Source organism: Onychostruthus taczanowskii, unplaced genomic scaffold (genome assembly GCF_017590055.1).
Source record: "Onychostruthus taczanowskii isolate IOZ18803 unplaced genomic scaffold, ASM1759005v1 scaffold6, whole genome shotgun sequence".
NCBI classification, from domain to species: domain Eukaryota; kingdom Metazoa; phylum Chordata; class Aves; order Passeriformes; family Passeridae; genus Onychostruthus; species Onychostruthus taczanowskii.
The window spans coordinates 13,128,305-13,272,483 of record NW_024503679.1 but is presented as its reverse complement, the minus strand read 5'-3'; the positions used below and the strand labels follow the sequence as shown (position 1 = coordinate 13,272,483).

The window sequence follows — 144,179 nt, the reverse complement described above, 5'->3', positions numbered from 1 at the left end:
GTGTAACGAGGGGGAACGCAGAGGGAGAGGTGGGGGAGAGCAGCCAAAGCCTGAACAAGCCATTGGTGGCCTTGCTGAAATGCTACAGACAATTCTCTCCTAATCGCTGACCCTTCTGTTTGATTTCAATTCTTTGTTTCTCGTTGATGTGTCGAGGAAAGGCCACATTGGCCATAAAACAAAAGGATGGATTCGAGCAGGGCTTTCCCTTAATCCGCTCTTCTTCTTTCTCCCTGACGCTGCTTTCAGCAGATTTTCAATATCATTAGTTTCTCTGAGTGTTCGCATTTTGCTGTTCTTGTTTAGAAAGGGAGGAGCTCTCAGAGACCACAAAAACTGTATTGGGTTCAAACCACAGAAGTTTGAGATGCTGCAATAGCATTGATGAAATCCTAAAAGACAGTGGAGCTAGGGAAGAGCATGATGGGCAAGACGAGGACACTTGCTTGCTCCATCCTCTCTCAGACCAAGTTCCCTCTTGCTACTACACCTTTACACTCAATATTTAATCTATTTATTTTGAGCAATTTGCTGAAATAACTTGAAAAGTTCCCTTTTGCCTACCTGGTGGGACAACATATCCTTCAAAGAGGAGCCCTCTGTGTTACATGGGCACCAGAAAAAATCAGAAGAAATTTATGAGCTGCCCTGTCATAATATTTTCCTTTCTTTTCACTCATTGACACTGTAAAAGGCATTATAGAAAGCTTTATATGCAAGTATTTTGCCAGTTCTTTGAGGAGAGAAGTAGGTCAGCCACTTAACTCTATTGCTCTTTTAGTGAGATTGCCCAGACAGGACATTCAAAATAAAGGATTTTGAAAATAATTCACTTGCACCATCTCTAAAAGTGAAATACACTTGAATAACACTGACCTTCTTTTAAAGTGTGTAGATGCTTCTGCACAGGTTAAATGTCAGATTAAAACCTATATGGACTTTTTGAGTGGCATGTGAGCAGAAATCAGACAAGACCCAGACACCACAGAACAGACTTTGCACTTATTCTGGGACCACATCTGAGTGCCTGATCATTTTGCCTGATTTTTTCCATTTGATTTATAAAAAGAGAGCAGTGAAGTTGGGCTGGGATACATCAGACTGCAAATTACTCCGGACTTTGAGGTCTCACTGGTTGACTCTCCAGGGCTTATCTGAACTAAGTGCACATTGGGTTTGCTCAGTGGAACCTTCTCCTAAATGTAGTTTCTCACCAGGTTCCTGATGTGTCCATACTGGTGTGAATAAGAGATACCTTCTGGTTCAGTGGAGACACAAGTGTGCCTGCAGAGTTACTCAGTCAACATCTCCAGTGTTTACTTTCTGCTTTAAAGTGAACTAGAGCACTTTTTGGACTCGTTATTTCCTGAAAACTGAGATGATGCTTTGCCTAGAGATCAGCCCTTGAATATGCTGAAAAACAGTTAATAAAAGCAAAATTTCATCCTGCAGGGATAAAAAGAGAAATCAGATTCACAAACCCAAACTAGAAAAGTGAGTATATTGCCTTTCTTATTTAAGTCATAACAAATACCAAACTCTGTATATTCCATCTCCTCAAAAAAGGCTTTATGGGACTATTCTTTGTCACACAGGTGATGGTGTGCAGTGGGGTAGCACAGAGAGCAGCCTGCCTTTCCTGTTTTGGATCCTCAGCTATCCCAGATCAACAGCTAGGTGACAAGTACCTGCCCTTAGCATCTCTCATTGTGTTACCTGTTAAAAACAAAAATCCAGCAGCAGCAACAGCTTTAAAATTTTGTGAAAAGAAATCTTATGGTTGACCCTCTAGGAACAGATCCAGAATTTTAACCTGTAGCTTTTACCACTTTACATAGCTGAGCCATTTGTTTCCTTACTGCCCATGTTTTTGGGCAAGAGCAGGTAATCCAAAGCCTTCAGTAAATGACAGGCCCTACAGAGAATAAAAGAGCACCAGCACAGACCATTTCAAAGAAAACCAATGCAAACTTAAAATATTCTTGGAAAGGGGGAGATAAAGTAGCACATAGGAACTCAGCACTTTGCTCACTTTCCTTAAAGAAATACTAAAAGCAATAAAAATGCCAAACTATTGAGAGCTCCAGAAAAACAAAAAAAAAAAAAAACAAAAAACAAAACCAAAAAAAAAAAAAAGGTTGATGCAGCTTATTTCCCCCTTGACCTGTGTTTGATTAGCACATGCACATGCTGAACCTTGAAACCTCTGCTGCACCCTAACTGTGTGTCACTCCATGCTCCATCCCAGCTCTGCTGCCGTGGGTTTCAGTGGCACTGGCACCAGCTGCTGACAATCCCTGAGCCCATGCTGTGCCATGCACCAGTCAGTTGTGCAGCTTACCAGCGTGTTACTGTGAGCAAAACCCTGTAATGTAGCAGCTTGGCAAGGGAATAGTTTCCCTTTTATCTCTTATTAAAGGGGATCAGGTGTTTGCCCATGAGAACTGCACTCTAAGCGACATGATTCCTTTTTTTTTCTTTTTCCCTGGAATATGCCCATAAACTAGATATGTGTCTGTTTAAATAAGCATAAAATTATGAGTATCCTGCAGCAAAAATGAGACAGCAGCATTCAGGAGTAATGTGGATAAAAAAGCTCATTCTTTTCCCCATCCATGACTTTGGGGGTGAACTTTGAGCCTATGGAGAATTTTCAAGGACACAGAAGAAGAGTCCCTTCAGCCGACAAAGCCTTTTTAGAATAAGTTTTTCAATGTATTTGATTGAGAAGCAGCAGTATAAAAGCTGTGATCTGTATTTATGTGCACAGATAATCCTCAGTATGCTGGCAGCTCGCTGTGTTGAGGAGCAGCGTCTCCCTCAGGTTTGCCATACACCCTCCACTTCTCCAGACAACAGAGAGGACTTTACTGCTCTCTGAGTTGAGACCAAAGAGCTTTATTAGTTGCACTGACTGCAGGATTCTCATGCTCTTGAGCCCTCTTATTTTTAAGGCCTTTCATTTCCCAAGACAGCTGCAAGGTGTCCCTTCAAGGATTTTGCTTTTTTGATTTATACTTTTATACGCTCAAATCTCAATCGAGATATCCCAGGCTCATTCCACTCCTGACCTCACGCTATCAAACTGGACTGACCCTCCATCTCTCAGGCCTGGGCTGGATTCCAGCCCAGGTTATGGAAGCACTGGGGCAGAGCTGCCAAGCAGCCCATCAGCTGAATCCCAGGGAGACACTTCACCCAGAGCTGCTGCCGGCCACGTGAGCCCTCTCAACTCTCCACCCTCTGAACTTCTGACTCCAGCCTTGTTTTCAGCCAAGGGTTCGTCCTGGGTTCACTTTGTTTTTCTGAGAAAATACTGGCCAAGCTGAGCGTGGCGATCCCACGGATGGCATGGAAGTGGATGACATGGGGCTGAGAGCTGCAGACAATACTGAGAATTGTCTTTTTTTCTTTTTTTCTTTTTTTTCTTTTTTTTTCAAAAAAAGCAGCAATTTCAGCTAGGAGTGAGCTTGTTGGCAGTGATTTGGAGTTCCTGAGAGCCAAGGCACCTGCTTCTGGTCATTGTTCTCCATCTACCACACCTGTAAGAGTGAGGATATCCAGGTATTCGATAAGCCCCAACCTCAGCCAAGAAGACCCAGCCTGCAGACAGGCTACACCCAGGGGTTGACACTTTTGTGTCACAAATCTGCAAGTGGAACACACCCAAATGAAATAATTACCTTCATGTTACATCATCTTGCTTTTTTTAACTTTAAAAGAAAGGGAAAAAAAGGAGATGCTTTACTGGAATAACCTTACTGTCAGAATCAGACTGGAAAAATGCAGCTGCTGAGTAAACCTCTTGCTGAAAATCTTTTCACTGTCAGAAAGCCCCTGTTCTGCACAATATATTTCTCTTAAATTAACACCTTAAAAAAAAAAAAAAAAAACCAAAAAAAAAAACCAGAGTAGAAGTAAGAAAAAAGCATCTCTTATTCAGGAGAAGCTGAGGCAATTTGAGCCAGTATAGGCTGGATTAGCTTCCAGCATGGAAGCCATTTAAATAAACCTCTAAACAGTCCTTAGTACTTGCTTAAATAATAAAGGGGGGGAAAATAGAGGTTTTAAAGCTGGAGGTCTATAAAATCTCTATTCCTGCCCTATTCAAGAGCCACCCTTAGCTGCTGCTGATGAGAGCAAAATTGGGAGCAAATAATACTACCATCCTGCTTCCTCAATAATGCCTTTAAAACATATAAGTGCCAGTTGAATTAGCCTATTTATAAGACTTCTTTTTTTCCCCTGACTGTAAACTCCTAATGACTCTCCGTTACACAATGCAATTCAATATGACTCAAGCTTCCAGGGGTCTTGATCCCCTCTAGATAGTGTACCACAAAAGTGATTTATAAACTACAGTCTGAGAAAGTCACAGAGACTGAAGTGATTTGAGAAAATAGTTCAGGCTTGTAAGTGAATACAAGTGCTATGAATTCCAATGACAGAATAATACCCCCTCCCCAAATCTTTTTTTAGCTCATTTCATACAACAGAGAGAAAGGTAGTGTTGAAGGAAAGAGAGGAAAGGAATAAAAAGCCCAAAGGGGATAAGAAAATTGAGAGCTGTATGGTGAGGGCTAATCAGGCACACACGAAAGTAAGATTTATTTTTTTTTTTTTAGTATGAAAAAGTGTAATGAGAGCCTGTTTGCATTGCAGATCATATCTCTGAAACCAAGCAATTCTGAATGGAGCAGTCTGGCTGGAGGAGGCAGGGAAAGAGCTAATAAAAGCAGAGACCACTGATAAGCTGAACTCAGATATCAGGTGTATCACTGGAGGAGAAAAATACAAATTTGTCATCCTTCCTTCCCCCCAAAACAAGTGGGCAGCAAACCTAGGTTCTTGTATTTTGCTTCTCAAGAAGGACTCCGTATCTCAAAAGTTATTTTGGATTAAACTGGGGTGGCAGGGGGAGGGGGAAATAGAAAGAATCCCAAAGCACACAGTTCCTTCTCACAACACAGATTTTCCTACCCAAATTTCAAAAGGGGCTGTTATTTTGGAGCCTGTTCCCTTCCCCCTCCCCTTATCGCCTCTCCCAGTCTTTCATATTGAGGCGTTTGGTCTAAAGACAACCAGGGAGCTAAATATATATTAATTAGAACTCTTGAGGCTGCCATCAATGAGATACAATTATCCCAAACTGTTGCTATTACAGGCTCTGATAGCTTCATTTAAATTCCTGAATAAAACATGAAATATCTTTAATGAGAAATGAATATAGTTGTCAGGAGGGAGTAGTTGTGATATTGTTACTAGTTGAGATATAGAAGATGAAGACATAATATGAATACCTCCAAATTTATATAAAAATGATGGCTGTTAGCAAAAGACAGATACTCCTTCAGAGACTTCATTTGGGCTGCATATAAAAAAACATGGAAAATAGCAACATATCTCTTGCAAGGAAACTCTGCTATCCAAAAGGCAGCTGGGACTCCTGTCATGCTGCAAACCATATCAGCTACAAGGTGTAACACTGGTCTAAAAAATTCTTTACCATTAAGGGGAATGTAAACAAATCATGTGAAGCCCAGTGAGATATTCCTTTTGTCTTGTTATTCAGTCGCTGACCAGGGGGCTCAGTGTGGAAAACTCCCACACACAACCACACACTCTGTTGTTTTTCTTCCTTTTTTTGTCTTTTTTTATTTTTAAGACAAATGCCAGTGAGGGAGCAGAGACACGGTTCTCTCCCTTTCAAGGCAACTGAAAGGCACAAGGCCAGGCTAGCAAAGAGCAGCTCTTTAAATCACACTGTCAGGGAGAGAGGAGCTGCAGCACCTCTTCATTCCTCCACAGCTGCTTGATGGACTGCACCAGATGTACTAAAAATTCACCCCTAAGCTGCAGCCGAGGTTTCCTCACCTGCTGTTGCTTCACTGCATTTAATGACTCTCTCCTCCTTTCCACACTTGTGTATTAGTCCCTTTTTTTCCTTAAAGTGAGATCTCCTGCACATTTTAGACTTTTCAAGCAGGAGAATTTCTGAAATAGCTTACAGAGAAGGGGCAGCTCTGGCTCCACCACTGGAGTCCCTCACTTTCCTTGGTTCCACCAGATGACAAAGCTCTCCCACTCTGGCATCACTCCTGGAAAACAGTGGCTCCTGGGGTGGAGCATAGCAGCTATTTAACATCATGTACCATCACTTACACTTCAGTGTAGGTCGCAAACTGGAGATGATTACCATACTAATTGAAAGGGCATGGGAAACATTAAGGAAGCAGAACATAATTATCCAAACTGGAAATTGCCAGGTCGTTCCCATTCTTGAAGGATCCTCTAGTGACCACAGAGAATGGTCAGGACCTCAATTTAAAGTCTCAGCACAAGTTTGCATCAAGCTTTTTTACATTAAATCAATTAATATGCATGTCCTGACTATTATTTTTGAGACACTTGTAGTGTAGTGCCTCTGTTTCTTCTCCAAGCATTGGTGTTGCCTATATTCTCTAGACACAGAGACAGAAAATTATCTCAGGGATACAATTCAATTTCTCTTAATCAACACCTCCTTGCTTCATCGAGTAAAGCATGCTTAATCCATTTAGAGTTAGTTGTCAAGGAACACACACTCTAATTAATATTTTCCTGAAGATGTTCATACATGACAGTAGAATAAATTAAACAAAGAAAGTGAAGGATTGAAGAGGTCTTAAGCGCCTCTTTCAGACTGGACCAGAAGGGAGACCTCCATGGATTCTGTTTTTCCTCCATGCAAGATAAGACCTTATAAGAAGTAAAGGGAATTCATACAACTAATATATCTCCTATTCTTGGAAGCCCTCAGGGCTAAGTATGCTGCAGTTATGGCAATGAATTGCTGTGCCTCAACACTTGCCCTTCCAGAAATGGATCAACAGTTATTGGCAGATTCCTGGGATGAGAAAAGAGCTTCCCAATCTATTGCAAAGCTTATTCTGTCCTTACACTTGCCATATTTGTTATTTTGAAGGCTCACAAGCTGACATGTATGTATTCACACCCCACAATAAGAAAATAGTTATAATTCAACACCAAAACTGTCCACAAAGTACCTTGGAAGCAGAGAGGTGCAGTCACAGGACCAAGAATACAACGCAACCTCAACTGCAACACAACCAAGAGCAAAATACAAATACCTGATTCTCAACCTGAATATTTATGCCACGTTCATATGCGTTAGATTGATATGAATAACAACCATTCCTGGGATCAAAAGCCAGCTCTAAGGTGAAATATTACAACCAAAAAGCAAATAGGTTGTATTAACAAGTGAGCTCCTTTCCTTTACAGCAAATTTGGGATCCCCTTGAGGTAGTCAAACTTGCTGAAGCAAACACTCACCCCTGACTGCATAAGTCATCCTTAAGGAACAGAATTAAGGGCCTCAGAGCCTGACACCATGAACATCAAGTGCAATTTACAGCCCTAGAATCAATGGTACCAGAGCGATATCCAATTATACTCATTTTATTTATGTAGTTTATTTCCTCCAAAAATTAATTTTATGTTCCAAAAAATTGCTGGATTAATAGTCCTAGTAACTGAGGCCATCCATCAACACAAAATATACAAGGCAAACAGTGACTCTGCAGATTTTACCTTTCGTTTTAAAGCAGGACTTGGCCAGAGCACGTTTGGAGAGTGACAAGAAAATCCAGAGACTTGTTCAATATTTTTGCCCTTTTCTAAGATGACATCTATGGTGTCAGCCAGCTATGACCAGCTGCAGTGGTGTTATTTCTGATGGGAACAGGCATTTTTTCCAGGAGGCAGCTGACAGCAATGACTTTTTGACTGGCCCCTTCCAGTTGCTCAAATCTTAAGCTGTGGTTAAATGGCAAAAAAACAAGGAAGCAAAAAAAAATTATTGTTACCCAAAAGATGGATGTTTACTTCAAAATCACAAGTTGTTTTCTCCCTACACTAGATTTAAGCCAAACTCTCCTTTTTTAACTCATCCCAGCACTGCTGTGTTTAGGCTCTGGCACCTTTGTTCATATTCCTGCTATATCCTGGGCAAAGCAGGGAAGTTTTCTGGGAGAAAGAAACATGAACATGAGAAAAAAAAGAGAAGCCAGGCTGTGGCACTGTGATCTCAAGGGTGCTGACAGACATAAAAGCTAAGATATTTAAGCTGTATGCACAGCAGCAAATCTGACAGTTTACCACTGGGTATGGTGACAATAATTTGTGTATGTTATTTGTACCAAAATCTTGGCTTCAGATCTCCTCCAAACTCAGACTTCACCTTCCACTCCCATTGCAAATTCCTCTCCCAGATTCACCCCTTGGTCCTGGGGCTCACTGGCACCAGTGGGAGGGGGCAGAGTGCTCAGATAAAACACCCACCTTTGTCCCCATCTCAGCAAGATGTTGGTTTTCCCCTCTTTTCTTCCATTGTTCTCTTAATTCTTAAAATAAAATCCCTTCAGACTGAAGGTACCTGTTTGTTCCTATATCCTGAGAAGCCAAACAACAAAGCACTTGGAATTACTTATTGTTATGGCTTGGGGACAAGATTACATCTCTAAGTTTATAAAGCAGCAGCTACATTTGCCACTAAATACAAATGATTTTAATAATCAGTATTATATTTGCTTCCTTCAGCAGGGTGCCTTGTCATTACTTTAACGATAATAATACTCGCTTTTCATTTGCTAAGTGTTATTATGATTATTATTCAGAAGCTTTACTATAATTAACTAACTGAGCCTCACAACACCCCTGTGAGTCAGGTAAAGAATTATGACTCCTTGCTTTTTTACCTGGAATTGCTGCAACAGGGAAGCTGAGTATTGGAACGGAGAGGAGGCTTGGATTAAAACCAGCAGTTCTTACCTCAAAATCCCATACACAACCCACACCCTGAATTCCCTGCCTGCAGTTCACCATCTAGTGATGCTGTCAATTCAAATTCTCCAAGATGACATTTGGGAGAGGCAAGAATAAAAGAAGGAGAAGGAAGAAGGGACGTGGCAATCCCTAACAACGCTGAGACACTTTGCTCTCCGCAGCTTTAACAACCTCCTCTGGCAGCTCCCGCTCCTGGCTGGTGTCAGTTCCCAAATCCTGAGCACTCATGTTCAGTGCATGCATTACACACATCTGTATCTATACAGGCGACAGCTTCTGTCTATAATAGCCACCTGTGAGACCAGGGGAGGGGCATTAAAAATTAAAGAACTGCAGAGTAGATTGGAAGCCAATCTTGGGTTTTATAGACAGGGAAGCATTTGACAGGTGGTCTCTGCAAAAGAAGTGGCCTTAGAGACACATTTCTCTTGATTTTATTTTTTAATTAACTTTTATTCTCAGTATTATCATGTCCTCCCCACACACACTTCCTTCCCTCCTCTTTTTCAGCCTGAAATGCTGATTAACTCGCCAGACTCTCACCACAGTGCAATTATAGGTACCTTCAGTGCTGAAATCCAGCAGGAATGTTTTAAATATCTTTTCATCTATCTACATCCTGATGCCATCCATCTACCCAACAAGCCCAAAGACCTTGACAACCACACATAGTCAAACTGCAGTGCTTATCATCAAATTAAGGCAAGTGGCTTATCCTGTAACTCGCTGTAGTGACTGTCCAGCAAAGCCTGTAATTACAGGGCTGCTCGGTGATGAGCAATCCAAGCCCTGGGTCAAGCATGTGCCTGTTAAGCTCTTCCACATGTGCCATTCAGACCCTTCCTGTTTGGGTTTCGTGTACTGGCTTTGCACCTCTCCCCTCACATAAAACCAGATGACCTCAGAGAGACCAGAAGGGCCATCTCCATCACTGTCTGCAGGGTAGACTTCACCTCCTGCCATAAAAACGCTTCCTCACCTTCCCTCCTGCTCACCCCTCGCATTCCCGCTTTCAAGTTAATTGGAATAACACATCTGCAGCCCAACAACAGAACCCAGTGCATCCCCTCCAGGCCCCCCCAGCCCCGCTTTGCTTCATTGACTCCTCCAAACCCACCGCATTTCGACAGGAGCACTTAACCTTCTGCAGAATATCTTTATGCTCCATTTTCCTTTCCATTAGGAAGGAGATGAAAGCAAGCAGAGGATGCTTTCGTACAGCTGCTTCTGCTGCCAGCAGATGTGCTCTCCCAAACCTGGATGTGTTTTAAGCATAGGCTTGAATACTTTGGGGTGTGGGGTGTTTTGGTGTGGAAGGGATCCTTGAAGCAACTTTAAACAATGGTGAGTTTAAGCCAAATGCAATGATTTACACCCAAATCAGAGTAATTTGTATTCATGCTGTCCTCCACATTCTTAGCAGAGACTCTGCTAACCAGAACTGCTGCACTTGCTGTACTTTGAGTTCCATTTTCCAATTTCTAAATGTATAAAGTCAAGACTCAAACTGAGACTAATCATAGGCCTTTACCACCTGAGGAAAAGATCTGTTATGAACCTGCTAAGCTTTACTGTGGGATTCACTTCTTTACTTCCAAATTAAAAATCACTTCTGAGGTTTTCTTCATAAAAAATCAATTCATGGCAACAATGGGAATACATCCATGTGTGTATATATATATATGTATACACACATATATATTTATATATATAAACCACTTTCTACATAATTTTTAGAAAGATAAAAACAAGAGCTTCTACACTGAGAGAAAAATATCCTGCCCAAGTGACTGATGAGCAGTAACTTTCTGTTCATGTGTGTTCCTGAAAAACCCTGTTGCATCCAACTGAGAACCAGTTCTGAGTGAAATCTTGGGAAGCTCCAAGCGCAGGAAAACTGGCTCTAATAAAACTATCAAAATTGTGTCCTCCCAGGAGTCATTTCACCCACCAAAGATGTAAGCACATCTGGGGTAGGCAGCAGCTGAGCATAAATATAATATAGAGGGAAATGATGAGTCTTTTCTGCACCTGAACTGCCAAATGTGTTTCAGGAAGATCCTGTTTGGAAGCTGCTCAGTGCTGTGTCTGCTCTGGCTTGTTTGCCATGCTTTAAAGCACGCCTGGATGTGACCTCTCTTTTCCATCTCAGGTTGGAGGAAGGAGAATGGTGTGGGGATGGGCAGGGGTTAGTTCAGGATCTGTTTCCCCAGCTCAGTCCTTTGCTCTGTACAGTCTTTGTGGATGTCTTGGGGCAAGTCAGTTAAACTCAATTTCCCGTCTCTACACTCACAGAATTATTGCAAGTGCAAATATTGCTGGGCCCAAGTCACCATTGCAGCAGCAAGCATCACTGTAATAATGGACTGTAAGGAAAGTGTCCCTCATTCTCTGATACCCAACCTGAGCCAGCTTGAGGTGGTGTTAATGATGCTGTAGCATACCCAGGGTTTGGGAAAGGCATGTTCTGGTTACAGATTTCAGGCAGAAGCTGTCCTGCAGCAGGTCATGGGGGGACTGTAGCAAGCAGGGCAGTCAAAGACCCCTCAAAAACCACTTTGGTGACTTGCCCAGCTCCAACAAAAACAATCACTCCTCCGTCCTTAGTGCCATCAGGACCAAATCAAAGCTACATGAATCTGTCATTCTGTCCCTTCCCTTATTGAACCAGAGGCTCAGAGAGCCTGGCTCTGCCTTACCAGTCTCATTGTATTAGCTTGATAAACCATCCATTTACCTATAATTCAACAGACTGTAAAAATCCTTGTGGCTATTGCACAATAAGGAAAATAAATAATAATATGCCTTAACAAGCATTAGTTGAAATAACCAGGATTTGATGGACCCGGCGATAAACAGCAGATTTACTTTCCCGGGAATGCAGACAAACTAATCAGATTTATTTGGCAGCTATGAAAACACAACTGATGGGAGGCTCAGCACCAGCTCACACAATCCCCTCCGTCCCTGCGAACGCAGAGGGGCATGAAAGGAAGGGACATTAAAAAGATATCATATCCTCGTGTCCCTGTGCTGCATGCAATGCCCTGGCACGCTGACAGCTGGCTGGCAGCTTTCCATCCCTGGGAAGGGGGATACTGGTCTGCAGAGCCCAGACAGCAGTTTAACCCCAGGGTCAGAGGCCAGTCAGGCGTTATCTACCGACTGGGCGCATTTCCTCCGCATCTGTGGCTTCAATATTCCTGAAAAAAGACACTGACAGGAGGATGAAAGCTAATGGGAGCTCCTCTGGTATTTAGAAATTTAAAGGCCTACATTCATTTTTAATGACCTTGGAAACTCAAAAATAAATAAATAAATAAATACCTAAAAAACAAACAAATAAATAGTCAAAAGCAATTTATGTTTTGTGAGAGGAAGAAAATTACTCCCAGCCTGCCTTCCCTACCTGGTTGTTCAGGACTTCTAGCTGTCAGATGAGGGGAGAATTGCTGTGTGCTTTGTTAACTAAAACCTAATTTTCAGGATAACATTCTGACTATGAGATGAATTGTACAGCTGTGCCTTGCATGTACACCATTAAGCTTTTATTGCACAGGATGAAAATAATTCCTACCTTAGCAAGGTAAAAACCATCATTATCTCCTCCCTGTTCTTCTGCACAGGTAGATTTTGACAGACCCTTGTCAGTCTGCATGAGGCATCGGGACAGTTTTTTGAGCTAAGCACTTATTTGGTACATCTCTGTGATGCTTTAAAGCCGTTCTTGCTTTCCAGCTGTCTTGGAGGCACCAGTGCTGTATAAATTGGAGCAGCCCCTAAATCTGATCATATTTATGGTGCCCACAAAAGCAACAGGGAGCTGCTCCAATACCTCATTGCCAGGCAGGCAGACGGGGTCCTTGATTGTGCCCCATCTGCCAGGCACCAGGATGGAGAGGGCAGAGCTGTCCCCAGAGCCCTCCTGCTCTGCCAGGGACATTCTGCTGGTGGGTGTCCCACCTCCCACCGGGGTGGCAGCTTTGTGGCAGCAAGGGCCACCAAGCAGCTGCTGATGCTGCCACAGACCACAGGGCCAAGGTGCACCGAGAGAGATAAAATAAAGCCCTTTCCCATTACCCAGGTGGAGTTGAGCTCCTTTTATTGATTATGCTGCAGCATTATTTCTAGAGGAATGCAGCTCTGGATGGAGACAAGATGACTGTCTCCAGTGGACGACACTCCAATGTTTTCAGGTGTACTGCAATTTAATCTTTTTTCTTCTGTTATCTTTCATGATGATGAAATCCAAATGCTACCTGATTGGGCACTATAAATGGACCAAATAGCTTTTCCCATGTGATTGATTATTATACAGACCTCACCACAAAAATAGTGATCAAAAGACACATCAAGAGGTCCTTTTTGCCAGTTCTTATGAGTCACTGATATTTACTGTCTCCTTCCCAGCCCTATCACAAAACCACCTCAACGATTAATATCTTTACTGGCATCCTCTGTGGAGTGGTAGCCAACACCAACATAGCCTCTGCATTTTAAAGGTGACAGAGATGGATGAGGTCATTTTCCCATCCCTCATGTCATTTCCCTCTCTGTCTACAAGGATGCTCCTTGGGAGCATATCCTAATGGAGGGTTTGTCTAGACTAGCCTTTAATTGACTCTAGCAACAGGACTTCCTCCATTTCTCCAGGGAGACCATTCCACCACCCGACAGACTTCAATGCCAGGAAATGCTTCCTGATATTCACCCCACCAACTCCTTCCTCGGTGTTACCCCTGGAGCTGTGCTCAGACAATGCTATGTACAACCAAAGCTGAAGATCCCACCCATCTCACGAGGGTATTCCCACATGCACCACACTTCCAACAGGCCTGATAACTTTGTGCTTGTCAATTTTTTCCTTTCAAAACCCTAGATCAACATAATTATTTTAGTTTTCTGCCTTGGCTGCACATTAATTTGATTAGTTTATGGAAAGGGGTTTTGATAGCAGTGGCAGAGGAAATACCACATTTTGGATAGCCATTATAAACAGTCAAATATTTTTAATTTACTACAGGAACAAAAAGGTGCTCACGTGTATTCTTTAACAAATTCCGAATTCAGAGTGCAGAAGAATGATTTTTTCCAAATAAATGATTGTTTAAAAAGAAATCAGATTAATTTACTGCCCGAGCAATCACATAAATAGTGAACAACACATTAATAAGGCAGTAATAGATATATCAATAATGAGTGAATCGATTGTTATGGGGTGTTCAATACTGTGCTTATTAGCCAGGTTTATATTCATCTACACTACTAGAACTGATAGGCTTTAAATAATCTATAACATGTTATTCATGACTTGGGTATTCTTCTCTATTAATAATTTACTAACAGTTTATAAACTATTCATAATTGCATTCTTCATCTCAAAATATGATCTTTGATCTAAAAGTGAATTATGACTTAGGACAGTCTCCACTGGCCTGACCTTACCACACACAGGGGAACCACCCTGGAGCTGCTGAAGCACCACCTGAGCAATTCCCACAGTCCCCACCACTTGCTTCAACTTGTGTTGTGGCTGTTAGGAAACCTGATAGGCAACACAAATTTGACTTGTACTTTTGCAAAACTCAGTAGCAAAAACTGCTTAGAGTATGGCTAAGCAATTAAATGCTCTCATTGCATTTGCAAATCCCTTTTCATCTGCTGGTTTGGAAACACATGAGGAAAACAGGGTTAAGAGGGGCTCACCTAGACTACCATGCAGGTATTATTACTATTACCATTATTATTATCATCACGGCCATGGGATTTGTATTCATCTTACCAGTTCTGTCGAGGCACAGAAAAAAGCCCTGCTCTGCCTGGAGCACAAGTTGTGCAGAAAATGGCTGAAGAGATTCCAAGTAGAAATGGAGTTTTAAGATTTTGCCAACAGGAAAAGGTCAACAACCAAAGCTCTGGCTTCCTCAAAGTGGAATTTTCACATCTGTACTCTTCCAAAGATTCACCAGGTTCTGGAAAGAGAGATGCCAAAAGCTTGGAAAAAAGTAATCCAATAGGTGCCACAAAGGAAAGAAGGAATCTGGCTTATTGGTCATTCAGGAAATGGCTAGACTGTGCTAGGAGAGGTGGTTTTGATATAAAGCTATCAATGCTCAAAGCATTGATGAAAACTTGTACAAATATTGCATCTAGTCCTGGTATTTAAGAAAAGACACCTTACTGGGACAAGTGCAGAGCAGGGTATGAATATGTGACAGGAATACACTGGCTCCCTCATGAAGAGGTTAAAGGACTTTGTCATATTTACACACCTAAAGATTGAAAAGAGCCTATGATGATTCTTCTTAAATGCATTCAAGATTCAGGATGGTGAGACCAGGGGAACAGTAAAGAAAGATTATGTAATTTGAAGGGCAGCATTTGAACTAGATCAGTTAATTATAGATCAACCAAGAATAATCTCACCATGAAAATAAAACAACACAAGTATTTATTATTTGAGTACTGAAACTCTGTTATCATTTTCTAAAATTAAACACAAGGGAATCGGAACTGAAATTTGATAAGCCTTTGAAAGAGGCTGTATTGCCAAGGAGACATGAATCCTGCATGTCAGTATAACCCCAAAGGGCTGAAAGGAGACTGGATTCCTCCTTATTTGCATTGTATTTATCTTATGCATCAGGTTTCTGTGGTTACTTCTGGAGAGCAAAAAGGATTTATCCCCTCCTCACCCTTTTTGTCTTCTAACAGGCCTGTGGGGCTTGTCTGGGTCCAGTTTGTGCCTTTCTTTGAGCCCAAATTGCTGATCAGCCATCATAATGAACAGGATGTAGAAAGATGCAGTGATATACTTACTTACAGATCCACATGTCCCCAGCTTAGATGGAGGCTGAAACTGATGGATGAACTCTTGAGAGAGGAATAAAGTTTGCTGAATATACCTAGATGACATAAACATGCTTTATTTCTTTAGATAACTCAATAGTACAATATATGAGTGATGGGGCAAAATAGAAAATGGAAAGAAAATTCTTCAGGGTATTTGTAGTACCTAGATTTGATTTTGAACTCAATCCCCACATGCTTGCTAGATGGTCTGTCTTAGTTTGTGTCTGAATGACCTTTGAAGGCTTGAATATCCTGGACCCCTCAGAATCAAGTTTGGGGCTGCAATCCTCCCTCTCTGGAGGAAAAATAATTTCAGAAAGAGCTGGAACAGAAAAAAGATTTGTTATGGCTTGTAGATTGGGTGATTTATCCAGTTTGGAAACAGCGACAAAAGCGCTATCTCCTGTTTCCCCAGAATAAGTCTGAATGGTGGAGAAAATTAGCCACCTTTTTTCAATTCTTTTTTCCCCTTAATTATTATTATTGCCAGCTCAGCCCCATCATTCGACTACACTTAGGAGCTTAATTTTTTTTTTTTTTTTACCCTGCAAAGTACTTTCTAACAATACTTATTAATTTTGCCGGAGGAGTGGCCCAAGTAACTGGAGTATTCTCCTGTTCTGTCCTCCCACACACAACTCAATCTTCCCCCATGCTCATGGAGGAACAGCAGCCTCCTCTTTCATGCGTCTGTGCTAAAAGTGGAAAGAGGATTTGACTTAAAGGCACACTGACGACTGGTTTAAAATCTTGAGTTAATTTGGTGTCAAAGTAATTTTTTTAATAAAACTTGGGGGTTTCGTTAGAGTGACGAGAGAGTGAGAGATTTGTTAAATTGAGAGAGAATGAATTATTCCCAGCCATTACGAAAATGCAAACACAAGCTGGGTTGCGTTAGAGCAAATGAAATTGATTTTAAACAAAAGTGAACCTGACCATTCGTGTTTCACTGCCTGCTCTGTAGCACTGACAGCCACACTTCTCCAAGGTGGGCTGGCCTCTCCAAACTTCACTTCTTGTTTTGCAGAATTAAGTATTAATCTGGCCACTTTTAGAGAAGGCTGAACGATAACCCTGTTTGTTCAGACTGTCTCAGCTGATTAAGTCTTGCTTCCAAACTGATTGGGAAGACATATGATGGTGACAAGCTTTTGTCTTGCTGAGATCTTCATGCTCAAAGTCTGTAAATTCTCATCTCTCTCTTGCCACTCCTGTTCTCCATTTAAGCAGACACAAACCGAAACAACAAACCTGAAATTTAGGAACTGAACAGAAAGCTCTAGCTTTTCCCTTCCCCAAAGCCTTTCTAAATATTTCTGGCATGTTTTTCTTAATCTGCCACTTGATGTTATTCCTTGCCTGCTAAAAGATATTAGGATACAGGTTTTGTTGTTTTTTGTTTTTCAGGAAAAACATACTTTTAGATCTATTTGCATAGAAAACCGACACAGCAGTAAAAGCAGAGTGGGGGGTTGCTAAATGCTGATGAGTGCTGAGGCACATTAACCAGGTATGAATATGCTGCTCTATTTTCTGGCTTTGAAATCATTGCTAACAGGCTTCAAACCTGCTCTCTCACGGCCTATAACATAGAGAGGTGCAGAGGAATGTAATTAACTCCTCATTGGCTGTTCCTTGCCTCTGTAGCTGAATAAGGAAGGATGGTGTGAGACTGATTCAGTTATTCCATTAAAAACAAAAAGAGATGGTGAAATGAAACTTCTCCTGGCAGATGTTTCCAGCTCTAGAGGACCCCACAGAGACACAAGCCCTGCTCAGGGGGTGATGTGAGGCATCAGGGGGGCAAGTGGAGAGGCAGCAGCAGTGTGGGGCATGTGGGATGTGCAGGACAAACCCCTGGCTTGTAACCCTACCAGCACATTTTCCATCTATCCAAGGCAAGAGAACATGTCTATCCTACATAAAAAGAGAGAGATGGTCAGGGGATGTTATCCAAGGCCACAGAAAGAACAGTCAGAGGAATTCAGAGGAACTTTGAGGATGGCTTAGCTTGAGCTCATGGCACACTGCTGACATAACAAAAAATTCAGTGGCCATTGCATCAAAAGAGCTCCAAGGCACCTTGGAACCTTCATCAAGGCCAGGCTTGCCCCTGACAGAAAGGAGAGCTATGCTCCCAACCTGTGACACTTCACACAAGCAGATACAATCTCTCCTGACAGGGAATTTCACAAAACATTTTCCACTGGGCACCAGCACCTTTTTAAATATTAACCAGTGAGATCTGCTGGCTGCCCCTCTGGAATTACCATCCCTGGTACTGGTGATCCCAGCATGGCAACAGAGCTCAGCAGCCAAACCCTGCCTCTCAGCGAGCGGCTTGCAGATGTGGATTTTAATTAAAAATATTCAGTTTTCAGCTCTGAGTTCCATTGGCTGTACCTGGCATTGCAGTTTGTGGTGCTCATCACACAGACCGCTGCAGTGTTGCTGTGTGGAAAGCTCAAGCCTATGGCAGCTCCACCAAATGGCCCTGCTGAGCCCTATTTTGTGTTCAGCCATAACAACCAAAATAGAGCTGGAAAAAATGAAAGTCATTTGTGGCTCAGAACCTACCTTACACTGGAACAATTCCCTCAGAGATCAGCAATATGGAAACAGCACCTTTCTTGTCCCACCAAGACACATCCCCATAGAATCTCTTTATTGTTTTTCATCTGCAGGAGGCTGAAAACTCCAGGCATTGCTCACTTCTAGGGGAAAAAGTTAAATTTAAATTGGCACCTCAGGCTCATATCACATTCACATCTATCTCCAAAGCCCCCCTCATCCTGTGGCCATTTTTCCTTGAGATGAGATGCTGCATTCCCAGAGCTCCTGCATTTTCCCAGGATGGACCTCACATGGTCCAGTGGGACCTTACACAGCTCCTTCATTGTCCTATTTTCCTTGTAAAAAAAAAAGTTAAGACAGTTGTTGAGTAAAAAGTTGCTATTTCACTATTTATTGTTCATCACTTAATTTACCTCTTTTCAAGTCATTTAGTCAGTAACTTTATATCTATTTTCACTAGTAGGTTTCTACATCTACAGACATGTACTCAATGAATCCTTAACTGAGCATTGTGGAACAAGATTTAGTGCAGGTCCTACTCATAAAAAAGGTTCTGCCTTTGTCCTCTGATTGCCCCCTACAAACAACATACAGAGCATTCTTCCTTAGACAAACACTTCTTCAGAATTCAGCAGGGAATTTTCAGCATTTTGAAAGTTCTACATTATGGTTGATAAATAACTGAAAACTTATTTTAAGTTTACTGTTTAGGTCCCAGGTTTTTAAAGAATGTGGAGGAAGCATGTGGAAAAAAGGGGCAGAAAGCAAGAAAACAGCTCCAGGGCAAATAAGCTTCCTTATATTAAATATCCAAATATAAATTTACTTGGAGGATTTTGAGGTATTTATAATTATTATTAATTTTGATTATGGAAAATATTTTAAATATTATTTCACCTTTTATGTCCTGATTTACCTCCAATTAAGAGGTTCATGAGAGACATAAGGAATCCTCCAGCCTCTAAAGAAACTCCTGTTACAGGGCATGTACAAGTCAGTGACTGCAGAGCCAGTGAGGGCTCGTCCTCACAGAAAGACTTTGTGAACTGTTTGTGGGAAGGACAGTACAGGGTTGTATGGCACCTGATGCAAGGGAGGCATGACATATGACCCTTACTGCAAACAGAAAAATAAACATCAACAAGACAGATTGAAGAACACATCAGAAACAGTAAAAATAAAGTTAAAAATAATCTCTGATAACATTTAGCCTGGAGTGCTTTTCGCTTTGTTATTCTATATTGACAATCCCACCTACAAACGGGTCTCTAAGACTTTTTGACTTGTAGACAGCCCGTTTTGCTCTGCAGACCCCAACATACCCATTGTCACCCATGGGAGGGCCCCAGGGCCTTTCCTATGCTGCATCTTTGGGGACGGATCAAATGGCTCCCAGACGAGAACAGAAGCAGACATTTTCTAACCAAATACCTCTCAGGTCACTGAGCAATGCTCTGGTGGCTCTGCCTCGCCAGCAAATGCCCACGCTGAGGCACGTCAATGAGCAGCTTTGCCTGAGGAACCTTCCTGCCTCCTCCAGGCTTTCTGTGCTGATGGCAGGAGGGATGTGTGCCCTGCTTTGGCCGGCGCCAGCACGGGCCAGCGAGCTGGCGGAAACCTCAGACATGGGCTGGGTGTGTGCTGAGATCCCAGTCTGGGAACTGGGGCACTGGCAGCACACACGGAGGTTCTGGCCCACCAGAACCACTGCTGAGGTGGTGAGGGAGTGAGTGGAGCTTCCACTATGTGAGGAAGTTAGAGAAGGTACAGCTGGTGAGAGAGAGAAAAGGAGGAGCAGAAAAGCTCCCCTAATTGCCACAGTTCCACAGTCAGTGCTGGTGAGCACTACCACCCATGGCAGGGCACAAACACAAGACTGAAGGAGTTTCAAACTGGCCTTGGGGGTGAATTGCACCCGCCTGTTGCTGCTCTGAAGTCCCAGACACCAGAGCCCCTGTGCCAAATGATGTAAAGCCAAAACAAAGCCCAGTCCCTGATTACAACAACTTACAGCCTTGGGACACGCAATTATTCATTCAGATGAAGCTTTGTGTCAAGAGCTACCGGTTTACAAGACAATTGGGTATTGCTGCAGATGACTGCCACAGCAAGGACATTTAGGAAATCTCTCAAAATCACCCTGTGAGTGCTGCCATAGGATCCAGAGCACAGCTGCTTCATCACTCTGCTCCAGGTTGTCATGTCGAAGGATAGCAAAATAATGTCAGGTAGCTGTTTCTGCTCCATGGAAATGAGCTGTTACCTCTACAGGGGGACAAATCTCTTCTATAGCTGAACCAGCCAGGTTTTGCAGGACACCAAACCCTCATCCCCAGCCATCTCATGTGACACACTGGACACTGGAAGTTATGCCATGTCCCATGCTCCACACGACAGGCTCCCACGAAGACCCTCTGACAAGCACTGCTAGCTTTTCTTTCCTTGTGTCTTGAAGAGTCCACCAAAAGTGATGGATTGGGTGGGCAAAGCTTGTCAAATGACACTTGGGATGTCAGACACTTTCCTATCCCTTTGAAGTAGCTCCAGAACAGGAGCAAAGATGAACTGCCCAAGTCCCTCTACATTGAAGTCTCCAGTCTGATTTCCAAAGATCCTTGAAGCAGTCAAAAAGAAGTACACTAAGGTGTCAGAGGTAGAAAAGCATGTCAGAGCAAGAACATTTCCCTTCCCCTTCACACCTTGCCTGCCTCATCACAGTGATTTCAACATCTCTCCTTCCTCACCATCCATGGCATGAGGAACAGACCATGTACCCAGCAAACCCAGGAAAGGGCAGCTCCTGTCCAAATCCAAGCAGTTTCTCCTACCCCAGTCAGAAGTGGCATGAGTTTATGGTAATGGTGTTCTGCATGAACTTGTTCACCAAACAAGGACCAGCTTGTCATCAGACAGAAATGGAAAAGGGTCAACCTTTCCTGCCCTTTCTGCACATAACAATTCCTCCTTTCAGGGGGGAATCGCTTGAAAGCTCCAGTCATTGAAGCTTGTTCTCCACAGAGTGACACCTCCAGACCCAGACTCCTCCTCTCCCTTTTTTAGGCTATGAACAAGTCCTTGGTGTTTTGGCCAGGCCACTTCTCCAATGCAGCTTCTGTCTTTAGGAAAAGGAAAAAAAAAAAGGAGGGGAGGGGGATTAAAAAAAAGAAAAATCTGTGCTTTTTTGGGGAAAGTTCTGTAAATATCATATGCCTCCTCTTTCTTTTTTCTATTTTTTTATTTTTTTCCCTTCTTACATTCACACAAGCAAAACAACAAGAGGGTCCTCTGATGAATGTGGCAGATCGCCATGGTTACGGTTCAGAGATGCAGCAAAAAGCAATTATGGTGGGACAGAGTAGAGAAAAAAAGAAACAAAAAAAAAAAAAAAAAAAAAAAAAATGCACCTCTTTGTCAGAATTTCAGAACAGCTGTAATAACACTTCTGCACCCCAACCACTGCAAAGTAACTGAAATATTGTGGCATGCTAAATGCCAACGCATTAAATACCAGGATTTCAATGTCACATTATTTTAAAAGACAGGAAGCATTAATTTCCAGCTGCACTTTCAGCTTGTTAAGTCATCTAGGGGGAATAGGGAAAAAGGAGCAAGTCCATGGCACAGGGCCTCACATTTTGAGGTGTGAAATAAAACACTGTTCAGCAAGGCAGTGGAATGCACTTGTAACAGATTTAATCTGACAGCAGCTGCGGTTTCCTATTTAAACTTTGTGTGATTTATTTTTCCCCTTGGTGCTGGAGCTCCTGGAAGAGACGGCGATGCTCTCCTGACCTTTCCCAGTCAGAGGATCTCAGAACTCTTCACCCCCCTGCACCCAGTGCTGGGTAGGGGAGCTGGGCTCTCCCTGTCCTCACAGAGTGGCTGAGACTTGCTCAGGTCTGACCTGCCAAGGCTCATACGTGGTTTGTCTTGGTCTGGGCTTCTGCAGTGACTGGAAGAAGAAGTAAATTCTCCTTTTACATGGTGTTGTTTTAATATTATATTGAAAAAAATAAAAGCTGCATGTCACAGGTTGGGATTATCTGTCCCTAACATTTATTTCTCTGCAGCTAATAAAAGAATAAGATTCACCTGTGCTCTCTCTTACTTGTATTTAATTTTGATGGTTTCCATCATTGGTCTTACAGACCTATTTTTGGTGATAACAGCAGCATAAAATATTTCCCTTCCCTTTCATACCTGTTGCATACTGCAGCCTCCAGCTGTGTTCTTGTCATCCTGGCTACGAATCACACCAGAGATGAGATCCTGCTGAATTTTAGACCATGGAAAGAGGCATAAGGTGAGAAATTACTAAAATGGATCTATCATCCTGTTCTGCAAATTGTAGTGCCCAAGGTAGTGCCCAAAGGTAGAGGGAATCATGAAAGGGACAAATGGTGCTGTGTTGGGTACACTTTGGGAGCAACAAAAACAAGGAATGGACAGAGTAATACAAAAATGAACAGACAAAAAAGGCCAAACAGGACAAAAACTAAACACTTCTCAGGTTATTTACCTCTTTTCTGAATGTTTCCCTCCAGTTTTCTTTCTTGTCTCTTCACAGAAAGAGCTCTCAGGTCAAATATCCCATTCCAGCTTTCCTCCATCTGACCACAGGAGCAAGCTCCTCCATCCAGCCAACATTTACTCAGTCAAAGGACTGAGACAAAAATTAGGTTTCCCCATCATAGCAGAGGTCCACTGTTCCTCTCTTCTTCTTTCTATTCTATGCCCAGCAAAATCAGAGCTCCAGACTTGCATCCTCACAAAAGAAATCTGAGAAAACCTGTGCATGAGAAGAAGACACTAAATTTGAAGGAAAATGAAGTATTGCCAAGTCTTGTGGTTATATATCACAAGTCTATTGATATTTTGACTTTTTTAATTGCTTTTTATAGCGCTGTCTTCTAAAATCAAAAATCATCATGAACCTCATATGAGAACAGTGAAGAAATCATGAATAACAGAAAGAAGGGACTGCTAAAGGTTTAGCAGTGAGAAGGATCCTAAAAAAACCCAGAGCTTGAAATTTTCTTGCTTTTTAAAAGCAATTCATGTTTTAGACAAACCTGTTGCAACTTCTCAACACATGTATACATTGTGTTAGATAATGCACCTTTCCCTTGACAATTCACACCTTTGGAGATTTGGTTTCCACCTCATTTTCTCCTATCTCAGAGCAGTTCCCAAATCAGAGGTAACCAGCCTAAGCAGTGGGGCAGGCTGGATGTCTCTCAGCCAGCCTGGGGCTTCAAGAGTGTGGTACATGGGCAGAAACATCAGAGCCAAAGACACTGAGGTACCAAGCAGGAAGGGTGGCAAGGCAGGTGAAACAAGCTCAGTTTCTATGTGAGACTTCAGGTGAAAGCAGGGACTGTTTGCAAAAATGTGTCAAATTATGAGAAAAACAAAGGTCTGGGGGAAAAAAAAAAAAAGTCTGGAAGTATAAACTGTTTTAGGAGTTTCAAAATCCACTTCTCTTTCCAAGAGAGGTTAGAGAGCAAAGCCTGGAAACCTGAAAAGTGAGTAAATTTAGGAAGCTCTGGTTTTGAACCTGGTGATGCTTCTGCCCAGCCCCTGAACAAACCATGGAGAGCTCCAAGGAGGAAGGATCATTAAGGTGAATGGAAGCCAAATTGCAGCTGCAGACCCAGCCCTGAAAATGCTGAACTACCCCAAACCAGCAGGATATACAAGTACACAGAGCCATTTCTGTCAAACACCCTGTGCCCAAATGGGAACTCCCTAGGGATGGAAAGAGATCAGAATAACCAAAGTGCCCCAATCCTCTGCAGCAGTGAGTGCCATTGCCAAGGCATCCTTTGTGCACTTGACATTTATATGAGAGAAGATAAAAGAAGGAAGTTTAAAACAAAGGTTTCATTGCAGATTGCTACTTTCTCATTGCTTTATTATTTGTTATTTGCACATGTCAGATAACTGGACTTGCAAATAGCCTTAATTAGAAATGCAGATTACACTGGGCCAGAACACAGTGGACACTTTCACTCCAGCAATCCTGCTGGGAAAACACATGACCAGTTTGCTAAGAAACAGACAGAAAGTCAAAGTTAGATTCATTTTTAGGCTGTGTCCTGTTCATAATCCAGCAGCTGTGAATAATTCTTCATTCTTAAAGAATTTAATTGAAGAACTGTGTTTCCAGTAGAAACTCCCACAAAAAGAGATCTGCAGCTCCTTGTAGTGGTTGTATGTGTTGAGGTAGAATCAGACACGATCAATCCTGAACTTGAGAGCTGCAACCAGAAAACCATTGTGTTGTCTCAGACCTGACAACAGGCTTCAATACTTGAGAGCTTGTCTCCTTGCCCACAACTGAGATTAGTGTGTCAAATAAAAGATATTACCTTGGCTCAGCTGTTTACTAACACTCCTGCTAAGAGTGGGACTTCTCCCTCTGAACTTGATGACACATCTAAGTATGATTGCACAAAAGCTACCAGTTCCTGGAATAAATGGCCATTTAAAATCCTTCTGGCCATTTGATGTTTTGCAGGTGATTTCTTTGAGATTGGCCCATTGCTTCTTTTGATTTTAGCAATGCCTAAAATCCTCCATGTATTACTCGAGATTTGACTGTTTTCCCAGCTGCTGCTTTGCAATCATTACCAAGTTCAGAAACAAGCAACAATGGACAAAGTAAGGGATGAAAATAAGATGTTTCATGTCATCACACACACTTCATTATACAGGACACTCACCAGCGGGATAAAAGCTGCTCCAGTCCATCACCTGCTTCTAGGCAGAAGCTCTTGGCTGTTCTACTCCTGGGCATCAGATGGCAGAACTGCAAGATGGGTCCACAACACAGTGAAGTCCAGCTTAACCTGAAGACCAAATCTGGAAAAATAGCACTAGTAAAGAGGCTGTAGAAATATATGTCTTAAAAAAAAAAAGGTTGCTTGAAATTACTGGCTTTGGATGTGGATATGGGGGATATTTTTCCTTTTTTTAAGTATTTATTAATCTTTGTGACTTTGTTCAGTGTTCACTGAATAAATGTAAATATTTCACTAAAGACAAAGACAAAAAGTATGCAACGGGTTTCAAATAAACCATTAAGCATGTGAACCTGAAAAGAAATATGGATGTACATCCAAAAACTCTGGTGTGATGATCAAGCCCATTCTCACAGACTCAGAATTATACAGAAATCCTCATCTCCATTGGTAATGTTGTATGGGTTTGTGAGTGGCAAAAAAAAAAAAAACAAAATCAGTAATCTGCTCAAACAGATGCTATCATGGTTACAAAAGTCCACAACTTGATCCCTAGACATGTCACAGCTGTCTTGTGTGACCTGGGCAATCTTCTCAGATCCATTTCAAGAGGAGTTAACCCTGCTGCATCTCCAATTCCTCAGACTGATATTGCAGCCCACACTGAGTTCCCACAGCAGAAGTGCAGACAATGACTTGATGCTCTCAAGTAAAGCTGAAATTCAGGTGAGAACTGGTATCCTGAGTTTATCTAATTTGCACTTGGGTTGATATAATTTTGCAGTCATGAATCAGAGTTTTAAATGTAATGGACTGAATTTCAGACCTGGACCTGGTCAATCACACCTTGTAAATGTGTCATTTAATGCAAAAACTGTGAGAAGAATTGGCAGGTGGACAGAGGGTGAGAAGAGAATTAGCAAATCTTCTAAAAAAAGAAAAGGTACAAGACTTTCAGCATGGAAAAGAGAGCTGTGAGAGAAAGCTCAAGGATCCAGAACGGCCTCCACGCTCCAAAATACATCCCCTTCCACAAGGCTTTGCAGGAAATTTCTGACTTTGAAACTCTCCCTTTTATTTATTACCTACATTTGTTAATCCAGGGAGGTCTGTTGAGAGGATGTGCTTGCTCCAGAGCTTGGAAAGGAAAGAACAGAGCGGGAGAAGGGAGTGCAGCGAGCACTGGAACTGCACAGACACGTCACTGAAATCCTGACCTTCCTGACAGCTCCGTTGGAGCCGTGTCAGGGCCAGGATATCACATTTCAGCCCCTGCATCGCCTGCAGCACAGCAGCAACTTCTTTATAATCACTGAATTCTGCTTTTTCACTGCATCACGATGGCACCTGGGCTGATATTTTTAGAGGGGGGTGCAAGCAGAGAAAGAAAACCTCAGCTGTGGAGCTGCTCAATTCAGGTTAAATGGAACTGGTCCAGTTTATTATAACTCAGTTTCAATCCAAAATCCACCAACGACTCAACTACTCCTCTCTGCTAATGCAAAAATAAGGGGTTAAACATTTCTTCCCTTCAAGTCAATGACAAAACTCTTTTTGCCTATGGTGGGAGTAAAATGCCATTAAAGTTTTCTAATACTGCTTCTAAGAAAAGGTTTGGGTGGGAAGGATAATTGTTGAGAATTTTTTTTCTGTGATATCTTACATTGACTTACTGTCAGAACTATTGCACTGTTACAAAATATTTTCCAAAGTCTTGCAATAAAACGTAGCTGGGGATGTAAATAAAACATAAAACTAAGTTTGTGACTTTCCAATTTAGAAATGGCAAGAAGGCCTCAGCATTTCAGAGAAATGTATAAATTTGTATCACAGTACTTATTATCAGGTTATGAACTGATTTTATCTTTATAAGTATCTCCAATGTATACACTCCACTAAATTTCACAAAGCATCAGGTCTAGGTGAGGGTTTTAAACAATGTTTTTCAGATATTTCGATTCACTTAAATTGCTTCAGTGGTGCTGATGCATCTTGGGTGTTTTATAGGGTCAATTTTAGAGGGAGAGAATTTTATGTGAAGTGAGAAGATTGTAGACACTGGTAAAATATAAGGAGCCACTAGTTAACATCAGTGGCAGAAACATGACTTCAAAAATGTACTCAAGAAGCCAAAAATCTCCCCAAGCAGATAATCTCTACAAGTGGATGTTACATGAAATGCAGGTGGAACTGGCTATGAACAGCTGAAGAACTTCTTTACCTCAGTCCAGGACCATGGCATTTCAGGTTGCTCATGATAAATCCATCAGGACAACATCTCCATGGGACAGCATTTAGCATTTTCAAATGTTCATTTCACAAAGTTCTGAAAAATACTTTCCAAGCTTGATCAACAGATTATATAAAGGAAAAATCTAAATTATACTTTAAAAACTATTAATTTCTATGGACTGTGCCAGCAAACCTGCACAGTTCTCTCTTTGGACAGGACCACGAGCTCTGCCCTGGCTGGTGCTCAGTAATTCTCTTTTCCCCCCATCTGATGTTTCAGTTCACCAGGCTGCACTTTGGTGGCTGTGGTGGTTGGGGAGGGAACCACTGGAGCCCTCCAAAGGATATAAATTCATTTCTCATCAGCATTGCTTGAGAGAAAGCTTTACCCCATGAAGTCAATCGTTAGATTTTCGGACAACAGGCTCCCCACCTGGGAGGGCAGCTGCTCTCAGCACTGGTATTTTAACTTGTGGAGGATGGAAAACATGCTAGCAGAGAGTTTGTTTTGGCCCCACAATACAGGGATGGCTGAGCTCTGCATCCAGCAGAAGATTGTTGTTCCAACAATGGAAAGCGGAAGGGGGGAAAGAGATGAACTCAGAGCAGGCAGCTCACACCAAAGCCAAAACACACATTGCAGACATCTCTGCTGTGGTGGGATACACAGGTTAAGCCAAGACAATGCTCTGCAAGTCTAAAAATTCACCCTCCAACAAGCATCTGCCCTCGGTAGACCTGGGCAGAGCAAAGGTTTTTACTCTGGCAAAGCGACCAGTGGAGGGGAAGTGTGAGGTTTTTAATAAGTTGCTCCTAAGATGATTTAATATCATATCTCCTCCTCTGCTGCATTCCCCTCTCGCAGCCTTCCCCTCCCAGGAGGCTGTGCAGAGTTAAGTCATTTGGCTGTGAGACAAAGGAAGAGGAGGGTAAAGAGCAGCTGAGGGAGCAGAAGATGAGAGGTGGGAAGGCAACGGAGGCAAAGGAGAATGCTCTCCCAGGGATGCAAGGGAGATGCTGAGGGCAAAGGCTGCAGAGAGATCACACAGGAGAAGCCACTGGCATAAGCAGCTTGTCCTCCCCCAGCTCCACACCTCAGTCACAATACAAGGACGTCTGGAGCAAGTCCCTCTGGAAAACACAGACACTCAGATTGACTCGTGGCAATGCCAGAGGAGCTGCTCGGCTGTGGCTCACCTGGCTCTGTCGGTGGGAGCAAACCTGGGGGCATGCAGCCCGAGCAGAATGCAGGGCTGTAAATGGCCAGGGGCTGTCCAGCTGCTGGCTCAGCCACAGGCAGGGGCAGGATTGTCAGAGCAGCCCCCCTGAGCAGGTCAGCACACCTGAGCCTCTGCCTGCCTCATTCCCGTGTGGCAGCACAGAACCAGCAGTGCCCCTGGACCGGGGTATCCCAACCTCTCCCTTCCCTAGCTGAAGTTCAAGAGAGATAATTAAAGCAGAACAGTGGTTTTTTCCCCTTCTTCCTCTTCTAAACAAAGAGTGTGAGTTGAGCCTTAGAAATATCAATTTCTTCAGCCCAGAGGACAGGACTGTGTGCTTAGCACTGCACATACCCTGGATTTTATACCTCACTTCCTTCTTTGCCTTTGCTCCTTCACTCTCTCATTCCATCCTTTCCACTGAAATCAGTTCTCCTTTCCCCCCATCCTTTCTCAGAACCTTTACTTTGTCCTCCATGCTGTTACCAAATCTGATCCAACATCCCAGCATCAGCTGAGTTCAAGCTAAAGCACTCAAATATACTACTGTGAATTCGATGCAAACACAAGCCTGGGAATTCTGCATATCTTCCATGTATTTAGCTTGTATAAACAGCAGTAGATATTTCTGTCCCTTCTACACAAGCACACACATGCTCCTGCTGCTCCCAACCCTACAGGCATTCCCCAAAAGCCATCTAAAATTATTGCAAATGCAACACCACATTATGGCTTCTAAAATTTAAGGAAAAAAAAAAGGAGTAAACAAAATAAAACAAATAAAATAAAATAAAATAAAATAAAATAAAATAAAATAAAATAGAAAAAAAATAAAATAATCCTGGTGTACCTCCAGAGAGGAAAGCATCAAATCTCAGCTGGTAAATAAGATGTTACTGTGAAGCTTGTAAAGCCAACGTTATTTCTCCTTTGTAAAGGCTCTACCTGCATAACATGAAGGGGGCTCAGTGACAGCCACATTAAAACACCATTAAACTGTGAAATAGAACACAGTGTGAAAATAGATTTAACCTTCACAGCATATTGATCTCTACCCCGCGCCGTGCCTAAGTTCTTGGACAACTGTTTTATAATAGGTTTTACTTATTTTCCTGTTGCTATTCTGACTTCCTCAGAGGAGGGTGTTATTTCTAAAAGATCCTGACAGCTAAGGGAAAAGTGGGCTTGTTTCTTAGTCATCGCTCAGTGCTCAAGCCTTGCTGCTGCCAGCTGCTCCATAAACAGAAATCAGTTTTGTGCGAGTGAAGGATGGGTCTGGGCAGCAGTGATTGCAGTGGGATGGGAGGAGGAGGAAGGGGAAGCGGAAAGGGAAGAGGAGACGGGCTGTGTGCAAGGACTCTGCTGAACAAAACTCCGCAGGATGCAGGCAACCAGGCTGAACCCAAAAATGCCTCCTGGAAAGGACAGTGCCAAGATTTATTTAAGCGCGCAGGGACACGCGCTCTGTTTGTGAAGATAGGTAAAATAATTGTGCACACATCTGCATATTCAGACGGGAAATCCTTCTGATGAATTGGCTGCCACAGATCACGCTGCTGCCAGCCAGTCCTCAGACTTTCACTGGGAGACAGGGATTTCTCACAGTGATGAGTTATGCCACAGGACCTCTGACCCGCCCGTCACCTCCCTCTGACCATTCATCCATCTCCCAGAGCCTTATGCTAAGAGTTCAAACCCTTTCAAATGGCCAGGTATTTTTCTTTTTCACTTCAGCTCAACAAAAATGTTCCACCCGCCTCTCCACTAGGATTTCCTTTCTGACCACCCCAAAATAAACCCAGCCGGAACACAGGACAGATAATGTCCAGCCACTTCCTGTAGCCCTGAACAAGGGTTTTGTAACATCCATGCACAAACTAGATAAATTTTTTGGGGTGTGGAGGGGTTATATTTATGGAAATATTTCTGATGCCTTCCCCACTGTGGTCATCTGGCAAATTCTGGCCTGGCTGGAGATGTCTAAACACATGTGAAAGGGAGGCTGAGCCCATCCATCAGATATTCCTGACATGCTGCATAGCAATCAAAGCTCCACACTGGCTGCTGGGCACGGCTGAAGCACCCCTGGAGCAGGGTGTTGGATCCGTGTACCCAGGCCTTGCCAGTAAATTAGCACCATACCAGACACAGTTCATGGGCAATTTGCAAATTATCTGTGAGGCGACCGTGCAACTGCCACAGGGGTCACCACTCAGCAAGGGTGTCCAGGGCTAATTTCAGAAAAACAGCATTGACTTCAGCGGGACTGGGATGGTGCTCACTGAATTTAAGGCAAATTCCCACTGAAAATCTGTGTACTTCCCCCCTCTGGTTAAGTCATCCAGTTTTCCATGACATAGAGCATTTCAGTGTAGTATGGATGCCAACTGTTCCCCAAAAATCTGCAGTCAAAAGGTATGACAATGTTAAATTTATCTCATACACCTGAACTCTAATAATAAGAGTAAAAAATTGAAAAACTCACCTCACAATCTGGCAATAGGAAGAATTATTTCTCATAAAAATTTCTGAGGCTTTTACAGGAATGTCCTGTTTTGAATTATCTTAATCCAAGTCACACTGTGATGATGGAAATGACTGAACATGTGAGAAAACAGAAAATAATTTTGGAAAGAGATTCCCTGCAAAGAAACCTAACACTCTGCATATGCAATAGAAAAACTGCCAAAATCCCACTCCACAGACCCCTCACTTTCTGAGCACGTTCAAACCTTGCACCCCTGAACCCTTCAGAGCTTCAGGGGACAAACAAAATCCCCCAGAACCCCTTCCCTCTGCGGAAGGAGGGAGCTGGCAAGTAGAAAAGGAGTAAGACTGTTGCATGGGGTAAGACTGTTGCATGGGGTAAGCCAGGAACAAGTGCTGGGACCATCCAGGCTCTCCTGGCACAAGCAGAATGATGGTGCCCTTTCTACTGTTAGTGTTCAGTGCTGCAGGGGAGGACAGAACAAGCCACTGCTGCAGAATGTGACCCATGCAGGAGCGCTTTCATAGACTGATTCTATGAAAAGATGTTCATTCAGAGTGTTCTCAGCAAGCTTTTAACCTAGAGATGCTCAGAAGCTGCCAGATCTTCTGTGCTGCCCCATGCTAACCCTGGGCAGACGGGTTTTGGCTGCCTGTCAGGAGCTGCATCACATCATGCTCTGGGCACTGGCACTTTCTGCTGGTTTGTGATGCAGTAAACTCACACAGTTTCGGTCTTAATGGGTCTAAATTAAAGTATTTCTTCTCTCCTGTAGTGGATCTGGGCCCCTAATCCTAACACCAGCAGAATCATTTCCATGGAATGCTGTGTAACTGTGAGGAATCCTCTTTCAGGACATCATCATCCTCTCAGCATTAGGGGCACCTAGTTTATCAGCAGCAAATTTGGTGACTGTTTATCCCTTTCACAGAGTTTTGAAGACTGATTTTGAAGACCTTTGAGCTCCACAGGCATTTGATTCCAGTGCACTTCAGGTGCAGCTCATGAAGAACACCACTTTAGTACAGAAATGCAAGTGCAAAACCCCAACAGCTCATTGCTTTTTCATGCAGAGAAGTGGTTATATTTACCTACAGGAATCCTGACACTGCTTCTATTCCCTGAAAGGAATCTACTCTTTCCATGTGCTTTAAAGAGGGCAAACTCACTCTCACCAGCACAGCGGAAGAAGTTGTTTCCATTTCTGATGATGTTGGATCAGAAGGACAAGCCACTCAGCTGTTTGACTTAAGAGGAGGGGAAAAGAAGACTTTTACATTCCCTACACCTCATTCATTCACGGACATTCCCACTCTGCTTATAGAAATTCTCCAGAAGCTTCTGTCTCACCACACAGTGTCTTACACCCCACAGCTCCTATGGATCACGGGAGAGTGGTACAACCAGTTTGCCCCACAAGCAGGACAAAATGTAAAAACAATGCAGTGGACAGCTGAGACTAGGAAAGCCTAAATCAAAATAATCCAGGTGGCTTTTTCTGCCACATACTTGCTCAGTGACCCTGGGCAAATGCTCCTTCAGGAAATGGCTGGAGTTTCTCCACTTGCCCTCTGGCTTTCTGATCAAAATACCAAAATCTTCAGGGTAGCACCTGAAGGTTACTCATTGTGTTTGGATCTCAAAGTTCAATCATTTAATAAACCCATTTAACAGTAATCTCAAGTGCAAAGCCTGAGATGCAAACACCTCATTCAAAAACATATTTTGAAGCAACAGTCACACATGGCTATGGAAAGATGATGATGATTGTGACTGCTTACATCAAATGGTATTGCCCAAATTGGTATCATATCCTACTCAAAAGGTCTGAGCAGAAGCATCTGGGCCATCACAGTAGAGTTAAAAACAAGCCCATCGAAAATGGATAAACAATTAAAAATGTATTGAAAGAAAAAAGAAAAAGAGAAATCATTCCTAATTAATTCTAGTGCCCTGTACAACCCCAGACTATTTGTAATCCTACAGGGAACATCTTTATTGATCTGGGGGACGCTGCAGCAGACTTCTGATGCTTATCTCAGCATAAAAATAGGCTCTTGTGATGAGCAGTGATTTAATTACATGACAATCACTGCTAACAATGCATGGCGAATACCAAAAATATGCAGAGCAAGAATGGCAGTGATAAATGCAAGGGAATGGCATTGACTTTCAGTAAAGTCGTCTATTGCCAGAGCTGGAGGGAGATTTCACCCCCCTCCCAGCCCTTCTTCTCAGGTTGTAGCTGCTGTGTGGTTTCAGACACTCACTCTGGAACGAGCTGACCACAGACAGAAGATGGAGGGAGAAAGCAGACAGCCATGTTCAAACCAAAATTTAGCACACAAGTCACTGAATCTAACAGGCTTTTTTTGTCTGTAGGAACATATGCTCTTTCCACTGTGCATCTCCTCTTGAAAATGAGGATGAGAGATATTCTCTACTTTGGAAGGTGGCAGTACTGAGCAAGTTAAAAATATGTGGTTTAGCTGTGTACAGATACAGGCCCATAAAATCAATGACCCTATCCCCATATATGAAAACCCACACTTTACTATCCCCTTATATGAAACCCAGACCCATGCACCAAAACAGCACAAAATAAAAATAAAAAAAATAGAAAGCTAAAACCCAAAGTATTGTGATAGTGAGAGATCAAAGACCAGTCAAATCTTATGTTCCACATACAGCAGTTAGGATAGAAGTAGCAGCATTTACTCAAGAAATGGAAATAATTTGGTTTGTTTCTTTCCATGTGATTTCATTGAAAAAAATTACCCAGGGTAGAAATAAAGAGTAGTGTCCCTAGGACACCCTCCCCTTATATTCATTTACCAGTACTGAGTATGAAATTTAGGTATTCACCAGCATCTCTGAAGGCACTGTAACGTTACTGGTGAGCAGACTTTGCACTGTCCTGAAGGCATTTGGATCATTTGGGACTGAAGGGGAATCGAGGCTGATTGTGCAGTTGGAAGTAGCAGGCTCAAGTCCTTGGGTTTTATCACCTTCAGTTTGTAGATGACATCTCAGAATTTAATGTTTTATCCCACCATAAGAGGAACTTACCAAAAAGCAGAGATAGACAGCAAAAAAATTAATTTTATCTGCTGAAAGCCTAATCACAAGAAATCCAGCACAGAGGAGAGATCCCCAGCTAAGCAGTCCCTAGGTTCCCTGGAGAAGCATTCCCTAGCACAGGCTCCCTACCCATACCCATCCATCTATGCCCCAAACCACTGAGGGCCAGGACCTTCTGCTTCCTTCTTGGGCTGAAAGCCACTCTTTTAATGTGCTGGCTGAGCCAACCTAGCAGACAATGATTAAGAATGAGAGGCAAGATCTGTTACCATCTAAACCTGACCCTGTGAGACCCAGAACCAGATGTATGTGCCCAGTCCATGAGGCTGCCCTACCTCCCTTCTGCAAGAAGTCCTCAAGAGTTTAGATGGCTGGTTGCACTAGGACATCAGCACAAATTTTACACCAGCAAGTCTTCCAGCTCTTACTTTCTTTCTCTGCAAGAGGCACACCATCATGCTCAGCCCAGAGGGAATTTGCAGGTGTTCAATCCAACATGCAGGAACCGACTGGCAACGTTCGTTCACGTAAAATTTAACAAGAATCACCAGCCCTCAGGTTAAAGCCACGCTGAGAATTTGAACTCGTGCCCGCCCAGGTGCTGGTGCTGTTGCAAACACTGAGACCTGGATGCCATCTCCTGCTTCCCTGTGCTCAGTTTCATGATTTATGTCAGTTGAGCAGGTCTTTCATGCAAAACAAAATGACCCTCTAAATTCTCTTGAAATGCTGTGTTGTTCTCAGTCAAAGCATCACAGAGAAAAGTAAACTGAAAATGCTTTAATGTCAAAATACTTTTCTTTTTTTCACTCCAACAATATTTCTAAATGCTGGTGAATATTTACATTAATCATAAATATATCCTTTGCTCACATTTACCTTGAATTACTCAGTTACTGCTGAGGGTCTTCCCCTCTGATAAACTCTCAGGCAGATATACTTCATCCCAAAATCATATTTCACCTGGCTTAATTGACCCAAATTTGAGAATGATTAAAACACTCTATCTGCAACAAACCAACAATAATTTGGAGTATCTCAGCTTCCTTCTGAGCTGGTAACTCTCAGGATGCAGAGGAGCAGATATTCTTATCAAGACTCTGTGAGATTTACAGGGATAGATGCACCAGGGCCCTGACACCTGGAGCCTTACAGATAAAACAACACACAATATTAAAATCAGAAGAGGATTCACTACTAACACATGCCAGAGTCTCTAAAGCCAAAGGTAGCATTTCCAAAACAGTCTAACAGCTTAGTTAAAGGTTGGAAAATCTAAAGGTTAAGGTTTGGTTAGAATGTATTTTGTCAATTTTTCAATCAAGGTACCAGAGAAGCCAAAGTCCTTCCTGGTGCGAACCTACTGGTCTGATGGGAAAATAACTCCAGTTCCACTTGTGGTAACACCTGCAGAATCAGGCCCTCCAAATTAAAAATATAAAATAAAACATAGCCCCATACAGAGCACAGGAAATTAAATGGCAAGCCTCTGTTTTCTAGTGGGACAGCCCAGTTCAGGGAGTTATGCTCTTACCCCAGGCAGGGAATTAGCAGCAGCCAGTTTAATTTCCAGGGGAGCACCATGCACAGGGGTGCTGGTCTGCTGGGCAGGCTCTCCAGTGGGATCCCTGGGCAGCAGGACAAAGCCTGGGCTCTACTCTGCTTTGTGGGTGGCTCAGGAGGTGACTGAGGGGGAAGTAGAGCTGTGGCTGAAGGTTAAAATCAGAGATTTTCAAGCAGAGAAAAAGGAAAGATGTGTGGCATTTCCAGCTGTGCTTTACTCAGTTATTTGCTTCCTTCCCACAAGGTGTGCTTCATGATTGACTTTTACTAACAATGATCCATAGGGAAGCCAAGTCCTCAGTCCTATTCATGAATATTCCAAAAACCAAACCTTCAGCAGCACCTCATGTTTGGGCAAATGTGAGTAAATATTTCATTTGTACAAACATGTCAAACCCAGTTATCTATACACTGTACAGTCAGTGAACATGCTTCACATTCCCTTATCTCCATGATTCTACCACCCAAAAGACCCAAAGTTATACTGGAATAAACTTCTGAATGACTTCTGGTCTTAGAGACTTTAGATTGCAAATGCCCTGAAACAAACACCTTGAAGTAAAAATGTACGTTTTTAATTTCTATGTTATACATTAAATAGTTTAAAAATGTAAAAACTGATAATTTGCAGAGGGAAATGAACATAGAAAAATAGTCTTGCTTTAAGAATCTCATGACAAATCTGAATATAGAGTTTCATAAGTGGACTGTGCAGCAAGAGTACATAACCCTTCTTTCCTTGAAGTAGAGACTAGGCAATCCCACTAAAGAGTTGCAGGCAGGTGAGATGAGGCTTCACCTCATTTCCTGCTGCAGCAGGAGATGCACTTCCTCTCCTTACTCCAAGCAAACTCCAGTGTGAATGGTTACACTGCACTGCCAAGGGATGTCCTTGCTTACCTAGTCAGATACTAAATGTTATAGCACAGCATTTTGCAAAGAATGTGAAACAAATCTCCTAATCCAGACAAATTAAAAGCATCAGCTTAACCTCAAATGTTTATTGCATTTCAAACAGCATTTATCAAAACAAAGAGCTCATCACAACATATATAGGTACTGGATCATCCAAATCCCTTCATTTGGTATGTCTCCAGCAAAACAATTAACACAAATTATTCTGAAACCAAACATATCTACACCAAAAAAAAAAAAAAAAAAAAAAAAAAAAAAAAAAGAAGAAGAAAAAGAAGAAGATATCACCCTGTCTCCTGAACAGAAATCAGTTCCACGTGGAAAAACCTAAAGAAAAACCCCCAAACTACCAAAGTATCAATCTGAATTTCTGAATAAATAAACAGTTTTTCCTGCAGTTGAATGTTTTCACTCAAATCAGCAATCAGATCCCACACGCCTGCTTAAATATGCCTGACTTTGGTCCTTGCAAAATGACAAGATTACAGTATGATAAACCAGATGATAGTTTGAAGCGAGACAATGAGGCATTGTTTACAGAGAAGATTGAGAAACTGGTTTAACAAAAGGGTTCCGTGGACATCTATTGTATGTACAAGAAGGAGATTTACTGGAGATTTTGTAATTTCTACAAGGCTCTTTCCAACCAGCTTCATTAAGTTGAAGTAAATCAAATCATGCAGAGATCTGGCTCAGCCAGAGAGACATGCCGGGAAAGATACAAAATGAAGAAGAACAGACGCGAGATGATAAGCTTTAGAATCTTTGGCATTTTTCATAAACATTTTCAAGGTTTTTAAATCTGTATATTCACCCATTTTCCCCCACACACTCGCCTATAAATACATTATACATGTACTCTTTATACACAACTCTGTATATGCATGGGTACACAAGCACACGTGCAAACAAAAAGGCATTTTTGTGGCTTTTTAAACCAGGATAATCTTTCCTCAATCCTTCCATTTGCAGCTACACACAGCTTTGCATAAGCAAAATACATTCTTTAGCCAATCAAGTATATGAAAATGTGCCTGTCCTTATTCAAAGGCACAGTGGGACTTTGAAAAATAAACTTATGAAAAACTACTGAATCTGGCTAATAACCCAGTGGACTATAGTCTGCTGTCAGTTTTCCTTCTTCAAATTCCTGGAACAAGCCCACAAGATTGTGCTATGGAACCACACACAACTCCATCCATTTTACTTTTTATTAGATGACTTTCAAAGCCTTTTTTTATTATTTTTTGCCAAAAAAGAATCCTATCTCTCAGGTTTCTGCATTTCTTTGTACTGTCAAGTATCCCACGGAATGTTGGTGGTAATCCTTGCCTAGGAATCATAAGCAACAAATCCAGCTCTTGTGCTACCAATGACTTGTGGTGACAAATCACTCCCAAAACGTCCCACAGCACCTAAAGGACCGAGGGCTGCAGTATCAGCAAAATTAAGCAGGTTTTACACATGAGTCTGTGTTTTACTTTCTCCTGTCAAACAACCTTACTAATGCTGGTTTTCTAAAATACATAAAGCAAATGCACAATTACTAGAACATTGGCAAGCAAGCAAAAAATCACATCCTCCACAGAACACAAAATGGGGTCCTTTCTCCTGTCTTTCCATTGCTGTTTCCACTTGACTTCACTTTTGGATCCTCTCCTTGTGAACCACCAGGAAAGACTGCAAGAAGACATCAGTGGTGGACCAAAGCCTGCACACTATTGCACAACCATTTCTTTGGGCACATGTTCTCTTTCTGCACAAGCACTTGTTTCTTTAAGGCTACAAAGTGTTCGTTTTTTCTTTTCCTCTTGGATCTGTAGTGTTGACCCCTCTGGATTTAGACAGGAAAACAACAGCAATGCTGAAAATATCTGATGAGATGGAATTATAAAAGGCAAGCCAACAGACACTTTTCAGGTCACTGAGTTAGCCTTTTCTCTTAATCCTTTCATGGCATAAGGTTTTCATGCATCCATTGCCAGCAATGGATCTCCGATGATTCCAGTATACAAAGAGTTAACCATAGGCTGGGCTTTAAAAAAAAAAAAAAAAAAAGGAGGAAAAAAAAGGAAAAAGGAAAACCCACAAGTGCTGGATGAAATATTGAGATACTGTTGGAGCTCCTAGCTCTTTCTGCTAATTATGATAAAAAACTTTTTAAAATGTACACTGCTTGAACAGAAGATGGGTATCAAAGACTCGTTAATTCAGAGCTTAAACCTTTCTAGGCACAGTGATTTAACTCAGAAAAGAATAGCTTTCATATCTTAATGTAAATCTGTTGGATATGTTAAAAACTGGTTCAGAGCATCTCCTCACATCATCTCAGTTGATCTGCTACACTAAGCAGAATTATCTCTTCCTACATAACACAGGGAGTGCTGCCACATCCAGCCTTGTCTCTGCAATCAAAGGGGGGAATAAAAAAAGAAAAATAAAAGGTGCAGTTGCACCATCCTCTCCCATTCTCCTCCCCATCCCACAAAATAATTCACATTTCACCTTGCTCTTTTTTGGGATTCCGTGCCAAAAACACAACCCAGAAAAGAAACCCAAGATAGGTGTTTATCAAAAACCACATCTTCCAAGAAAGAGAAAGTCCGTGGCAGTGACTCTAGTGTTGTTCTGAAGCAAGAAGGAGGGGAGGGGTGCAGAGTGTGCACGTGTGTGCAGGGAGGGAGGTGCTGCATTCCCAAACCCTGCTGCATCCTAGAGCGCGCTCCGCTTCTTCCTGATGGGGCTGGAGCTGCTGGATGGTTTCAATTCAGCCTGCTGCACCTGTAAAAACAAACAGGCATGACGTTTGCACTTAGGTAACTCTAGCTCACTGCAGCGTGTGTTAATGGCTCCCCCAGGACAAACCCAGGGAAACTAAGGAAGGTTCAAAAGTAATGAATCATTTTCTAAACACAGGAACATGGGGGATTAATTGCAGGAAGGATTTGAGAAGTCATGCATCATTTCTTGAAACAAAAATATTAAAAGCAGATTTTTCTAATGAGATACATGGGGTTCTACCTGATTTCAGCAATCTTTTTGGGTTTGTTTTGGTTTGGGAGTTGTTTTTCTTATCTTTCTGGCATTAACCTATTAGTTTAATAAACTTCTCTCAGGAGTCTCAATTCAAGTGGATCCCAATAGACAGTAAGATGACAGTTGTCAAAACCATACACAGACCCTGGGATGCTGAAATACTTAATTTCAAAAAAGGAAAGTATCCTCCCAAATAGAACCTGGACAAAGCTACCTCCACCTTTCAAAACAAATTCATATACAATATAATGATTAAAACATGTGTAGTAAACTGTCAAGGATGGTGTAATCTCCAAACTGTCTGTTGTGTGAGACAAAAGTATTCCCACAGAAATCATGGGGAAAATTTGTCTGAAAATGTCATCCTTTTCACTCCTCCTCTGTCTTTTGTCCAAGACTTGTGGTTGTAAATGGGTATTGTACAGACAGAAGTCATTTCTAACTCACTGCAGCACCCCAGTGAAATGCTGATGCATTGATAGCACAAAAAACAAAGCAGGCAGAAGAGTTTTGGAGCTTCCATGGATGACTTGTCCCTGAAGTGTGTGGCTGTCACTGTTTTCAGCACTACTGGAAAACTCCAAGGTTCACCCCATCCAAGGAACTTTTATCATTCCTCCCATAGAAAATGGTGATCATTTTCCTTGGAGAGCTCAAAGGATCCCAATATGATGGAAACCACTCAAGGAAATGTTGTAAGTGTAAATGCTAAATAAAGCATAAATAGAAAATCAGCTTATCTTTAAACATAAACACTTAAAGGGCATATGCAAACCATCACTGCAATCCAGTGGCATCTAAAAGAGCAATGACAACAAATAAAAATACACTGAAGCTTAATGGATCTATGACTGTTCCTGCTTAGTGTTTTTCCTCCCACCAGTCCATGGTGAGATTTCTTTCCAGTTATTAGTGCTGCCACCAACCAGTCTGGTTGCTTCTTGAGATAAGTAAGTTTTTTCCAACTCTGTTTCCACCAGATGCCTCAACACTGCACGTGAGCAATTCAGTTTCTGTCTCCAACAGCATAAAGTCACTACGGGTGAGACTGTGATCCCCTTATTCCCAGTGAGCAGCACCTCACAGGGAAAGTGCCACAGAGAAAGTGAAAGGTACAATGTCAGAGGGATCCTGGGCATCAGGATCAGGGCCTGGGGACAGAGATTCCAGTTAGTGAAAACAAAAGAAAGAATCCTTTATATTGTGTGGCTTCATTACCCAGCAAGACTATTTTCCCTCCTCCAACAGAAATAAACAGATCTTGACATTCGAAAGGATTTATTGTTCAAATAATTTCCAGGAAGATAGGCGAGATTGCTGAAGACAATGTTGTTGTTTCAAAGAAATGGGAGAAGAGACAAGACTTGACTGAAACTGAGGGAGGATAGATTCTGGTTAGATTAAAACTTATAATTCCATAATGGTAGAAGATTGATCTGATCAACTGTAGAGTATTTTAAACACATGTCAGGGTTTTCTTTAAAGAAAAAGATGAGCAGGGCATTGTCCAAAAGAGGCCTGGAGCTCAAGCACAATGTCACAGAAATAATTCCCCCCATTCCTCCCCCTATCTTGAGAAAGAGGAGAATTCAGCAAATCCTTTTGGATGGTTATCTCTATCAAAGAGACTATTTTTCTCCTCCCTCTGTACAAATACCGGAGCAGAAAGGTGACGAAAACCATAGCTCAGTAACCACGCTGAGTGATTTTCCAGATCATTTTTAAGTAGGTCTTTCCAGGATAATTTTTCCGCAATCATTTCATCCTTCTGACAAAGGATTTTGGCTCCCTTCTCTTCTAACACTCTCTCCTCCTCCCTTTGTGGATTTTCCCCAGATTCCTTATCTCCCTTATTCAAAAGTCTTTGGCATTGTATTCCCAAACGGAGCACCCAGCCGCTCTCAGTGTCACTCCTTGCCTCTGTTGGCTGTGGCCATTCATTACTTACCTTTTGAACATCAGATGGTACCCTGGAGAGGAAATCTAGTAGCTCATTATTGTCGATGGCATAGGGATTTCTAAGCTTCTTAGTAAATTTATTTATGCCTAGGATAAAAAAAAAAATATATATAGAATAAAAGCAAACAAAATAATACAAGCCTTTTCTACTCCCTCCCTCTAAATTTGTTCAGGCAAGGTGAAAAAGGGAAAGGGAATTCGCAAGTAAAAATTAGTGTGAAAACAGTGCCTCAGACTTAAAGCCACACACATGCTCCCTGTCACGTGGAATCACTCACAAGTGCTTCCTGGAGGAAGTGGAGGACATTACTGACAAAGGTATTTCTCTACTTTTGGGATCATGTGCTGCCAAAAACATGGTGAAAAGCGATTGCAGCAAGAATTCATTCTGGGGGTTACTATAGGGAGAATACACACACTGGAAAACAAATGTGCTGTTAAATCTGCTACCCTACATGACCAACTGGAAGGCTCTGAAAATAATTGGGAAACATTTTCCTTCCATCTCTTCAGAAAATGAAAGCTTCCCTTCCCCATCCCTCATGGCTTATCCCCTTTTTGCAGGGCCACATTGGCCAAACTGCCCATATTATGATGGGACAATATAAAACTTTATCACAAGGTTTACTTTAGCTCAATCTTTGTGTGAATTATTAGGCTTATGAACTGCAGCAATCTCCATCTCCATGGACTTAGTAAAGCTGCAGTTGGCAGAGGTGGTCCCTAGTCTGGACAGAAGATCCATGGGAATGTAATGTTCATATTATTGTGAAGTTCAGAAGGTCTTCTCTTGCCTCTCTTAAGGTCTTCTAGGTGAAGAAAATCAGCTAACCCATTTTAAAGAATAGCAAAAGAATTCAAATGTTGGCTGCCTCTGAGGATCATAATACAGCATTCAACTCCATCATGCCCCTGTCCAAAATCTCATAGTGGTTTCCCTGAAAATGATTTCAAACATGATGGCTGCTCCAAGCCTTCTCCTCTCCCTGAAATGTACCTGCTTCACATCTGAGATTCAGCTTTTAAGCCATATACTTGTAGCAAAATGACAACACAATTTTCTGTGTACCTGATTTTTAAAAAACAGAAAATACCATAAGGTCTTTTGAGGCCTTGCCATGGGGTAGTTGTTTAACATGTATCATATTTGAAAGTCCTGTCACTCCAGATGATGTTGAACGGATGTATAGTTTTCATGTACTCACCATGTCTTCCACACAAGAACAACAATATTTTTTTACTGAACTTTTTACTCTCAGCAATTTCTCCCCTTTCTTTTTGCCCTTTCTTTTGTTTGATTTAATCCTTTATTTCTTTGTTGCTCTTGCCCAAGAATGGCTTTTTTTTTAATGCCACTTTCTCATTCCCTCCCTTTTCTACATCCAAGACAGCAGCTGATGGCTCAGCCCCAGGGGTGACAGGGGCTCCCTACAACTCAGAGCCACATCAGGGCTGAGCCCCTGCAGGTCACTGAGGATTTACCTGCACTATGTCCCTACAACTCAGAGCCACATCAGGGCTGAGCCCCTGCAGGTCACTGAGGATTTACCTGCACTATGTTCTCCACACCTTTCTGCCTCAAGGCTGAGATAAAAGTTAGCACCTAAATTAGACAGGAGGTCATTTGGAGATGTAGAAAGCCTTCAGCACCTGGAATCATAGAATGGTTTGGAGGGAATCTTAAAAATCAACTCAATCCAGCCCCCTGACACAGGCAGGACACCTTCCACTAGATCAGGTTGTTCCAAGCCCTGTCCAACCAAGCCTTGGACACTTCCAGGGATGGGGCTGCCACAGCTTCTCTGTGCACCCTGTGCCAAAGCCTCACCACCATCAAAAGAAAGAATTTCTTCCTCATATCTAATCTAAATCTGCCCTCTTGCTGTTTGAAGCCATTCCCTTTAGTCCTATGCCCTTGAATGCCATCTCCTTCTGTGAAAGATGACCTCACATTTCTTTCACAACGCCACCAGGAAAGTTTTACTTTTTAAAAGCTCCTCTTTTAGTTCATTATGTATCTTCATACAAATACTTTCTGACCCATGACAAAAGGCAAAGCTTGGTGTGTCCCACTGGGCACAGCCTGTCCTGACTGCCAGGATACTCAGACCCAAAAGGCTCCCAGGGTCCAGATCTACATGGTCCAGCTCTGCAAACACATCTTGTCCCCTTCCTACCATTTCCCAGCTGGAGGGCTCCAGCACCAGGAAGCTAATTACTTTCCTGCAGAAGAATAATAACACTGAAAGTAGCTTATCTAGGCTAATGCTCTTCTTGTGGTGCTGTTGGAAACTTATAAAGAACCCTAAGAAAAGCAAATTATCGGATAACCCAGGGGGGAGAAATGGTAATTTTAAGAAGTTCATAACATCTTTATTCACCTCTAAGCAACAGCAGTTGTTTGTCTGTGTAACAGGTCGTTTAAAGCTTGTTTGATTTCACTCTGTAGACATATATTGTATTTATCTCATACAAATGAGACACAGTGGAGTACTTACCCCAGATTAAAACAATGTACCTCAGTGGTATAAAATACAAAATAACTGTTGCTGCTGCCAGGACCAAGCAGGCCAGGACAGAGAGGAAAGGCACCGTCCAGTTGAATGTGCTGTAAGGAAAAAACACAATCCCTCTCAACATTTCTGTTCTTGGACACTGTCTGTGCTCTGCTACCCAATAATAATTTAATGACCCCTTTGCAGTGCTCAGTGCAGTCAGATATGCTGTAAATTGCAGACCCTTTGGAAGGTGGATAAATAGATTCCCACTGTTAGAATGGATTAAGGAAGATATATGAGTGGCAGATATCATGATAAGGAAAGAGAAGAGGAGCCCTGGGGAGCTCAGTGAAGTTGTTAGGCATGTAAGCGAGTTGTTTTTGTTTCTTCTTCTTCTTCATGTGGCACTTGTTACACATCTCTGCTGGCCACACAGCTCTCCATTATTCATGAGCAGATTATCTGATCTGGAAACAGGGCTGAGCCAGCTCCACGGGGTCACAGTGGAGGTGACACACGGTATGTGTCCAGTGCACAACCCAGGCATGGCAGGTAGCCAGAGTCCAACCCAGCAAATAACTTGCATTGGATTGATTATGATGCCAAACTGTGAAAGAGCAGTTAGAGTAATTTTTCTGTATAACATTAGGGTCATAATGTTCTATAAAAATCTGTCTACATATATATACATTTTGTCCTATATCTTTACATTTTCAGCAATTCTTTACTACACTGAATATAGGAGGCTGGCTTGGATAAATTGTAATAAGCCAGCAGCAGCCCAACCTTCTGCACTCCAACAAGCCACATCAGGTTTTTCCCAAGAGGAGCACTTTTGAAAGGTTCAGTTACTACAGCATTTCAGACTTTGGCCACATTGTAGTGAAAAACAGGATTTTATTTCACTCAGACCTCTCATCTGCAAGTCAATGGTGGACTGAAGGTGAGAAGCCACTGCTAACACATCTTTGAAATTACTTTGTCCCCCTGTGCTGTTGTAAGACATAACTCTCTGCCCTGCACCAAATGCTGAGATAGCTGGACTACAAGGATGCCCGCTAGTCCACAGGTGGATTTATGCATCTGGGCATCTCTGTTTCACACAATCTGCCTGCTAACTTCATCATATGACAATGATGGGGAGTAGGAAGAAGAGAGAATCAATCTGGACCACTTATCAGGCTATAAAATAAGACAAACTTCCCTTGACAGATAAAATTAATAGGACGCTTCAAGAATTACATTTAAGCTTCAATAGACGTATTAAATATTAAGTAAAAATAGGTGGGAGAGGACCCATCATTATCAATCAATGTAGCTTAAGTTAAAGCAAAAAAAAAAAAAAAAGGCAAAACAGCTCAATTGAGTTAAACTCTGAAAACTCCCTATGATTGTGTAACTGGAGTGACAGACGGAAACTGTAGCACAATTCAGTCTGTCACTTACAAAAAAAACTTTGATAGCAATTTTTTAATGGCACATCACTGCCGAGCTACAACAGAATCCTTCTGAAATTACATCGGGTGTCCACATTAATACCCAACGTGTTCTTTAAGACCATTGTTAGCAAAATGAATGCAAGAATTAATAGTGTTTAAGTGTTTTGAGTCTTCCTGCCATGCAGCTGGGCAGAACAGTGCCCTGTTCATAGACTGGAATACAACTTTGGGCCACTTCCACCCCAGCTGGGGTGTCCGGCGTGGCACCACAGCACATGTGGTTGCTGTATTTTTAGCTTGAACTCAGCTCCTCATTAAAGTGAGCCTCGGTCACAAACCATCACTTTGTGTTCAAAACAGACAACAATATGGATCAATTAAGTGCCAATAAAGACGGAGTTATAAAAGGTTTGTGTGTGTTTGCCTGTGGGATTTTTTTTAGGCTCTTCACCTCCCTCCTTTGTAAGGTCAGGAATACCCTCTGTGTCTCCCCTCCTGCCATGAGACCCTGAAAACCCCCTTTGGGCTTCCTCGTGGCACCAGCAGGAAGCAGACAGCTCAGAAAGGCAAAGACAGAAGAAGATCAATGTGTTGGCCAGGGACACAAGTGACTGGTGACCCCAACAGCCAGGTCAGGATGGGGAGGGCGTGGGAAAGGCAACACTGACCATCAGTACCCACTTTCTGTGATGGGACTGAAAAGAAATGCCTGATGCTTCTGTGACCACATCTTCAAACAGTATCTGTGGCATCCCCACCCCATCACAAACAAGCAGCCTTAAATTCAGGCAAACATGAAAGCTACATCAGTAAGGAACACTGCTTCTCCTCTTCTCTGTGCTCTGCAAAGGTGTTTTGGAATAAAAGACTGTAGGAGAAGAAGCAGGGGTGGGACTAGCCAGCTTATCCTGCTGCAACTTGCAGACATTTTTGGAGCAAGACAATTACTCCACTTTGATCCTCCTGGTTCTGCTTCATTTCGAATCATGGTCAAAGAAAAGATTATTACTTACTTTTTAATCCTCTCTCCAAACGATGCTATTTCTTCCAGGATGCTCTGAACAGCTATGATGATCTCCTGGACCATGTGGATTCTCTCAATCAGCCCCTTTTTCTCAGATTCCTAATCAAAAGAAACCAGAAAACCAAGACTTTTAATAATTTGCTAGGGTGTCCACAGACACATGGTGAAACTAAGATTTCCAGCACTGCTGATCCATCCATCACCTCAAGAATTTCACTGAAGGAAAGGCAGAAAGAACACCCTGGGTTTATCACACAGAACCAACATTATTTGTATAGATCCCTGTATTTTCTTCCTTTTTCTCAACACATGGGCAGAGGTTTCTTCATCTTCTAACACAATTTGACTGCAGGATTTCAACCAGGATTTCACACAATTGGATGCCAAAGCACAAGAGGTGTTGAGCACCCCTGGTGTGGAGTGCTGGCTGCTCAGTGCTCCTCAAGAACAAAAATATTCTTGTGCAGAACTTCTAAATATCACATTTCTGAGCTTTGTAGGCCCCCCACAGCCATGCTGGTTCGTGTATATAAATTAGCAGCAAGATAGTGAATGCAATATTTTTTGTGCATTCTCCATACAGAGACTTATTCTTTTGCTGGGAAAAAAAAAGGATCAAAGGAAAAAATGTCATTTTCCCTTTGCAGCGGCCATCTCAACTTCATTTTTTACTGCTTATTTTAGGCAACAACATTACAGGACATTACTACACATGTGCAGAAATAAAAAGGAAGCACAGAATGAATTAAAAATCAAAATTACTTAAATCAGGCTTGAAAACCAGTATACAATTATCAGCATTCAGCATTTCTTTGCCAGCAATCTAACACACATACAGGCATGCAAATTGGCGTGGTTGCAGATATTCTAGCAAGAAATCAGCAAAACATTCACTTAGTACAAAATGCAAAGCCCTGGACACTGATTTTACATCACATTTAGACACTTAAAAATCAGTCCAATTTAGAAATAAAATAAAAAAAAAAAAAAAGAAAAAAAAAGAAATAAAATAAAAAAAAAAAAAAAGAAACAACAAAAAATGAACCAACAAAACATTTTAAGCTGTGTTTTAACCAATCTGTTCCCAGAGAGAGGAGATAATGGCAAAGTGCATTTGGTATCCCTGTTCTCCACGCCCACACCAGCCAAGGTAGAGGAAAGGGTGGATGAGAATGAGCAAGGACCAGAGACTTTTGCATCAGTATTTCTGCAATTCTGCCTCTGTGTTGCCATCCTCCTCCATGCAGGACAGGGTCAGAGGTTGTTTAAAGTCACACAGAGCCACAGAGGTGAGGGCTCTTGCTCCAGCATTTTGGCACTACCATGCTGGGAGAGGGTCTGTATGGAGCTGAGACAGGGCACCGCTCTGCAGAGAGTGCTGGAATAACCTGTGACCCATCCTGGGATGCTGAGAGGCAGGCATGGGAATGCAGCCCTTATACCACTTTGAATTACTTACTGCCCATTTCTCTTCCCAGCAATTTTTGAGTTTAAAAAGCCAGCCAAAACCACCATGGAGTTATCAAGCTCCAGACATTTGAATATTTGCCTTTAGGTTGCAAGTCAGTGCACAATGAATAGAAGCAGCATTTTAAATAATCACACATTTGGGTGTGAAAATGAGTATTTTTACATTAATAAAACAACCAACAAAAATGAAACCCTTGGGGTGTGAAATAACCCCAGAACAAAATAAATAAATAAATAGTCAGTTTATGTGAAAATAGCACCAAAAAGTCATTTTCACACAGCTCCAGTTATAATCTCGTTAGGCTCAAATGTAAATGACACATTGAAATTATATTTAACTATTTCCTCACTGGGATGGTAGAACGGTTCTTTGGCCATAGCTGGCTTTTTTCCCACCAAACTTGCAAGCAGAAGTTGGGGAGCAGCCCATGGAAAACCAGACAGTGGGGATTTCATTCTGTCCAAATTCAGGCAGAGGGGTAAAGAAACCACTTAAATGAAGTGATATTGCAGGGCAAGCCTACTCTTGCTGCCCAGAGCTGCAAGGCAGATCATCTGCCAGCTCTGCCTGCATCATGCTGACTTCATTTACACATCCTCGATGGAGCTCCGCAATGTGGTGATAACACAGTTAAACCAACACAACACAACACAACTCCTGCTGCAGCCACGAAGCAGAGCCAGAAAATAAACCAGAAACTGCCAGTCCCTAAGTTATGACAACTGCATGGCCATGCTCACCTGGCTGCGTGCTAAAATCACCCCTGGACAACAGTGCTTTCAATTTCTGATGCAAAATATGGCCAACCAATGTAAAGGCAGAGATGAACTGGGATTAGAAAACCTTGTAAATAAAATAAATTATTTGAGAGAAAAATAGGCTGCAACTGTGTGTATGCACGATGGGCATAACTGTTTGAAAATTCTGGGAATTTGTCAACATCATTTCTTTGTTATTGTTGTTTGGTTCTGGAAACCTGCAGTCTAAACACATGGACAGGATTATTAGGTCACTGGTTAAGCAACAGAGAAGCAGACAAATGAAGTACAACAAACAGTATTTTCCAAATTATTTAGGTTTTGGAGTGTTGTTTATGCTTTGTGAAGCCAGCACCTCAGAAAACACTGTCAGAAACAGTAAGAGTCCGTCAGGATGACAGTCACTGGACCTTATTTATTAGTAAATGGGCAACTGTCATAGAGAGAGCTATATTTGAACACTACCATGTTTGTGGAAAATGTAAAGAAAGAATCCAAAACACATCTTCCACTAAACACACTTCCTCATCCGTGCAAGGTCCCACCACCCAGACAATTCTTCATATTCTTCAGGTGTCATTCCTTTCTGATTTCTTTTGGACTCCACGTATCATACTGCTTGAAAACTGGATTTGGATACCGATAGTTTAAGATCACAGCTCAGAAGCTTTTGTGTCAAGTGAAAATGAAATATCCCGCCTTTTTCTGGTATTATTTCCCTAAAACCAGTCGTGATAACTTCCATTAATTCAAGGCCTTTGTCTCCTTTATTTCTTAGCTGATTACAGTACTGTGGGTGGACCAAACCTAGTCTTCAGCCTCTGGGAAAGAATTAACTCCATCAAAATGAATTTAAAACTGAGAATTAATTATATAATCAGTGTGTTACTTCAACTCTTCCTTGCATATCCTGATTTAAGAATCCTTCATTTTTACATTAATTGCCTGAACAAAGCCACAAAAGGGGGTTTACAAAAGATTAAGCATGTCAGGGGAGGGGAAAAAAATAAACCAAACACCAACCAAGACCCAGCAATTTCAGAAATTAAGTCTTTTGTCTCCAGCGAACATATATCAACTCAGAAATGTAGAGACCAAATCTCTGCTGTACTGGAAGACGCTCCTAGATTTTCCTATTTCCCAAATATGTAACAGTTAAACAGGACACAAACACACTTAAAGAGCTACCACAGCTCTAGGATCTCCCTTCCCCAGAAGGAACTTGTGCTGCTCCAAGACATTTAGGGTCAGCTGCAAAAAGAAACCTTCACACAGCCACAGCACGGAGGGGCTTCCAGAGCTGAAGACTTTAAAGGAATGGGAATATGGGGCAGGCCAGGACAGGATGTCCCCAGCACTCACACAGCAATTCACAGCGGGGGAGCTACAGCAGTCAGAGCTGGTCTTGTGAGGGAAAATCCTAAGAGTTATGGGGGAAGACACTGAAGGCAAAATTCTTCAATCATCTGCTCTGGAACAAAGGCCAAATGCCACCCATTAGTGCTTCTTCTCTAGCCAAGCATCCATTACTGAATTCAAAGCCTGGATGGTGGAGATCCCCTAACTCCTTTTGATCATTTGTTTCAATGATTAATAGCTTTCATCTTTACAGAAAGCTGTTTCCTATTTTTTAAATCTATCCTTCAAATATTTTTCCTCTGGATACATCCAAACCAGCAAGCAACGCTCCAAATGCACAGACAATTTTTGCTGTTATTCTCTAAGTGTATTTCTCATGTATACTGCAAGTATCATATGCACACAAGGAAAAGTTAGGCTTGAAGCCATGGGTAAGTTGTACATAATACTTGCTCACTTGGATTTCATAGAAAACACTTGCAGAGAAAAATCTTGCATGCAACTTTCAAACAAGTGGTATTCATCAGCAGATTTCTGGCATGCCAAGGGGAACTCAATATATAAAGCTGAGGAACACTTGGGGGCAAAGATGAGGAAAAGGGGAGGAGAAAACATAAATATGGATTAATGAAAAGGAGGAAGAAAACAGGATACAGGCAGCTCAGTCAGGAATGAAAATCCTGAATCTCTTCAGGGATTGGAAGAATTAATCTGCCTAGCCCTGGGCTGGCCTAACTTTCAGGATTAGCTTTCTTACAGTAGCTGTCTCATTATGCTACTGCTGCTACAAGCACATTAGGATGATGTTTTACCACGATTTATCTAATGTACCAGTTATTAATTCTTCAGTGTATTAGCAACAAACAAGATTGATGGAAAGACAAAAGAAAGAAAAATAGCTCAGGCATGCATTCCTTTTTGCTCCACTATTATTCTGCTTTAAAAAAAAAAAAACCCAACAAAACATGCTGTAGTTATTTAGGGAAAAGCAGAGCTGGGCAAAGTTGGATTTAATTTGCAACTTGCTCTCTGCTGGACTACAAAACTCAGACCTTACCGGTGTCCAGCAAAAGCTGTGCCAAAAAAACATCTTAGGGCCAAAATACTCATCCGTGAAGAACTTCTGAAACCAAAAGGATTTTATTGGGCATAAACAGCAGACCACTGGCCTCTGTTGTCAGCAGGGAACACTTCAATAACGCTCCAGTCTAGCAGCAGAACGAAGCTCTTGTGGGAGGTGGCAGCCATGGAGTGACAGACAGTCTCTTGGTAGCTGAAATGAATTCCAGGCAGAGCTTTGCAAACAGTCACCACAGCAACCTTGAACTGGCTCCTGCCTTCGGTGGGAGCCAAAGGCTGCTGAGAGGAGCCCAGCAATCTGCCTTGCTGAGTCACTGCCCTGCCCTGAGCTGCAAAGTCTGCTGCTCCTCGGCACTTCCAGGAGGACGGGCACGCGGAGGGGACGGCTGCCAAACTCTGAGCAACTGCCTCGTGCAGTCCTGAAACTGTGCATCACAGGATCTTTTTGTTTATTAACACCATGCTGCAAATGTGCCTGCCTGTGGAAATTTAGCGAATCTGAGTGTACTTGAAATAATTACCAAATAGAGGAAATGCAACACATAGAGGTCAATTTATGCTCTCAGTTAAAAAGGTGTGAAATCTGGAATAATTCCACCAGAGCCAATAGAATCACTTCAGACTGGTAGGAAGGAGAGCAGCATCAGTCTTAAGAGGACACATTTGGAAAGCAATAGCACATCATCCTACAGCTCAGGCTGGGGAACACTCCCTGAAGGGCAGAAGATGACCACTCCATGCCTTGTCCAGCCATGCCTGCACTTTCTCTGCCTGCATTAGACAAGTTTCATCCGTGCACAGAGGACCAGCAAAAGTCTCCTAAGCCAAGCTCAAGAAGAATCTTATGTGAAAAACCCTTGGTCATAATTCAGTTTCTTTCTCTATGCACAGGCATGAAATGCAGGGGGCTTAAGAAGCATTTTCTGTACATGCTCACATTTTCACAGACGTGTAAAGTAACCCAAAGTCTACCGGTATTACCACAAGTTTTCAAGCAGTATCAGCAGTCACAACAGAATAAAACACAATTCAGGTGAGGAACACATGCTTAAGAAGCAACAAGAATCAATCCTGAATGGAGACAAGAAGTCACCAGTCATCTTTCATTTAAAAACCAGAAAGGGAAAGAAAATAAATTTTGTCGAAATAAGTGCTTTCTCCTGAAAACACGTGAGACTTAAGAACAATCACACATGGTTATTAGACTTAAAACTACTGGATCATCATCTATAATCTAGGTAATGATCTTCAGCAATTTGGGGTACAGGAGAAAGAAGTATCTATTCATATATCTGGCCAATTCAAAAGAAAATTTAACAACATTTTAAATAGTTGGAATTTTTAAGGGAGGAGAACTCCCTGAGGCTCATCTGCTAGGTCCAGTGACCTGCCTAGCGCTACTTAATACCTTTCCAGAGATTTAGAGAAGTTGCAGTGTTGGCTTTTACCTACATCTAGGTAGGTAATTCTCTCTAAGAGGGAGAATTCTGAAGTGCCATAGGGCTGCTGAGGTTTCTTTGTGAGGATATCTAAAAGTCCTCTGCAAGAACCTCCTTTCAACTCCTCTTCCCCACCACCTCTAAACCTATGAATGGGTGGCTCACGACACTGATATAAGAACTGTGACAATTTATGGGATGCCTATGGATAAGACCAGCCCTGGACAATGCTGCTGTGCAAATAAGATTTAACAAGAGACCATTTAGCTTCCACTTTCCTGTACAAAGAAGGCTCCCAGGAAAAGAGCAAAGCAAAACCACAGCAATCCCTGCACTGGGTCTTCTTGCCCATAATTTTGTGGAGGACATGGATGCTCCTTGTCAGTCTGAACATATCCTGTGTAACATGGGGCATTTTCAAGTCCTCACCATCACTTCTCTTCAGCAATCTTAATGGGGGATGTTGAAATATTATATTGCAATTGTTGCATTGAAGAAAAAACTAATGAAATTATTTATACTTCCAGGGAAGAAAACAATGAGATGATATTGTCTTGAATGACCTTTCCTAAGTATGGGGATATAGCATCTTACACAATAGACTCTTGGTTCATGTTTCAATTACTGACCTTTACTGCGGAGAAAATTAATGCAATTTTCATCGTAATCCACCCGTACAAATAAGATCCATACGGAAGGTTTCCACATGCTGAATCTAACTCAAATGGAAAATGTCAGCTCTTTGCTACTGGATGAATTTGACTTTAATTTGTTCGGCTGGAGTCTTTTTGAATTGTGTTCATAAAACTTTGTATATCTTCGGTACCTATTTTTGACAGAGAATTTCCTACAGTAAAGGCATTGAATTTTTACTCTTTGGTGATTTTCTTCCACTTCTGTTTTTTTTCCAATACATGAGATACTAAACATTTCTTGGAAGTTGCCAAATAACTTGGCTTAAAGCCACAGTATCATTTGATTCTTCCCTGTTACACTGCACTAGCCAAGCAGGACTACACAGGCTCACCACAGGACAAGAACTCTTTTAAAAAAATGCCAAAAAATCAACAGAAACCTCACACAGGAATTGCTGTTGATTTAGTTTTTTCTCTGATTTTCTCTTGAATCAGTTACCAGACCTGAAAATAGTCATAAATTAAGCTTTGTCCGTTGTGGAGATGCAAACTTTTATTCAGACAACGGGGAAGACTCCAAGGCTCTTTTCAGTCAGGTGCTATGACACAATCATTCACAAGGTAAATGTCTGCTCTTGAAACTCTACAGTCATTATCAGAAACAGAAAAAACAAATAAAATAAATAGAACTGGTCAACAATCAGACAGCTTAAAGTGAGTTGCATGCAGCTTGTCTATACCTTCTTCCTGGCAGACCAAAGATGCTGCAGTGATGTAACTTTAAAACAATCCTTACTCAGGCTGACAGAGCCCAGAGCTGACAGGACACAGCCTGAACTCCGTGTCCAAGATGGCACAAATCCGAGAAGGCATTTATCCACGGAAGAGCTGGTGCCAAAGGGACAGAGCACTGCTATCTTTTACAGCCCTCCATGCTGGTATGTGGGGAGGGCAGAGGGGGAAAGGATGGGGGAGTCAGCAATTAAGCCCTGTCATTTAAGACAGATAGTCTAGGTGGAGGGAGTTAATCTGCTCTTGGGTTTTTGAACTAAGTGTCTGTGTATTTATAATTTGTAAACAGTTCATCTCTTCGAGGGTGTGTTACAATTCCCAGAAGCACGGTCTGTTATGTCTAACAGGCAGCAGAACCCAGAAGGGCTCTGTGTGCAAGTATTTTGATACAGCAGGATGACAGGAAACAGAAACAGTGACCTCGTACACCACAAGCCAACTAGCAGATTTCAACTTTGGGAGCTCTTGTATTAGGGAGGGAAAAAAAATACACAGACTTCTTTTTAAAGTAGACTTGTCTGTTTAAATGTTGACATTGCCATGAGATAGTGTCATAAAATTACATTTTTCTTGCACTCCCCAGAGAGCACTGGCCACCCTCAGACTGGGAAAAGTGTCTTAGAATATACTTAATGTAATTAAAGATGTACCTAATGTATTTAAAGATGCAAGTCATGGGAGTGCAAGTGTGGCCCTTCACTGCTGCACGGGGGTGCACACAAGGCACAGTAAAGACATTAAGGCAATTCTGCACAGCACTGGCCATGGGACAAATGTAGGGGCTGGCAATTGTCTCTTCTGGCAACTCTGTGCCGGAATTCCATCCATAACAACTGTAATGCTGGGATGTAAAGTGTTATCTTCATGAGAAAGCCTGCTGGGGGTATCTGCTGTGAGAGGCTTTAGCCAGTGCTACCAGCTCTCTGCGCCAGAGAGTCCTGGAGTGTGTGTGGAATGGAGACAGAGGCAGCTCCCACTACAACATGGTAGGGCCAAACCATCAGCACCTCAACATTGACTCCCAGGAGTTTCACCAAACCTGCACACTTTGTTAAAATAAACCAAGAAAGGGAATGACAGTGAAGCTGTCTGGGGGGAGACAAAAACCCAAAGTCATTAAATCCATATTGAAGTGACCCAGTTGTATTTGTACAGAGAGAACCAAAGTCAGTGGAGTTAAATGTAGGGTAAATGTGACCTAGAATATCTTAGCAGCAATGAATCTATTGCACACCCCAGGAAACAGAGGATTTGATACCTATTTAGTACATTCTTACTCTCTTTTCCCACCTCAGCACTTGCAAGGGCAAAACAGGAATATTAAAATAGAAAAAAATCAAATGGGATTGTTCCAGGGAATAAGTTACACCTTTAGGCATCACACAAATAATATTTACAAATGTCTAGAACCAGGTACTCACTAAACAGAAATTATTGACTTCTACAGATACACAGTTTTCTTTTGAAAAAGATGCAACTTTCATTTAGCTACTTTTGATGAGTTTCAGATATTGGTCCATTCAGTTGATGAATTTTACTATACAAAGAGTAAATTATGAATGAGAACATTTAAACAACTACTGTGTGTTGCAAGAAACCTGTAATTCAACTGGATTGCCTAAACTTCACTTTATAACTTTGACGGATTTCTGGTTGCTCATTAAAATATAAGCACAGCAGAAGAGCAAGTAAAATTTAAATAACTATTCCCATCAATTAGTCTGCTGAGCTTCAATCCTGGGATCTGTGACTGAGAAGAGTTAAGGTGCATTTGCTAGCTGCATTAGTGATTTGCTTCTTAATGATCAACAAATTTCACTGTAGCATTTTTAAAACATAGAATATTCAAGAAGAGTCTTATTAACTTAGTATGCAATTTGAAAGTTTCACATCCCCTCATGAACATTTTCTTCCTAACAGCTAATGTTCCTTTGCATGCTGTTGCTCGTTAAATAATTCCTCACCTTTTAGCTTTAAAGTATTTATAGATTATCAGATCCTCCTTCACTTACTTATGTTTTTTCAAGCTGTATACATTAAGTTCTCTTAATCTTTCTTCGTATGTCATGCCCTCTAATCCTTTTATCATTTGTCACTGTGGTTTGATAAACTTGGAAAAAAATCCAATGAATTTTTCACAGTGAGAAGAATGAGTAAGTATGTTCCAATAAAATAAAAATCAGGCCTTGCCAATTCCAATTCTTTCCACATTTCAGCTGCTGAACTAAAACTGTTTTTTTTCCAAGGCTCTGAAAGAAATGTTGAGAAAATTCTAACCAGCCCTCCACAAATCACACCAGTTCTGGCCTACTGAAGTGGAAATGCCAAATCGTTTGGGGAAAGCCATTAGTAGGGAATGTCAACCAGCACTCAGAAGGGCAGTGAGGGGGGATTGCACATCCCTGTGTACATCTTTGCACCTCCTCCACCACACACACCCCTGCAGGAGCAATTCATGAGCGTGTGCCCACTGCAGGGCCAGGCACAGCCTGGGGCTGCTCAGAGTCACTTCTTGTTCAGGTCTCGCACAGGTACCACCCCTCTGGGATGTTACACAAACCAACTCCTTCCTACTTTCAAATCTGCCAAGCGGCAAACTGCTGACAACCGTTTTCCCAGTTAATACAGATAATAACTGAAAGATTTATGGAGAGATTATTTGTTTGTGTTCTCCCACCTACCCTGTGATTCTAGCCAACATAACCGTGAGATATGCTTACCTTATCATCTTCATCCTCGTCTTCATCCAAGCCCATAAGCTCCTGCAGAAGCAGATGTCCAAATTACAAAACACAACACTTATTTTTTTTAGTGACAGGCAATGTTCAAAAAGCTTATGATACTCCCACAAAGTTTCACTATACAATTTTCTCCCACTTCTATTGAAAGTCATTAAAAAACCCCACCACTTTCTCCTTTCCAAAGCAGTGTTTTATATTCAAGGACCTTTCTTTTTTGTGGCATTCTGAACAAAGCATGCAATACCCTATACAAATTTTAAGTCTAAATAAAGCATTAGTGGCTGTGTCCAGTAATCTGAAGGCAACAGGCTTTCAAACACATTGCCAACTTTTACTATCTGTAAACAGCTTTGTTCTCAGTCTTGCAAATGAACCAACTGGTATGTCAAGGCTGAGGACTCTATACTCAACTTGTTCCATCCCCACTGCCACAATGACTGCTCCCTCCCTTTAGGGCCATTACTGAACATTAGACTTTAGAAAACACATTAGTATGAACATAATCAATCTCACATAGAATCCCAGTCAGATTTCTATGCAGCATTATTTCCTCCCTTTAACTTCTGTGCTGACAGGTAGGACAGAAAACAAAAGACTTGGCAAAGGCTTCGAATTAGGAGCACTTGGCTTTCAATTCAGGTATTTAATAAGCTGAGCCTTTAACAGGGTCCCCCAGTTTTTTCCTTGGTTATTTAATAGCTACATTTGAATCTGTGAACTACAAGTTTAAATACAGCAAACATGCAAAGAATGTGAAGAATCACAATAAAAAGATGTTTTGAATTTAGGGTTTTCTGAGGGGGTTGGGTGTTTCTCTTTTGGGGTTTTTTAATTTCTTTCTTTTTTCTTTTTCCCTGAATAGCAGCTTCATCTAGGATGTAAAAGGTACTGAGAGTTCAGATAGCCAGATTTATTCTTTGGCTCTTTGGAATACCCTGAGCAGTTGAATTAACACTGATCATGGTTTAAATTTCTATAGAAGCTCCCCATCTGTAAATCATAAAACATTTTACCAATATTCACGAATTTAGCCTCCTGGCAAGTGGATCAGGAGTACAAGGTTAATACTGTTATTCACATTTTATAGCACAGAAATCAGAGAGAATTTGAGGTTCACTTTTGCAAAGCCTCTTGCTTGCATTCCTCTGTATACACAAAATGTGTGTGCTGGCACACAAAAACCAAAGGCAGTGAATATCCAGCCAAGGCCTGAAGAAGCAAAAAACAAATAAATGACTGTGTAAAAAGCATTGGTATTTTGAAGAAAACCTTTTCTCATCTGCAGGACAGATGTGACTGGGGCCAGCACCTGATTGTCTATTTTTGACCTACAGATGGTTAGAATCACAGACACACATAAAAAAGGAATCAGGTAATATTAAAGGCACTTTGACTACTTGTTCCATATGATCCCAATCCTGCAAAGCACTCTGGCAGACGTGTGATTTTGCTTATGCAAAATGCACCCCTGAATTTCATGGCACGGCACTGCTTACAGAATGTGTGACAGGAAAAGAGCCAAATTCTTGATGGACCTTTCTTTAGTATTACCACAATTAACTGTATTTTTGGAAATAGCCTTTTTGCTGTGTCCATCTAAATGACGCTCTGCTCAATTTTTCTGTCTCATTTGAGACTCTCCTCACCTGAACATGCAACAACTCACCACAGGAAGAGGGAAGAGGCTGGAAGGCACTCTCTGTGTATTTTTTTTTTCTGGGTAGGTTATTATTGTTATTTTTTATTGCCTTTTGTATTAAAAACAAAAACATCTGTTTGCCTGGGATTCTCCCACATGGGAAGTTTTGCTTTTCTTGATGAAATCAAGTAGTCACTGAAGACACACAGTATCTTTCTGCATTATTCTGGACTTGGCTGAAACTGAAGAAAGGCATTTCTTTTACCATGTTTTCAAATTAAGCCTCCCCTGGTCTGGATAATGCAACTTCTCCTCTTTTCTAAGAATCTTTCCACTTGGGAGTGGATGAAAACTAAACCAGGAGCAAATTTTAACACTAAAACTAATAAACCTGACATTGACTTTTTAAATTCTGGGATATTATGCCTTTGTGTAAAATCCACTTGACTCATTTAGGTAAAGGTATTCTTCATGGTTACCAACGTCAATCATCTTTTAATCAAAAGTTAGAAGAAAGCTATCCTTTGATTTCCATTTCATTACTGTATTTATTTCACTTTTAAAAACCGAATATTATGGATATTCATGAATTTACTCTCCTTTCTAGCTCTAATTGCCATTGTTAAAGACAATGGTCAATATCAAACAATCATTTCATACCCCAACAGTAGAACTTTGTCACACTTGGTGATTATTTCTGTGTTTAAACCTTTCTTTCTCCCAAGTTACAACCCAAAGCCTGAATTTCTGGGGGGAAAAAAAACCCCATTTGTCTTTTAAGAGCTGAGGATGGGAAAGAGGAATAAAAGCTTCTTAAGACCTCAGATCACAGGACAAGGCTTAAAAGAACTACATTCTCTTTTGGATTCTATTGACTTTCCTCTTCTGTGAAACATGAATCATTAGTGTGTTGCAGAGTGCAATGGCAGGAGGAGAATGGCTTTTAGGAACTTGCTGCTTTGCAAATCTTTTTTAATTCTACTTAAAAACATTTGTAGTTATTTAGTAAGTGAAATCCACCTCCTACACACTCTCATCTTCTTCTCCTATTACTCTGAATGGTTTATTGCTTTAATTGAATAATGAAAATTGAGAGGGTTGAGGTTTCTTTTCAGTAACTTTGAAACAAAAGTGTTGTTTAACTACACAACCAACTTAATGCCATTAGAACAAGTGACACTTTGCTTGGGGCGAACTGGGGCTGCCAGAAATGTTACTCTACTTGCCACTCTACTTGCCTGGGCATCCTGGGCATTGTTGACCTTCCCTGTTGTGACGAGGGAGAAATTGTATGCAAAGAGCACCAGCAAAGCCAGGGGCACCATGTACAGCTCCACGGTCCAGACGGTGACCACAAACACCTGGGAGAACACGGACAAGTGTGGAAAGAGAAAGACACCTAAGAAAGGCTGTCAGTCATTATCACTGTGCACATTCATCCTTGAATCTCTGCTAACCCCACCCAGGTTATTATTATTTTGGCAAAGAAATCTGCTCCCTCTGGTCTCTGTGAGGCTGCTGCTCGTTGGCTTCTCCTCCCCTGTACCTGGGGAAGAAGAAGCCATGAACATGAGGCCAGCCCAAGGCTTCTCCACTCCTTCCTGGGATCCCTCCAGCCTGGAAGCCTTTTGTCCTTAGTGCTGATGTACAACAGATGCCCTTAGAGAGGTAAACCTGCTCCACTCTTCAAGCTCTAACTGCCAGGGGGTCTTTCCCAGGCGAGGGAAGAGCATTTTCCTCTTGTGCAACAGGAGCCACAGAGCTCCCTTGTCACTCCACAGATGATCAGCAAATTCATCTTCACCATCAATCCACCCATACTCTTGGCACAGCAGCACACAGAAAGGACTCTCACCTTGCAGGAGGCAAGGCCTCAGGCTGCACCTGATTCATTGTTTTGGAAAGGGCTGCAGTTAGCCTAGTCTCCATTCTCATACTCTTGCTGTTTTTCAGCACAGCATATTGAGATTTCACTGGTTCTTTGGAGTCTCTTTTCCTAAAAACCAGTATGAGTCTGTGTGTTTGGACTGGCATCTGACAAAACCCACCAGAAGCAAAACCAGAAGCCAAACTGGAACTGCAAAACACACAAATAATATGATGGGGATCTAAAAAGCACATAGGATTTTTCAAAAAAACCTGCATCAAGCCAAACTGCAATCCTATCTCACAAGTACCAACAACATCTGAACGGACTGCAAACTTGGAGGGGTTGGCAATGCAAAGTTAATAAACTAAATCCAGAACTGCCATAAAATGTATGTTGTGATCCCATTTCCTTTTCTACTCAACACAGTGTTTCCAGAAGAACTGCCTAATGCTGATAGCAACTTGAAGCTATTTTAAGCAATCTCCTTCAAAGACAAGGCACAAACACATTTTTCTGATTTTTCTTACCCCAAAAGAAACTGGCTTGATCAGAAACAACAATCACATTTTTAGAATAATACAGGTAAATGAAAATGAGTCAGATCCAGTAAAAGTATCTCAAACAACAACAAAGGGAAAATTCTATGGGTGAAGAGGAAACTAAATCTCTACCTCCCCTCATCCTCAGCTTGCCAAATACTACATATAAAGACAATGCTGGCAGTTGTAGAATGGGATATTTATGGCAATGTATTTTGTGTTATGGACCTGAAAGTTTAACCACACTGTACCAAAGAAACACTTCCCATTGCATTCAGCAGTGTGAGAAGTTACACCCCCACAAGACAGCAGCTGCTTTAACTTTTTTAACAAAAAGACTTGTCTGACATCAGACAAATGGCCAGTTAATACCTACCATGGGCCAAACATAAACCAAGAAACAATGCCTGTATCCATAACCTTGCCCAAACAGCACTTGCATTTTCTGGAGTGCACCTGATTTCATGTTAGCTGTTGCTATGCAAGGAATTCGACTGTCATCCTATTCTTGGCATTTGTTGGCCTGTAAAGCAATCTTCAAGATATATTCATTTATAAAATGGGCTGACATCCAGGAAATATATCCCCATGCTATTGATTTGCAGCACAGGAATGTGGAAGACGATTTGGTTTTGGTGGGTTTTTTTTTCCCCCTTTTTTGATCCTGTTGTTCAACATACTAAAAAATTAGAAGTGATAATGATTCACACAGCCACATTTCATATGTAAGCAAGGCAACAGAAACACGTGAATCCAGGCCAAGAATTGGTATTGGATTTGTCTTATAGAAGCTTTGCATAACTTTAGCTAATAAAACCTTCAATAGTTTTGATATTCCCAGCTCAAACATCCCCCATAAATTAAAATTCTAACCTGAACAAGTTCCTCTGAAGCTATTCCAGCTCCCTTGGATGAATATATGCTTGTCTTTTAAGACAAAGTGAAGGTGATAACAGCTTCTGTCCTACCCTAAATGTTACCTCAAAGAACAAGGACCTGTTATTGCACATATTTCCACAGGCATCTTAGGCACACATAGATTTTAAAAAAAGACATACATATAAACATACATCGGATCCTTCCGTAAACTCCATTCATAGAAATTCCTATTTCCAGATATTAATTCAAAACATTTGCTTCAGCCCAGGGGAGGGTGTTGCATTTGCACCACCTCCCTGGGGTACGAGCAAACTCAGCCTTCCCTGGATGCAGCAAAAAGACCCCACCAGCAGCCAGCCAGGCAAAGTCCTCAAGGAGTCAATAAAGCTCTTGAAGAACCTCTCTTCATTCACTCAGTTGCAGGACTTGACCCAATTTTAGTGCATCTGTCACCATCCCATGTGAACATCACCCTGCTCGGCTGCAAGTGCAACACAACCTTGCAATCTCAGGTCATTCAGGCAAGCTACGAAGTCAAGACCTTGGTGATTTTAGATCTTACAGTACATTTTGTGTATTATTAAGTTTCAGACCTCAAATAAAACTTCATTACAAAATCTCACTGTAGGCTCAATGGGTAGCTGAGGCATGCTGTCTCCTCCTTTCTAATGCTGACTGGTTTAATCAGCTGCTGAGTTATAACTCAGACAGTGAAGCTTTGATAGAGCTCCCACATCTCCTTAACAAGAGCTGCTTTGCTGCTATTGCCACAGTACAGGGAACTTTCATTACTGTGACACGACACAGACACAAGACAAATTGATTTAGCTATTCAGAAATTATTTAGCCTCGGAGGTATGGGAAATGATTGCTGTGAACATACAGTACATAATAAAAGTTCAGAGTGTGTTTATAGAGTGAATAGAAATATTTCTGCTGTTCTAACAGCCTTTTGAGTATTTCTGCAGCACCAGTTTTCAAAGCAGATCCCAAGCAGTCATCAAATGTCCTATTTTATCAACTTTCAGGGAGCTCCCTGACACTGACCACAGCACCAGCAGCCCGGTGACACAGATACCCACTCCCCAAATGACAAGGTCCTCAATCATGCATGTTTTTACTCTCTCCTCAGTGACACTTTATGTCTGGGAGAAGTTCTTGAATTATGCTCCCTTAATTATTTTCTTATCAATATTTTTATGGCAAAACTCAAGAATGCTTCAGCTGCTGATGTAAATAACAGCTAATGCAAGGAAGGGTATCATCTTGATTTCTTGTAATCTCCAGTCTGTTTTTGCCTAATGCATAAACTAGAAAGAGAATCCATTAACAGGTTCAGATCACTTTCCCAGTACCACAGAAGTCAGGGACACAAACCATGGCCCTGCTTCAAATGATCCAGGTTCAACAAACCATTCCTTTCTTCAGTGTTTCTTGTTGTTAGACCAAGTTCTGTCAGACACAATCCATTACATTAATTGATACTTTTTCTGCTGGGCTTCACAGTGTTCGTGGGAGAAGCTGAAAGCACAGCAGCCAATTTCTAAACTAAGAGTTAAAGTAGCAGAAGCGAGCTTTCTACACTACTCCTTTTAATGCAATTTGAGAGTATAAAAGCCTATTATAGAAGTGAGCACTTTAATTCACAGCATTCTAAAACAATGATCAAAATAGAAACAGGAATGGGATAGACCTATCTTGAGGGAAAGAAAAAAAAAATAAAAGAGCTCTTGAAACTAATATTTAGACTAGAGCTCTACCTAAAAGACAACAGCAATATCACAGCCTTGGAGAAAGGACCACTTGATTTCAGCTGATTAATGTGTTGCTATTTCAAAGGGCTTAATAACTACAAGTTAAAGCTCTGGAGGTTTGGGAGCCGTTTCATCTGAAAATCATTGAAGAGGGGTCCAACTGTTCCTGTCAAGAAGCATGGAGTTTGAACAACCATGAGAGTGGCCCTTTTGACAGCAGCACAAAAGATGAGAGAAGGCAGTCTCAACTGAAAGTAAAAACAAACCCTTAGAAACACGTTTCAAATCTGGTTTTTCTGCTGCTCTGGTTCCAATTTAGCATCTGACTATTAAGACCAGATTTTAGACGGGTGTCTACTAAAATATGCCCATAAAACATTTGTCACCAGCAAACCCACAGTCATGGGATAGAACAGTTTTAAGAGGCTTAGAAACCTAGCACAAGATAGGATTTTCTGCGTGATTTTTCTACACAATAATTACAATTTTTCTAACTGTAAGATTAACAGGCTCTTTTTGACCTGGCAAGCCTTTGTGGTGCAGTGAGGGATGCTCTGTTTTGTGACAGAATAACTCTTGGACAACATCAGTGATGGGAGGAGAGTGATACATTCCCTCAGATGGAAGAAATAAAAGTGAAAGGAGATTAAATGCATGCGAGGAACCTATGGTATAAAGTTATTTTTTTGGTCAGTGCAGGCTCCAATGCTAATGAAATGCCTCATCAGCAGAGCTGTGAAAAATATTGTTTGAAACTCCAAGTCTCAAAACCCACAATTTAACTGAACTCTAAACTTCTAACAGCTTCATCAAAAGTTTCCTTGTGATTTATAAACACGTTCTGTGTAACTTGTGAAGGCATGAGAAAAACTTGGGCTGATACTGTTGTGAACGTCCAAGTCTGGTTTTGAACTAAACTACACTAAACCAGATCAGTGAATTTGATTTGAAACAGAAAGACGTGCTCCCCCTTATTTACAGGGGAGAGGAATTCTGTATTTTTAACTTATTTCTGGGCTACACACTTTCAAGTTGCCATGTATGCACAAATGAACACCTTAAAAAAATGAGAAATTTTTGCGAATAAATATTCAGGGACAAATTCTCTATTTTTGGGGTTTCTAGGCCTTCAGCCCCTCTGCTCCAAACAAAATACAGGATATAAGCCAATAACATAAGATACTGGCTCCCCAAAAGGGCACTCGAATCCCTTGGAGGCAATAAGTCTGTCGACAACAAATTATTTCTGACAGATACTTATTCCTGCCCTTAGACATAGAGAATACAAGAGTAGAGGAGAGAATGAACCCACTCACAGAGAGCAATGCATTTGTGCATATGTGCATATATAGCTGTGCATATGGAGACATCTCTTCCAGATATGGGCAATATGGATGCAGGAACACAGCAGTGCTGAGCCTCCACTGACAAAAATCAGGGTGCCTGGTGAGGGCCCAGCCTGATTGGAGTGCAGCAATGAGGCTTGTGTTTTTGGGCTGGTTTTGCACGGAATAGTGAGAGTATTTAAAAAAAGAAGTCATGAAAAATAATGGAAATTATCTTAATGCAGCCCCATCTCAAGGCACAGCAAAAAAAGGTTGAGGAAACCACATAGCATGTATTTCCCACTAAAGATCCTCCTCCAAAGATGCATTCCAGAGTCATTGTGACTGATACTCTTCCTTCCCACATTCACCTGATGCTCCCTCACCTCAGAGTGTGCTCTTACTGCACTTCACAGCCGCAAAGCTGGAGCTCAAGGAGGGTCAGTTCTGAGCAGAGTCACTCCCTCATTGCAATGCAGTACTGGAGAACGTGGCAGGAAGAGAAATTACACTTAAATAAACCAGCACTGGCAGAAGAAACCTATTTACTTTAGATTCAATTTGTTTTTTGTGTCCCTGGCAGAAGAACGGGGAGCATCTCAACGGCAGCGCAGAACGTGCGCTGTATTGAACAGCAACGACCAAAATCAAAAATGACCTGAAGGAATGGAGGGTTTTAAATATTTATGCCACATTACAGATCATCTCTGCATTGCTCCACATACCAGCGTACAACTTACTAATTTTTTAAGGGTGTACCACAAGGCAAAAAGCTCTCTGAAGCAAGTGTGAGCACAACCAGAATTGAAAAACAAAGACACAAAAAATCCACTTCAACATCCCAAAAGCCAAACCAAAGACTCAAACTGTGCCCCAAAAACCCTCAATCTGCCTAATATGTAACTGCACAGAACTGATTAGTATAAATAAAGGATATGTTTGCACAATTTGTTTTACCATGTGCATGAAGCTAATGGCTAATGCCTTAGGATAACAAACAACAGGCCATGGTTGCCCAACCCAGTTGTCTGCATAGGCTAAATGATACAAAATCATGTCCTGCTGCCACATCCACACCCCAACTCTTCTTTTCCCAACTCCATCTTGCTAAGTGAATGGCCCAGGATGAGCTCAAGGAGAAAAAGGGGGGCCCAGCTTGTTGGGAAGTACCCAACTAGTGGTTGACAATTTACATCACATGTGTGATTCAACAAGAAAAAGGAGTAAAAGAATAAAGCCCGTGGAGGAGGATGGGAACTCTGGTCAGCGTGGTCACAATTTTACAAAACATTCAAAAGCAAAAGAAAAAAAAAAAATGTTCCCCACTCCCAACCAAAAAAAAAAAGAGATGCAAAACCAACAAAAATAGTCCCAAAAACATGTGAAAAAACTCATACTGTTTAAGTCAATATGTGTTAGGGCCTTTTTTGTCATTGCCTGATTTAGACTCTTCAGGGGGATCTCATTTTCTCTGCTGCTGGTAGGAAGTAGAGACTCATTTGTGTTTTAAATGAAAGCTGTGATTCATGTGCAATCACAGGACTCTTAAGAAATAGTGCTTTAAGAAGAAGCATGTTCTGCAAAAGTCGCAGAGAAATCAGAAGAGCTGACAATATTGCAATCTGTTCTCCACCATCCTCTTGGGACACTGCCGTCGGAAACTCCATCAGGGAAGGTTGGGATGCTACACTCAAGACTGCAAACACTTACAAAATGTCCCCACTCTGAGCCTGAATTACTGTTGTCATTAACACGTTCAATGGATTTATCCCCTACTCACAACAATGCCTGGAATCAGAAAGAGATAACAACAAAACAAAAAGTAAGCTAATTAAAAAGCGATGGTTTTCTTTTTATTCTAGATTATTTTCATTACATTAATGAGGTTACCCAGCCTAGAAAAGTAGAACCAAGATCCGTGGATATATTTCTGTAATGAGGAGGTCAGGGAAGAGGCACTCAGTCTAAATTTAATTCACTGAACTTCTCACTTGTAAAGTCTGTAAGTTAAGATTTCTATATTGCATTCCAGCACTTACCTGGCACACTGGTCAGTGTGGATGATAACTGCCAGCACAAAGGGGTGCATGCCTGGAGGTGTCACCTCTGTCCTCTAAAATATGTGTATTTAACCCCCAAAGCCAATGCCCACAAGTCTAGTGGGTGCCCCTGTCCAATTTTCTTGTGGCTCCTACTTTATCCCTAATCCCTATAAGAGGTTAAACCAAAATCAGATCCAACATGAGTTTTGGGTTCTATATTTATGTATGTACAACAGTTTTAGAGTAAAAGATTTCAAATCCTTTTAGGCGGCAGACACTGAAGAAATAGCTGTTTGCCAACACGCTGACTGGTCTAATTTTTCCCTCATGCTTTTATCTAACGTATTTTACATTTCCTGTGCCAAGTAAAATACAGTTAAGACCCTCAAGCAATAAAGCTTAAAATCAGAAAAAAAAAAAAAAAGGAAAAAATATTACAACCGTTTTCTATGTTTTGGGGTAATCCTCTGGGGATGGGCCAGGGGAATAAATCTGCATGCTATTTCTAAAGGTGACTGGAGAAGACCAGACCAAGGTGACTGGAGAAGATCCCAAAACAAAGAGGAGTGACAGGCAAGGAAAAAAAGAATCTGTTGTTTTATATCGTAGATAAATTAAATGGTCATTTTTAATTCTCATGTTTTGGTTTATCAGCAGGATCATACCTCTGGAATTACTCTCACACAAAAAGTTATAATCTGTTTTCAGGGAAGACAGGCATTATGCAAGTTAAAAGCCTGATCTTATAGTAAATAATTCTTCCAAAAAGCACCAGAAAAAAAATATTTGTGCTATTTAAAAGAAGGCAAAAATGTTGGCAAATTTTATTTATTCTGGATAAGGTGAACACCTTAAAAGGGTCATGAAAAAAAAATTATCATTAGCTGAGCTGATAAATGTCCACGTATTTGGAGGAGTATTTGTTAACATTTTGAGAAACATTAGCAACAAGGGACAGATTGTGACGTAATTGCTCAGCAGTGGAAGGAGTGGTGGAGGAAGTGCTCTTAAATTTGGGCTCTCAACTGGGTTCCAATTGGTAACAAATGGGAGTCTTAAATTATATGTTTAAACTACTTTAATGACTCCTCCTTCACATTCATAATGTGAATTAGAGCTGAATGGATAAAGGAAAAAGGGCTCTCTAATAAAGCAAGCATGTTAAATTAGACTATGTTCAGTGAGAATCACACATAAGGTTACCTCCCTGGCATCTCCAGCTATGGCACAGCGGGGGAAAAGAAAAAATCAAAAACCAGGTTTGTAGAACCTGGCAGTAAACCCAGACAAATAAGGAATAGATGACTGTAACACCATTGGTGCAAAACTGCCTGGTACCCTCTTTTCCAAAACCTCCAGTCCTAAAAAAAACCATTTCCAGACTGAAACAAAGGAACCAAAAAAAAAAAAAAATTGAAAAAAAAACCCCCCAAACCAGTAAACAAAGACCACAAAATCAGAAATCTAAAAGCACCTCTAAAGCATATATACTCAGTGAGAGTATATCCTTACAGGCAAAGAATTCCAGATTATTTATCCCCTGTCCTTAAAGTGTACCTGGGATTCCCCAACACAGCCCCATGCCAGAGCCCAGAAAGCCTCTTTATCTGCCTGTGATAGATTTCTCACAGTGAAGAGGAGAAATGTAGCTCATAACTGAACCCCAGCCCTCCCCACACCTGACACACATCCAGGGCACCAGGAACAGTGAGATTACACAACACTTAAACAATTCCAGCACGTTCATAATCTGCAGTGTGACAAAATTGCTGCATTACAGAACAAATGCATGGAGCTGACTGAGGCTTACTGTAATTATACGCTGGATATGTTACCATTGTAAGCTAACAGCAGTGACACACAAAAACACCCCCTGTATACTGACAGCAAGACTATGTAATAGAGATTTTCCATCAGCAGACCTGTAGCATCTTGCTTTCCAAAACACAGAATAATCTTAAAAAAAAAAAAAAAATTGAAACTTGAAAGACTCCTGCAATTTCAGGCAGCTGTTCAGGTAAAACTAAAGCCAGAAGATTGTTTATTTTAATAAAGCTATTATATGTGCAACTCCAAATTAGGAATGGCAGGAGACTGGGGGATGCCTAAACCATCACCACCTGTTTGCCCTGAAAATCAATTAAAGTCACACTATCACAGCAATCCCTTCCTAGCTAATAAAAGTTATACAGCTTCAACATGCAGCTTTAGGTGCTTTGAGGGAATGTGCCTGAAATCTAAATCCTGAGTCTCACATTACTTCAACACTAAACACAACTCTGAACCACTGTAAAACTTGGTTTTTTGGGGTTAGAGAAGGTGTTAAGAGAAAAGAGATCCCAAAATGCTGTTTTGATGCAGTGGATTGAACTAATAATCAGTAAATTCTAACGATTCAGCCAAGAACATTATATAGAGTTTGAAGTAGGAGAAAACTGAAGTCCTTTATGACACATGCCTGTTCAACATATTCTGTGCTGCAGAACAGATCCAACTTTACAAGTTGAAAGCAAGGGCAGTAGAGACATCCCAAGTGTTTTAGTAATTAAACGAATATGCATAATGAACCATATGCCCAAAGGGCCTGTTCTTCATGTGGGCCAGATTTTTGTTTGAATTTTTAATTTTTATATACAGATGAAACATTTCATGTAATATAGCAACAGTGCAAAGGAACATGCTATGCAGGAAGGGAAGGAGGAACTACCCATCTGAGAACGATCAGAATACACTTGATGAATTCTGCTCTTCAATTTCCGATTCAGAGCCAAGAGGGCTTAAAAAAAAAAAAAGGAAAGAAAGAAAAAATCTTTTTCTCCTTTGAACAGCTGTATTACTCATCTGCTCAGAGTCTAGAAAAGAGGCATTGAATATATGTATATTTATATAGGTCATATTTATACATTTATGTGTGAAATGGATTTGATACACCAACACATTTAGATGCTGCAAGACTAGCAAAAACACAGACACTATCAAATTGAAAAGCTTCTGATCCACCAGAAAAAATAACTACAGGATGGCTCTCTAGTCGGCAGGACCTGTCATGTCATGTGAGCTGCAGTGAAACAGGACACACACATCTGTCTGTGAAACAGGAATGGGCATTTTGAAAAAGATGGGTCAAATTCCACTCCTGTTACAGTAATGTTGCCCTACTGTGAACGTGAGGATACCACGGCCTTGTTGCAGAAGTATTAAATCTCCCAAGTTCTCCTGGGGTGCAGCTGTGCTTCTCCTTCCTCAGTAACATTTGCCTTTTTTTGCCATCCCTTGTTCTTAAAGTACTTTCCAAGCAAAAGGAGAATCCTTTGCAAATTTAAGATATTTTAAATATCTGGACTTCCAAATAATAAACTGGTTCTTTTAACTAGGCATTCGGCAAATTTCTGATCCACTAGACAAATTTCTCTTTTGCTTCAAAAAACCAATGATGGGGTCAGGTACTTGTCAGTGTGGACATTCTGGTTCAGAAGCAGAAAAGCTTTCCTGCCTTGAGCTTTCTGAGTGCATTTTGTTTTCAACTTTATGGACCAAGAGAACTCAAATGCTAATCAGACTTAGCGAGGGAGAGGAAGATTTTGGGAGTAAATAGGAGAGGAGTGCCTCAGATTAGCTGAGGCGTGGCACTGCCCTGGGATAACAAGCTGTGGCTGTGAGTGCCAGACTCGGTCCCACAGAGATGTACTGGGGAAGCACCAGCCCAGCAAGAAGGGATGGAGACCATAACATGAGCACTTCCCAGTTACAAGGGTGACTTTTCATCAAATTCAGCAGTTAAACTTTTTTGCCACTTCAGGAACTCCTGTAACCAAATCTAAGTGGCACGGCACTGGACTCAGGACTTAAGAGTATTTAAAAGTTGAAATAGTTGTAAATAGCATCATTCATTGCTCTCAGTCCTAATTTGGGGTCTGTGCTTTTGCCACTGCTGGGTTTGCATGATCTAGTGGTCTCCATGGAAAGACAGATAAACTTCAACAGCTGTCAGAAGACAAAAATTGACAAGGAGTATCACCTTCCCTGACTGTTTAAATCCTTTAAGGAAGTGTTGCAGCAATTAGAGAGGGAGTTTAATCTTTGCAGAGTGCATTAACACTCTCCGACCTCCCAGACAATAGATCAGACCTCAGACACATAATGCTTCCCTAAGGCTTTTTAACCAGAGCATTTGATCTCATCCCACTCTGCGTGTCTTACTAAAGGTATCCGTGTGTGAGACAGGATTCATTGGGCACTAAAGGACCACTGGCTCTGCCAGTATTCATACAACTTTCAAAAAAGAAAGCAGGAATTGCTTTCATTGCAAGGCATGCTGCTGAGGAAGTACTACTTCCCAGAAGAAGGAGAAAAAAAAAAAAAAAGAAAAAGAAACAAAACAAGATTAAAACCATCCAGAGTAGCTCTGCAAAATGTCTTCATTTTTATTAATCTCATATTTCCTTTCTACTGCCACTGTTTATTTCCCAGCTTTGGAATATAAATCTATTTTTTGGAGGAAAAAAAAAAAGCTTAGATTAGTTTTTTATTCATAGAAACAGTTATCTGATAATAATTTCAAAATACTTCATTTCTTAACCCCTGCAGAGGGACTTAAGGGAAAGGGAATTAGGAAGACAGGTCTAGTTTATTAAGGAAATTGAAATATATCATTGCAAATAATTTTCCCAAATGTGTACATGGAAGTATCAGGGGAAGTTTTCTTAACTGCTGGAACAAGTCATCATCTCATTCCTGATGGGCATGTTCAGTTAAAAAAAAAAAAAAAAAGCTAATATCACTGTATCAATTATGCATTTCCCATTTAATATTCTAAACATTTTAAGAAAATTTGCTTAATGCAAAATTTTTAATGGAATTAGACTGTCTTGCCATCATGCTCTGACAGAAGCCACATCTCCTATGGCCAATACATAATGGGAGGATAAAAGCAGCTCACTGGATTCCCACCCATTGCTAAAAAATGGGTGCTGCACTCTCCCTAAGCACTGGTGGTTCTCCCCCCACCATGCAATGCATTTGAGGTACCCTTATGGCTAAAAATATTTAGATGAGGCTATTAATGCTTTTCATTAGCAGCAAGATTTTGTTTTACTTTTGTAGACCTACAAAAAGTGCCTTTTTGTGGAGTACCTGCATTACAAAAAGGTTTGGCTGCTGTTGAAATGGGTATCTCAAATTTGCCAAGCCAAGTGCATCACAAATGACAAAAAGGTCACATATACCCAGTATATTTAAAAACAAGCAAGCCTTCAAAGTCAAAGTGTAATGCAGTTATTTCTAATCTGAACAAACAATAGAATGCATCTAATGAAAGCTGACAATTGGCTTTGATACAGAGATGTGCTGCTCTTCTCTTCCATTAAAAGATGAAAGCTGAAGGGAAGTACAGAAGACAGCGACTTTCCCAAAACAAAAGTAGAAAGTTCTGAACCTGAGCTAGCAAAGTAGTTAAAGGCTGTTTTAGTGAAGACTTTTGCTCACCTTTGGCACTCATCTCTCAGTAAACATGCTGACTTTACACGGGTAATGCTAAAGGTAAAATAGATCAGCATATTAGACTGGTACAAAACACTATCTGTTTTACATATTTATTAACACTTCTCAAAATCACAGCACTACCTTTAAAAAAGAAAAAAGAAAACACAGAAAAACACCAAAAGAAACCAGCTAAGCTTGACTACAGCGTGGATGCCACAATTAAGAATAACAGATTTAATTTTCATGAAGTTGTGGGGGAAGAGATCAAAACTCTATTGATGTTATTGGTAGCAGTGCAAACCTTTACTGTGGAAGCAGTGAAACTTATACATAATTAATAGTAAAGATTTTTTTTAAATCAGATTTCTGGGATTTTGCAGTCATCCCACTTCTCCTCATTTATTTCCAACTGAACAAAAAAAATAATAATGTAAGGGACATACTCTGATTTAAGGTATTTTTACTATTACTGCTATCCTCAAACAACCCAAGAACTTTCTGGTTACTTAAGAATTACCTCGAAGTTAAAGCACATCTTAGTTGCTAATAAAGAAAAGTTAAATGAGAACAGGCTTTTTAAAAAAGTGTATTTGCTCTGCAGCTTCTCTACTAATCTCTTTTTATTTCAGAACTTGTAAAGGATCCAGCTCTTTCTTATTTAAAATAAAAAAAAAGCCCGACAAGCAAACGCCTTAAGAGAAATCCCTCAAGGTGTATCTGCCTCCATCATAAAACCAAATGTTGCATTACCTTCAAATAGGAAATTTCTTCCAGTTGTCACGATTTCTGCAACTAGTGTTACATTAGCACTGAGAGAAAGGGTGAATTAAATTAAAAATAAAATAGTTCAAGCAAGAGAAAGAAAACCTGCCAGAAAAATCTGACAAAAGCTTGAATGCCAGAGCTGGCTTATTCCTGAGGGTCCATCGCCATCTACAGGCTTTTCCTCCTCTCAGAAAACCTGATCATTCTATTCACACAGGATTTTTTGCCCAAAACGAGGATGTAGAATTTTAACTGATGTTAAATAACACAGGTTTACTGAAGCTAATGGAGTTATAGTGATTTAATCCACCTACAGATGTGTCTCTACTTATTCCCTCATTTTGAAAGAATAAAAACTTCCTCTATGCTTCAGGGGAATGCAGTGTTGATCTAAGCCTACATTTGTGTTAAAAAAAAAAATCTACATTTTTAAAACTAAAAGGAAAAAAAAAAAAACCTGAAAGGGGTGTTCCACCAATGACATGGGCAATAATAGTCAATGTCTACAATTTTCCTGTAAAACTGAGTTCTCTAAAGTATTTTCTAAAAGGTGTCAGGTCAAAGTAATGTGAATAATGAAACAAACCCAAGCAGATGCTGACTGAAAGAAAATCAATACACCTGTGGCTCTGGGGGGAAAAAAAGAGCACATGAAGTATAAGAATTTTTAATTTTAATGGAATTTTCGCTTCCTTATATATACACCTTTTTCATCCTAGATGCCATGGGTTTCCTGCCTTTTTTGTTTGTTTGTTTGGGCTGAGCCGTATGTTTTTCCCATACAGCTTGCAGAGTCTAAATCCATGCCAACTTCGGGAATTTTACAAATAAGCTTCTCAAATTCTGGTATTTCCAATAGTGGTGGGTAAGTAGCTTCTGTCTCACACTCCTGTTTAATGAGTCTCACGCAGATGCAACATTCATTCAACTCAGAATACTAATTTCATCTTTGTTTATGCAATTTCTAGTCTATGAATAAAGTGAACTTTCAGAAAAAGCACCAGGCAAATTGGGAAAATGAAAATGACAGAATCCTGACATGGAAAAATCAACTCTTTAGGATCAGATAAGGCAGCAAATTATTGCAGATAAATTTCTTTTGGTTTTCAACCTGCCACTCAATTCAGAAGAATTACAAGTCAGAATCTTATGGTAACAATCAAAAATTCAGAAGATGCCCATAGGTTTTAATCTGAAGTTTCTGTAAAGAATTTAAGACTGGAAAAATAAATACAGCACAAGAGAAAAGCAGCTTTCAGGTAGTGGGCACATCAGCCTTGTCCAAATTTTTTGTGGCAAATTCCTAAAGTCAGAACAGAGGTTTGTAAGATAACCATAAAAATCATGAGCTAAATTCACCTTTGACATAATCCAAGTTTTGTAATTTTGTTGGGAGTAAAGGAACCAGTGCTGCCTTGCTGGAGAGAGAATTTATTTCACCTTTTCTAAAACAGGTAAATAATAGCCAAAGGTTAAAAAAAAATAATTAAATGCTAATGTGTGATTACTCTCACAGTTGGGAGAACACAGAGTGTCTGCTAGTGAGGTGTTAGATACAGGAGTTCAGCGGTGTTAAATGTACAAATAAACCCAGCAACAGGCAAGAGTATTATTTTACTGTGCTGAGCAAAGCAAAATAAATACAAGGGATGCAAATATAAATAGGAAAAGTACAAAATAGCACAAGATCAACAACAATCTTTTGCAAAACTTCAAGACTTCGAAAGACACAAGGCATTATATAGGCAGGAAAAAAATTAAAATAAAAGTAAAAAAAAAATAAAATTAAAAGGCTTTGTAAATCAAACGAAAAGTACAACACAATATACCAAACTCCAGCCAGACCACAAAGAGGGTTTGCTCTTCATAAACATCAGATCAGGCAGCTAAAATTATTACCAAAGCTCTCTTGTAACTGTCACCTGTGGTGGGTATAATTACAGGCTACTGCTGCAAGCACGCCCACGTCATATGGCAATAAAAGGACCTACAGCTTGCCAAGACCAGGCAGACAATGGAGAACACACACCACCTGACGAGAGCCCAAAAAGATCAGCCAGGGAGACTAATAAAAATGACAGCTTCGAAACAAATGACAAAGCTTCAACCACAAAAAAAAAGAAAAGAAGAAAAAGGTGATATCAAATTAGCTGGAAATGCAAGCACTGAGCAGAGTTCTCCAACAGGTTGTAACTTGAGCACAAAGGGAGGAAGAAGGATTTGTGGATGCCTTTAGTTCAGGTTTTAGCTAGAAAGAGCCCTTTTTCATTTGCCTTTTTATTTTGTTTAATTAGATAAAACGTTCCCACATTTGACCTTGGCTTTGTGGGCTGCCATTAAATAGCCAAAGAGATGAAAACTACATTTCCAGTCTGGTGTGGGAGACTGACAGACACACGTATCTATTCAGCTGTCTTAGCACCAACACCTTCCAGGGATACATCCACACACTATAACAAAGCTGAATTTCTTTCTCGTCATCTCAATCCTCAGCTGGATGCCTGCATACACATTCCTGCTGATCAGCTGCACAGAGGCTCATCCTACATCAGGACTGTAGTTTTACCCAAACGCTTGGACCACAGAGTCGAACACACACAGCCAAGGTATTAAAAGGCTTTATCATCAATTAAACCCAACAAAATGCAATTAAAGAGTGAGAGGCAATGATTTGGGTCTCTCTCATTGCCAGGGCTAAGGGAATCATTTTGATGTGATGCATTCAAGTTTTGAGTACATGACACAGAAAGCCTCAAAAATATCAACACAGCATAATTTAAGAGGAAGATCCCCAACCCCAAAATCAAGGGAATTCCTATACAGGGTAAATGCCTTGTTAAGCACACACAGAGGAAATGACTCCTCAAATGCAAAACACAGTTTTGCTTTTGTTTTTATTTTGGAACATTTCATTGGTAAGAAGCACATTGCCAAAACTCCTGAGCTGGAACATAAGGCTGTCCATCTTTTTCAGAGTTAAAAGGGATATTTGTACTGGTCTTTGCTCAGCTCCATCTCACCCTGACTCCAAAGCTTCAAACTCTGCTTTTTAAATCCTGTTTATTGTGTTGTCAAGGCTCAAAGTGGTTATTTCCCTATTAACTTTGTCCTTGTTTGTTCTTGCATTTTTGAAAGAGCTGGAAATAACATGTGTTTACTTTGCTGTGTGTCTCTCAGCATCGTCAATATCACTGTTGCTATTCCAGGAATTTTAACTGCTGCAGCAAAGCAAAGTCCGGGATCTCGAGCTTAAATCGTACTCCCCCTCAACCATGGAAGAATAATAGTGGAAATGTAAAAAATTGCAGGGGAAAAGGGTGAAACCATCCCCTTTAATTGTCTGGAGAAGCCTGTTTCTCATCCAAGCAGCCACTTGTGTCAGGTATCGTGCTCCTGACAGCTTTGCTCCAGCGCTGGTGCGTTTGCACAGGCACTGCCACGAGCAGCCAGGGGGAAGCAGGATGGAAACGTTTCCTCCTTCATTAGGAAAATACCTCTATTGGGATATAACAGCCTGAAATAAAAACACACCTCTCCACTCCAACCTTTTCACCAGAGTTCAAGACCACGATTTTAAAGATGTGCCTTTGCCCGGGATTTGCGGAGGGGAAAAGGGGAAGAAATGTTGGGGGCTCTGAAGAATTACTTACTAGGTGAAATTCCTGAAACCTGCTTCTTGCTGCTCCTCCAGCACCAGCTCTAGCCTGAACATGAACGAATTTCTGTAGCAGGGATCTTTTACAGCTCCCCTATTTAAATAGAAACTGCCTTCCTTCCTTTGCCGACTGCTTCTTTAAAACTGCAGCAAAACACAAGCTGCAAATGGACTGAGAACAGCCCTCAGCAAAAGCTCTACAGTAAAGCGGATGCAAAGACCATCTCTTTTGCATTAATACTTTTTTCCTTCTTTTTTTTAAAGTTTTTTCTTCTTCCAAGTTCCCTATTCAGTGTTTGAAGAATACTCATTCTTCTCTCTTTAGGATTACATCTATTCATTTTATTTAGCTTTTTAATGTGGAGACATTTTAATCTACCATTACTTTAATGCTGTTCCCGAATAGTTTGGGAACAATGATTTATATTTCATCTTCAGCTGTGAGGGTAAAAAAAAAAAAGGGGGGGGGGGGGGACAGAAAAAAGACTAAAAAAGACTATACCCTTCTCATCAGTTACACATGTAGGCAAGGCAGGGTGGTTTGTGTTTTGTATCAGGGAACTGCTTGCTCAAAATTAGCAGACCATCCACAGGGAAAATAAGAAATATTTTAGAGAAGCTCATGTGAGAGCACATCTTACTTCCCCACCCTATAGAAGAGTGAGTTATTACCACCTATTGGTAAAGACTCATTTAAATTAAACCTCTCCCCTCTGCTTGGTTGGCCAGAGGTGCAAGAGAGGTTTGGTGACTCAAGTCTCTTATTCCAGAGCTGCTAGTGGTCTCCCTTCTCCATAGATTTCTCATGTTCCCTGTGAAACTTTCATCCCAAGAATTTCCTCTTATTGATCTATAACTCCCCTCCCATCAAGGAAAAAAATACAATAAAATAAATCACTGTGTTGCAAAACAATGCAGGAGTTAAATTGGATGTTTTACCCGTATATTGTTGTCATGTCCAGGGTTGAATTATGCTCAGTACAACAAGGGCTGGAACATTTTGTGCTTTGCTCGAGAAAGCCAAACCATAACATGCAGGAGACACTTGTCCACATACAGAATGAGAGATTTACCCCAAGTAAACTCCAGAAGGCTCAGATTTTGAGTTAACAAATATCATTCCTGAGGGGATAAGGAACATTGCCCTCTTACTGATAGGCAATTAGCAATTTTAGAGGACACTGTCAACAAGCCAATGGCCTTTTGCCCACAGTTCATCACTATAAATATAGCCCAGCTCAACAGGGATCAAAAATTGTTCATGTCTAATAAGATGATTGGTATCTTCTCTCTGAGATGAGTTTAGCTGGGCTCAGATCCAGCTGCTGTATCAGGAGCTGAAGTGGCAGAGTGCTCCATCACATGCTCAGCAGAGATGCCCAGACGTTCACAGGCTGCAGGCTCTGTCCTCTCTCTCTCTGTCACTGTCCCTGGTCAGACCCAAAGCAAACTGGCAGAGCAGTGCACACCCCTGCAGCCTCACCCAGCCAGCCCTGGGGCTCCTCAGCCTTCCAAGCTCCCACAGCCCAAGGAGCCAGTGCCCAAAACCAGGCATCCCCGAGCTCCCTCTGGGTTTAAAGAGCTTTGGAGATCTCAACCCCAAGAGTTCCCTCACTCTTGCATCAGCCAGCTTTCTGGAAAGCCCAAAGTGCTCCAAAATGACCCCATGCCTGTCATTATTCCCCGCTGCCCACCATTAAATAGCTGCAGGGAGTTTGACCAGAAGCCCCACATTTCCAACACATAATGCTGCATCACCACACGCTCCTCCCTTTCCTCCCAGCACTAAAACATCATAAAATAATTAGTAGACACAGCACAATGTCACTGCAAAATAAATAAATAAATAAATAAATACTGCCTGTGCCTGCTGCATCCCTTGTCTGGCTGGCCCCTGCTGCCAGCAAGAGCTGAGCTGGAAAAATCATTCCCACCTGTCCCCACCCTGGCAGCAGCCTGGATCAGCAAGAAGCCTGAGCTTGATAGAGTGGGAAATGCTGTCAGTGCAAATGAAGTATCCTGGCATGGGTGAGTGTGCAGGGACCCTGAAGGAATCCAGCAGCAGCACTGCCAGCCACACCAGAGGTGCTCTGGTGGCTGGTTTCCCATCGTTTGCCTGATCCTGTCAACGTCTCTTGCAACTATCATACAAACTTTAAAAATATATATATATGATAGTAAAAATTCCAGTCAATATATCCTTTTAATTCGCACCAGCTTATATTTTTTAATGCAATTACTGTAATTTCATTAAATGGCATAATTACCATTAATGCAGAGAAAACTGTCAATAGAAGGTGTAATTATGTTGTATAAAATCACAAGCACAATGTGCAATGATGCATAATTCCTCATGAAAATCATTGTGACTAAAATTAACTTTTAAATATTTTAAAAATACATATAATACAGTAAGAATGATTTGGTTATTACAGACTTCACTTCCACAACCAGCAAAGGGGGAGCAGAGCAGGCAGGGAGTGTTTGCATACAGAAGAAAGGTTCAAACATTTGGCTTAAATGTGCAACAGGAAGGTTAGAAGACAAGTTTTTGTATGCATGAGTGGGAAAAACAAACAGGTTATAATCAGACGTAAAAGCTGAGTTGTGAGCAGACATTCCCCCAGGCACATTACAGGACGCAACTCCAGCTTTTGGACACCAGTGATGCTGTGTGGAAGTGATGTCTCAATGGAGAAGAGTGTGGTGAGGAAGGAGTGAAGAGGACCAGGCTAAAAGTACAACATTGAGACTGCAAACTGGTAGAAAATTGTCCAAGGTAGGATACGGAGTGTGTCAGGCACACCAGAAGGACCATACAGGGATGTACTGGACTATGTGTCCAGTATCTTCAAAATAAAGACCTTTTTGTGATGTATGTTTCAATCAAAGCACAACATACTGGATTGAATACAGAGATAACTACACCAGGATTAAACAGAAAGGGATGTTTGAAGGTCTTTTTGGTCTTAAAAGTCTACAAATCCCCCCCAAGCCTTGAACTGATGGAGAAGAATACAAAAAGAGCTTAAAGGTATCTCTTGGTATATGAACACTGTCAACTCTACAGGCAACATTTTTCACATGGGATATTCCCAGGCAGACACAACCATGTGTGATCATTTTTAACACCAGACCAGTGAAGAGAGGCAAACTATGAAGAACCCAGAAATTCTATGTGTGACCCTTTCCTCTGACCCAGGATGTTTTCTCTAGTTGTGCAACACCATTTCCACCAAACCTTTTCTGCACAGGGCAAACATCACCAAAAGTGAAAATCTGCTCTTCATCTCACCTCCCTTTCAACCCTCTTTACTAAACCTTTAAGCTTGAAAAAAATCTGATTTTACATGCGCTTCAGCAGAGCCCAGTGTCCTCTGTGCCTATACAATTAACTCAGATAAAAAAACATCAGATTAAAAGCACAGAACACTGATGAAAAATGTGATTACATTTTTATAGCACAAAAAAATTCATCTACTCACATGTTCTTGGACTGTCTCCTCTCACCATTACATCCTAATAAAGAAATTTAGCCTGGGATGATGAATCTTATAAATGAGGAAACAGAGTGAGAGCATTTTTCTCATTCACTTGTGTCCTGCCTGTGCTGTCCTCTGTTTCCTCCCTCTTTACCTGTCCCTCTTTTTCTCTTACACCCCCAAAAGCAGCTGATGTCCTTGTCACACACACGAGCTGAGCACTAATGGGGAGGGAAGACTGAAATAGGAAGGTGAAAGATTCCATGTCCTTGGCTATTGCTGTCCTCTGACAGTCTCACAAATATTTTATCTGTCTGGCAGTGGGTTTTGTCTGATTGCTGAAGAAAACAAGGCTCTCATGATTACACTGCCTGCTTGTCTTCCCCCTCCTCCCTCACTTCATTCCCCCCTTGGAAGAAGGGGCATGGGTTACCTGTAGAGGGAAACCAAGGGAAATACCAGATCAAAATGGTAATTGCCAGGGGCCTGAGGGACATCATCTGTAAGGCAAAATAATTTTTAAAAACCACATTTTCTAGTTTGAGGGCCTAACTGGCATCGAACCAAATAAAGGGTTTCATGAGCACAGCTGAAAAATGGGTAGAGAAGCTTTGTGCATCCTCCTCACCTCATCTTTTAACCAGCACATGAGGAGTGGATTTTCCACACAGACTGGGCAGAGAGGGATGCTGCACCTACTGTGCTGTGCGTATTTTAAATACTATGAACACTAACGCTGGAAATAGTGAGAGAGAGAGAGATATATAATTAGCATTTCATTTTTAGTGCCAGAGCTGAATTATCTCCATGTGAGAAAAATCAGATAGACTTAAATTTTGGGTTGTAGAAGAAGCCTGTGGTAATTATTCTTAGAGTTGAGTATTTTTATTCCTTTCCCATTACCCACTTCCTTTCAGGAAACCAGGAGTATTATGGTATCCAGTAAAGATGCTATCAACCTGTAACTTGTAACCTGCTCATACTCTTTTTCACTGGGAATAAATTCCTTTTTCTGCAGACCCATTTTCCCACCTTCTTTTCTGCCTCTCCATCTCTTCAAAACTTTTCCTAGGCTTGGAAAACTGAACTTGACAGCTGTACTTCACAAGCACCTTGGTGAAAAAAAGCAATCCTTTTAAATATGTGCTTAGATTCCTGCTGGACAGTGATGGTAGGACATGGACACTGGGATTTTACCCTCTCTTTCCAGTCCCAGCATGAACAGCTACCTGATTCCCTTGGACACAATCACAGAACTCTTTTGCACAGCCACTCTTACTTCAGTGAGGTACCAATCACTCGGCTCTCCAGCCATTAAATATATATAATATATATAATATCTACTGAATGAGCTTCAAGAAACAGGAAGACAAAAAATTAGAGAAAAGACCCTCTTCATGCTACCCACTCATCTGTGCGAGCCATCCCTCTGACCTACAGAGTGAGGACAGCTCCTCTGCCCTTGTTCTGAAGCTTCTTGCAATCAGGATTGGTCTAATTTACCCATCTGTGGCAAATACAGGTTTTCCTTAAAAAATCCTTTAAGTATGTTACAATTCACAGATAGAAAATGCAGGAGAAAATCTTAGCAATGTGGATGTTATATTGCTTAATAAACACTCAACTCAAAAACTTTTTTTCTGCATGCTGGACCACCACAAAATGATTTTTGCAACCTTTAATGGCACGCCAAACATTTCAAGCATGAAGAAAATGTCACACCGCAGAATAAAGAGCAGGCAAAATCTTTTTGTGCCTGAATGGATTATGAGAAAACTGCAAATGGGGTGTTTACTACCAAGAGGAAAAAGGAGAGAGATGAAAAGCGGGATAGGCAGGTGGAGAACTTGGCTTTTGGTTTGCAGAGTGCAGCAGAACTTGCTGACCAGCCTTCTCCTATTTTTTCTTTCAAACAATGTATTATTACAGTCAAGAGAATAAATTTGCAACAAGCAATGCCAACACAGGCAGAGCAGGAATTGATAACCTGCAGTGAAGTGATGCCTCACTGCAATGGAAGATGGAAGGCACAAAACCCATCAGCTCACTGCACCACTGACATCAAAAGCATCTCCCTACATCACCCTCTTGGCCACCACCCACTGCCTTTCCTACCCCCCAGCTGCCATGTTTCAAATGAAAAATAATTCAAAATTCCAGAGTCGCCACACAGTTACAGCCTGTGCATGGTGGCATCACCCACCACAGGCATGGGCATCCCCAGAGCTCGGTGCAGGAGGTGAATACCTCTGCTCCCAGCCAGGAAAGGCTGCTCCTGAAGGTCTCATTCCCATCCCCACCAGGCCCAGTGCGGCCCAAGCTGCCCTGCAGCCAAAAACAGCAACAACAGCCAACGAGAAAGGGCTTCGCGCTGGTGGGGAGGAAGGCACGGGAACACTCCAGATCCTACATCACTCAGCCCCATGCAATAAAAGAAGAAATCCACTTACCACAAATGCTATCAGGCTCTTCACCGTGGACTCCCAGAGAAAGCAGCTCCAAAGGAATTGTATTGTATTCCATATTGCCATGGTGATTTTTTTCACACGATCAACATTTCTTGATAAGATCTGATAAATATTGAGTGGGAGGAGAGGAGGAGAAGAGGAGTTTAATCAAACACACTAATATTCTACTATTGCTTCGGAAAAAGGGATAATTTAGGCTACAAACGCATGCCAGGGCACATATTACAAATAAAGCTTCTATTTCAGACACATTCGCCAGCTCCTGTCTGCTTTCTGATTACACCCAAACCTTCCAGATTTTCCTCATCTCTTACAAAAAAAAAAAAAAAAGGCACAAACTGATGCCAAAACTAAATAAAACAGTTATACAAACCTACCTTTATCGTCATTCAATTCTTAAAATACATCAATGTCTCAGAGAAAGGGACAGAGAGAATGCAGTCTGCTCCTCTATTCTACATGTTTTGGACTAATCCATAGAAATAAATAGGGATTTTTAGACTTATAATAAGGCCTCTTGATTTTAAAAAGAATAATGGCCATTGTTCATAAATCCTGTGGACTTTTTACATAAGGAATTTAGCCTTTCTTCACAAAGAATGGAATAAGGCTCTCATTGAGCTTTAAGTGCTGCGAAGTGTGCAAAATCCACAGCTATCATTTTCCCCACTCTGAAGCACAAAGGAGAACTACTGATGCAAGCCAGATCAGAAAGCAATTTCATGTTAACACAAACAAACCTTTTAATATATACAGAAATACACTGAATTTACATGTGTTCAGCATTTCATGCATAAATAGGTTTTGTTCTTGCAACTGTGCTACAGCAATTCAAATCTTTCCAAAACAGATGCAAAAGCTTAGCCCAGACCCAATTTTCACCTTTTTAGAAAATTTGCGGTTCTCCTCAGTAAAGCGCTTTTCTCGGGGCTTGAATGTTCTAATACTTGCTTTTATCTAGAAAGAAAAAAATAAAAAAAGAAAGACCATGTAGTTTTAAAGGAGTTGTTTCATTTTCATAGCATCAGGAAGATCAGGAATTTTAGCATCTCTCAATCTTTCCAGACTCTGTGTGACATAGGAGTTGCTTTTAACACATTTTTGCTACAGTGAGGATGGTGAGGCACTGACACAGGTTGGCCAGAAAGAGTGGATGCCTCATCCCTGGAAACATTCATGTGAGCAGGGTTCAGACCAACCTGGTGTAGGGAAAGGTGCCCCTGCCCATGGCAGGACAGGGTGAACGGGATGGGCTTTAGGATCCCTTGGAAACCAAACCATTCTATGATTCCGTGCTAAGGAAAATGCAGACAAGTTAAACTGGGCAAGGTTGGACTCACTTGAGCAGGAGCAGAGCTGTGGCACAGCCCACAATGCCCTTAATAAATAGGAGTTAAACTCAGTAAAAGACTGGAGGGCATAAAGGATTGAGACTGACTCAGCCACCTAAAAACTAAGCACTGTGTCCATGCCTCATTAATTTTCCTGTCAACACCCTGGGAAGAGAACATCCTGGGTCAGCTTTTTAGGGGAGAACTAGGTATTAAAAGTAATGTATAATAAAATGAACCTGAAGCCTTTTTGGTTGTTGTAATAGAAGCCCTGGCTGCAGCCATCAGCACCTCCTTCCTAAGGTGCTTGCGGTTATTTGTCCCTCCAGAAATGCCCCTTCTCTGTCCCATCCACCTGGAGGGGCCACAGGGATAGCCCAAATCTTCTTCACTCACAGCATCAAACATCTCTCCACCACCAGATGCAATGGGGAGAGGACTTTTCTGGCTTGGCTCCTGGTTTTAAAAGCATCACCCCCACCCTCGTCCTTGCAGATTTGCACTTTTCTTACACCAGTGATATGCAAAAAGAAAATACTTTGACTTACAGGATTAAATAGGACATCCAACTCCAAGTAAATTACTCCTTTTGAAGCACGTTCCAAGTCTTTATTCTTCAGTGTGTAACAACTTTGTTTACCATTTCTAATCTATAGTTTGGGTAGGGAGGGGAGAAAAAACATCAATATTTTCCTGGCTGTAACCCTCAACATAATTTAAAGACACTGAAAACAAATAAATAATTATAACTCAAGCACAAAAGAATATAAAATAAAAACTTCTCCCAAACCCTGATAACATACTCAGATCCTGAAATACAAAACAACTGTTGGATTAGAGACCTATAAAATTGCAGATTAAATCTCTTATGGTCCAACTTTAATTTTCAGACCTTGTACTTTATAGTAGAGCATTGCACGTAATAACCAGTCTGAAAATTCTGCCCTGGAAGCCAGTGAGTTGATGGGAAGTAATCAGCCTCTGTTATTACAAGTTTAAAATGGGATTTTTCTTCCAAAGTTTAGGAAAAGAGCCACAAACAACAACTTTACCTACCTATTGCACACTCCAGTACACGAAACCACTTCTTAATGCTTAGTTTATTGCAACGTTATCAAATTATTACCCAGCAAACAAATGCAATCCAAAGAAATGAATCAGCTGAAGTGGAGCGAATGCTAATGTAACAAATGTTCAAAATTAACTAATTCATGTAAAAGACTTCTCCCCCCACCCCACCCCTGAATTTCAATACCACTTCTCTGCTCTGATCAACGCGTTGGCCCTATCTCATTAAGCATCTATTAAAAAAAAAAAACAACCAGCCCAAAAACAAAATACCTTCCTTGCCATTTTGTAAACTATTTGGCTCAAAGCAAAAGCATTCTCTCCTCAAAAATGATGGCAGAAATGTATTTATTACACACAGTGGGATATGTATTGATTAAACATTTGGCTTTTTAGGAAGCAGACCAGTTAATTCTAAACAGCAGTAACATAAAAAACTGCAGCTTACCAAAAAGCTATATTGAGGGGCTGTAATGATCAAAGATTAAAGATAACGGAGGAAATTTGGGGGCATGAAATTGCAACCATATTTAAAATGGCTATTGCTGCTCTAGCATTTAGAAGAGGCACTCATATAAACCATGGTAGAAATGAGTAAGGAAAAAAAAAAGGTGTAAAAGGAACAAAGTGATTTCACAAGACAAGGGAAAGGTCACTTTCTTTGCCAATGCTGCTCCACTCTTTCTACACCAAAACAGCTTGTCAAATGGTAGACGGGATTTCTGCCTACTGGTTGAAAGGGAAGAGGGATCTCACAAGGACCAACTCTGCATCCTCAGTGGTGTAGAGCCAGGAACTCCAGCTATTTCCTATTTTCTCACCCAAAGCTCTACAGTTACAGAGACCTATGTGGAATTCATTTAATACTAACAAATAAAAGCAGTAACACTAAACTGATCACAAGGCACCTCTGCTTTCACCACAAGACAGCACACACAGTGCTGGAGCTGGCAGCAAAGGATGCTGCAGGAAAGGGGCAGGTAAAAAAACATTTTGCAGTCCTGCAGGCTCAAAGCAGAAGAGCTGCCAAAGTGATTAAACCATTTTCTATGGCCAAATGGACTGGCATCAGAAGGTCCTCGGGCCAAATGCCACATGCAGCATCATCAACCCATCATAAAGGTTTCTGCTCTCTCACCAGTTTGCTTTTCCCTCCTTCAAAAAAAGGCCAAAAAATTGAATTTACTCAATGAAAATAACATTTTGTTTGGAAAATAGTGCTTTTGTTAAATTTTACATTTAAACGGTTTTACTGATGGCAGGAATACTGAGACAGGAGGATTTGGTTTGAGGTCCTTGGTGCAAGCAGCAACAGGTTTAGCCTGAGCTTTGATTCATGGATTCTGCTGTGAAAGGACAGAATGTACTTTATTTCCAGTGTGTCTGCAGAAATGCAGATGTCCAGTATATATCACAATATCCTAATTCTGGATTCCCCATGGTTATTCATTGTGGAGCTGAATTTCCTTGGATTTCACGTACATATATTTCTCATCACATTTCAGCCAGTTACACCAGAAGCAACAGGTAGTGGGAAAGCCTCTTTATGTTCTTTGGGATATATTTCTTTCTTACATCTTTCAAGAGCACAACCCACAAGGAAAAGAAATGTGACACAGAGCTACATTGATAGAAAAAGAAAAAATAAATGTTTCTGAGTATTTGAGCCTGATACTGTGGTGTTCTGTACTCAAAAAAAAATGCTTTGGGGAAAAGACTCTTCATTTTAAGAACTGGAGCTGAATCAAACATTTTGGGTGTGTCTGCAGGTGTTTTCAAACAGTAAGTTTTAAATCAGCAACAAGTAATTTCCACCTCTGTATTTGTAAATAGGGGTTGTTTGGGAAACTTCTTGAATGGTGTCATTGTTATTATTGCTGCTATTCTTAAATTGAACAGGGCAGAAATTAATGCAGTGCAAATAAAGTTTTAGAGTCAGATTTATTTCGCATATTTAATTCTAAGTGTTCAAACTGTCTGGAAAAAAGGTGTGCAAGTATGACGCAAGCTAGGACTAAACATTCATACAGATATTTTAGCTTCAGACTTTCTTTAGAGGGAATAAAGCACAAGAGAAGAATGGCAGGCTATGAAATGGCCTGTCTCCACTGCATTTTCATTTGGATAAAAAGGAAAAAAAACTGAAAAAGAAGCCAAACAAAAGACTTCTTTGCAGTTTGGGCACTGTGCTAGGGCAGCGTGGTTCAACAAAAGGTACAGGGTAATTCTAAGACCCAGGACTGCATGGATTACACTGCTGGCATGTCTCAACTGTGCCCACAAGAAAACATGTAAAAGAGCCTTAAATACTCCTCATTTTCATTGCATCCTGTTCTTGGGGCAGATTCTGTTCAGCTTCTCCCCCAACTTGAGAGACAGACAGTTATAATAATTTCATTTTGCATCTATTTATTTCTGCTCTCTGGGTACTTTCCCCCAGTCTCTGCTGTCCCCAAAGACTGCTGAAATGCTTTCTCCAGCTGTGGAGAAGAGCAGCCAGAGCTGGGGTCATGGGATGAACTTCAATGTCAGGAAGATCAGGTTTCTTCTGTCACCCAGACACCTTTTGCTACAAACCTGATGATGTCACATGGATTTGTCTAAATGAGTGGTTCTGATAACTGTGTCTAAAACAGCTTAATATCTACTTATGGGAAAAAGAAGGGAAAGGAATATTTAAATTAAATGTGAAAATATCTGCAGGTAAGCACCTTAAAGAGACAATCAATATTATTCCTTTATTGATGATGTGTTATATCCTCACTGAATACTAATGCCTGCATTCTCTGAAAGCTTCTTAATAGCTTACTGGGGCTCAAGCACCAAGCAGGACTGCCCATAACCCTGGGATTAACACCAGGACAGCAGTGCCTACCACACCCACATGCTGCATTTTGCAAGGTCACCATCAGAAACATAGTCTGGATTTTCATCCCATGGGAATTTCTGATATTTGGGGCATTTCCCTCTTCTGAATCAACACAGAAGGACAAAACCACATCCATATTTTCACAGAAAGACCTGTATATTCTATATCACATTCCTTCTCCACACAGGGCCACAAAAAGGAAACTATCAGTTGGAAGAAAAGCTGAAATCCTTTTTTGCAATAAATATTTCAACCTACAGAGGCACTTGAGGCAAAACACTCCCTGAAGTTGCCTCTAACTGAAGGAAATGTTGAGGTACATGAGACCACCATCCAGTCAAGGTCCAAAGTGCACCAGGTTCCTCTCAAATGAATGAATATATTTGCTAAACTCTTCGCACAGATGTCCCCAGTAAAACAAATGTGACTAAACACAGTATTGATGTAGCCAGCCAATGCTAAATCTATTAAGCAACAACCTTCTGACCGCTTGGGAATTTTAATGAAATAGCAAAAGCCAAGATTGATATGACACAAAACACGGAGAAGACAGGACCCTTACGCAGCAAAGTGTGTTTTTTCATTGCTCTTGTCTTAAAGAAATATGGTTTAGAGGCTTTTTTTTTACATTGATTTTAAGAAAACTTCACTCTGTATCCAGCTTTGATGCAGATTCAATGTCATATATTGATGACCTGACAGAAGAATGCTGGGTTAAACCTCTGTACATCAACACCTGTGACGTGTGGAGAGGGTAATGGCTACTCTCCAAGGGTAATTCATCTAAAGCATTTGGGACCTCTGATATTCCTGCTTGAGCTCATTGCTGATGCACAATGTAATCCCATTTGCCCTGCATAACATAAAGCTGTCTTGTAATAGACACACACCTCCCCTTATCAAAGGACGTATTTCCCCAGGAAAAGATGAAACCAAGCCACGTATTTGATCCACCTACACATGAATAAAGAGAGTTTTGTTCCTCCCCAGTCTTGCCACGTGCACCAAACCAATTTTGTACAAAATGCTTGTTCCTTCACCCCAAAAGTCTTTATGCCAAACACTTCACTTTGAATAACCTTCTGTAGGATCCGAAGAGGAATGGAGATTTGGGTTTTTGGCAGAGGACTGCTATCCAAAGACCAAAGAGATATGGAGCTGATGGACTGAAAGAAAGCAGGCAGGGCTTTCATAGGAGGGCTTCGAGCCAGTCTGAGGAGGAGCTGACAACCCTGGAGTACAAGGATCCTAGGTGATACTTGAGACAACCTCCCTGCTGGTACTGTTTCAGTGAGCAGCAAGTGGCTGGGAGAGAATCTGACGTCAGCAACAAGACGTTGTTTTCCCTGGAAGAGAGGTGGGGGATTTTTCCCCATTCCAAAAATCCTGGTTCATGATCAGGATAAAAGTCAGAACAGACAGCACACTTCACAGCTGCCTCCATTGCATAAACACAGCAATTTGACTTTTCTCAAACTCTAAAACTTTCTCCTGGAAAGGACTGTGCACTTATGGTCAAGTGCTAAGTAAGTGCAACCGTCAGGTGTCTGCTCTCTGAATCCAGGCCATCCTTTAGACAATCAAGCTTGCCAAAGGCACACTCCCTGTTTTCAGTGTATCGTTGGCTACTGACCTTGCCTGGCACTTGAGAATATTTCATAGACCTCTACCTGTTGGCTGGAAAAAAAGGGTGCAGCTGAGGACTACTCTGACCTGATAATCCAGCAGATAAAAAACATTCCATTCTGCTCTACAACTTCTCACTCAAAGGCCTTTCTACATGAGGATATTTGATATACTCTGCTTTCAAATTCATTGAAGCACACTATATGCTCCCATGTCTCTAATAACTTGCAGCCTTCTAGGAGATAGGAGTCTCTTGAAGCAGAGGAAAAAAGACAGACCCTCACAAAGACACACGGTTGCCTTTACTAAGATCTAGGACACAAAGGAACACAGAGACAGAAAGGACTTCTTTGATAATTAGTTCAAGTCCCCCAGAACCTACAAAACTTCTAAAACCTATCAAACTTCTTTCTTGAAGTAATAAAGTTTTTGCCCTACTTCTTCGTTGCCCAGGTTCTTCTCCAGTTTCTGGCACACAAGCTTGCTCTGCTCAGGGCTCGTGGGCTTCCCTTTCACTCCCCACACCCCAAAATCTCCCTCCCAGCCCAAGGCTTGGCCAGGCCATGCTCTATGGATCACCTCTGGCAAGAGAAAGATCCATTTTGCTGGATGCTGTGGTAGCACTGAACTGTTTCTTTTCTAGTGTAAATTGTGAATGTGGCTGACCAGAGCAGTGCTTGAGATGAGGTCTCACACTTGCTTTAGAGGAGTAATTTGACAAAAAGTACACAAGAAAAAAAGTACAATAGGTTGATCAACATGGAAAAGTTAAAGCTAAATTACAAACTTCTCCCTTTGTCTCCAAATTCAGTTTATTGCTCGCAAAATGTGCATTTATCCAATTCTGCTTTATCACCTCTCGCAGAATGTGAAGTTTGTAGCTATATTCACCATTTGGCACCTTAAAACTCTTCTCATGCTGCCCAGCTTTTTATTTTTCTTATTTGGTTCTGTAATAACCCTACATCACAGTCAAGGATGAACGGAAAGAATACATAATTTCACCATCCCTGAATTTTTGTGCTGTAAGGTTATTCCTGTGTTAATGTGATGATGAGGGTGTAGTCATGATTGCAAAATGCCAGTGTGGGACTACTGAACACATTTAACCCAAAATTCAGTGTCATATTAATTAAACATTTGATATCCCTCCAACACATACTTTACTAAAGGCAATTTTTCATTAAGGAAATAATCTAGCCATCCATGAACAATTCCTGAAGTAAACTTACTTCATGTGCTGACAGCTCACAAGTCAAACTTGTGCATTTTTAACAGGAAAAAAGAATGGCAAAAGCACATCTATTTTCAAAAGACAACTCAATGCCAGGCAAATATTAGGCCTGATTACATACAGAAATTAAATCTATATGGTTGTGAGGCTTCCTTGAGTCTTTAACTTTTGTTCTCTTTTAGTATATTTATCTAAATGGTTCAAAGTATACATTCAAAGTTACAGTCAAAATGATAACATACATTGAAATTCCTATTTGAAGAAAAAGAGCTTAGAAAATTACAGTTCTCTGTCTGAGCAGACCAAGTTAATAGGTGCAAAATGGTTTTAATCAGAAGCAGAGATGAATATATTTACACTAGATTTGACTGAAATAGGAGGCAGAGAAGTTTGGATGGGAAGGAAGAAGATCAGTTGGCAAGGGAAAGCATAAACAATTTTTATTTTATTTTTTTTGTCCCAAACCTTGGACACAGAAAAACCTACACTGAATAGTTTGGACATTACCACACACATGCACTCCCCCTCCTCTGCCTTGTTACATGCTTCCTAAGGGATACTTGACAAATGCCTATAAAATCAACAGAAAATCCAAATCTAACATCTTCTCACTGTGAGCCCACACAGCCTGCTGCCGATCATGCAGGCCATTTGGCAAGCACTGGGTCTGCAGGAGAGCAGCTGCTCCAGCCACTCTCTTCCAGTAACATCAGAGATACGAGGACTTGGGGAGGAATTAACAAAGTGATCAAAAATGGAATAAAAGATGTTAAGAGGTTTTTTCCTCCCTGTAAACATCAAATAATCCTTCATGCCCAACTGACTTTAACATTATTCTAAAATAGAAGATATTGACAACTCAAGCTACAAAAATAGATGAACAATCTAAAATATCCACAAAAAGATCACGTAGTCTGAGGGAAGAGCATTGTAAAGCTCACAACAGCGTGTGGGCCACTGAGAGCTCAGAATTTACTCCTCAGATCCTTCATATCCGCAGATTGCTGGGCTTCTCCTGTTTCAGACCCCAGTGTGAGCAGCACAGGGTGGATGAAAGCACATACACTTTTGTGAAGAGATTCAGAAGCCACATTGGTTTTAATTCACATATACAAGAAATACACTTATTTAGACAAAATCACAACAAAACTGGAGCGTATAGACCTATTTCCCTACTACTGTAAAGCATTCTTTAGTTTGGGATCATATCCCAAAGTCAGTTCAAGAGTTTTCTGGGCAGTTTGCTTTTTATTTGGAAATACCAAATATTTCAGTCCCTCTCTCTGATCTTGACTGGCCCCTTACTGAAATTGTGCTGATGCTGTGAGCCTCATATGGCCTGCCTTGATCAGATGGGACCTTTGCTTTCCCTCTAGAAATCTCCCATTTCTCCAGTCTCTGCTGGGACAGAGCCCCACAAACCCATCACTGCCCTTCCTGCAGCAGCCAACCTCTAAAACTCAAAGACAAACTCTTGCCTCAACCCTGGAAGATGTGTGCCAGCCTTTCTGCAGAGGCAAATCTGCTTTCACAGGGATGTTTCAAAACAAGACTGCAATTTTGTACTGTGCAGTTTCAATCAGGATCCACCATCTGCCTATTTGAGAGTGCTATTACCCACGGCATCACACTGAGCATTACTGAAAGCATCTCACCACAGCCTGTGCTGCTGTGGTTATATATGGAAAGCATAAATGTCATCATAGAATACCCTGACTTGAAAGGGACCCACAAGGATCCTGGAGTCCAACTCCTGCACAGGACAACCCTGAGAATCACACCAGCATGTTTGTACAACAAATCATCACCTCACACTCCTGCACAGGGCTCAACTGCACAAATATCTGTCACGGCATCCCCTCGGCACAGGGAACTCCTGCAGAGCATCACTGCCTCCCAATTCACAGCAAACCCCATGCTTACAGCTAAATGTGTTTACACAACTTGCCTAATATGACACAAGAGTCCCATGATGTTTCAAGCCTCATCTACTAATTGATTTAATAAGTCACAGCCTAGAAAGTTCTTCCTACACGTTACTGTAAAAACTACCAGAACCTTCTGTGACACTGCACATACACATGGAGCTGTTTACGTCCTCTTGATCCGGTTTGCTCGCTAATACTACCAGTCTTGTTTCAAAATTAAATCAGTCTTACCAAACACAAAGCTGCTTTTCCCCCATTCCTCTATTAAAGTCTTTTAATGATCCTTTCATGTTCCACTCTCTTTAGCTTGGCCTTTTTTTGGCTGTTTCTGAAAAAGCTTCAACTCCCCTTAATCTCCAGAGCAACCACTTTCCCCTGAGCTCGCTTTGTTTCCAGTTTTGATTTTACACTCCCATGGTAGCGCTCGCTCCTCACATATTTGTTTACAGAACAAAAGCCACCAGTCTTTAAAAGCACTGTGGAGTGGAAAACACCCCTTTTAGGTAATTTCATTCAGCCACGCCAATAACAACAGCTATCTCTACTCAATCCGACTGCGATGTGCAATTACTTTCTTGGAGTAAAAAGAAGCAAGACAGAACAAGGACATGCTTAAAATGTTACCTTCAGAAGATGATGTGGAAACACACAGAACAACTCAATTATGTTCTCCGACCTACGTGGCACTGATGAAGTACAGACATTTCTGCAGTTTGCTTTCCAGTCAACCAAATTTGTACTAAGATGGGTGGACAATGCTTGTTACACTAAGGAGAACTATAAACACTGCCACCTAAGGCAGGTATAGATCACAAAACCTGTTTAAATCTGTGGGGTTTTGTGCTAAGGGGGGAAAAAGGCAACGTATTCCCAGCCAACCATGATACATGTGGAAAAGGTAACTTACAGACAGCAAAGGGATGGCAACTTTTCCAAGGAAATCAGGGGGTTTGTCTCCATCTTCATCAAACACTGTCACTTCCAGAACATCGTGAATATCTTTAATAGGGCTGGAACAAAAAAATGCAGACACATAAAAAATAATATTCAATACACATACACACAGTCTCCTCCACAAAGATCTGAGACTGGTGTTGTACTAATTAAGTCTGTATTACCTTGGGGTATATAACTAGCATTTAATTAAATTCCCCCCACAAAATGAATCAAGTGATGGGCATTCCCCAAGCTTTTCCCTCAAGTTTCAGTTGCATAACTAGGTCCAGACAGTGACTTTTTGGTATTTTTTGTATTGGTGATGCTATCAATGTAAAACTCAGCTCTCCAACAGAGAATGCTGGTGCTGGAAGAGGTCAAGGGCTGAATTCAGACCCAAGTTTCATTGCATTAAAACTGCACAGTGACACACACAGGTAAGTGTGTTGCAGAAAACCTGGATATAATGGGGACGGCTTTGTAGTGGTACTGAAAGGTCCAGCTAAAATGGACTCACCCACCCAAAACAATCCAACTGCTCCAAAATACATCTAAATCATCAATAGCTTTTAAGGGGCTTAATTAATTTCTTTTTTAATGGACAAAAATCTAAGGAGAGATGCGAGTGCCTGACTGGCTCTGCAGATTTGGTGCTGGGATCAGCCAGGCAACATTAGTAAGAAAGTTAGAGAAAGTCCATAGCTGACATTTCTGAGACCCACAGGAAGTACAGACACAAACTTTCTTTTTAAATAAAATAAATTTGGATTGTTATTGGATTTATTTTGCTGGCTGAACATCCGACAAGACTCATCTGCTGGCACAGTCTCAGAAAAAACAGTCAGGAGTGGAAGCTTCTTAAGAACAAAGTATGAGAAAGGACACCAAGACACAAGTATTCAGCTGCACCCCTGAATTAAACAGAAATACAGCAAAGTATTTCTATTAAAGAAATCAGATATTTTTTTCTTGTGTTCTCATCCAGCCTAGTATTTATGAATGTTGCTTTAGCAAGAAGTTCATAATTTTCAAACTGTTCTTCCAGTGGACAGATGCAAATGTCAAAAATGCTTCACTGCCACTCTTTGCACAGACTGCTGCAGTCTTGGGAGACATTTATCTCACTCACTTATTCACAGAAATCTTTGTCAGCATAAATCAAGATTTAAAAATTGGGCTGCCTAAAAGCAATACCAAAATTATTACTTATATTATTAATAAAGTGACAAATAAAATAATACCATGATTTCCATGAAAATTTAAGCATCTAATTTGGAGCGTTTGACTAGTTAAATTCAGAAGATAGACCAACACCAACATGAGCTCTAATTCTCTGCTTACTCCAAACTAAACAAGGATTCCACCAAGGTTCGGTGAAACATATTTTAAGTTATGGAAAATGTAGGCGTGAGTATCTGGTCTCAACTTTCTGTTACATTATCTCTTGGATCAAACTATGACTCCATTATGTCTAGTCATGATTCTTCCTATAAATATCACAGTAATTTTTCTTTTAATGACTTCTATTAATAAACTCCATGCAAGAACTAGTAAAAGGCAAAAGGCTTTAATTAAGTTATATTTGAGATTTCTCCAACATCCTCTCTGACTATGAAAAAAATGACATATCTTAAACTTGACCTTTGCATTTTCCCAAGTCAATAGCTTTCCTAGTTAAGCCGCTAAGTGGAGTTGCTGCATGGTTTCCAAAGCAATCCACTTACAATGTGAAAACTTTGTTCCACTCTGGGTTGAGGTTCTTGTAAACGGTGTGTGTTTGAAGCATGTCATTTCCCAGCTCCAAGACACAGAAAGGATCACTTTTGCCTAGGGAAAGGAAAGGAAAATTAAGTGGACCAGTTATGGTATTTAGTATGCACACTCTTTCTTTGCAGCCCTTGCAGGGTGGAGGAAGTGACTCGTTAAATAAAATTAGATCCATTAAAGCAACTGCGAAGTGTCTCGTTCTGTGGAATGACTTGCCCAAAAAAATTGCATCTCTGATCATTCCCAGTTCTGGAAACTCCAACACTTACCTTACAGCTCACTCAGGAGGCTTCACTCTTAATACCTGAAATCTAAGACCTTGAGTGAATCATCCCTCAGTCCTTACAGCAAGAAAGATCTGTTCATGGTGACAATGACTCAGCTGCCCTTAGGAAAGCAGCACCATTGCTCAGAGCCAGGGAAGGAGCAGCACTGCAGTTACACTCCCTGTTTTATCCTCTGCTTAGAGCCTGTTGTCTTCTTCAGTTCATTACAGGATTAAGTATCCACATCATGAGAAAAGAAGCACAACACTGACTGAAATCAGAAGTATTTCTTCAATTAGTTCCATGTGAGCAAGTCCTTGAAGCAATGAAGGCTCTACACTGTGCCACAGTTTAAACAAAACCCAACATCAACTGGAGAATCCATGCATGATCCAAGTATTGTACTTACAGCCAATAGAGTAAACCCACCACAACAAAACAAAAAAAAAAAAAAAAAAAAGGCAGAAAAACTCCTCCTCTCTAAAGAAGGATGTCAACATGGAATCTATTAGGTGAACACATGTTTGCTAATGTATTTTCTGATCACTCACATTAAATGAATTTGTAGTTTTACCAACTCATTGCAGCTCAGCAGTTTCCTTTGCGAGCAGAGTGGCCCCTTATCAGCATGTCTGGCTCAGCATCTGATTTAATCTCATCTCCAATGCTCATGTACAACTCAGCCACAGACACTCCAGCCTAACTTCTATGTAGGCAACTAAATATGTCAGCAATGCAGGGATTTAGATATCAGACAAACAAGCTATTTAAGCAAAAGCTGTCCTTTTCTAAATCCTTATTTTCTGTATTATTAATGCAGAGCTTTTAAGGGTCTTACTCTCAGAAGTTTATAAACTAAACAGGAATCTTTTAAGTATGTAAACAGTGGGTATTAACTAGTCAATATTGGTAAAGTTTAAAGACCATGTGTATTACTGGAATCTATTTGTCTTCTCCTTTTCAGCTTACATGCCCATTCCCTGATAAGTGTGGAAAATGCATGTAGCCTTTCAGAGAAACTGCTTGAAATGCAAACTGGTATATGCCAAAAACAATCCCACTGTATAATTTGGTATTCTGAATGCTATTTTTTGGTCAGTGAGCAAATGCAGTGTTTGAGAAGAACTCTCATGCGTACACAGAAAACATCCAACAAAGCAGAAAAAGTCACTTCCACATCAACAGAACTATTATCTAGGAATATAAAAGTATGGAAGGCTCAAACTGGGCTAGCTGTGGGTGAAGAGCTTCTACATATATGATACAGCTGTCTGGAAGCCAGCCCAAAAATTTATGTCCAAGAGTAAAATATGGATTTCCAGAATACTGTTCGAAACCAAAGCAGATAGTGTGTGTTTTCTGATCACTATTATTACAGCAGAATAAAAACTTGCAATTAAAATCCATGATGACAACACACAGAAATCCCAATCACACCAAAATCCAATCTTTACTGTGGGAATAAGGTATAAGGTGGCATTACATCCATCATACCCACCGGGCTGTGGGACTTGGGGGATTTAAGACTCATGGCTGCTATGGGAAGGGACAGGGAGGGGACACTACCTGCTCACACTGCTCTTCTATTAACCCTTGGAAATCTTTGTACCTCTGATTCCCTCTGTGATTTTCCCTTTATTAGATTTTTAGCTGGGACTTTGAATTTACTTTTATCAATAACAATAAATCTGAGCAGTCTCCTTGGCAATGCAGGAAATATGGCACTGCTCTAGGAGGGCTCTATTATGGAAGCCCATAATTGCTGCACTAATCATTTATGAATGGCTCAGAACAGATAATTAATCTTTATGTCTCTCATTTCATGATCAGAAATTATGCTATTTTTACCTAAAATGGCTGCATCCTTTTGCAATTTGGTGGGTCTATTACAGCATAATACTAGGATATTTTCAGCACTGCCATTGAAAAACAATTTGTCATTTGCTTCATGAATCAGGCTCAAAGCCTGGGTTATTTTGAATATAATGACAGACTGAGTAACCTTTTACTTAAGCAGAATTTCATTCTGTGCTATGCACAAGGAATGTGTATCACATACCCTGTATGAAAAGTCTTTGAATTGCAGAATCAAGAACCTGCGTGTCTCTTCCAATGCTCATTATCCACCCACAGGCTCCTGTTCGAGTACTGAGGGAGAGGGGGCCAAATCCATCACTGATGCAACTGCTTCAGCATCAGCAAAGTTTTCCAGAGGGTAAATAACCTTCTGGGCTCAGCTTTTTCCAAAAATTCTGTCTATATTAAAACTCCACATATTTCTAGATGGAACTTTTGGCACATGGCAAAGCTGGGGCTGCTCTGCTGTGCTACATTTACCAAATTAAATTAGTCAGCAAGGTGCAGTTACACTCCTAATTTCATATAGACCTATACATTATGTCAATTTAGATATGGATTTCTTTACAAGCTACCTTTCGTTATTGACAGGTTTTGGGGGTTTTTTTTCTTTTTTTTCAAATTAAATTCTTCAGTTCCTTAAAGTATTGCTCTCTGCAGTAAACATTTTTTTCCAATTCAGGGTTAGCAGTGAATTGAATATAGCCCTAAAACAGTACCATGATTAATCGTAGTCTTTCTCCTTTGCTCCTTTTTTTAGGAGCAGCATTCTCTTATGTAACAATGCCTTCACAAAAACAAGGGAATGGAGCAAAAATGTTTTCCCTCTACCATCTTTCCTGCCCTTATCAACAAGTTATCTTTAAAAAATGACTGTGTCAGCAAATACACAACACACAATGCTGTGCCTGTGAATTATGAGCTGCTGTGAGATAGAGAGGGGAATTAAAAGGTCTCCAGAATCCTGGAGAAGATGATAATAAAAATAATAATATCCAGGCAGTCACTACAGAGAAGTATCAACGTCCCAGACTTTCCCCAGAGGTACAATATAAAGTTGTGGTTTTAAAAGGTGTTAGTGTCCACTGCTGTCAGGATCGAGCACAACCTGAGGAACAGCTCAGTGGAAAATCCATACTTTTCATGGAGTAAGAGCACCAAAAAGGTCACCCCAAAGTGAAGCCTCAAATAAGCTCTAAGAGAAAGCATCGCACTCGCAGCCCCATTGCTGACAAGTTTTTTCAGGTGACAGTCTGCAGCACCACCCAAACCCACACACCCAGCACCACATCAGACACCCCAACATCTTTCAGTCTTGCTCCCAGCTCACAAGACACCTGACAGAAGAGGGAGTGGCTTTGCTTTGCAGGTGCTCTGCAAGCACCATCGCTGTGTATCAACTCTTTCTTACTTTACACATTCCTGATGGCAAAAACACTTAGCATGATGTGCTGTTGTAAAGTTACCTGTCAGATTGCTCAGGTCTAATGGGAAATTAAGATCTCCATCTACTGGACCTTCCCAGATACTTTTGGCAGTCAAAGCCATTTGGTATCTCAGTTTCCTGAGGCAGGTTTCAGTGCGGGAGAGATGATGGGTTGATTTGCTTTTCCTTGATCAACTGATCCTTGCAAAGCAATATATTACAGCATCATATGTTGCAAAACAGAAAAAAAATACCTGAAAAATCTGCTGCCATCAGGTCCACTGCCTTTAAAACTTTGACTTGTAAGAAGCCAATGTCCTTCATGTCACGAAAGGAATTCTTTATACACTGCAAGGAGAAAGTGTAAAGATGTATTTTGCTTGTAAGAAACAGAGACTATGGACCACTAAGAAACAAAGACTATGGACCACTAAATAACTTATCACAGAGTCAGTTAGGTTGGAAACAACCTCTAAGATCATCAGGTTCAGCAACTAACCCTGCACTTCTATGTCCACCCCTAAACCACGTACCTAAAAGCTACACCTACCCATCTCTTAAATACCTCCAGCACTGATGACTCAACCACTTGTCTGGGCAGCCTGTTCCAGTGCTGAAAACCCTTTTGGTGAAGAAATGTTCCCTAATATCCAATCTAAACCTCCACAGGCACAAATTGAAATACACTTATTCCATCCTGACCAGCTTTTGCAGACATAGAAGCCGTCACAAAGCTTTATCTCCCAACATTTAAAGTCCAGAAAATAACCTTCCCGAAGGAGGGAATAAAGCTAAGTATATTATTATCTCCTCATGATATTCAGTGTCTCATTCCCCATGATAATCTTCTAACACAATTCAAGTTTGCAAAGAACAGCATTAGTTTAAAACTCAACAAATACAAACAGCCAAATTGCTTGGGTCTATCTGCCCTGCCAATCTCCTTGTCATTCAACATGCAACTACTCCATTTAATAGTTTACTTTGGTAGGGGAGATGTCATTATGACTGGAGAATTTTTTTTTCTGAAGTTTTGACTATTTCAAAACCAAAAAAAAATACAACAGAAAAAAAAAGGAAAAAGAAGACAAACTCACAAAACGTCGAGAAATCTGCTGCCGTTCGTTGGGGTCTCCCAAAGGACAGACACACAGATCAGAGATAGACACTCCTGTACATGGGGCAACAGCAATCAGCATCAGCAGGGACCCTGGGTGTTTCTCCAGAGGCAGCTCCAAGCAGTTGGTCTGCTTTGTTGGCAAGGCAGTAATGTCAACGTGGCACCTGGAATGACATTGCCAAGGGTTAATAAAAACGAAGAGGTGGTAAAAAAAATAATAAAGCAACATTATATTGATTTTAGCAGCAAGCAGGCACCAAAACTTTCTGCTTCTTCAGTGCAAAAAATAAAAACATCCCAAAATTAAACACGGGAAACTAATTAGTCAGATTCTATTGTATTTACTGTCAGGTTTTGCTTTCTGGTCTGTCTACTGGTAAGGGGAAGTAAAAGGTTTGGACTGCAAGTACAGGCGGAAAACTTAACTCTGGCCTGCCTCACTTCCCCTCTAAAATCCCCCAGTGTTTTGTGATGGATTTAAAACACAATTCAATTTCACCTGGGGGAAAAGAAAAGGGGCAAATGCAAAATTTAAAACATTAGCCTAAAATAGATTAGTTTCTTTAAAGTCACATACTCCATTTTATGCTACATTATACTGTATGCCCCAATCTCTTTTACAAGCTTTACTAGAGCTACATTTTCAGTGTAGTGTTATATTTCCCAAAGGGAAGGATTGTCTTAAAAGTCCCCCACCCACTCCTTGCATGTATTATATATCATTAACCTGATGCTTCCCCCAAAAATAAAAATAAAGAGGATAAAAGAGAAACATTCATAAAGAGACAACAATAAAATATGAGCATGGTCTAAAGCAGAGATCACCAGGCAGCCAGTTACACACAAAGGGAGTGGTTAAATGCAACAAAAAATCTAATCACTTGGCTCAGCTAAATGCCTTCTATTTAGAAGTCCAGTAAATGGAGTGGAACTTTCTTGAACCTCCGTGGGGCTTGGCTCGTAAGAACAGGCTGAGCAAAAGTTACAGATGAAAAAAGGGTAAAAAACAAAACAAACAAAAACGAAACAAACAAAAAAAGTTTTTGAAAAAAGGAAGGAGAAGGTTTGCTGCCACGCTGCAAGAGGAGGAACATTCCTCAAAGGGAAGGGCAGTGGCTGATGGAGAGCGAGGTGTTTTGCTTCACTTAATGCCTGCCGACAAGTTTTTATTTAAACTAAACTTGTTAAGGTGTTGTCTTAATAGGCTAAAATTCCACAGGGTTCCCCCAGGTGTGTTTCTTCTGGGTAAATGGTGCATGTAGTGTTCCTGATTGATCCCATTCCAGTAGTAGAGCTGGAGCAGTTTATGCCCATCTGCTATAAATTGCATGCTTTCCGCTTCTTAACAGCCTATTTTCTGTGAATGCTAAAGGGGGTGAAAAAAAGAGAAAAAAAATCTCAAAACATTTCAGCCTGAGAACCCAAGAAACCGTGTTATGAAGTAAAAGCCACGGCTCTGATGAGTTTCTAAGCTGTCCAGTAGCTCTGTGTATTAAAACACAACTCCTTAAGCTTCCTCTGACCACAATCAATGGGAATGACTTTGCCTTAAGTGTGCTCTTTTCTCTCCACTGCTCTGGAGGTACAACAGGTTTCAAGTTTACTCTTATTAACTGCTTTCAAGTGCTTTGAAAGAGAAGGAAAATAAACCAGGCAGAGTACCAAGACGGCTCAGCACGGAGGCTGCCTCTCAACACCATTTCCAAGTGTGAGAGGTTGCATTTAAAGCTCATTGCTACACCTAGACTCTTCAGAAAAATATGACAGGAAAAGTTACAGCAGGAATGAAAACAAAACAACAACAAAGAGAGAGAAAAAGACCTTATTTCTTTCTGAGAAAAAGCCCTTATCACTTCCACACTGGAGGTCAACTTCACCTTGGCTGCATTAACACCACTGTGTCTCAGGCTGCAGCAATTCCAGTGATACTTTGGGTATCAGCACAAAAGGGGGGACGTTTAGTTTGGTTTTTTTTCTAGATGCAGCAACTAAAGGAAGGAGAGGGAAATCTCAAGGTCACCCAGCTGCTCTGTGGTTCAGCTGGCAACAGAGGCCATGTCTCCCACATCAGCATTTCATACACCACCCACTCAACACAGTCCACGACTGGGAAAAGCTGCAGTTGATTTTTATGTTTAAAACTTGTTTTTATGTTTAAAACTTTCCGTGGAGTAAGACAGAAAACACAGCTTGTTCGGACAACAGTGCATCTCCCACCTAACCTCGAACTCCACCAGATGTCAAAGGCAAAGTTAAATATAATTCTATCTTGTTTTGGCAAACTGGAATCGCTTCTCTTCTTAAAAGAATTTCATTTGCATAAGGTTAAAGAAAAGATGGAGTACAAGGGTGTGGAGGTCAGAGGGATGCACATGTGGAGGGGAAACAGCAGGAGGTGGAGTGTAAATATTTCTTCCTCAAATCATGTCTGATTTCTGTGCAAACTAACTTTCCTTAAAACATCTGTGTTCACTCAAGGTATGCCTATATTTTCTTGTGAGAAAAAAAAATCTTGTGAGAAAAGAAAATCCACATTTGCACTGGCAAAAGGCTTAAGAAAAAAACAAAAAAAGACACTGTTTCATTTAGGTTATACAATCAGACTGCAGAGAATGCAGCTTAGTAAAACAATTAGACATTCAATTTACTATATAAATTCAGCAATTTCCACACTAACACTTCTACACTATTAAAACGAGTCTAATGATTTCCAAACTACTTCCCTCATTCTCTTGAAACAGAAACATTTCCTTTCCTTCTTTCTCAGCCTTCTATCTGCAAGATCTTACTACACATAATTATTTCACAGGAAAGTGGTAAGAGACTTGTGATGGGCACAGAATCAAACAAATTGAGGTAATCCACTTTTGTTTAAAGGTTGCCTGCTCTGAATGCAAAGGGCAAAACTCTCAGAACATTTGTATTTTAGGTGATACAAATGATCTCCTGAGTTAAATTCTCAACAGTAATCCTGTCTCAGGACAGAACAGCTCTGCTTGTTGCCATCTTTTGCTATATTATATATTAAATTCAGACATAATCTTTCACGCAAATGGCTACATGCACAATCTACAGGGGCTGCAGTTCTGTAAGTTAAGAATGCATTGTGCACACAACTGTATCACTTTCCTTTTAACCACAACTAATTAAATGCTTACCTTCCTACTCCTGATCAGTATTGAGGTCTACACCTCTATATTAGCCTCCAGTCCTGTACAGCTTTAGTTTTGATTTAAGACTGTTCTTCTGATTTAAAGCCCTCACCTGTAGCTTCCCTTTCCTCCATTTTTTACTAATTTTGCAGAGAAATAGCACTTGAGAACAGCATACACAAATTTGGGATTAAAATATTTCTTTATCAGGGAATCACATGTTAAAATTTCACTAAAAGGTGCTGAGGTTAGCTTCTTACTAGACATGGAGTTGTATTTTATTTTCCCAATCACAGTTAATCAAATTATAACAGAAATCTTTAAATATATATAAATACATACAGAAAAATCTGTACACAACAGTGCCACTTTACCCCCTGCAGACTTCTTGAAAGCCCTTCACAAAAGACATCACAATCATCAGAGAGTACAAAAAGATGTATCTATGATTAATACTTGAAATTTCATATGCCACAGGTGTCAGGGAAACAATTAAAAAAGTATTATTATTACTTATTAAATGGACAAATTTTGTTTTTTTCTGATTCATCCTATTGTCTGGTGAGATTTAAGTGAAGGTTTTGGTTGCAGCCATAATGGGGATTTTACTGCTCCATCCTAACAGCACAGCCTTTAAAACATGGGTTGCTTCTTATTGCAAAGACAGTTTCCTGGAGGCATTCATCATAAAGATATTGGATGCACTCCAGTCTCAGAGCTCACAGTCTTAAGTTTCACAATTTTTGTAAAATCTCCTTCTTGAGGTAAATATGTGAAGGAAAACACCTTCAACATTCTGCAGCATCTCTTTTTCCAGAACATATCCCCTAACGCAGAAACACTCTCTAACAACCTGGCATAAACAATTTAACTCTGCCTGGACAAATTCTGCACACGTTAACACCTTTGTTTATTCATATACATTAACATCCTCTCCTGTTTATAGCATGCCTCTTCTCCCACAGGACACAAAAAGCACTCAATAAACGTTACTAACAGTCCTGTGCAGACTAAATAGAGGGATTATTTCAGCCAGCACCACAATGCAGCCAGCCCTCAGTGTCAGAGCCTGCAGCTGAACCACTCAGGGCTGTGGGATTTTTAAGTGAGGAAGAGAAATTGGACCCAGCTGAAACTCTGAGGAGACTGCAGGTAGGCTGAATGTAATAATTTAGCTTGTGATGTGCACTGACAGTGAGGGTTTGTTTCGTGATAGAAGGGTGACATGAAATGTTTCCTCACTAATTCAGAAGCAGACAAACACCCCAGGTGTTTGTGCTCAGCACCAGAGGTCCAAGGCATTTCTTATTCTACACGTTCCATGCTCTCCACAGACACTTCAGGTCCTATTTCAAGAACCATATTTTACCTTGAAAACAAATTATGCCTGGGAGAAGAACCATATTCCCGAGTCTTAAGGCATCCATACTATCTGAAATTCTAGGTCTAAAGGAATTAACAGGAGTCTTTGTGCCACAAAAGTTTATCAGATTTGACTCCGCTGTGAGCACCTCCAACTTCATTGAAATATTAAGAACATATTTAAAGGTTCAACCAACACAGTTGGAGGTTGAGCAGGCTGGAAGGGACCATAATGAATTCTAACTCTATTCATAAATTGACCACAAAATTATTAAGTCTGATGCAGAAAATTTTGTTTTCTCCTTAAAGCCATGCAAATTATTTGAGGGCAGTTGGATGCACTGCTGTGTGTAATGACCGAATATAACCCACAAACATTTTAATAAAGAATATTTTTTACAATGATGTTGTGAAATCCAGAAATCTCAAAACTGAACTTGGAAATCATGGAGACAATAAACATGGCACCTCATAATGCTGTTTTTCCAACAGAATCCTTCTCCAGATTAGACTGCATTTGAACCCTTCATAAAATATTATTTATAGGGTGTTAAAAAGTTTCTACACTGTAAAAACAATACTTGTTATTATGCACTTGGTGTTTACCTATTCTTGCAAATGCTCTTCATAAACTAGAGCATTTTTTCCTGTTTTGATGCTACAGCCAATTTGCTGTGCTTAAGAGAACAAAAGCAAAATTTTTTTTTCTCCACATAGGCATCAAAAATAAATTTAAACATGGAATCAGGGAATTGTTTGGGTTGGGAGGGATCTTAAAGGTCATCTTGTTCCAATCCCCCTGCCATGGGCAGGGACACCTTCCACTAGACCAGGCTGCTCAGACTCCCATCCACCCTGGCCTTGAACACTTGCAGGGATTTACCCTGGAAGATTTACCTTTTCTTTAAGGTAAATCTACCACACAGACCTCACCAGTGCTGAATAGAACAAACATTTCACTGATTGTTTTTGCCACACTAAACACCACCTGCCAGAAACCAGTAGGAAAAAAGGCAGGGGAAGCCTAGGAAAAAATTAAAATAAAGGGGAAAAACCTCAGGAAGAATTGCTCCAGCACTAGGGACTGACCTGAGGCAAGCTGCAAACACTGCTTTATTTCTTAACTCTAAACAGAGTATCAGAAGTAATGGAAGTAACTGTGCGAATGGAAGGAACAGATTCATCTTCAGCCACTTCTCCATGTGATGAGCAACAGCACTCAGCCAGAAAGAATTTCCTGCTCTGCAAAACCACAAACATTTGTAGAGCCAAAGGGCATTGTTCTTCTCAGTGAATAGTCTCAAACTATTTGAATGCCTAAAGCTAATGTTCTTATGAGTTACTGTTATTTAGTCAGCACATTGTGAAACCCTGGCCAGGTGAGAGCAGCAAACAACTACAGGCAGGGTCCCCACCCTCAGGAAACTGAGAGTTGTGGCAGTGATCCTGCCAGCAGATGAGCGTGGACAGACCAAAGAGGGTGTCCAGTGGAGTGAATGGTTCTTGCTGCTGCTGCACGTCCCCAGCAGCACAGATGTTGTCTGGGGAGATGGGTCCACAGGACAATGCTGAAAGCAAAAGCAAGGAAGTGAGAGGTACTACTAAGAAAACAGCACTGTACAAATTCAGAGAGAGTGGAATGGAATTAAAGAATCTTAGAAGAACACATCATCGAAGTGCAAACAGAAAAAAAGAGACACCGCCCTAAAAAGGAGCACAAAATCCCTGGGCTGGCACCAGCAGAGCATATAAAGATGTGGAGCAATATCACCACAAAAATACAGAAAAATCCTGCCTCTTGATGCCACTGAGCTCCCACAGTATTTCAGGTTTTAGAGACAGCTTAGGTGTCTCTGTATTCAGATTTTGGCTAGTTGATTACCCACTAAGTTTTAATAAACATAATCTAAACATAACCTGGAAATGACTGGCATAAGGACAGAAAAATACATTATGATGCTAGTAATGAAAACAAATTGATTAGTTTTAAAAAATAATCAAAACAACTTTATTTTTTGTACTTACCCCATTTTACCTCCCCCCAAAAAAATAAAATCTAACTGAAACCCAACTTACGTTCCCAAAAGCTCCTCGTGCTTTTTGTTATCCTTTCTCCACACCTCAATGTCCAACATATCCTTCCTGTCAGAGAAGTAGTGAAAATCAAACTGTTCCCTCCACTGAGGATTTGCACTCTTACACAGTGTCTAGAAAACATGCAGTTATAATATTTACTTTTCTTAAACAGTACTTATTTTCACAGTAAATCAAAAAGAAGAAAAAAGAAATCAATTCTACAGAACAAGGCTGGATCTTAGAGCATCAAGTACTAATGCCATTCCAACCAAAGCTCCCAGCCCATCACATACAGTCTCATCTTCCTAAATATTCTCTTTCCTCCCTCTCAATAACAATAAATATACAGTTGTTATCTGAATGAATGGCTGGAAAAATTCTGAAATACAAGGTAGACCCCACCAGCTCCATGGTCATCATTCACCATCACACCCTGGAAGAAATCAGGAACAACCCTTTTGAGGACAATCACCTGGAAACAGGTTTGAATGCATTAAGGAACCCAAAGAAGTATTTTTTCACCCGTCCATGTTAAGCAACAGCTCAGCCTTGCAGATTCACAACACATCTATGGACCATTAAAGAGACACATAAAAAGGGATTGTAAGGGGGATAACATCTATTTATTCTAAAGTAACTAAGCCATTTGTTATTTTTCAAAACTACTTTTCTAAATAAAAAACATATCATGACCTTGGTTTGAGGTCTGATGTGAGGGACAGAGTGCAGGTTTCAGATGCGCCTACATCCAAATGTTATGTTCTGTGAACTTGCTCTGTACATTTTGTACAGGAGGAGGTTTGTTTTCTCCTCCTCTGCACTTCCAGTTCATGACATGCAGAGCTCTTGCTCTCTCTCAAAAGAGTATTATTTTAATTATAGCCTTTCTTCTTATTAGATTTTCCAGATGAAATGTGTATCTTTGGGAACTCATTCATTTCTTAGACTCTTATACAACTGAACTGTATGCAGATAAAAACAGCCTAGAAGAATAAAAATTAATATCAAAACCACGGAGCATTTTATCTGTTTGGGAGGCAAGTTCTGCAATATGTAACATATTTTTCAAGAAAAGTACTTTAAAAGACTAATAATTCCCTGAACTGGAAACCATTTTAGGTCTACTTTTCAGCACTGAAAGCCCAACTTCTGTATTGGCAGAGAACAAAACACATGTGTGATGCATGTAACTTTATTTCATTTCATATTAATGTCAAACATCCATCAACATGATAAATATGTTAAATGCACAAAACACTGATAACACACAATATTCCTAACTTGCTCTTTCTCTACTGGCATCAAAACAGAGCAAAATGCTCTGGTCTTGTCTCCAGCACCTTATTGACTTCAGACAACTTAAGGAAATCCTTAATACTTACCTTGCTCTTGTATCTTTGATCCCCCAGTTTGAGGAGAATAAAAATCTCTGCCAAGCCCCCTCTGGGCATGTTCTTGCCCTCCAGGAGGGTGATGGTGACCAGCCCGTTCCACAGCTGGTTCTTGCGCAGGGACTCCGAGAGCCGCAGGTTCCGTGTGAAACTCGACTGAAAAGCAAGGCACAACACGGAATGCTTCAAGACCCAAACACATTTTCATGCTCACGTTAACTGAGCTATGAAAGCACACCAGGAGTGAGAAGGACACCATGGTTCCCCTAAGGGTAAGCAGGCAACGGAAGGCAGTAGGATGCTATGGATTTTCTGCCCAACTGTCCTACGGTCCCTGTGAAGGGACAGTGCTCAATATCACAGCAAAACCAGCAGGGTTTGCTTAAACCACCAGAGAAGTCAGCTCAGCTATCCTGGCTGAGCTGTGGCAAGAGCAAACCTCAGGCACTGAGAGCAGTCTGGTACCTTGGCTCAGGGAAAGGCACAGGAGAGCCATGGGAATGGAACAGGGGAGAAACTAAAGTAAACTCTTAAAACCTCTCCAGCTACGTCCATAAAATGCAGGTCTGTCCTTTCTGGGGAGCCCGGGATCGTAAAGCCCACGGCCAGGTGAAAGGCTGAGCAGCATCTTCCACCTCCTCCATCACTCAGCCTCCCACCTTAGCTCTTTGCTAACTTTGCTGTTCCTGCTTCCAGAAACTGAGCCCACGAATCAAAAATACTGATGCCTGCTGAAAAAACACTGACACCACCAGGCTCTTTATCTGGAGTTATGGTTACCTGGTAGCCACATTTGTTACCTTCGCAGCTTCATCTTTTGCAGCACGGCTGCGCTAACAGTTTGCTAACTGGCAATATTTTATTGGACAGAGGATGATTAAATAGGCCTTTATTTGGGGGGAGTGAGCTGGAAACATTAAAACTCAAGGCTATACTCTTCTTCCCGCAGTAAAAATCCTGCCATATTTTATTCTCCTGAAGCAACTTTTAACTCGCCACACTTTGGAGCTTCAATCATGTCATGTACAGGTGGGAGCAAGACGGAGGAGAAGATTTCACAAGTCACTTTAAAACAGGACGTGTTAGCTTTAAAAGCAAGTAAGAAATGTTGTTGCTAAATAAAACGATTGCAAAAGCACCTGATGTCTGAAGATTACTTTTTATGGATCAATTACCCAGCAACAAAATTCCTAAATCATAGGTGGTGAACTCACAAATTTTTTACTTGCTTTTTACTGGTTAAAATATCGAATTCTGAATCCCACAAGCATATTAATATACTTCTATTTAAACACCCTGTTTGGCTGTCCTGGCACAATGGGTAAAAATTCCTACCTTTAAAAAGAAAACGAGATTTTGATTCATAAATCCAGCTGCAATGTAATTTCTTTTCTTTACTCTTCTTTTTTTTTTTTTTTTTTTTAAAGTTCGTCTTTTGGGCCAAAAAGCTAAAGCATGACTGTTCCCATGGACATACTTCAAAGTCCCAGCAGATATACTCCTCCCTAAACACTGCAACTATTTCAAAATCCTTTTTATAAAAAAGGGAGTAATGTCCACAAGGGATCAAAGGGCATTCTACAGTCTGGCAATCGCCTTAGAAAAATGGCAGTGCTTCCATGAAATATGCCCTAAAATAATTTTGCAGCTTGGTATGTCCTAATTTCGAATTGGATGTTTATCTTGGAAAGGCTTCTATCTAACTTGTCCATAAAACAGCTCCACTTAGCTCTATGAGCCCTGTGAAAATGGAATCCAAAGCTGGCTATTAAGGGGGCCTGGAGATTGCTTCCATATGGCGTAACAGCATGGGAGTGGAGGGCTAAGGCCTACAGCAGGCGCTGCTTGGCTTGAGCTCCCCATCTATCCATGGACACTCATTGCATTACACCATAACATCTGGATTATTGCTTGTAATGTCCCTGGGAAATATCCACTTCCCATCAAAGCCTTTATCTATCTCGCTTGTACTTTGAACATTTTAGTATTTAACATAGTCATGTTTGATGTGATGTACTCGCTGCTTTAGGAGCAAGGATTTTCCCTCCCCCTCCTGCTCCTTCCTCGGAGGAGGAAGAGGTATTTGATGTTAGTTCACAAAAAAAATTTAAAAAAATAAAAAACAGATGAAGTTTATTATCCACGTTACAATTTCTTTTAAAAACAAAGCATCCAGCTCTCTTCAAAGCTCCCAGGCTGAACACGAAAGACAGTTGTTATCACTCAGTTTTCAAATCAAACTTGGATTCTTTTCTTTTTTTCATCCAGGCCAGTATTTCAGGGAGTCACTCAGCGTTGGGGACCTTCCTACCCCAGCTCTACAGCACACATAACCCCACCCTTGTAGCTGCTGACTTGACAGTTCAAAGGACTGTTGGGAGGTACCCAAACCAGCCTGGATCCCACACAGCCCCTAGAAAAATCAGCACCTGCACTCAGGATTACTGGAACGCATTGCAATGCACCAACCCTGACCTCCCAAAACAGGTGGCCCCAAGCAAAGAGCCTCGTGCACCCCCTTCTCTGGCTGTGCAGCTGCTCTGTGCTCCTCTCAGAACAGGGCTGTGCTGGTCTCCAGCTAACAGGACCTGCATGAGATCCAGCATCACTTGAGAGCATCCCACTGCACAGAGGAGCCAAGATGTTTGCAAATGGTTCAGGGCACGGTGCTGACCTGCAGCAGCTCCACGCAGGCTCCACGGCTCCCACAGCTTCCCCAGTCCAGCCCTGCCACTGGCACAGGGCTCTCTCCAAACTGAGAATGGGAAGGCTGCTTGTCTTACACCCCTGCAAGACACAGCACATGAGGAATGCTTTGGATTTCCTGGACATGCCCAGGTCGCCCCCACAGAGTCTGCTCAGCAGGTCTGGCACATTTCCTGTGCCTCGCAGCACCAAAGAGCCCCTCTGTGCTTGCTCTGTGGCCACCTCTCCAACCTCCCCAGGTATTTGGCAGGCTGTTCCTCTGACCACCCTGATGGAAACCCCAGTGAAACAGGCAGTGTCTCAGATTCCACTCACAGTTTCTGGAAGGAAGCACGTCTGGGGAAAATCAGATGTGTGGTAGACCCACAGACCCAGGCCTTCAATGAGTCAACTTTAGTGCTGCCTAGGGAAGCCTGCACTATGGAAAATGCCTCCCAGGTGACAAGAAAATGATATTACCTTATTTATTTTAGACTTACCTCCTCTCTGATACCCCACACCTACTCATTTCAAACTGATTTACACAGAGCTAATTGATTCAACTTCACAGCCTCCCTCTGAGCTGGCAAAACTATTGCAGAGCAGAGCACAGAGGAGCACAGCCTTTAGTCCAACAAAGTTACTCAGGCAAACAAGCACTGAAAAAAAAAAACCCCAAATACTCTTCCTTGCCTCCAACCAGCCTCCTAACCTGCCTTCACAAAAGCAAAAAAAAAAACCCCAAATACTCTTCCTTGCCTCCAACCAGCCTCCTAACCTGCCTTCACAAAGAGACCAGAAAAGCCAAAGCTCTGGTCCAAACTGGCCAGGAAATGAGGACACAACTGCTTAATCAGTAACAATTTTGAAGTGTTTTATCTATTCAGCTCTTCCTTTTGCTGTTACCTCCCAGGCTACTGATGCCTCCAGACTTGGGTACTGCAGCTCCTCCCCAGCTGAACCTGAGCCCTTTCCAGCTGGGCTTTCACACTGGATGCCAGGTCCTTCAGGCCTCTCCTGCTATATTTTCCTGTAAGCTCCCTGCTCACACTCTGGCTACATCCCAGACCCAAGTAAAGGTGCCTGGAAATTAAAAAACACATGATTTATGATGGAAGCTGGCACATGTCCCAAGCACAAGGCATTGGACAAACTTGCTTATTCCTTCCCCTCATCGTTTCTGAAATCGAGGTAGCCTTGAGAGCAAAATTTGAGGGTTGTCTCTAGACATCCTAGAGCTCTGATTTTGGCTGGGCTCTGTGTACATATAAGCAGTAACACCATAAAGGTTGCCTTTATGAGCAGTTCACTGCTGTAAAATGGATAAAAACTGGAACTAAAGACATCCCTCAAACAAGCCAGCCAGGGGAAAAAAAAAAAAAAGGCAACAAAAAACAGACAATAAGCACTAAAATATCCAGAGATCCTTATTCCTTAGAACTAACTACATGATTTTTCAGTTTAAGAACCCATATCCACTGCAGATTTTGGACTGTATCTCATCAGATAGGTAAAGAGTAATCTCTGAAGCAAAAGTATGGCCCGGTCATAGAGCAGGATCCTGCCACAAAAGGACCAGAAGATGGTTCTTCTCCCAGTTGCTTAGAAAGGGAGAAAAATTTACCCAGAAAGATTCCCATAGCTCTCAACAGAAAAATTAAAAATCAGTGTTCACATCACCACTCTCAAAATCTTGTTCCTGGTTTCAAAATGAATATAAAACTTTCTAACATCAACTTTCAATTTTTTATCACTTTCTGGTTCTGGTTTAAAAAAGAAGAATGAGCAGGTGGGCTATATTCTGCCTTCACAGAGCCAAATACAGGAGCTGAACAAGAATGACAGAGCTTTGGAGGGGAAAGAACCGGCTCATTGACCTAGCTTCACAAAATCCTTTAGGAGCTCCAGTCTCCCTGATAACTCCATTTGTCCATAATCTCCCTCTATAGGCACCCAGCAAATCCCCTCTGGTGCATCAGGGCTGCTTTCAAATCTGTCTCTTTTCCTGACACACACATACATGCCCCAAGTTCAAACTTGTTTTTGAAGCAATAAAGAGATGCAGAAAAATTGTACATTTAAATGACACGGCGAGGTGGCCAAGTGTGAAGTGAGCCCATCTCTCCCATCTTTCATTTAAAAGGATGAGACAGGACAACAGAAAGCCTGCTGCAATCCCTGTGAAGAGGTCAACGTCAAAACTGGGCCACGTAATTTGCCATTTGAGAAAACAACAACACACAAATAGGAGGACTCTTTGGACCTCTCCTCATTAGGCAGAGAAACCATTTCTGCAGAGGCAGTTTCCCCCTGGGAAAGAGGAGAGGGCAGTGGGAAAGGCAAGTGAACCAACACAAGATTGGCACCACGACGTGTGACCCTGTGGCGAGCGAGTCCCCGCGCTCCGCGCTGCCCACGGGGGATTGGGGGAGAGAGCCAAACACAATGAGGCAGACAAAAATGAAACCTAACAGCCCACACAGGAACAGAAAAAAAAAGAAGAAAGGAGAGTGAGGGATTTTCCCCTGCGATGAGATGCTCGAGGAGCCCTTGGGTCCGGTCAGCCTTTCAGCCAATTTATTCAATCAGCTTAAGCTATCAAGGTGGCAATTCCGTCGCTTTTGTTTCAGGACTGAACTGCTGCAGGTCAATCCATCCCAAGCAGACCTGCTTATCTGCCTCCTCGATGTTCAACACTTAAAGGTTATTCAGCTGTACAACTGCTGGAAAGAGCGTGCAGGGCACCCAGGGTGAGACTCAAGCCACCCGGGACAAACAAGGGTACTGAGCATCAGCATGCTGGGCTGCAGCACAGAGCTACCAACTCCCTCTGTGCCCCAGAAAGGAAAGCAGAACAGAGGAGAGAGCATGTCAATACACAGATATGAGTGAATATATTAATGCTGCCTAACAGCATCCTCTTCCCTTTGCAATGCCACCCTCCACAAGGAAAAGAAGAAAGCCATGCTCTTGAAAACAGCTCCCACGGAGGACAATGCTGTTCTCAGCTCCCATGAAAAATGAGGGATCTGAATGTGCTGCCCATGTCTGGGGAATCCGCCCAAATATGCAATGATTCCCTTCCAGCAGCAGTGAAAAATATATACTGTGTAATAATCAAGAGACACCTAAATCATGCAGTTCAACAGCTCTTGCTCCAAAATTATTTAAAAGACCATACTGAGTTGCTGGAATCCTTTCTGCATACTCCCTGTAATGACCATGAGGCTACTGGAGCTGGACTGGAGATCTTGTGCTGATGCTGTTTTTGCTGCTGTCTGAAATGCAGCTCTTTCTCCAAAAAGCAAGGGAGCTCAGAGAACACACATGAAGAGAGCACAGTATCCACAACAGCTCACATGAGCCTTGCTGCCAGTCTGACATGGAGCTGCAACAGGTATCAATGCCATCAACATTTGGGGTAAATTTGGGAAGTCAGCAAGAATCCCGTGATTAATGTGAAAAGACTCATTTAGGACACTGATGTGCCAAATCTGCATTAAGACAACACAAAATGGTCAAATTAGAGGATAATCAGATTTCTTTCATGTAGGCAATACAGATTAAAAAACAGCTGTGAAAGTTATATTCATTTTGTCCATCCTTAAAATAAATCATTTTCCCTGTATTTATAGAAGAGGAAAAGCTAAATATTACAATAGGGGTCAGCTGCAGTTCAGCACATTAAAAAAAAAAAAAATCCAGGAAAATTATTTCCAATAGAAAACTTTTATTTGCCTAAACCTGGAGAGAGGAAATTTAGATGTTGCTCAAATGGAAAGTATACTGTGTTTTCCCCCTACAACACCCAACAAGAGTCACCTCAGGAGCCAAAAAACAGACAAGCCTGTGTACCCATTACAGAGCTCTCTCCATTTCCCCTGCACTCCTTATTCCTGTATCTTTATCTCGTCCAGCAACATTGTTTTCTACCCCATCATACTCTCTGGCTATTCTTCCATAACCTCTTGTGCCTTCCCTAGACACCTATATTCCCCATGCACACAATTTTTCTTCCTAGCCTTTATGTTCTGCCACAAACTGCTAGTACTGCTTCCACAGAGCAGAGTTTCCTAACTAAAGATGGTTATTGATGTACAGTACTAGTGTTTTAGTGCAGTAGCAGAATCAATAAACCAGGAAATACTGCTTTGTCAGATTTTTTCCAGCGCATGCTGGGAAATATTTTTTACTGCCTTTGGATGGTCACAGAGGTTTTCTTTAGAGATCACACTGGAGCATGAACTGTGTCTTCCCTAGGAAGAATTGAAGCTCTCCTACCCTCTAGTGACTGGAACAGAACAGAGCACAGGGTTGAAGATTTTTTCCTTTTAAACAATACTTTCATGTCTCCTAAATCAGCATCACACTTCAGCATCTCTTAATTTTATTTTGAAAGGTGGTAAGGCACAAGACAGAGCCTTGAGAGCTGAAAGGCTGACAGCTAAAGGTCCAAAAACATGTATGCAAAAAAAAATATATAAAAGGCAATGAGATATTGCGTAAAAGCAAAAAGAAAAACCAAACCAAAAAAACCTAAACAAATGGAAAAACAACCACCCCAAAACTTCCAGTAACAGCAACCAAAACAGAATTTTGGCTGCTCTGAAGAAAAAGAACCTGAGTTTAAAAACCCAACTCCCTTTCCCAGGTCCCAAAGCCAAGCAGCACCCAGAGACAGCTGTGGGAGAAAATTGGGGATCAAGCAACACTGACCGAGCCAGAGCACAGTCATTTCCAGAGTTTTAGTTAAAAACTGAAGTGATAGGCTCTTCAGTTATTCCATCAATATCTATCATGTGGCATTCAGGCATTCCTGGCAGCTCTCTGCTCCAAGCACTGCAATATCCCTGCAATCAGGGCTCCAAAGGCTGTACTTTGCACTTCTTCTATTGACAAAAACATTCTTGCTGGCACAGTACCTGAGATGGTTGGCTCCTCTACACAGCACACCACAGTTGTAATGAATAAAACAAGAGGAGGTTAATGATTCAATTTATTTAGGCACAAACCGATAGTTACAGAGGGAAAATATCATGAGAACACACTCATCTTAAGAGCCAAATTCTGCTTTTCAGAGACTGAGACTATACAACTCTCAAGCTGGGTACTGGGGCTTGCAGTGTCTATATCATTGTTATTTACTCAATAGCAAATTAAAGCTTTACAGAACACATAAAAAGCCACAGTCTGTTTCCTGAACAAGTTAAAATCTAATGCAAAAATGATACAGGAATATAAAAGTAATGGAAGCCTGCCGGGATCCTACAGGAGACCAAGGGAAGCAAGTTACACTGACATGTGGCAACACACAAATCTTGGAAATCCTGTTACAATGGAGGTAATGAAAACTCCCTGCTCAGCCTCCATCCCAAGAACAAAAGGAATTTCAAAATCCACAGGGGCAACCAGAAGAAATACTGCCCCACAAAATTCCACCCATGGTGAGAGGCAGCCCCAAAGACAGACGGGGATCCAGGAGAGCCTCGTTCAACTCGCACACCAACCACCGTCCAGGTGTTCTGAAACAACTCAAACCCTCCACAGCTCCTCTCATTTTGGTTAAATTTACACCCCTTTCTTTTGTACAGAAAGTTTTTCTCTCTTTCTACAGCTTTTTGTGAATGGGGTCTTACATTCACTTGCCACTAGACCCTACCACGGCACCTACAATTAGAAAACAACAGCAATTTCCCATCACAATGAATAGAAAAATCAAAAAAGCAAAGGTTACCACAGCCATTATATTGTGACAGGTTGCCTCTACACTTATGAGTTTTCCTTTGTTTAGACTGTTTCAGAGGAGGGCACAGATTTTGGGAGGGGACCTTCATTTTCTTTAAGTAAAAAAAAAAGTATTACCTTGGATGAAGTTCTTTTCTTTCGACTTGACCATCTCTGTTCATGAGTCCCCATTATTGTACCAAAGAGAATCCAGGGAAAGGGAATAGGTAAGGAACAAAATGGGGAAAGTGGTTAGTAAAATAATTCAAACAGAAGCTTGTCAAATGAGTTAGAAAAACCTATTACAAAATAGAGGGCTAAATCTACAACTACATCTCTATCTACCTTCCCTGCTTCATGGAACATAACAATCAACAAACTCAAAATACCTGCATTGCACCAAAAAAAAAGAGGCAATAAAAAAAAAAGTAATTGAGAATAAAAAGTGGAGGGACCCAGAGCCATTAGTAAGAAACATAGCTTATACTTTTGGTGCCATCTGGTTCTACAGTAAGCTAATTTAAAAAGGGGGAAAAAAATCATCTTGCTGTTAAGTGCTAATGTGGACAGAGCTATTTCACTGTTCTGACTCCTTTGGAAATGGCTGAGCAATCTGCATTTGAAATATGAGGGCTTAAAACATTGTCTTTTAAAAAAATTACAGTGTGCACCAGCTCTTCTATCATCTACATTCTGAATGTTAACTAAGCACCCAAGAGTACCAAAAGCTGCTACTTAAACCAATAAGTTTTGTTTCACTGGCTAGGTCCACTTTAGCTCAGGCCTTAATAAAAAGTCATAGAATTCCTGAGGTTCATCTGACTAAACTGACTTTTTTGCTAAAGTAACTTTACATTTTTGCTTCACCCCTTCCTGCAATTCAGTAACACATGCCAACAGTGCTGATTGTACAAGTTAGAGGGGAGTTCACATTCCAAATAAAACCCACCTCATATTATAGACATATATAAATACACCATTATTTTAAATATTGTCATTAAGCTTTCAAATAATCACATAGTGAAGTAAAATTAACTCTATCATTACTTTGTTATTAGTTAAGGCTTTACAATTCTCAAAAAGGCATCTATTTGAAAAATAAATAATGAACAGCAGATATTCCATATTAGCTTCTTCTCATTTTGCTTTCCAGCCCCTTGAAGCATTTATGTTTCTATAAATAATCCCATTCAGGCTGGAATTCCATACCTATAATTCACTAAAGTGCTGTAAACAGCAAGTTTCATACTTGACTTTGCAGAAAACTTGTAGAAATATTTTCTCTTAATATGTATTACACACGTTTAAAACTAGGTCTGGTTTTTAAGACAGTCCAAGTAACTGCCTGATCTTGGGTATTCTCCACCCCTTGCTGGCCAGGAGCAGAATTAGTTCACCAATATTTGTGTGCTGTACACGCTGTATAAAACACTAGGAGGAAATTTTAAAAATAGAAGCAAAAAAGGCACACGTAGGACCGGAAATTAAAAAAAAAAAACTTTCAGCTTCAGTTATGGTGTTCCCAGTCTTTGCCCAGCTTCTCTGCATTTCTAACATCACTAATCACTACATTTCTGCATCAGGAGCCAAGTTCAATTAACTCAGTGAAGAAACTGTCAGTGGGAAGATCAGGGTTTTACAGGCAACCACCTCCTCTCAGCCTGGTGCTCCTCCACAGGACTGGGGAAGTTTAAGTCTTATAATTCATGCTCAGTTTTTAGATTTCACATGGATAAGTTGTTTCATTGTTGTAAAAAAAAAAAAATAAAAAAAGGAACTATAACAGCTTTTCTTCAACCTGCCCATTGCAGTGCTGGACACAGAGCACACCACAGTGACAAGACAGAAGCATCCAGCTACAAATGTCTACACAGCTATAACCCAGCTAAATACAAGGCTTTTTTTTTTTAAAGTTATGCTCTATCTCGATTTCAATATTGAGTCTCAGAGGATGAAAATAAAGGTGGCATTTCCCAGTAAATCAGATTATGCCAGCTCTTCTTTTCTACCCCCTACAAATTCCAGCTATAAATTTGATTTCCTAAGCCACTTACATTTCTCTTGAAGTCTCCTTGCTTGACTGCTAGACTCAAGTTTAATACAATCACTCCCATGTCATCTTCTAAACTGTTGGGATCTTCCAGTTTTAAAACCTGTTCAGTAGTTCTACAAGGCAACAGAAAAAAAGAAAAACAAAGAAGTTGTGCATTTATTGACTCCAGTTAACTCGAGTTGATTATTAAAGGTCAGGCTGAGCTGTGCAAATTTCAGCTTCTTGTCTGAAATTCCCAATATTGAGTTTAAATGTTAAAATGGGAAATCTGGAGAGTTCTTTCTTGGTTCTGACAAAATACACCCCCCTTTTAATAATGCAGCACAGTGCTCCTATAGCACTGCTCACTACTCATAACTCTCCATATGCAGGTACACACTGAATTAAGTTACCACTACCTCCACTACACAGAAGAGTGACAGGGAAACTCATCCAAGTGAATCTTCTAATATTAATGGTTTGCATTTGACTCCAGAGATATTTATTCTGCCTTCTTTTAAACCCCCTCCATGACTGTTCCCTTGCTGAAAACAGGAATGCTGGTATTTACCTGGTGGCACTATCTCATGGACAAATTAACATTTCTAGAAATTCAGATACAACAGCCACGGGAGCTACAACAGGGAGAACTCATTTTCCCCCCCTCCCAAAAAAGTCATCGCGCAGCAAGGGAGTATAAAAGAAACAACTAAAACTTGAATTCCTGGCTTCCAGCTCCACACTGAGCCCAAGCAGCAGCAGCAGACAAAAGGCACAGGGCTTGCCTCGGCACTAAATCAGGGCCAGATGCAGCTGCTGCAGGCAGGGATGGATGAGGGGGAGGCTGGAAAAGGGGCACTGGCAACCGGGCAAAACCTCCCCAGCCCCAGAGAAAGGCACCCCACGGGGTCCCAAACCTTCTCTCCCTCTTCCTTCTTCCACCTCCACAAACTGTCCTGGCGTGGCTCTCCCTAAGCAATGCTGCACACAGAAATTCTTAGTCCCTGAACTGGGCTCTGTCCTGGCTGAATTTGAATCCAGTGCATAAGGCTGGATAGAAACATGTGCAGAAGATTTATCTCAAATGATTTCTTTTGAAAACCCCGCTCTTCTATCAAAAATAAGTTTTCACTAATTGAAAAATTCCAAGCCAGAAAAAAAGCATTTCACCACTTCTCTCTGTTTCTCAATTAAGCTGCATTAATAACCTTTAATTAAATGAACTGTTACCTATTGAGTTCAAGTTCAGTGAGCGCCACAGATGCCGAACCCATGAAGTCTGAAGAGGTTAAATCACGATCATACACCTGGTGGCAAAATAAGACAAATATTTCCAATTTTCACATCATAAGCCAGTTTTATCCCGGGCGATGAAAGAAGAGATATTTTAAGCCCTTTCAGTTCAATTTTGTATTTGAAAGATCAAAGCTTAGATATAATTCAGGGATCACTTTCCATCTCCCTGCTTTAATTTGTATTTTTAGCTAAATATTTAACCAGCATTTTGAAAGTATCTTCTTAATATTATGTAAACAGAGACATGTGTGCTGCTATGGATTGTGCCTGCTCCTTTATACTCCACACGACAGCATAATGAAACGCTGCACAAAAATCAGGTACTTGTGCTTACAGATGTTTTAGCAATTAGTGCTCACAACTGGTAGCTTGTGGTTCTGGTAACTGTAACGTAACTCATAACCAGAAAAGGCTTTGCTACTTGTCACGGCTACATCCCAGGTAATAATTCTGCGCAGCCCAGCCAAATTGCACTCCTAAAACGTGCTTCTGAAAATGCCCTTGGTTTCCCTGAGTTTGCACAAGCACGGGGGGAGAGAGGGAGAGAGAGCAGAATTCAGCTCCACGGCTTTAAACAGATCCAGTCAAGGAGTTTTATTTCAAACTTGGGTTTTTGCAGACGGAAAGCAAAACATGCAAGTAAAATCTGGGAAAGACATATGTGCATTTTAATTTGAAATTGCTGAAGCTCTTAAACTGGATTGTGTTTTATGCCGTGCTGCTACAGCGAATAAAAATCAATATGTTTCTAAAGTTGAAAATAATTGCTTAAAAAAATATTGGGCAGTCTTTCAAAAATCTGAGAACGAAACTTACCTTGATCCAGAGGTTTTGATCGAGGGTCTGTATGGGCAGCACAACAGTTTCATCCCAAACTGGGTTGAGGTTCTTGTAGACTACCTTACTTTTGTAAAGAGTTTTGCCATTCAGTTTAAACTTCACATACGGGTCACTTGTACCTGTGATAATTAAAAAATAGATTAGCATCAGCACCGTATGCAACTCCATAACCTTAAACTATATTTTCATAAAATAATTAAGAACAGTTAATTGTAATTACAGATACATGTATATACTTAATTACCCATATAAAAACTGCTCATTCAATCTACAGGCAGAGCCAGAAAGTTGCCCAAAAGCAGGCAACAAAAAAAACTTCATTGTTTGCTTGATCTCTGCTGTTTTATTCTTAAGAACATTAACTGTTGTTTAACAACTCTGTTAAAATTTTAATTTGGTAAAAGAGCAAACGGAAGCAGCATTGAAGCACTATTTACAGGCCAACTAATGACACAGTAGAAAAGAGAAAATGTGATCCTGTGACTAGGAATATATTCAAAGGACCCAAACTCCAAAGCATCGTAACTGGGATAGGAGCTCCAAGGAAACCAGTAACAATAGCTAAAATACCCGTCAGGATTTCATCACTGGTGTCACTTTGCCAATTTACTTAAAACACAATTTGAGGTTTCAGTGAAAAAAACAGCAATGTTATTCATCAGCTCAGGACAAAAACACACAGAGAACAGACTCTGTAAAAACAAGCACTGTCCAGGTATCACGTTTTTCAATCCAAGTGGCACAATTTGCCACAGCAATAATGTCCCCTGTTTTTATGGAGCAGATGTCCATGGACAGAGCGTGAGGCTCGTGCCACTCGGCAGCAATAGAAACACTTGCATCTGTCAAAGGAAAACAGAAGAGGGAATCAACTTTTTATTATTGTTATTATACTGGTGGCATCTGCACTAACACCAACCACCGTGCAGGACACCGGGAAAGAGGGGGAACAAGGCACAGGGAGGATTTAACTAGAGGACGGTTGATTTCGTTATTTATACAGGCTTTGCGAAAAAAAAAAAAAGAAAATCTTCACAGGCTGAAAATAAAGGGGAAAAATCAAACTAAGATATAGCAGCATCTACAATTAACTGAGCCTAGCTGCCATTCACCTGTCATAGCCAGTATTTTCTGTATTGTACGTGATAGTTGGAATTAAACTTCCCCCCCTAACAGTTCAATTTCACTACAAGGGTAACAGCTAAGGTGGTGGTCCTGGCTGGCCCCAGCCTGCAGCGAGGGCTGCTGGAGGAAAAGACTGATTTCTACAGCAGACTTCAGAGTCAGAAATAATCTGAACCTGTCCTCCCTGGTTCCCACTGGCCCGACAAACACACAGCAGTCCAGGATAACCCAGCCTAAGAGCAATACCCAGTCTTGCCAATGATTTGGTGCACCTGTGAGGATGTGAAAAATCCATATTTAAACATCCAAAGCTCTCATCAGTGTTATGTGAAGACAGACTTAAACTCAAGAAAAAACAATCATGTGTAAGCATCTATTTGGAATTAGGCAGCACTGTAAAGAACTGTGCTCCTGGGAGACAGACATATTTCTAAGAATTATAGGAAGTTTTTATTCTGCATTAATTTCAAAAGGGAAGAGTTGTAGAATCTGGTCCATTCTGTGCATAAAGTGTGCTTCACTCCCAGAAGGAAAATACCAGTTGGCTTTCAAATACTGTCTGCAGTTGATCCTTTTTCTGAATAATAAATGTTGAAAAAAAACCACTTTTTTTTTGGTTAAAAAAAAAAAAAAAGCTGTAGACTTCTTAAACAGAATTTTCTTTTTCTTCTCCTCTAAGAGAGACTAATAATAAGGGCCTGATCGAAAGCCAGGAAAGTCAGAGGGCAGCTTTTCATTGTTCCCAGTGGGTTAGGACTAGACCTTTCCCTAAAAATTTCTCAGAACTATGATTATACTCTTACACAAAGCATCCAGCTTAAAACCAGCACAATGTCCAGGAGTGGGAACACACAGATAGATCACAGCCACACAGTGTGGGGGGGCAGCAGTCCTCAGAAGGTGCAGAATTAAGAAATAACAGCACTTAAGTTCTTTGGTGTCACTTCAAAAAGATTTTAAAAAGGCAAAAAATCCTCTTTTATTCACGGGGTAAGCTGGACAAAGGGATCACAGCCACACAGTGTGGGGGGGCAGCAGTCCTCAGAAGGTGCAGAATTAAGAAAAAACAGCACTTAAGTTCTTTGGTGTCACTTCAAAAAGATTTTTAAAAGGCAAAAAATTCTCTGACTTTTATTCATGGGGTAAGCTGGACAAAGCTGCATAATTAAAAGTAAGAATAATAATAATGCCCACAACCTATTCTGTGCATGAAATAGCAACTGGCCAAGACAAGGAAAGCAAGTAATGAAATGAAAGCACGAAGAGACGATGGAGGCAGGTGGTTTATGGCCATAACTCATCTGCTTTTGGCACAGAAAACCCATGAAAAAGGACGAAATCTGAAAAGAGAAAAATAGGAGATACAGAATAAAAGCAAACAGCCAAGTTCAATACCAACAAGCAGAAAACCCCAAGCCCTTTCTCTGAGGACGGAAAGCAAGAAGACTATAGCTAAGTAAGCCTCCCAATTGCATTATTGCTCTGAAAAGCTTTCCAGGTTGTTGCACAGTAAAGGAAAATAAAAGGTGGGGGAGTAGGGAAGGGCTGCCCAGCATTGCTCATGCGAGCCAGGCTTTAGTGATTATTCTCACGTATTTATTTTTAATAAATTCTTCCTTTATATTTACATGTATTTCTATATAGAAACATAAGCATACAAAAGGAATATGTGTAAAAAATATATATAAAAAATGAATATATATAAAATGAATATATATAAAAGGAAAAGATATTTTGTTCACATAAAAATATATATTGAACATTTAAAAAAAAAAAGTGAAATGGGGTGGGGGGAAGCTATAATAAAAAGAGGCCTTTAATTAAATAAGATTGCCACTCTGGGATCAGGCCTTCATGCTTGTCAGCTTACTCTCAAAATAAACATCTCAAAGCAGGGCCTCAGTGGTGTCACTTACTCCAGCAAGGCAGCCTGGGTAATCCCTCGCTATCTTGACAGCTCCATAATGTTCCAGCGGCTTCACGGGTGAGCGGCGGCACCCGCGCCGCGGAAAATATTAATGCGGCGAATTAACAGCGAGAGAGAGGGGGACGGCGGCTTACAAAAGCCAAACAAGGGAAAGGTGTCAAGTTAGCACCGGTGTTAATTGTGAGGGAAAATAATTGTGGCGGGGCGGGGGGTCCTGCGGCGCTCGCCTGTCGGGCTGTCACGGGGGTGACATCTCAACTAGGCGGGTGAGGGATGGGGCGGCACGGCTGCCACATCCTACAAACGGCCACCAGCAGCTGGATTGTCACCTAGGTGGGGGACACAGAGAACCTGGGAGGTGGTGGTGGTCACTGGGGTGAGGCTGGTGGAGAAATGTCAGCTTGGATGTGGCAGCACGGCCCTCACAGCCTGCCTGAGGTTGGTCCCCAGTGGCACCGGAGTGCGGCTGCCAGGTCCCACAAATGATGGGTTGGCAGCTCCGTGCCACCCAGCAGCTGGATTGTCATCTGGGTGGTAGGACACAGAGCACCTGGGAGGTGGTGGTCGTCACTGGGGGGAAGCTGGCAGAGAAATGTCAGCATGCATGTGGCAGCATGCCCCCAGGGCCTGCCCCAGGTTGGTCCCAAGCGGCACTGGAGCGCAGCTGCCAGGTCCTACAAACAACAGAGTGGCAGCTCCGTGCCATCCAGCAGCTGGGTTGTCACCTGGGTGGAGGGACACAGAGCACCTGGGGGTTGGTGGTGGTCACTGGGGTGAAGCTGGGTGGCTGGTGGAGAAATGTCAGAGATGGACGAGGCAGCACGGTCCCCAGGGCCTGCCCCAGGTCAATCCCAAGATGCTGACGTAGCTCTCTGCTCACTGTGTCTGGTTCTGGTTTCCTTTAAGACACCCCAGATTGCATCCAGGTGACCAAAATAGTTGACAGGGAATGAGAAATAGGCCAGGTGGGCAAGCCTCTCCTGATGAGATGAACAGCACAGACTGCAAATTACTGACTGCATTTGAATTCAGGGCTTGAAGCCTTCTGGATCCAAGCTCAGAAAGATGTCTGGGTCTATTAAAAGCTATTTATAAGAGACAATCTACAATCTAGGCAGAAAAACATAACTTTTTTTGAAAAGAGCCTGGTGATGTTAGAGATGAACCAGTCTAAAAAAAGAGGTTTTTGTTTATAATCTTCTTTTAACTGCGACAGAAATGGATAATTTTCTGAAAAAGCCAGACCAATTAAAAAAAAAAAAAAGCTTTTTAGCATCCATTTCCTGGTGAAGGCAACTGAATCAACAACTTTTAAGTATGTGCATGCAGGCTCTTCTGAAAGCAAGGTCTCGCTCACATCAGCTGTACCAGTATCAACAGAGGAATGCATTATTGTTAAAGCCAGTTGAGAATTTTTCCCCCTGAAAATATCTCTGTGCTGGGAAAAGCAAGGTGCTCTGAGGTTAATTTGTATATTGTGCAGTGCAACAAGCAGGTTCTCACACAATAAAACATATGGACAAAATATATATAAAAACCCAAGATAATCTACCTCTCAGCCTAAAGCAAACCAAATAAGAGTAAAAAGGAAGGTTGACCTCTTAAAAAAAAAAATCATTCCATCAGCTAGGCGTCTTCCCCCATGAGAGAAAGAACATTAATCTTGACAGTGATACTCCCTGGAATTCCTTTGCATAATACCAATTTCATTTATATTTTCTTCCACTAACACTAAAAAGCAACGAGTACAGGCAGACCAGACATCATCTAAAACCTGAGGAATTTTCAGTGAGCAAGAAGTTGTTGGGATAGAGCAGCAGAGAAAGGTTTAGTAGCCCAAGAAACTAAACTGTTAAAGGTGTTTTTAAATGGATACTGCTGCCCTCTAGCAGCTACCGAGAGGTGGATCACATCCACTGCTTCAGAACGAGGGAAAAAATAACCCGACAAACCCAGAAAACCCAATATAATTTCAAGCCACACACTGTTTTATGGGAGCAAACTTACTGGAAATGTAGCATATGAAACAAGTCTCGTTCCATAAATAAATAAATAAAAATGACCACCAAATTGCCTTAAAATCTTGAAAAATATCAAAGAGCAGTGTGAAATATAACCAAGACCATCTTAAGTTTTGGTTAAAAAACTAAATTTTAATCTGAAGAAGGAAATTAAGGATTTATTTTATAGGCATGTAAAGAATAAATATCTGAAAATCTTCCTAGAAATAGAATTACTGGAGTTATTTACGACAAGGAGTAAAAGACATTCTAAAATAGAACACACATTTTTCTTTTTAAGTGGAAAACCACTACATCCTAGCAGAGAAACAGCCGAGATCCAGGCTTAAAGGGGAAATCAGAAAAAAAAGTATTCTGCTGGCAGGAAATTCAGGTGATTTTGGAAAGTTTTGTCCCCAGCTAGTTTTACATGGCCAGATGGAAATTAAACATTGCTTGGAAACAAGCAGTCCCAATAGGTTCCAAGGGAAAATAAAACCAACCAGAAAAAGAAAAATACACACAAACCTAAAAAAAAAAACCACCACAAAAAAACCAAATAAACCGAAAAGACCAAAGAAGTGAGAAGAAAGTGTGCAAACACTTTAAGGGAAGGTGAAGGAGGGGAAAAATTGCCTGAACTTAACAGAATGAAAGATGCAGATATAGCACTTTCTATTCAAGACATTTCAGAAACACCAAAACAAAAAAAAAGTGAAGGAACTGAGAAGAACCTATCAAAATGCCATGTGACATACATTAGGGACATGTGACATAAAGCACAGAATTGTCTTTGGTAAGAATTAGTCCAAGTGAACACTGCTTTAGGCACTGGCAAAGGCTCCAAGATCTCCCTGGAGCTTTCTCTTCTGCCAGCTAAACAACCCCAACTCAGCATTGTTTCTTGCATTCTGAGTCTTCACCCAAATAAAATCTTCTTACAAGGTCCCAGAAAGATGCAGTGTGAGCTGCTAATGCAGGCAGGTGCCCCCCAAGACTCAGCACTGACAACTGAGGGAGCTAGAACAGTTTAAGAAACCTTTTTTTAAACTACAATTCTGACACAAGAAGAGTCACAGGGTGGCCTCTGGTCCCAAACATTCTCTTCCTATGCTGCCATTCCAACATTTCCTAATTTAACATTAAAAGGACAGCAAGACATAGAAATTGCTTTTGTTTGAACTCCTCCAGACACATTAATTTCTTTTGTTTGAACTCCTGTTTTTCTGAGGTTCCTGTCTCAGTGCATTCCTTTCCCACACCAGTGCAAGCAGGATGCTCACAGGTATCACTGTGCCCAAGGGCAAAGTTTCAGGCACACACTTTGCACTTCCAGAAACTGGGCTTGGCACAGACAGACGCTCTCAGCACAAGCCCTTGTTCACATCCAAAAAAAACCCATGCAAAACATCCAGAAAATATCCAAAGTAAACATCCAAATGAGTGCTCAGCACCATCCAAACTCTCAGCATTTGTAAATTAGCCATGATTACGCCTTTCAAAAAGAAGTGTGAGAAGTTGCCTAATACATGGCAATAATTAATAAATCTGAAGGCCTAATGATCTAATTGCAGATACCCTGAAAACAGAGAAAGTCTAAATTAATCAGCGTGTTTGCAGAGAGCAATTCAGCCTAATTGCTGTGAGCATTTGCTTTCCAAACAATTACTTGCTCTAAGCTGACAAATACCCAGCAGAGCACACACACATCCCTTCCTCTGGCACTCTGGTATCAGCACAGACCCAGGCAGTGAATCACAGAATGATAAAACACCCTGACTTGGCAAAACCCACTGGGATCACCAAGGTCCTGGATAGCCCAGAGCTATGAGTGTAGGTTCCTGCAGGCTCACTGCTGCTGGAAGTTAAAAGTGTATGTTATTCTACAAGTTTCTTTCCTTTTATTTTGTCCTTGGGAGGCTGATCTGTGGCACAGCTCACAGGAGCCCCCCAGGACCCTGTGGCAGTGGGGGCTGTGAGATGTGAGAGCAGAGGATGATGAGCTGAGCACAAGGACAGCAGGATGCACCCACAGAGGTGTTGCATCTTCTTCCCTTGCTCCCTTCACACTGCCTCCATCGTGAGAGGAAAGGAACAAGAGGAAAACTAAAGTGCAGCAACAGGAAACATATGAAACCTGAAAGGAAGAAACAGAGACGGGGCACAAAGGTCCCGTAAAAAAATCCACGAAACACAAAACCAGGTAGAAAAGAGGCACACACAAAGCTCAGGCTGGAACATGTGGTTAAAAGGGAAAGAAAAAGAAAAAAGACACCAACCACAGCCACATCAGAGAACTGTTTCTTGTAACTACACTGTTTAACAGATGAAAAATGAACTTTAAAAGCACAGGATTTGGAAATGGGAGGGGCTTCTCACCCTCACAGGCACTCAAAGCCCAGTTTCTGTTTACTCTTACAGCAGCAGAGCTGGGTTTGCCACCTGAAGGAAGGCAGCCCTTCCTTACAGCTGTGGCATCACTTTGTTCACTGCTCTGGAAGTGTGACTCGACCAGGAGCAACGTGCACAGCCAGAGCATCCCAGTGCCAAAGGGGAGCAGGACCTTGGAGATTTCTTCAGGTTGACTCAAAGAACCACAAGGCATCACCCTGCCCTGTGAAGATGAACTAGCAGGTGGAAGTGGGCTCCAGCCTCTCCCAGCTCAAAGCATAAAGCTGGACTTCACAAAACAAGGTTCAACAAGGCCCTAAAACCACTAAGGGTGCCACAAGATGCCAACACTCAAAGCAGCGGTGATTTTATTTAATGCCAAATGAGGTACAGAATAATCATCTCTCTGTTCTGCCAAGCTGCTCCAGTGCTCCACAGATTTTAATTTAAAAAATACATTTCTGCTTTCTTACTACCTGCAGCATTAAAATTACACAGATGCAAACTCCTTGCCATCACTGAAACACATTTAGTAACAATAATACTATAAAAATACATTTAAAAAATTAAACTTCTCGGGTGCTGTGTAGGTACACACATACATAACCTTCAATGTTTGGCTCATCCCCTACAAGAAGTATAAATGTAAGACCCATGCACTGCCTAATATTGGCCCCAAAGGCGCACACAAGTAACATGCCAAATTTACCATCTGCTTAGGCAGTTTCTGCTGTGTGACTGGGTGAAACTATGAGCAAGTAAATCACACTCCAAGCAAGCTGATGACCAACAGGTGACACCTCTCTCATCCTGCATCCCTAGACAGGACACTGATTTTGACCCAAAAAAAAGAGTTTCTGGAGCTTCTCTACTTTCCACCAGAACCAAGATCCTTCTCCAGCAGCACTTGGACTCCTTGGCTGGGGCACGTATGTTGGGTCTTGCTGTACAGAGGCTTTTCCTTTCACTTAGTCTTCAAAAAATAGAAGAGGCGAAGAAAACACTGAAACTCTGATTTATTTTTCTTTTCTGCATTGTTTTGCAATTTAGAGGAAGCACATCCATCTCTGAACCAGTGTCCTGGGCTGATGCAGCCTCTCTAAAGAGAGCAGTACAAGGAGAGGAGCTGCAGAAAGTCACATGAGAGACACAAGAGACAGATAAAAAGCAATACAAGAAGTAAAAAGTGAAGGAAAAAATACGAAAGAGCAGATGTTAACAGGATTAATATTATGAAGGGGAAAAAATGTAGTAAAAATCTGGTAAAGTGAAGGAGGAATTTATATCACACCAAAGGGAACATATCCTGGAAAGAGCAGTACATAGTGAGGCAGAGTCAGAAAAAAATACTGGGAAAGTTGGAAAAAAAGTGAAGTAGGCAGTTCTAAATGGAACTCCTGCTCACCTTTACTTGGCCCAGCATAATTATTCCCTAATTAATAACTTAAGGATACAATGAGTAAATTCAGGGAAAAACCTGTGAATTTGATGAGTAGTGCCAGGATGACTTTTAGCAATAGCCCTTTCCAATGTCAGAAATTTCTCTCCTTGGTCACACAGCTTAGATTTATTTTTACATGTACACACAGATAAATACTTCTAACAATGGGACAAAACAGAGGCAGAAGCAGACTGAACATGAGCACAAGAGACTTTTCTCAGCTGCCAGGAGAGGGCATCACCCACCCACACTGCAGCCCCTAAGCCTGAGCTATTTAAACTGTTGTAAAATAAAATTAAGGGGAAAAGTGCAAATATGAGAAGACAGCAGGACACCATACTTAAATACCATTTTCTTTATCTTTATGTAGATAAAGAAACTCCCTCAAAAAAATGTAAACTGATGGGTTAGATAACTGCTTTGAGATTTTTTTGCAGATAAATCACTGATCGCACAATAAATGAAAATTAAAATTTAGGAAAATTACAAGACTTATGGTGAACATTATTTAGGCTAAAGATGCTGGGGCATAAACTCTCCAGTCAGTCTGTGTGTATATTTTGCTAAATTCAAATTATTCAGAGCACACTGATACACCCCAGCACAGCAGCTCAAACCAGCACCAGGGTGGGGGCAGAGGAGGGAAGCCACACACTCCCAGCCCACAAGTTATCTCTGGGGCTTTCTCACACTGAAGAGATGAGCAGAGCTGACAACCTCCTGCATTCAAAGGCACACTGAGAAAGCCCAGTGGCTGTAGGTCAAGCCCCAGCATCACACAAGGATGTCACATAACCAGAGTGACAGCAGAGCCCTGTAACGATGGGCATCCACTGTGGGCTTTTTATTTTTTTAAGGAGCCACTACTGCAGCATGGTGGTGACTGATGAATAATCATTAGGGCACTGTTTCCTCCCCTCCTGCTGCTTGTGCAATAAAAAGCAGCAGTTTTACTGAAGGAAGCATCCCCTCACATACTTAGTTTACTAAATGAGAGGTCATTTACCACAAAGCAAAAGAGACTCGTCCAAAGGGATTTTTTATGCCCTTATGTTGTTTCCCTGTGTTAGTTTACTAAATGAGAGGTCATTTACCACAAAGCAAAAGAGACTCATCCAAAGGGATTTTTTTACCCCCTTATGTTGTTTCCCTGTACTGTCCAATGCTTCACTAAGGCAAGCATTTGCTTTCTTACACAACAAAACACAGCCTAGAGCAAAGTATGCTCTGTCTTCTCCAGAAATACTACTTTGCTGGAATTGCTCATTTCTAGCATCTTTTTCCTAGGAGAAGTTGGATGTGTCCTGGCTTGTGCAGCCTGCTAGTAAAATCTGATCAACTGCTACACTGTTAGGAAATACAGGCTTTTGTATAACCACTACAGATCTTAATCTATGTACTGGTTCACTCCTTCCAAAAACTGGTAGGAAAGACAAGCATACACTCAACTAAAAGTTACTGTTTTGTGAAGCCATGGAAAACTAGCATGAAAAAAGTTAACTGAGGTACCAGACAACAAAAATCCCAACAAGCACCTCATGTGAAATCAGACAGGTCCCTCCAGGTGCAAACCTTCACAGGCCTTTAGGCTGTGCAAGCTGATTTTGTTTAAAACCAAATGAAGAAACCCCATGGCCTCACCTCAAAAGAAGCTACACAGACAATTTGCAAGACAAAACTAACAGAACTGTTTCCACATGCAGGAAAAAAATATGAAATCAAGCCTGGACATATGGAAGAGCTCTCTGACAGGTTCAGATTGAAGGTCCTGCCTCAGGGTCCTACAGGCTGCACAGAGCCTCTGGCAGGACAGCTCTTCCCTCCACAACAAGTGACTGGCTGCTCACAAGCATTTCTACTCCCGCTTTCAACATCCCCAATAAAAGCCAGATAAATCAAGCCTGGACATATGGAAGAGCTCTCTGACAGGTTCAGATTGAAGGTCCTGCCTCAGGGTCCTACAGGCTGCACAGAGCCTCTGGCAGCACTTCCATCCACAGCAAGTGACTGGCTGCTTACAAGCATTTCTACTCCCACTTTCAACATCCCCAATAAAAGCCTGGTTAAGGGAAGGTATTTACACTTTTTTTTTTTCCAGGAATTCCGAAAATATTTTACTATTTATTTGATATGTCATTTGAGGGTGGGGTTTTGGGTTTTTAGGATGCCGTCATTGCTCAGTCACATCCCAGGTTAGAGAGGATTGTTGGCTTACAGCTCTGCTCCTGTGGTTCCCTCCTTTTATCAACATCTTTGCAGATAACCCCAAAAGCACTCCTAAGAGCAGCTCCATCATTTAATAAACCTCAATTATCTCTCTGGAGATTTTTTTAAGTTCAAATAGAATTCCTTGCAGTTCCTGAATGGGTACAGGTGCTAAGGGCAGCCAAGAAGGAGCTTTGCAGCTGCACAGGCAGAGGGCAGCTCCCTCCCCTGTGTATCCAGGGTGGATAAACCCAACCTCTGAGTGCTCTGACCTGCAGGAGAGACACAAGACCATGACTTGCTGCACTGCAGATAAGCAGCCAGCTTGCTGCCAAACTGAGATCAGTGATAAAGGAATGAACAAAGTGATAAAGTGTGTGAATTCCGCAGGAAGCCAGAGGGAAGGTGGGGCTCACCACAGCGATCCCTGATAACCAGGTTCCTGCCTTCCTTCAGGTGGATGGTCAGCAGGTAGGCAAAGGGGCTGGGCAGCTCACTCAGGCAGTCGTTTGCTTCCTCCAGAGCCTAAGGAGAACAAAGGAATCAGTCACACACCTCTTGAAGCAGATCATAAATGAGGCAGGTGTGCTCCCAGTGCCACTGCAGAGACAAAGTTCTGCTCTTTCCTTAGGGCAATCTTTGACAGAAAGGAAAAAAAAAAAAAAAGAGGGAAAAGAAAAAATATTTCTTTCCCAGGCTTTACTTCACTAGGCAAGTAGCTAAGTATCAGCATCAAGTATGTTCAACAAAGCACCTGAAAATAAGTGGTGATATAACAATCACAAATGCCTGCACAGGTTTTCCAAATCCTATCAGCTCATTTTTTTCTGAGCTGTTTCTTGTGCTATTCATAGCATCTCTCAAGTTGGAAGAGACCTCTAAAGATCATCAAGTCCTTTGTAACCACCTGATAACCTCAGGAGGAAGAACACATTTCACACAGCTGCTGAGAGGAGAGCACAGCACTTCTTTGTGCAGCTCCAAAAGAGAGAAGGCCAGTGGCAGGCAGTGCAGGCTGTGAGCTTTAGCAGAAGCAAACTCAAGAGGATTTTTGCTCATCAGAGGTGCTGCCACAGGGTTACACAGCTCAGCATCATCCTCCAACTGGAACACTCGGTGAAAACAGCTCTGGACAGCACTTGGGAGATTATCAGAGGGCAAAAGTAGAGAAGTTCATCCACAAAGCAAACATGTTTTACATGAGAGTAGCAAGTCACAACTGCCAGGGCCTCTTCACACTGCCCTAAAACTCATTTTGCTATCTGCCAAAGCTTACAGCTGTGTTATTTGCTGTATTTACTTTAATCCAGTTTGTTCCTACACTGTCATTTGAGTATTCATGGTGCTGCTCTCATCAGTTACCAGTACAATATAGATATTATAGAGTACTTCAAAAATCCAGAACATTTGGGTCTATTCAAAATTAGCAACCACTCTGAACGACTAAAAACTCAAACAACAAAAACACAAACCCACCACTAAATAAACAAATCCCCCACAAACTGAAACACCCCCCCACGCAAAAAAAAAAAAAAAAAAAAAAAAAAAAAAAAAAAAAAAAAAAAAAAAAAAACACCACACTGGGCAAATCTCTAGATGGGTTCTTCACCTGATGAGTTTTTGAATTTGTGAGAAGCAAAGAACCTAAATCTAAAATAAATTGTGTTTCTGATCAAGCTTCAAAATGACAGGACTTACCATTTGGTCATCAAAGTTTTGAGATGATAGGGAAGAGTCAAAATCCATTTCTCCACATGGGTACTATAAAACAAAAGATACAATGAATTGGACAACAATAGAGGAAAGAAAATGCTCCTAGCATCACTCAAGAAATTACTCATACATACATGTAATGAATGAAATGCTCTTACTTATGCTTACAGATAATTTAAATATATATTTCTTTTTCCTGTTTTACAGTAACTGCTCTTAGTCTCTTGAGTTTAATCCAGGAAAAATAAGTGCCTGCTTCCAGCTAGGAATAAATTTCTTCTTCTCCTCCTCAGCACTGGGTGCTGAAGGTTCTTATCACAAAACTCTCCTGATGTCTGAAGGTTGTTGTGTCTGCCAGCCGGCTGCTCTCACTTTACCACAACTTCTCCTTCACCACACAAAAAGCAAGTTCCACTTAAAGATTTTTTTAAATAGTTTTTTTAACTTGGTTTGGTGTTTGGGGGGGTTTTTTGTTGTTTGTGTGGGGGGGTTTTTTTGTGTGGTTTAAAAAAAAAAATGCTCATGGGGAAAGTTAAACAGAAATTGTCAAGGGGAAAGGTGTCCTTGCTTTGGATGAGTTAATTTCCTTGTAGTAGTTGGTACAATGTTCTGTTTTGGATTTAGGGTGAGAAGAATGTTGATAACACACTGATGATTTCAGTTGTTGCTGGACAAGTACTGTCCCTCTGCTGAGGAACTGGCTGGATATCAGTCAGTAGGTGATAAACAATTGCACTGTGCTGACTTGTTTTGAATATTTTAACTGTTGTATCATTTCTATAAAAATATTAATTCATTTTAAATATTAGATAAAATATATAATTAATATAATTAAATTTTTAGACTTTTGTGTTATAATACCTTAATATTATAATACACAAAATATTATTAAAGTAATTACTTCTTCCATTTCTGTCCTTATCTCAACGCACAAATTTTACCTTTTACCCCCAATTCTCTCCTGCACATGATGGTTCCCACTGAGCAAGGAATAAGAGAGAAACTGTGTGATATTTAGCTGCCTGGTGGGTTAAACCCACCAGAGAAAATAAAACTACAACAAACATGTAACTTCCCCCAACTTGCTGCAATAACTGGAAGATCCAAAGGATTTTTTAGGAGAGGAAGTTAAACATTTCTTCCTAAATACTGACTCATCCAAAACCTTGAGGGTACAGTGGCCGAGCATGGAGTCTGTCTGAAGTGATTCATCAGCCAGGACACCTCTGATGCTCCTCTGGCTTCTCCAGGAGCCCATGACCATCATCTCAGCTGAGGATGACCAACATGCCTGGGAAACTCCTCTGGTCTGATGCAGGGCAGCCGCAGCCCATTCGAGCACAAAGATTTATTTATTTATTGCTAAGGGCAATCTGGGTCTGCAGAAATGCACACAAGGTGGAATTCGATCCTCATGTGAAAGTGTGGGAACATCCAAACCTCTCCAATGAGAGCAGCATTGTGTGCAGCACTACAGAAACATTTAAAAGGCAACCAGCTCCTGCACCAAAGTACATAAATCTTAGCTGTATTGACATGCTGAAATAAACATAAATACCTTTATGTAATTCTTTTCCTCCTCTTCCTGCAAATACATATTACATATCAGGAAGTACAGTAATCCAGCATTGCAAGTAAGATTTCCCTTGCACGACAGACAAAATCTAACTTTATGGTTCCCACAGCCATCATAACTTGGCCACCTTGCAAAAACACATTAAAAGTGGAAAAATTATCATCATAAAGAGCAGCAGAAGAATTTTCTCACACAACAGAGCTGAGTTACAGCTGCTAGGGGAACCCTAACTTTGAATTTTCTGACTAGTATGCATAAAATCTCACTCATGTGCATTAAACTTAGTGTTTCTTGGAGTCTCTGGCTTCACAGTAATCTCCTTCAGGCACCATCATTGGCACTGGTAATGGTCTCTCTTTACAGCTTGTTTTACATAGCACTAACATGGGATCAAAGAACTGCATTGAAATTATAGTAATTTTTAAAGTGCTGTCATGGCTAGCTTGACATCATTTATAAAAAAAAATTACCCTCAAAATTATGATTTTGTCTTCATTCTGTTTTTTGTTTACTTGCATTACATCCACAGATACTGAACAATTATAATTTTAAACAGAAAAACTTGTTGGTTTTTTTTTTTAATTTCAGCTCCACATTATATAAATTACTGTTATTCTAGGTAGCTAACTGCAGTGAGATCTCTGAATATAGATAAAAGTCTTGGTGAAAACATGGTCCTGAAACCTTGATTTTATCGAACTACAGTGACACTTCTCAACTTTAAACAAAACTGGCCACACCCAGGGGGGTCACAGCCCCAAATATATTTGCATGAAAACAAATCAAGCAAGAGTAGATGCATGAATATATATAAATTGAAAGTTCTTCTTGACAAGCGTTTCCACCTCTGCCTCCCTTGTTTTCTGCAGAAGAATTATTCAAAATACAAAACCACTGAGAGCATCTGCAACAGGACAAGGCTTTGGGCTGCCCAAATTTGTCCTAAACCAGGACAGTGACTCACTGCGAAGTGGTGGCAAGGAGATAAAGAGATATCAGAGCACTTCAGCAATGGCACATGGCCATGGACAAAACCCAGTGGGAACAAAAAAAAAAAAAAAAAAAAAAAAAAAAAAAAAAGAAGGTATAGCAGGATTCAACACAACTTCACCTGCTTCTTCAGCCTTGCCATGCAATGGGGAACAGAGAGCAAACCTCTGACAAATGGAAAGATGGTACCTGTGGGCAGAGCCTTGGTGAGGATGGGCTGTGCTGAGCACCCCAGCTCTGCAGGGGAGTTCAGACAAGTGACAAAACCACAAGCACATGCTGATCTCACCCGTGAGGATCTCACAGTATCAGGTGGCCAAAGACAACCAGGAAATGCGTAGGTGGCATGTGACAAGCAATTCAGGGGGGAAAGAAGCTCAACCTACATTTCTGCTTTTTGTAGTTTGTTTTGTTCCAGGGATCTGCCTTCCTTCGGATTTACCTCCCTGGGCAGGGAGTGATGCTCACACGAGAACAATGGGAACTCTTGTGCTCCGCAGAGCAACCCCACCCAGCACTCAGGGACCAAAGTCCTCTGTAACAAACTATTCCCATCCGAGGCACACACAACACAAATCCGGTTACTGTTCAATTAAGTACAAGCAAAGCTGATTATTGAAGCTGTCATAGAATCATAGAATACTGAGAAGGCTTGGGCTGCTATGGACCTTACACATCATTTAGTTCCACCCTCCCTGCCATGGACACCTTCCAATATTGAATTTGTTTTTCACCAGATTCAATATCATTAAATTTGCTCAATACTCCTTACTCATTTCTACTTTCTTTTGCTTCACTCTCTCCTTTTATTCTCGAGGAAAAAGATCTTTATAAGTTGCTGGAGGCTGATTACAGTAAGGGAGCATATTCACACAGAGAGATGATTTGCCATACAAGTAAATACCAAATGATTTACACACACCAGCAAATACAGAAATACACATTTAGGGAAAGATGTAAGTGCTGCAGAAAATAAGCCACTCAGACTGTGCATCTGGATGAAACTTGACTTGAGGTGAAGCTATTTCATCACTATACAGGTACTTCATTCTCCTAGAACACTATTAACTTCGTTGTGCTGAGGTAGATTTTAGATTAGGGTTTCTGGCATACAACAGCAGGAAAAAGCTGCTGCTGGAAAAACTTCCAAAATAACAAGAGGCCACATAGTTACCATATACCGAGTGATGTGCTACAACTTTTGAGCAACGTTTTGAGCAGAGAAACAAAGCACTGTACTATTTCAGTCGCTTTTCTTAAGTAGCCCTCAAAATAATGAACACTCCAGCAAGATGAAACCAATTTGTGAACAATTTAGCAACCCTAAACCGCAAGTGATGGTCAGTAACTACCAGTCTGACACTTTGCATCACAACAGACTGGGAGCAAACACACATTTGGCAGGAATACACAGGCCTCTGAGATGCAAAAGAAGCAGTTGATATCAGAAAGGACCACTTTCCCCACATCAGTGCTAATCGTCCTTTTGAAGGTGCAGTTAAAAACCAATTAACCTGTGAAATCCCTATTCCCAAGGGAGGACTTGGAACAAAAAACGCTCAGTTCCCATTTTGGCATCTTTGATGACTACAGAGGCAGCTCCCACAACTGCAATAATCAGGTAATGAGAAAAAGGCCTCAGAAAGTTCAAAGTGTAACCTTCCCAGAGAAGACTCAACAGGAGTAGACATACTTCCACAAAATCTAACTAAAACAAATTTTGCCTGAAGCATTTCCTGCAGCCACAATCTTCACCTGCTGTCGATATAATGAAGCTATCATAGAGCTCCTCAGGATTCCCAATTTGCTCAGGCCAGGCAGGAATTAGTTTCATGACAGTATTGGTCTCTGATCCTCCTGAGACATAATGTCCAAACACAAATACTGGCCACAAAGCAGGGGGAAGGAAAGGGGGACAAGACAGTGCAGAGAAAACATTTTAGTTTTTCAACCTCCTTCAGTCATCACCACAAAAATCAAAAAAACAGTCTTGAGAATGATGCTACATGTTCTGTTCCCTATCATGTTCTTGTTTTCGTTAATTTCAGGAACAGGCAGAGCTCACAGCCATCTTTCACCTATTGCCTTTATCAGTCTTGAGTGGGTGGATGGCAAATTGATTGTACTACATAGAAATCCTGGTAACTATATTAACTAGAAAGCAAATGTATCAGCACCTCAATTCAGAGCTCAGAGAACTGCAACAACTTTTGATTTGAGCAAGCAATTCCAACAGATCTGGAAAAATCTGAAGTGTCATTACAAATAATAGAAGAATTATAAAAACTAAAAAATTTGAGCAATGTTATTTGCAGCCCCAGACTGACAGGAAGGATAGCTGAATTAGTCTTGAATAACGTGTATAAAGTTTAGGCTTATTTGCATTGCTCATTCATTCCTTGAACGGAGCCCCCTCCTCAAAGAATAGTTCAGATGGGAAAGGATCTTAAATCTCACCTCATTCCAGCCCCTGCCATGGGCAGGGACACCTCCTATTACACTAGGCTGCTCAGAGCCCTGTCCAGCCTGGCCTTGGTTGGATCCTCCATCCCTTTATAAGCCACAAAATTAAGGAGAAGCACAAGGAGCCCACAGGAGGTGGGGACTGAGCCCCACTGCTGCTCCAGCACCCACCTCTGTCCCCTCCTCGCTCAGCGTGGCGCTCAGCCGGGAGCTCTGCAGCAGGTCAAAGAGGTCCTCGCTGGATCTCCTCTTCTTCCCCTCAGACACGGGGCTGCCCCCAGCCTCAGCTCCTCGTGAGGACACCAGGTGAATGCCCACAGCTTGCGTGTCCGGGGGGGTGACTGTCACCTCCATCCGCGTCCTCTGCTGCGACGCCCACAGCCAGTCCTCTCCCACTGCCTTCACCGAAGCGTTTCTGCTCTTCAGGGACACCACAGACCTGGAAAAGCTCTTGGGGGAGCAGCTCGACAACACCTGAGCACTGGAGTAAGTAGTTTCTTCTTCTTCTTCTTCTTCCATGAGAGTCTCCACCTCCAGCATGTCAGGCACTGACACGCTGAGACAGCGGTCCAAGGAGTGGCCCTTCCTCTCCAGCATCTTGCCAGACCTCTTCTTCGTCTTCCTCACGCTCAGGTTCCGCAGGAATGGCCGGGTCTTCTGTTTCAGGGATCCCCACACGGATTGTTTGTCCAAGTCCATGGCTGCAAGGGGAATCTCAGCAATGCCTCCTGCACAGAACAGCTTCAGCGATCCCCAGGGTGACTAAAAGGAACGTAGGAAGGAGGCAAGTCAATCACAAAAGTGAACAGCCGCTCAAGACTATGATTCATGTTGTCTCATCTTAAAACTTTCAGTCATTTCTCTGAACAGTTAAAACAGAGCATGTCACATTAGTAAGTGCTTCCAAATACAATCTGGTGGGTAGGTTTGATTATTTAGGAGGAAAACAGCCAGAGCAAGTATTTATTCCTACACAAAAATGCAATGTCTGCCCACTACTTCATTATTTCTAAGAGGGGACATTATAGTTCTTCTTCTGTCAAGCCCTTATTTGTGAAAACTTGAGATTCATCCAATTTGAAAATGTTTCTGTACAAAGCTTACTGACGGGAGTTAGATCGTGATAATGCAAGCACACAAAACTTCCTGGCAAAGCTGGCACTGACATTTCTGCTGCCACTTTCCCAGGCCATGCACGGCTTTGTTGGTTATTCCCAAGGCTACACGGCTTCTTGCAGGATGTGTTGTTTACAGATATGTAAAACAGCTCCACAAACTAAGTAGCTGAGGCAGAAGAGAGGACATGGAACTTGAGGAATCCCAACCAGGACCCCAATACACTCCCTTACATTAACCCAATTGAGAGAAAAATAATACAAAAATGGATGGGTGGGTCACTTTTGAAAACCAACTGGTGGGCTCATCTTTGAGCTGATTCATAGTGAGTGTTTACACAGCAGAGAGGGTCAGGAACAAAAGAGCTAAAATAAAATCACTTACTGTATGTGCATCGTAAGGGAACAGGGACACCTCTGTGCACAGGAATATCCTCACAGACAGACTCTTCTGTGGTTAACAGGTGAGCAATCATCCTTACTCTGTGAAAAGAGGTGGTCAAATTCATCATCAAAACCCAGTAAGGAAAAAGCTGGTGAAACCTGCAGATTTATTCCTTTACAGTCACACACACAGAGATTACAGTACATACCCATGTCCTCAGAAATATACACCCATTAACTACATGAGGGCTGTTCTAAACTCACAGCATGTTTACCTTCTAACTATTGTATAATCGACAAAAAAATTACTTCCCACTGCTTTTCTGATTACTAGGAAAAACACCAGGACAGGCAACAGAAACACAATTGTTAGATTAATGCACGCAGAGAAATTACTGCCTGCTTTCAAAGAAATCTACTCTTGCATTCATTAATTTGAATGAGGCTGTATAACCAGTTACTTAATAACTTATTTAAATAACTTTATGACTAACCTCACCACACTTGCAGAGTGTTCAGGAATCTAAAAAAATTCTCTAACTGCATTGCTGTCTAACTAAAGCTGCACAATCCTCCCCTCCCCATTTATACTGGCAAATAAAGAATATCACTATTATTATATTCAACACAATAAATAAGCTCAATGGCATTGCATGCATTCACAAGTCAATAACAGGTTTTGCCCAAACAGGAAAGCATGTTAGTATAGATGTATCAGCTTAACATAGCCACAATATCAAAGTGCACATGGACAAACTGAAATTGGGTTTTTCCCTTACAGCACCACTATGTAAAAACAGTTGTCTGAACCTCACAGAGGAACATTTCACGCAGAAAGACCCACCATGCCTTTGTATTTCTCACTGAACTCAGGCTGAAGAACAACAGATTTACAGAGGGAGGAGAAAAGCCATCAATGTCAGCCCAGTTTGACTGGGGATGGAGGGAGGGATGCCTGTGCTGGAGCAGCACCCGATGCCCTGCACAGCCCCACAAGACATGGCTGGATTTGCTCACACCAGCTGAGAGCTTTCACTGAGGCCCTTCCCAGTCTCCATAAAATCTTGACAAGGCAGCCACAGCCTCCCTGGCACTGTTCACGTGCCAGGAACAGAAGTTATTGGGCTAAACACGTTTGCACAAAACATTATGAAACACGCTGCTGGGAGTCATTTAAACAACTCATCTTCTGCTACTGCTCTCTGCATGGCTCGCCTACTTGTACTGAAACCTGCTGGAGCCAAGATGCTGCAAATTAAGGCAGAGCCCAGCTCAACATCCACTTCCCAAGGCACTTACTGCTTCCCATTCCCTTCCTGTTATTCTCCACCCCTCTCACTTTGAGGGCCCGCTGCCGTTGTTTTTATTTTGTTTGCTTTAGATTTTGTTACCAAGGAGCAGACTTATTCCTGTAGGTTTTTCCAGTTGCTTTCCCCAAGTCAAATGTTCTTTTTCCCAGCTAGATTGCCTCAGTTGCTGATTAGAAATGCCCATTCTACAACAGACCACACTATATCTCTGATATCTACCTGCATTTAACCCACAGTGGGCAGAGTCCTCTTCAAGCCCAGCAGAAACACAGTGGAATCAAAATGTTAAAAAAATTTTAAAAGTGGTTTTGTCAAGACAGCAGGGATGGCTCCACTGAGCTGCCACCTCACAGCTGCCACACCGGAGCAACACATCAGTGATATTTGCTGCACAGGAAGCAGCAGGTTGTCTGACTGAAGCCACAGAAGAAATAAGCCCATCCCTGGTCACTGGATTGTCTGGAACTTAAACTGTACTCTGCCCCTGAACCTCTGCACCCACATTCCTGCTGCAGCTACAACTTCTCTTATAAAAGTATTGTATTTACAAATAAATCAACCCAAATGACGGCTATGATACACAATTGACAACAAATGCACAATGTGCTCTCATCTGAGAAAAGGATAAATACAGTCTGAAGGGCAAATGCACTCTGACATCAGCCATCTGCTTTTTCACTTCCTCAGCTCAAGAAGAAGACAGAGAGATCAGCACCATGACAAGAAATGTACCCTAGGGAGATCACTGGAAGACTGGGAATGGGGATCACCCTTCTCTAAAGTGGTGCTGGAGCCAAAATTGCTGGGGCCAGCCCATACTCACACATACAACTCTTCTTTTTTCCCACATCAATTTCCTCTGCTTTCCTCTTCCATACAGAAGAGCATCAATAGAAATACTTTATTTTGAAGAGAGAGAAATTCTCCAATGCATGTAGAAAGTGTGCCCTTGGTACCAACATGTTGTTATGTAGTCCTTATCCTCCACAGGCCAGAAATTTTCTCTCTTCCTTCCTCAGCCTCAGAAGTTCATGGCCAACTGTATTGCCAAATATTCACAAAGCAATCACAGGGAAAAAATGTATTTTGCCAAATTCTTGGTCTAAGCTTGGCCTCTATTCTTCCCCTTTCAAAGGCACATTGTAGCAAAAATCTGCAAACAGAAAACATTCAAAGAGACACACTTCCTATTATCAATTTAACTCTGTTGATTTAATTGAATAGCTCCTTGTTCTTAGGTATCAAGAAAAAGATCATGTTTTTAGTCTATCTCCTTCAGCTTTCTCTTTAATATGCTGCCAAATCTCAAATGCTCAGAAGAATCCATATACTTTAATCTCTTCCTTCAGAGAGACTGCTTTTGATTGCACCTGTCATTTTTGTTATATCCTTTTATTTTGCCATCTCCTCCTCTTTTGGGGGCAATAGGGACAAGACAGAAAGGATTACTGACAAAAAAGTTGGTCACAGCTCACTGTGACTGAACAAATACTTCTAGCATTTTATCTGCCCTTAAGTATCTTCTAATTATGGTCCTTGAGATTAAAAAAAAAAAATTATGTGCTTTGGTTTCTTTCAGTAAAACACTCCATATGCACTCCCTTAAATTCATATAATATTTAGAGCTAAATGACTTTTTAGATGTTCTACCAGGTGGCTAGAAGAGATATTTCAAATGCCACTGAAAGCCTAGAGAAATCATCCTGCAATTCTATTTCACTTAGTGACTTGACAGGAAGCCAGCAAAGCCACAAGTGAGAAATACTGCAAGACACTCTGAAAATATTATAAAAGCGCCCAATATAACCAAGCAAATAAACTGAACAAACCCAAATTTATTTACACACTGGAAATTATAGCAGAAACTGTCTTTCTTCATTATGGAACCGTTCCCTGCACACGCAGAAGTGCCCCGTGCACACTGAAGATGCTCCTGGTTAATATATTTAAATATCATCTTCAAAGTCAGCCAAGATGACAAAAATACACCTCAGCACCATGCCAGCACTATTACAGCTCTAGATTAATTAAATCTATTAATCCTTGTACTCATTTGTTTATCCAATGAGGGTGAAAACTTTGAATTTGAACTTAGAGGTGGCTGGCATGCACAGTGACCCAATCAGTGTGTTTTCAGCTACAACTAAATGCTAATAAACACTTAAGTCCATGGCAGCTGAAATTACCAACACATGCATCAGAGGCTGTTAGGAAGGAGCTCCTCACTTGAATGCATATTAGCATAGGTTCAAATTGGAAGGAACTAATGGAACTCCCTCAGTGTAAAACCTCTATTGATTCTGGCTGCTCTGGAATAGGATATTCACCCCAATCTCTGCCTGTCTGGCACATTCACTGACTTAAAACCTAATGCATGAGACATTATACAAATTACAAGAAAAGATAAATACATTTCTCTTATGCAACACAATATTTGGCCATGGAAAGTTCTAATATGAGTTTATAACCTCCATTAGGTTTATAATGTCTGAATTCAGTGCACTGAGAAACAAGGCTGACAAGAAGATAAGGGAGCAGGGGGAAAAGGGACTGAGGACTTTTTTTCATATTTTTCTTTTATCTTTTTGCTATAAATTGAGTCTTCTGGCTCTAGGAGCCATAAATGAAATGATTCCTCCCTGGGAGAGAAAGGAAAATATCAGGGAAATAGCTCTCTGCTGGCTGAACAACCACTGCATGTGCTGCGTGGTTATTTCTATAACGGAACACACCACGTATCCCAGGTTTTTAACATCATTGTAGCTCAAACAAAGCCAAAGACAAACCATTACTAGGAATGGAGTGACTTTTTCTAAAGAAACCAACACTTCCTTCTCTGCAATGGCTTCTTTCAGTCCCTTATCTGGCAATGCTTTATGCTAAGCACCAACAGCCACAGAGATAAGAA

At 41.2% G+C, this 144,179-nt stretch overlaps 1 protein-coding gene across 1 annotated transcript; it reads right to left on the bottom strand.

Annotated features, from left to right (window-relative positions):
• Positions 1 to 39,132: 39,132 nt before the first annotated feature.
• MCTP2 (multiple C2 and transmembrane domain containing 2) lies at positions 39,133 to 139,218 on the bottom strand. Its single transcript, XM_041418621.1, has 22 exons — positions 138,634 to 139,218; positions 133,419 to 133,481; positions 132,137 to 132,245; positions 120,608 to 120,750; positions 119,726 to 119,802; positions 118,518 to 118,629; positions 116,602 to 116,637; positions 108,046 to 108,210; positions 106,664 to 106,794; positions 100,051 to 100,237; positions 99,208 to 99,301; positions 95,362 to 95,464; positions 93,609 to 93,711; positions 84,525 to 84,626; positions 83,528 to 83,602; positions 82,628 to 82,747; positions 59,624 to 59,746; positions 56,726 to 56,767; positions 46,461 to 46,570; positions 44,009 to 44,118; positions 41,500 to 41,597; positions 39,133 to 39,296 (listed from the first exon to the last, which is right to left on the bottom strand). Exons 1-22 carry the CDS (start codon positions 139,159 to 139,161, stop codon positions 39,228 to 39,230), a joined length of 2,700 nt encoding a protein of 899 aa, XP_041274555.1. The 5' UTR covers positions 139,162 to 139,218; the 3' UTR covers positions 39,133 to 39,227.
• Between the last annotated feature and the right edge of the window lie 4,961 nt (positions 139,219 to 144,179).

What these genes read in the sequence shown, in the direction of transcription:
- MCTP2 (XM_041418621.1), bottom strand. Translation starts at nt 139,161, where the DNA reads ATGGACTTGGACAAACAATCCGTGTGGGGATCCCTGAAACAGAAGACC. An exon ending in AAGGAGACTTCAAGAGAAAT is followed by an intron (nt 116,638 to 118,517) that starts GTAAGTGGCTTA and finishes ACTCATGAACAG; the next exon opens with AGATGGTCAAGTCGAAAGAA. An exon ending in GATGGCAGCAGATTTTTCAG is followed by an intron (nt 95,465 to 99,207) that starts GTATTTTTTTTC and finishes TCCTTTCCCTAG; the next exon opens with GCAAAAGTGATCCTTTCTGT.